Below are 142460 nucleotides of genomic sequence, written 5' to 3' on the forward strand. Positions count from 1 at the left end.
GTTCTCAAGAACGTTGGCTTATTCCTCATAGAGGGGGCTAGCACCACTCCAGCCTCTGTTTTCCAGTCTGCCCTGCTCTGTCCTGTGATTTTGAATGGGGCGCCTGCCAGAGTCATCGGCATGTTTTTCCTTGTCCTTCCGTTATCTGTCATTTTTGCGAGTTACTGTTTGATATACCGGGAAGGGAAACGGGCTGGCCATTTTAACAGCTCAAACATCAAGGCCAGGAGGACGGTCCTGGTTCATCTACTGCAGATAAGCTTACACGTGATACCCACCCTGATATTCATCGGTTTGGGAAAGCAGTGCGGGGTGTTTTTCTTTGCTCTCAATATGGTGCTTTTTGGTATCTTCGCTTTTGCGCAGTGTTTTAACCCTCTGGTCTACGGGCTCCGTGACAGAGACCTGCAGAACAAACTGTACCCTTGGCTGCGGTTGGCTGGCTTAAACAGCAGAGACTCAGCTCTTCGGAGTGACTCCAGACTTAATGGGCGTGTCAGCTAGGCCTGGGGCCGTTGATTTGATTCTGAAAATACAGCAGACCTCTGTGTTGCACCTCAGTAAGATCAGCTAGCGCCTTTAACTCTAACCCAAATGAGCATCTCTAACGGCCTGCCCTACTGTCTGTGTTTAAAAGCAGAAAGGGTCTAATACAGGAATCATATGATCATGAAGTCACTGTAAAGGCTAGAGGAAACGGAAGTCAAGGACCCCATTGATTGGTGTCAAGGACAGACCACAGCAGCCGTGGACTGGAGGCCAAGTAGGTCAAGTAGCTGTAGGCTGCGGACACTCTTGATATTTAATTGCCAGGAGAAAGAGCATTGAGATTGCTTCTACCTCCTTCGATCTTCCATATGTTACCTACTCACTTGTAGTTGGTGGAACCTAACTAGCCTTTGAGACCCTAAAAGCAAAGGAGTCTGGGAAATGTAGTTCTTAGGTATAACTGATTTGGCAATGTGGGATGTTATTTCACAAGGGGAAGTGAGGACCAAATGAACCAACTCATGGGCCCCATTGTTACTATATTTAGTTTTACTTACAGATGATAATATGACAAGTGACAGGCACACTGGACATTATATTCTCCACACTACACAACCCATTTTACACTATGTCAAACCCTCACAGTTTTGCAATGTAGGCATAATTACTCTTGATTTACAAATGAGAAAAACTGAGGTTGAGAAAGAACTTACATGAGCCGAGGAGGCTCTAAATCTTGCAATTCTCATAACATTTTTGCTTGTTTTTTAAAAAAGATTTATTTATTTATAATATATACACAGTGTTTTGCCTGCATGTACACCAGAAGAGGGTACCAGATCTCATTATAGATGGTTGTGAGCCACCATGTGGTTGCTGGGAATTGAACTCAGGACTTCAGGACCTCTGGAAGAGCAGCCAGTGCTCTTAACCTCTGAGCCATCTCTCCAGCCCTTGTTGTTTTTTGTTTGTTTGTGGCAAAGGTTAATCATTGTGTATGAGTGCGTGTGTGCGTGTATGTGTCATGTGTGTTATGTGTGGTGTGTGTGTGTGTGTGTGTGTGTGTGTGTGTGTGTGTGTGTGTGTGTGTGTCTAGACCAGAAGACAGCTTTTAGGACTTGGTCCTGACTTTCTCTTTTATGTAAGTTCCTTTATATGGTAGTCAGACTTTCAATGTGAATATTTTACTTGCTGAGCCATCTCGTCAGCCCAGCCTTTTCATTTTTGGGAGCCAAACCAATTACTTGAGAGAGTCGGACCTTGAGTCTCCACTTTGCTTTGGGTCTGGACACTAGGGGAGGGGGAGGGGGGCACGTCCTCTTTCTTACCCATCACTCTATGTTCTACAGTCGTCAGGCTGCCCTTCTGTCATCACAGAGCTTCTGTGTCGTGTCTACACTCTGCTTTGGTGTCAAGTTCTCCTCCTCCCTGTCCCATCTCCCCCTCTCAGTCTGAGAGATCGGGTACTTGTACACACTAGGCAGGCACTCTACCACCAAACCACATCCTCTAGGTGTTTAGACTAAGTCTGCCCCTTTCTCCATCCCCAAACCTAAGAAACAAAGCTTCACCATTTTTCCCCCAGGGCAGGCTCTAGATCTTATTCCCTTTGCCTAAAGCAGCAGTACTTAGCACTTAGCACAGTACCTGCTAGACTTCAGCCATTCATGATGACGAAACAGAGCCACCAACTGGGAAAAGGTGCCTTTCTACCCCCTTACACCACAAAAGCCGGGCTCTTTACATTGACATATTAAACACCTTGAAAATGGCTCAGCAGTTAAGAGTACACATTGCTCCAGCAGAGGACCTATGGGTTCACATCCCAACACTCACGTCAGGTTGTAACTCCAGCTCCAGAGGACCCGCCATCCTATTCTGGACTCCCTGGGCACCTGCACCCAGGCCCTTGGTCCACAGGTCACTCAGTGGCCAGCTCTTCCCCAGGCCTTTCACTTTCCCAGGTGTAACCTTTACCTGGGTTCTCCTCCCCTGTATTCTGGAAGTATCCAGGAGCTGGTCTCTGGATCGCGAATTGGATTTTTCCCCATCCCATCTCTCCACTTCCCTATCAGACTTCCTCTTCACTTCCTCCCCGGGTGATCCTGATGCCGGGAAGTCACTTTTTAAAACCTGATTCTCTGCGGGTTTCTACTTGTTTGCTCTAAGTGAGCACCTGCAGTTCCCTAAGTGCTGGGATTGCAGGTGTGAGCTACCAACCTGGCTTGGCCTCTCCTTCTTACACAGGCGCAGTCCTAATGGATGAGAACCTTGCCTTCAGGGCCTCATTGTCCTCAGTTACCTCCTAAAAGTCTCACCCCAAACACCACGAGTCAGTGGTTCTCAACCTTCCTAATGCTGCAACCCTTTAATACAGTTCCTCATGTGTGGCGACCTTCAACCACGAAATTATTTTTGTTGCTACTTCCTAATTGTAATTTAGATACTGTTATGGTTCATAATGCAAATATATGATATTTCTGATGGTTTTAGGTGAACTCCAAGAAAAGGCTGTTTGACAGCCAAACGGGTCATGACCCACAGGTTTAGACACGCTGCCACTGTGACCTGTGTGACCGGGCAAGCAAGAGGTGGAGATATGGCCAAACCCCAAGACCTCATCTTGAGACCAGCAGAAATATAATGCCTGGGTGGATGCAGTCTTTTGACCCCCACTTTTGTCACCTTTGAGATAACCATGTAGCCTGGTGACCAGGTTTCAGGTTTCCTCCTAGGGACATGTCCAGCTAGCACCTGGAATTCCTCTCCATGCAAATGAAGCTTTTCCAGCCCCTCAGCCCCAGCCAATGATGTACACTCACCAGAAAACCCCTCCCTACTTCCCCAAGGATCATGTTGACTTTATTCACCCCAGCAAAGGACAGCTTGTCACTGGAAGAGCTGTACTCCTGAAAGAGATGTATCAGAGAAGGCTTTCTCCCCTCCCAGCATTCACCGCCAGACCAGGATCCTGCTAACCCATCTACCTGGCTAAGTTTCAGTCCAGCGTCTGTACGCATTGGTACTTGGACATCTCAAGGGAAGAAGCCTCCAGAACAATAGAGGCTCAATTTTAACATAGGTCTTGGTAGGGAACATTAAGTCCATAGCAATGCCTATGGGATTTTATATGTGTTTGTTTTTAAAAGTGTAGCCAATACATGTATCAATATATTTTATAATATCAATGAAATGTGGTAGCAACCACACACTAAGCATTCTTGATCCCAGTGTCTTTCAATCAGCATAAAAAGGATTTTTTGTTTTGTTTTGTTTTGTTTTGTTTTGTTTTGTTTTGTTATAAGTGACACTGGAAGATCTTTGCTTTAAACTTTGAATGAAATTGGCCAAGGGCCAGGCCAGTCTCCTGGACAAGAAGGAGACACAGCATCACCTCTACTGGAAGTTCTTATTTGAAAGGAGCTCACGGATGGGACCAAGGCTGGAGAACACGTCTTAGAGCTAAGGCAGGCTGACAGTTAGTGGAGTTGACCAGTGGTGGCCCTTTTCCCTGGAGGGGGAGGGGGCGGGGTCTCTGCAGACAAAGCTCTGTTCCATCACCTTACAAGCAATAAGTGTGTGGCACTGAGTAACACTTGGCGTCATGTTTGCTTCTTGCACTAAAGCCGCCTCCTTCTGACACCTCTAGTCTGTACTCATCTTAATACCAACATCTTTTTCTAAGGCACACAGACAGCGACAGCTTTTCTTTACTTTCCAGGATGCATGCACTTTTCCATTGCAAATCATCTGTGAACAAAGGCATCAGTGTGAGCATGTACCCCAGTGCTGGACCAGGTGTGATGAGTTGCCTTGCTCAAACAGGAAGGGTCTCAGAGCTGGGACACCCAGGGGCTAAAAGGCAAAGCTTAGACACCGAGAGCCTGCGACACAGCAGCTGAGCATGGGTCAGGAGTTCATCCACTGGTCACCTTTGTTTTGAGGTTTTTTTCTTGGAGGTACAGGGCAAAAGTCCTTTCTGAAAGAGAAGAGGTTGACAAGTGAAGATTATTCTGGAAGCTCTGCTTTTGTGGCTATTGATGCCACTCCCCTTTTACTTGTACCTAAATATCAGACTAGGTATAAAACCCACAGTGTGAGGAGAGAAATGAGCTTCCCCTAATGGCTTTTTGTTGTTGTTGTTGTTTTGTTTTGTTTTGTTTGTTTTTTCGAGACAGGGTTTCTCTATGTAGCCTTGACTGTCCTAGACTCACTTTGTAGTCCAGGCTGGCCTCAAACTCACAGCAATCCGCCTATGGCTTCCTTTTAAAATTTTCCCTTAATGATAAAGTAACTTTCCCCTTTACTTAAACCCAAGACCTAGGCTCTCCTTTCTCAGTTCGTCCCCCACTTTCTCTTTTCATTCTTCCTCTCCAGGTAAAATCCTTACATGTTCATCTCTGTGATGTTTGAGGTTTATTTACAAAAACAAACAAAAAACAAACCCCACTTTACTTATTATTATGGAGGTAAGCAGGAGCCACACTGCACATGTGGAGGTCAGAGGTCAGAGGTCAGAGGGCAACTCTGCGCAGTCAGTTCTCTTTTTCCACATTTGGGGGGCTGAACTCAGGTTGTGAGGCTCACACAGAATGCACCTTTACCTACTGTGCCATCTCACTGGCCTCCTTTTGTGAGGCAGGGGAGCTGTGCAACTGGGGAAGCTGGCCCAGAGTAAGAGTGAGGTCAAGGCATGTCCAAATCCCCCAAATCTCTTGGCAGGAGTAGGACTGTTCCCCCCCTCCCCCCCTCCCCTGAGCCTGTATGTCCTGGTGCATGCAGCCTTACTGCCCCCACGCCCCCACCTCTGTAAAGTCATGCCCAGCAAGCACCTGCAATTCCTTTTCATGCAAATAAGGCATCCCCAACACCCTGGCCCCGGCCAATGATGTACACTCACCCATTCCCCCCACCCTCCACCCACCCCCCAATTAAATGAGCTGTCTCACTGAAGCTGTCTCCTAAGAAGTTTGTTTCTAAAGCCCTCACCACCACAAAGCAAATATGGGGCAGCACCCTGTGAGAATGGTTTGCATATTATTAGGAGGCCAGTGTCCAGGAATTCCAACAACTCATGCCTTCTGCAATTGGAACTGGTTAGAAAGGGAGTGCCGCAAAGGGGTAGAGGGGAGACCACCACAGTTGAGGTGGCTGAGAAAAACGGCTAACTGGGTCCACAGGAACTGGGCCTTCTGTAAAGTCTTAACAGACTGGGGACTCGGGGAATTCTTTGCCTGCGGTTAGCTTCCTTCCACTCTACCACTCAGCCTTACCAGGCTAAGCTTCTTAAAAACTTGGCCTGCATTAAAATTCTCAGCCCATTTCGTTTGCACTTAGATCTTCATCGTGTGCCTCTATCTACCTAACTTCCTTACCTACAACTGTTTCTGTTTGAACATCTGGCTATCTGTAAGTCGTGATATTGTCACAATGGGAGTTTGTCTGCATTTTTGCTATGGAAACACCACCCACTCTTCCGAGATTTGAACCCACCACCTTTGGTCAGTATAATACCTCCTCCAGGAATCGTAACGTCTTTGCCTTGCAATGTATAGCCTTCTTCCAGTCTTTTGACTTGCTTCTTTCTCCTTGCATTAAAAACTCCTTTGGAGTGAGCCAAGCTCCTGCCTCATTCTGAATGCACTTTTCCGAGGATCCTGTAAGAAAAAGACAGGCCATTCCAGGGCCCACCTGGATCTCCTGGGAATTTTCCACAAACTTTTGAGCTTATTCTGACTTTCCACCTTCCCAGGTCAAGAGGGGATTCCTCAGGGTTGGGAGCAGAAGTTGAAGAATTGGGGTTCCTCCCTCTCAGCTTCAGGGGACCATAATCTCTACAGGCCTTCGGGAGAATAGGTCAGAGTCTGCATGTAGCCGACTCTACATGTAGCGAGGACAGGGTCCACATCACCTTCTATGGAAAAGTCTGCAAACTCCCTCTTGGGAAGCCTTTTTATTGTTGTTGCTTTTCCCCTGTGGTCTGGCTAGCGGGGTCTGTTTCCTGATAAGTTACGCAAAGGACATTCTTTTCCCTTCCAGCCCACCCCATCATCCAGGGACCGGAACATGGGTGGAGCAGGCACTCACCTTGTTTCAGTTTCTCCTTGAACAAAATCCCTTTGGCCTTACCACACGTCACAGGAAGCGCAGGAGAGAGAAAATCCACAGTGTCGTCCTCGGACTTTTCTAGAAGCATGAGAACAAACGGACTTGGATAAGTGAAGTGGTCGGCACTGAGCGATAATATCCATCCCTATCACCTGCTGTCACTTTACAACTCTGGGCCCATGCAGGATGAAGCCGCAAATTGCACCTGGAAAGATTTGGCAGCTCAGAACCTCAGAGCAGGGATCTCAGGTTAAGACCCAAAAGAAACACTCGTGAAAGGGTTTTAAATAGCTGTTGGTAGTTCCTGCTTCCTTCCCCTCCAACCTCACTGGGGAAGAGTTCATGCAGGGCTGTCTCCTGGGGACAGAGGGATGGGCTGTAAATGTCTGTGTTGAGTTAGGGCCCCATGTAAGATAAAAACATTGGACCCAGCTCCCTCTCGCCTCCAACACCAAAAGAGTAAAAGAAAACACACACACACACACACACACACACACACACACACACACACACACGCGTCATTATTGGGAAAAGGAAAGAACAATGTTGAGGTGAAGATGCTAATTATCATTAATTACTTTGGAAAGATGGAGCCAGGAGCGTCATGCTGCGAGAGGAGGGGCTCATGGGAACTGAGGGCATGGATTATCTCAAAGAGCCCCAAAGGATGTCCAGCTTAGGAGGAACCAGGCTGGCATCCAGGTTAGCCATGTGGATAAGGGTGCGGACTGGCTTGCCCCACCACCTGAGTCTGGGCTCCATGTAAATATGGTACCGTTGATGAGAACACCGAACCAGAGGCGGACTCTTGGCTCTGGGGTTCCCTAGAAGGGCCAATGAAGTCCTCATCCAGTTTGAGTGGGAGGTTTGGCGCTCTCAGCTCTGTGATTTGAATGAGAGACAGAGTCACAGGTAACCCTGAATTACTATTTATAAACCCTAGAGGGTGGGCAGATTAGCACAGTGTGGGGAATCTCCCACGGTTCTCTGTCTCCATGGAAACATCTTTGCTAACTTCCTATGGTAAACATAGCTCTAAAGAAGGCAGATGTCCTGCATATGCTCGTAGCAGATGAAGGGGCAGTGGAGGCTTGGGGGGTGCTGTGAGCAGCAAGCTAACACGCAGGGTCAGGCCACAAACATCACTCCCTCTTTCACCTGTTGCAGGTACTCAGGGCCTTTAGTCTTGAGGACTTCTAAAGTACCTTACTGTTAAGAGCAGTCTCCTGGTGAGTCCTCACTGGTACTGAGTTTGGCTTAGCCTCATTTGCCCATTTCAGCAAGAGGCCTTTAATGATGGAACCTGAGGGCCAGCCTGTGTGTCAGTATCATCCAGCCCTACTCTAAGGGAGCAGCAGCAGCCAGTTTAGACCCTCATCAGTGTGAGCAAACAACCAGGAGCCTGCAAGTAAGCAATTAAAGATAAAAAAACAATTTCCTGAAGCGACAAGCATCTATGGAGGAAGCCTATTAGGGAAGGGAGGGGAAGAGCGGAACGGAAAAAAACCTAATTGGCAATCCAAAGACCAGCTCCTGTTACTTCCAGAACACAGGGAGACCCACAGGTAATGTGTATCTGAGAAAATGAAATGTCTAGGGCAGATCTGTGCACTTGGTGACTTGTGGACCAATGGCCTGGGTGACGGTGAAGGGTGGAGGTGGGGTGGCTGGAGACATTCTAGACAGAATCAAGAACACCAAGAGTTGCATCATTCATTCTCACAAAAAGAAGGCCGGGACCACCCACTTAATAGATGGGCAGAGGCTCAGACACGGGGACAGTGAGCAACAGTGACAGTGTGTAAGGGAGCTGGCCCTCGGATGCGGACAGGGTGTGTGGCACCTCCTAGGTTGCCCATATTCCTGTGGATAGCCCCACACCCAGTACTAATTAGACTCAGAGAGATACCAAGATGGGAGGGGTGTGTGCTGGGCCTGGAAGTCGGGGAAAGCTGTAGGAGGAAAGAGGAGGTGGGCTTGATCAAAGCAGATTGTATATCCATATGGCTTTGTTCTGTTTTGTTTTGTTTTGTTTTGTTTTGTTTTGAGACAGGGACTCTCTGTTTGACAGTCCTGGCTATCCTGGAACTCACTTGCTATGTAGACCAGGCTGGCCTTAAGCTCATAGAGATCTGCCTGCCTCTGCATGTATGACATTTAAAAAAATATTTATTTATTTATTGTTTATAGAGTATTCTGCTTGAATGTGCGCCTGCAGGCCAGAAGAGGGCACTAGGTCTCATTGTAGATGGCTGTGAACTACCATGTGGTTGCTGGGAATTGAACTCAGGACCTTTGGAGGAGCAGCCAGTGCTCTTAACCTCTGAGCCATCTCCCCAGCCCATCTATGACATTTTTAAGGGATAAAGAAAATATTATTTTGATAAAAGCCAAGATGGCACAGAGGGACTCCTAATAGCACAAGCACCCTAGGCCAACCGGAAGTTGCAGCCCAGGGTGAAAGCTGAAGGACAAAGGTCAGCATGGGTCTGGGATCCTGTTTCATCAAATGTTTCATTAAAAAAGACTAAAGAGGCTTCTGTGATTTTTCACTTCCTTCATTGTAAAAAACAAAGCATTCGGAAGCACCCAAGTGGATTTTTACCTCATTTGAGTCTTTTCCCTTTTAACTGAGTTCCATCATGACGATCGAATAACAACATGAAGGGCCAGTGCAAAGTACCTCCTCATCTTGTCCAGACCTCAGCTGAAGAAGGCCCCTGAAACAATCAGTGGTGTGTGCGCAGTACAGGGTCAGTCCAGCAGAGGGCAGCATAGGCCCTGGTATGGGCCTTCATAGTGCTCTGATAAGTATAAACAGAGGCACAGAGGCGCGGACACAGGACAGAAAGCAAGACTTGAGGTCGCTCTCTGACTTCAAATGCCACTCTCACAGTAAACAGGAGGCACACAGACAAGTAACCAAATCTCAGAAAGCGCCACGAGGAATATCTCCAGGGTTCCCTGGGGCAGGTCACATTCCTAGGACCTCTGCCCCTGTCCCGGACAGGGGATCGTTCTGTGTGAAGGTGATATTGATTTAAGGTGGTTTCTACTGGTGTGGAGCAGGAAGATGGGATCTGTTTTGGGTGTGTCTGAGGGAGGAGGCCCTGGGGAGGGAAGGGGAAGGAGGTGGTGGCGGCGGGGTGGGGCATAGGGGAAGGAGAAAGCGCACGGTAGTCTGACCTCCATAGCGATTGCTCTGCAGCCTATCTTATAAAAAGGCAATTGTAAGGAAAACCAACCTGAGGAATTGGAATTCTCAAAGCAGTGAGGTGCTGGCTGCTACGGGGAACTAGGAGAGTGCCTGTGCTCCATGAAGGCACAGAACAGAAGAAAGTTCCCAGTGATCTGAAAGACCTGGGCTCTGAGAGTTAAAAAAAAAAAAAAAAAAGACAGAGGGTGGGTAACGGAGGAGAGAGAGAGAGACCGTGGAGGGTTAAGGTTGAAGACTGCAGAGCTCAGGAGGTGCTCTTCTCTTACCGAGTGCAGTAGTTTTTTTATGCACCAGAGATGTGTGGGGCCTAGAGTTGGCTCTGCTGGTAACAGTGCTTGCCACGTAAGCCTGGCAACCAGTGTCTGATTTCAGGAGACCAAATAAAGGTGCAAGCGAGAACAGACTCCGTGAAAGTCATCCTCTCCACACGCACACTTCGGCACACGTGTCCTTTCACAGTGGTGAAGGTTGCCCATACATAGTGCTATGTCTGTATGTGCGTATGTTTGTTTTGTGTGTTTTGTTTTGCTTGCTGTGTCCCACGATCATGCCTGCTGCTCTTGGAGGCCATTGGATCCCCTAGAGTTGGAGTTAAAGATGGTTGTGAGCCACCATGTGGATGTTGGGAATTGAACCTGGGTCCTCTGGAAGAACAGTCAGTGCTCTTAACCTCTGAGCAATCTCTCCAGAGACTGGATTTCTAAAAAACGACCCTGACTCACAGCTGGAGATTTTCAGCACAGGGCAAGCAATGCTCTCAAACATAGGTTCTCAGCAACGGGGCAAACACTGACCTTTCAGGAGGGGAAAAAAAAGATGATAAACCTCACATACACATCAAAAAACTGAAAAAAACTGAAACCAAACCAAACCAAAAACAACCCCCTCCCCTAAAAGAAAGACAGGCTTGGTGGCACACAACTTTAATCTCAGCAGAGGTAGAGGCAAGTAGATCTCTGTGAGTTCAAGGCCAGCCTGATCTACAGAGTGAGTTCCAGAACAGCCAGGACTGTGACAGAGAGAAACCCTGTCTCAAAAAACAAAAACAAACAAACAAAAAAACCCTAAAAAACAAAACAAATAAATTTCACACACACACACACACACACACACACACACACACACACACACACACGGAGCCCATGCATGGCTATACATTAGTAATCTTAAGCCATCATGAGAAGGTTGTGGCGAGGCAGTAAATCCCTAACTGGCTCCTTAGGGCAGCGGCCATGAAAAATAAAGGGCATTGAAGGCCTGGCTTAGAGAGTGCAGCTCTGGCTGTGGGCTCCTGCAGGCTGCATTCTGGGACCCACAGTGCCCCATCCTTACTGTGTCTGGTTCTTGGTGGTATGCTGTGCCTCTTCTGAGGCCTCCTGCTACTGTTTGTCTTTGAAGCCTCATTGCTGAGCTCTAGAAGAAAAAAAGAAGAAAGAAACACTGTTCCTCGCCTGTGGCAACTCCATGAGGCGGCTCCTGACCCTGGAAGGCCTGCCACCCTTCAGAGCCAAAGACTGCAGACTCCAGGCCACCTCTTCTCCCAAGGGTGACAAAGTAAGAAGTAAATATGAAATACTTCTGTCACATCTCGAAATTCCACGTGCCCCAAGAAAAATATGTAAGTGTCCATGAACTATATAGTTCAACACTTTCCAAATGTCTGAGACTTAAAATCTTATAGGAGTAGAAGATCCATCCGAGACGGGGAGGCAGATGTGGAGGCTCACACCTTTTAATCCCAGTACTTGGTGACAGAGGCAGGGTTTGAGGCCAGCTGGGGCTACATTTTTAAAAAAGTAAGATGGCTAATATCTTTTGTTTGTTTGCTTTTGGGAGGCATGTACTATGTAGTTCTTTTTTTGTTTGGTTTTGGTTTATTTGTTTGTTTCAATTAAAGGCATGTGCCACCACACCTGGCTTTTCTCTCTCGCTCTTTTAAACATTTATATTTTATTTTATTTTATTTTACGTGCATTGGCATTTTGCCTGCATGCGTGTCTGTGTGAGGGTATTAGATCTCCTGCAACTGGAGTTACAGACAGTTGTAAATTACCATGTGGATGCTGGGATTTGAACCTGGGTCCTCTGGGAGAGCAGCCAGTGCTCTTAACCACTGAACCGTCTCCCCTCCAGGCCCTACTATGTAGTTCTCACTGGCTTGGAGTTGAACATATACACCTGGCTGTCCTCAAAGAGATTGAACTCAAACAGATCCACCTGCCTCTGCCTCCCAAGTGCTAGGATTAAAGGCGTGGACTACCACACGGGCTGGCGTTAACACATTTTATTTTAACAGAACTACAGTGTCAGAGATGTAGACTCAGAGTCTAGATTACAGCTAATGGGGCTGGTTAGGAGCATGCACTGCTCTTACAGAGGACTGGAGATTTTCTCCCTATCCTCAGCCATAGGCACTCATCACAGATGTGCAGGTTCAAAAACAACTGTAAGAATCTACCTGTCTCTTCCTGAGGCCTGACATTACCGAGACCTGCAGGAACACAGGTTGACATCCACCGTCTAATTTTGTCTTTGCTTCAGAAATACATTTTTAATACAGTTATGTGACCAATTTATTTCACTTTAAACAAAGATTTGTAAATTATTATTTTTTAATTATGAATAATATGCAAATAGGTAGACATAACAACATAGCCATAGACTTTGGGACGTTCTAAGCGATCCCTGAGGTGGTGAGGTCTAAAGGGTTGAGGCTCTCTGCCTCAGGTCTCGGCTGAGGTGACCTGCAGCTGTGGTCATATCTGTTCCTTTAACACAAATTCCTCAGCTGCGGTAGACGTTGCCTTTCCTTAACCCCTCTCACACCCCATCCACGTTCTCTGGGCTTCTCTCTCTAAATATTGAGTTCATGTTGTAGAGGAATGTTAATTCAGAACATGGCTGTCCTGGCAAGAGATCATATCCAAAGACCTTCTAGGTCTGTGTAATCTGGCTGGAATACAAACACGTCTTTAATACAGGAGACAGAGACAAGCGGATCTGAGTTCAAGGCCAGCCTGGTATAGAGCAAAGTATCAGGTAAAGAAAAGCTTAGAGCTGGGCGTGGTGGCGCATGCCTTTAATCCCAGCACTTGGGAGGCAGAGGCAGGCGCATCGCTGTGAGTTCGAGGCTAGCCTGGACTACAAAGCAAGTCTAGGACAGCCAAGACTACACAGAGAAACCCTGTCTCGAAAAACCAAAAAAAAAAAAAAAAAAAAAAAAAAAAGAAAAGAAAAGCTTAGATCCAGGCATGGTGATACATGCCTTTTTAAATCTCAAACAATGATGGTAAAGTTAGTTTGTAGAAGGAAGCACCCATGTTTGAAAGTGATGTCTAATTGAGTGGCAGAAAAAGTGACGAATCAGAGAAGATTTGACAGAACAGGATGCAGACGACACTCAAGAGAAGAGAGAGGAAAGGGAAGCGACTTAAGGGACAATGCAGAGAGAGAAAGAGGAAGAGCCACTTTTACCGGGACAGTAATAGAGAAACAGGTTGCAGACAGAGAACTCATGTGAAGACTGAATGAGGCAGAGAGTAAGAAGATTGCTGGAGTTAGTTTGAAGCCAAGTAGAGCAATGCAGGGGCCAAGAGAGAAGCCAGATTGAATAAGTCAGCTGGGAGGGGAGTTTGAGGCAAAACAGCTGAATTGAACCAGGCAGCCCAGAGGTCAGTAGAAGAAAAAAGGATAAGCTTATTAAGCAGTAAGTCTCAGAGGCAGAAAACATTCTAGGCCTAGGTTAGATTGCATGGAGCCTACACGCTTCCTTGGTAGGCAGACAGAGACAGTAAGCCTCCGAGACAACAACTGAGCCAGGAGAATAAAAGTTCCTTTTGCACCATGTATCTCCTCACCCTAGCACCAGCTCTAAGAGACCCTCCCATACAGAACCTTTCAATGGCAGCCCCCCCCCCCCAACTCACACCCTCAGCCTTACCCTGTGATCTGGGTGTCTGGGCACATTTACTCCTTGCTTTCCGAGTGCTGGTCACCTCCTTCAAGTTCCTGGTTGAGTCATTCTTCCACAGAGTCCTCTGAACCAACACTTTGAGCTCCTTTTGGACTCCATGTCCAGGCGAGGCCACCCCTGGGCCAAGACAGACTCATGAACGGCTTAAATGGAGGACCCCATTGTATCTTTTCCTTCCTTCACAGGCTCCCCGTCGCCCCTCCCTTCCAGATCTCTGTACCTCTGTGCCTCACTTTTATTTTATTTTATTTTATTTTATTTTATTATGCATCACGCTTTCTCCCCCCAAATCATGTTTTCACCCCAGGTTAATCATGAATTAACCAGATAGCTGGGCAGTGGTGGTGCACCCCTTTAATCTCAGCACTTGGGGGGCAGAGGCAGGTCGATGTCTGTGAGTTTGAGGCCAGCCCGGTCTACAGAGCTAGTTCCAGGACAGCCAGAGCTACATAGATAAACCATGTCTCGAAAAACAAACAAGCAAAAGTACACCGATAACTATGGAGGATTTGGGGGTGAGGTTGGGGGCGCCTGCTCTCTGATTCCTGCTTCTAAGACTCCTGAACCACAAGGTGACCTTGTGGGAGCAGAATGGCAAAGGCCTGGGATCCTTCAGGCAGGAGGGAAGGGCCTTCCATGTAGCACCCTTGTATAGACAGACAACATCCAAAGGCCCTAGGCACCTCTTCTGGGCAAAGTGTACAGAAGCATAGAAGAGACAGGCATAGTGCCTGTCTTGAAGGCAGCTCCCAGGAGTGTCACTGGAGAGGGCGGCGAGGGCCCAGAGGCTCTGCCGGGACAGGACTGGTAGATTAGTGGCCTTCCATGAAGGGAGGGAGGACATTCAGGGTACTTCTCACTGCTGCGACTTTGGGAGCTGGTTGCCTACCGCACAGCTACAGCCCACTGTCAGGAGGCCACCTCTCCTGAGCTCTTCTGGGGCTTGTCCCATGAATTGCCTCTCAGGGCTAGGTCCCAAGCTCTTCTGCATTTTATCTCAAAGTAGCAAGGTTTGTTAACTCCCTTTTTAGTTTGGAAGGAGGGTTGCCATCCTCATGTATATAGAGGGGAACCGTGTCCCTCTCCCCCCTTTTTCGCCTCGGGCTGTAACTGGCCATCAGAACATGGCTCCAGTTCACTGTTTACTCAGAGGCAGAACTGGTCTCGTGAAATGTAAAACCAGATCAGGGCACTGCCCAGGGCTCCCGTGTGCCCTCCTATGGGGTTCAGAGCTCTCCACCTGCTTCCCCACTGGATCTCCAGCCCTTCAGGAACTTCCTCCAGCACCCCTTTGTTCCTCATCTTACCTTGTGGGGTTCTTTTTTTCTTCTGTTTTTTTTTGGGAGTTGACCAGATGTTTTTTCTTTTATTTTTGGCTAAGAAGAAAGAATACAAAATCTTTTATGGTCACATAGATCTTTCAGTCTTTGTTATTTAAAAAAATTATCTTTTCATTCATTAATCATGTGTGTATGCATGTGTGTGTGTGTTGTGGTGTGTGTGTGTGTGTGTGTGTGTGTGTGTGTGTGTGGTGTGTGTGTGTGTGTGTGTTTTATCCTTGAGCCATCTCTCCAACCTCACCCCTAACCTTTTTAAAGGATCAGCTGGGAAGGAGAGATCAGAGGTTGGACTACAAGGACAAACCTCAAGGATAAGAGTTAAAATGAGAATTCTTTGGATTAGTTATTAGGGAATTGAATGAGGCTCGGATAATGGTAGTTACCTTATGGGTGGCTTTTGGACATGAGAAACCAAGAATTTGTGAAGGAAAAAAAAAATCACCAGATGTGAGGAGATAAAGACTTGAGGAGCTGGAATGGGGTGGGTCATCTGCTATCCATGATGCCTTGAAGGTGTGAGGTGGGAGAAAACAGGCTTAGGAGGCTTCCAGGAAGCAATGGGGGAAGCCAATGGATGACAGTATCAGAGAGGTCACTGTGATCCTCCTCCTCCTCCTCCTCCTCCTCATCATCATCATCAGCATCACCCTCACCATCATTACAATGATTACATTTATCGGCATGTGGAGGTTGGGCACATGTACCATGGTACACATGCAGAGGTCAGGAGACAACTTGCATGAGTTGGGATTCAGGGATTGACTTCAGATCCTCAGGATTCGTGGCTGGCACCTCTGGCCAATAAGCCGTCTTGTCAGGCCAATAACGCACTTTAATTGAATGATGATACCTCAAAGATGAAGACAGGAGAGCAAAAGGCAGGATAGGAAGCAGGTAGCCAGGGAGACAGACCTTCAACCTTCTTGCCACCATGAGGTGTAAGTGAAGGATGACAAGGTTTCCTGGACATGACCTGACAGGAAGCAGTCTCCTCCTGGGACACTAATTATAGGTAGTGTAACAGACACGCTAAGCAGCTGTGGAATAGGAGTCCAGTGGTTTTGAGGGATGCTTGGTTCAATATGTCTAAGAGGTGGGACTCTGCCGGAGAAGGCTGAAGGCTGACTTCTCCGGATAGCCGGTTTGTGCTCTGTCTAAAAAGATGGACTCCCTTTCTTAGTGGGAGTTTTCACTCCACCTGATCTGGTAATCCCAGATTTTTAAAGGGTTGTCACACAGTCCTCACAGAAAAATACAGGTCCCATCCCCACACTGAGATCCTAGCCTCCAGCAAATGACCCTTAATTGCACCTAGGGATCACTCCCTCACACATAGGATAATTAAGTACTGTTTTCTCCTTCTTGTGATAGGGTCCCCCTGTTACTGACTGTAAATGAGGTGCTGCAACACTGTATGTAGATTAAGTATCCTGGCACCTTTAGCCCTAGAGAATCAGACATATTCACCCTCAAAATCCCTCCCCGCTGCCCAAGCTCTATAAATAAAGGTTGGCGGGCTGTGGGATGCTCGAGCTGATGCTTGGGCTCCTGTCCCTGCTTCTACTGTCTTGCTTGCCATTCCTCCACCATGATCACCCAAGACTCTGTTTATTCTGTGTGTGTGTGTGTGTGTGTGTGTGTGTGTGTGTGTGTGTGTGTGTGTGTGTGTGTCAGGGGGAACCCACCACTGGATACCTAGTGGTCAGGCAGCAATGATGGAACTGCCTTTGCAGCCTCTGGGACCTGCTGAACCACAGTTGCTGATAGCTCGGTGCTGACCCCCGGTAAAGCACCTCCAGGCCTGTATCTCACCCTACCTGCTAGTGGGCTTTGGATATCCACCTGCTTCTGCAGCTGTGTTTGGCACAGTGGCTCAAACAAGCGGCTGTGACACTGGTGGGGCTCCTGAGTCTCCACTGCCTTTTGGGACTTGCAGTCTCATCCTAAAAAGAGCTAACTGTAACATCCAGTATGGAAACTCATTTTCTACCTCCCCCAGAGAGACTGGGAACCTGGCTTAGTGGCCAGGCCACGAGTCTCACCCCTGAGCGCTCTAAACTGTCCCTGAGTATGAACGAGAAATAGGACCTTGGGACCCATCCATTCTTGTCAGGAGGCAAGCAGCACCTGGACTGACCCGCCGGATGTGGGACTCAGGCCCCGACACAGGACACAGAACTACATAAGTGCCTTCTTGTTACCTCTAATTTTTCACAAAGTCTTTGAGGAAGGTACAATGAAAAGGAACTGCAGAGACACTGCAGTGGCAGAAGCAGGTTTGCATCCTGGCTGCTAGGGTGTGATACAGCTGGAGCAACAGGGGAAAGGATGTCTGTACCTTTCTTGTTTGCAGGAGTGCCGGCTGCTTCCTGGGGCATTTCCAGGTCATTTGCTGAGAGAGAGTCATCTTTTACCCCTAGCAAAAGAAACAGAATCCACCTCAGAGCTCAGAATGGACTAAGGAGAAAGTGTAAAGGGAAGTCAGTTGAAGAACTCAAAAGATTAAGGAACGAAGGCGGGGATCTCTCAGCCCACAGCCTTCTGTCTCAATCTGACCAGCTCATTATTAATTTAAAAACTTTATGTGTATGAGTGTTTTGCCTGCATGTGTGTCTGTGTACCACATGTATGCCTCGATCATGTAAAGCCCGGAAGAGGGCCCTTGGGACTGGAGTTACTGATGGTTACGAGTTACCATGTGGTTGCTGGGAATTGAACTCAGGTCCTCTGGAAGAGCAGCCAGTGCTCGTAGGCACTGAGCTGCCTCTTCATCCCTGACCAACCCTGTCATTGTTACCAGTGCAACTGCCAACAGCAAATACGTTATGAAATTCTGCTAGCTTTGATGCAACAAGAAAAACAAGAGACTTGAAACTGTAACAGATGAAAAGGCCCGTCTCCTTAAGGCTGTCTGTTGTTTAAACAACACTATGAAAATCATCTTAAATTCTGTCTGTGATCACTACAGGAAGGAAAATCTTGGGTTACTAGTCTGGCTGCCAGGGAGAAGAGTGGATGGTGTAAATGCCCAGAAAAGGAGGAACACTAATGCCAAAGGCAGATTACCTGACACAGGGCCTGAGGGACTGGGGGTTGTCTCTTGAGAGTCTTCTTTATCTTCTCTCTGGTGATGCCTGGAGGACACTAGGCAGAGGGAGGAAAAAGAATCGAGGCTTAGCTGGGTGGTGGTGGCATGCCTCTACTGCCAGCACTCAGGAGGCAGAGGCAGGCGGATCTCTGAGTTCAAGGGCAGCCTGCTCTACAAAGTGAGTCCAGGACAGCCATGGCTACACAGAGAAACCCTGTTTTGAAAAAAGGAGAGAGACAGACAGAGAAAGAGAGGGGAGAGAGAGAGAGAGAGAGAGAGAGAGAGAGAGAGAGAGAGAGAGAGAGAGAGAGTGTGTATTGAGGCTTTCAGGATGAACAAGTCGGAATCAGAGTGGTAGAGAACAGATGTGACTCCAACCAGCGAGGAAGGCAGGCAACCAGAAGGTGGGTGATCAGGGTAAGGTAGGGCACAGAAGGGACAGTGACCAGTTGGTTACTCCTAATTAGCAACTCATTAGTTTAATAACAGGATTTCTTCTACCTTTTTTGTAAACATAGATGATGAAATCTTCTACTGTCACCAGCTTTTGGATTATGTTAAACATATTTAAATGGCGGGAATCAGAGGAGTGGAGGAAATGTTACTGAGTTCAATAGGACGCCTTTATTCTCTGCCCTGGAGAGCAAGGGATCCACAATACATATCTTTGACGATGTCAGCAATACGTTCAGCTATAGTTAATGTGATGAAACTTTATTATAGTGATGGTTTGGGGAAGGCAAGTGACATTAAGTCTGGAAGCTCAATTAGGTCCAATAGACCTTTAAATTTTTTTATGTTCTTTTCTTTTCTTTCTTTTTGTCTTGTTTTGTTTTTTGAGACAGGATTTCTGTGTAACAGCTCTAGGTGTCCTGGAACTCACTCTGTAGACCAGGCTGGCCTCAAACCCACAGAGATCCGCTTGCCTCTGCCTCCCAAGTGCTGGGATTAAAGGCGTGCCCCACCACCACCCAGCCAATATTTTCTAATAATGTTAATAACATACACATATTTTAGAATCTAATTCATCTAAGGATAAATATAGGGGTTGGTGGGCTGGCTCAGGGACAGAGTGCTTGTCCAGCATGCAAGAGGCCCTCGGTTCTACTCTTAACACACTACAAAATAAAAAGGAACAAATAAGGCTAAGACTCAAAGACTCTGTAGCCAGGGAAGAATTACCACTGTAAGTGTGAAACAAGACAGAGGGAGAGGGAGAGAGAGAGAGAGAGAGAGAGAGAGAGAGAGAGAGAGACAGACAGACAGACAGACAGACAGACTGACAGACAGACAGACAGACAGACAGAGACAGAGACAGACATAGACAGAGACAGAGAGAGACTGACTGTACATACCATGGACTGACCTAGGAGCCTTGCATCTACAAGGGAAGTCATCTCCCACTGAGCTACACCCCAGACCCACACACCAGTTCTGACGACTGGTTACCTTTGCTCTGGGAACCTATGGACAGCTCCATCTGCTTCTCTCCCCTTCTCATGCCCAGTCCTTTTTCCCTGTGGTTCTAACCACAGCCTCTCATTTGGCATATGCATAGTCTCCCTCCACAGCCCAGTTGGTGATACCTTGTACAGTACCAGGGGAAGGGCTGGGCATCCTTTCCGAATGTTCTTTCTTATTGGTTGTAGCTGTTAAATTGTTACTGGGAGCTGAAGGCAAAGGGAATATAAGGGTTATAAGGAAAGAGAGTGAACGGCTTAAGAGTGGTTCTCAACCTGTGGGTCAAGATCCCCACGACAAACTTCTATCTCCAAAAAACTGCATTATGAGCTGGGCATGGTGGCGCACGCCTTTAATCCCAGCACTTGGGAGGCAGAGGCAGGCGGATCGATGTGAGTTCGAGGCTAGCCTGGTCTACAAAGTGAGCCTAGGACGGCCAAGGCTACATAGAGAAACCCTGTCTCAAAAAACAAAACAAAACAAAACATTACATTATGGTTCATAACAGTAGCAAAATTATGAAAGCTATGAAGTAGCAACAAAAATAATTTTATGGTTGGGGATCACTACAATACGAGGAGCTGCTAAAGGGTCGCAGCACTAGGAAGGTTGAGAACCACTGGCCTAAAGGCACAGGGAAGGTGAAGGAATAAGGTCTAGGGCAGAGGTTGGAGTGTCCAAGTACAGGAGGAAGGTGCTCTGGGATCTGGGCCTGCCTGGCCACTGGCAAGGCTCGTGATTTTCTTAGAAAAGGTTGTGTGTAGGTAGGTAGGTGCATAGAAAAGAACAGACCAATAAAAGACAGCAAGTTGGGATTCTAATCGACAGGGAGCAAGGCATCCTGGGTAGGGTTACAAGTTGTAGGATAAGATCTGTTTCTTGCCTGGAGTGGTTTTTTCTTCCTGAATGAAGCCAGGGAGTGGTACTGCTGGGTGAGAAAGGCCATGCTTCTCACCCAGGGTCTCAGTGGTTTGCTGTGAGGATGCTCTGGGGTTGCAGGCTCTTGTTGCAGAGGAGGGGTGACTTGGTGGAGGTGGCTGGGATGGTGGTGGTGGCAGAGCCTGGAGGGAGCGCCCTTCTGCTGGGTCGTTTGGGACTTCAACTAGGGTCTGTGTGGTTGTGTTCCTCCTTTCATAGGCAACAGCAACTGGAATTCGCAAAGGAGCACACATCAGGAGCCTGGAGATCCAGAAGTTATCTGGCAGACAGGATCGCCTAGTGCATTTTTACCCACAAGACCTGAGGCAGAGTTACTGATTTTTCTCCCCGTGCATGGAACAGGTTTGTCACTACAAGTGTCCCTTCCAACTTTTATTTCGTTTGGACACTCAGTGCTATTTAGTCGCCAATCTATCACCAAAAATGGACTGACCATATACAAGCCCACTACTGTAGAAGCTCCCTAAAATATATATGCATATAAACGGGATTTAAATGGAGTTATCAAGCATCCTCCAGAACCTGCTGGTAAAACCCTATTGCTAAAGGCACCGGATACTTATGCCACTGAACATGAAGAAATCAAGCTGTTGCTCAACCAGAAGCTTCATCCACTCACAGTGATGGAAGGTTCTATACATACTACCGGAGGTGAAAAGTTGTCATCAATCTCACCCAGCTAGGAATGCTGTGATAATGACCTGCCTACTTGATACACTCACTGCTTCGATAGTGGCACAAAGGTCATGGGAGTGACCCACCATCTTTTGATTGGCTGTAAGGACTGTTCTATGAAACGAGACTCACACTCAACATTGTTAATGTGACCAAGAATCTAAGATTAGATAGGTCATGGGCTCTAGAGTAAAACCTACTACAATTAATCTTCTAAGTGAATGTAGCAACAAAATGACTCCTAATGATTTTTTTTTTTTGGATATACCCACTGTGATGGTTTTCTTGGTTGTCAATTTGACTATGTCTGGAATTAACCAAACTCAAGTGTCTGGGTACAACTGTGATGGATTTTTTTTTCTTAATTAAATCATTTGAAGCGGGAAGACTCATCCTAAATTTAGATCTCTTGAGGTGGGAAGATCCACCTTTAATGTGAGTCACTTCTTCTGCTGGTAACCTACATAAAGTTTCACTCCTAACGAAGAAGCTATTCACAATTAATGTTTGACAGGAAAGGGAAAACCAGTTCTCTGCAATGGAGGGACACCAGGTATGAGCCACACTCCAGGGAAGGCCCATGTGCAGGAATAGTTAACCAGCACAAAATGGACTCCGTGTTTTTTGTTTGTTGGTTTGGTTTGGCTTGATTTGGGTTTTTTAGGAGAGGAAAAGCTATGAAGTGGGGTAAGTAGTGGGGGGGGGATCTCTGAGAGGAGTTGAGGGAGGGGAGAGAGAATGACCAAATATATGGAAAAGTTTTTGAAAAAAATGACAGCAAAAATAAATAAGTAAATAATAAATAAATAAATGGGGGAAGAGCTAAGCACATGTGGATTTTAACACATAAAATTGGGTATTTTGTACCCAAGGATTTAATTTTCTGCAATTTTGGTTTCATAAAACTTGGTCAATTGTGTGAATGTTCTAATTTAACAAAGGTCTCTAATATTTATTACTATTATTTTATAATTTATTTGTTTATTCTTATTATTATTTTAATAAATAAATATATCTCCCTGGACCAAATGAAACAAAACCTCCTTACCAGGGTGTATTGGGGCTCGGTCTTGCGGTCTCTGCTCACTCCTGCAGGTTCTGTTGCACCCTGTCATCTGGCCACATCACTGTGAACACCCTAAGATCTCCCTTCCCAGCCTAACACCAGGCACGTGGCTTTCCACATGCTATTCCCTTGAACAGATTGGGGCTGGTTTCTATTAACATTGCTCTTTGTCATTTATTTCAGAAGTAAAGACACCTCGGCCCATGAGGCCCCCCCAAAACTCTTTTCTCATTATAAGTTAATTATCTTGGGCATTTTGCGACAGAGATAGAAATGTGACTACCACACAGGCCCCTCCCGTCTCAGTGGACCCCATGCTCCATTCTTTCTCCTAACCCCCTTCTCTGTGTGTCCATCTCCCCCATCTTTGTGAGCTCCCCTATTCCCTAGCCTTACACGCTGCCTCCTTGCTGGCTTTGTGGAAATAGTGGTTACCGTATTAGGCTCTTGTGTCCCCAGTTCTACTTCTAACATGGAGGACTGGGGGAGTTGCCTCTCAACTTTACTTTCCTTGCCAAGAGCAGCTAACAATAATGTCACGGATTGTTTTAAGGACACGTGAGATGATCGTACAAAATGTGTGGGGACAAGCACACTGTCACAAAGAGATAGACATTGGGTCCACTCTCTCTCTAGAGCTCCCTTTCTTTCATATCGGGTCTCTGACATTCCTCTTCCCTAGAGATGGCTCAGTACATTATATTTTCAAGATAGGAATGATGGACCATGTCCATAATTTGGAAAGAGGGCTGAGACAGAATGATTACATCTCAGGCCAGCCTGGGCTACATCATGAGACTCTGCTGCAAACATACAAAGTTATACCAACACTGAAATTCTTTGATTAGCTGCAACAAAAAAAATCTGTGTTCTATAGAAATTCACTTTGGGGAAACTGAGGTCAGAGTCAGCAAGGGCTAGCCCTCCAGCTGCTTTTATGACTGACTGTGGGCTATACCTTTACACAGGAAATGCAGGCACCAGAAGACACATTGGATACAAGCCCAGGCTTTTAGTGTAGCAACATTACACATGTAAAAATTATCAGAGGGGGAAAAAACCCCACATTACCATTTTTGAAGCTTCTGAAAATTGCTTCCATGCTGGGGTATTCACGTAGGTTGACACGGCTGAACAATGTCTGCAGCAGTGACATGTGGAAAGTCTTCTCCAGACTAGTGAGAACCTTGTGCACCACTTTGGACAGAGGGACCATATTTTGACAGGCTTCTAGAGATTCCTTCAGAGAGTGGTGGAGCATAGGGTTAGTTTGAATGATTATTCATTGAGCTGACAGATCGATATCTGTGGTTCTCTAGATTGTAAGAAGTCTACTTTGGGCTGCGCAGGACTCACTTTGTAGACCAAGCTGGCTTTGAACTCAGAGAGATCTGCCTGCCTCTGCCTCCTGAGTACTGGGATCAAAGGCACGCACCACCATGCCCAGCGAGACTAGATTCTACAAGCTGCCCTTTGACCTCCACCTGCACCATGGCATATGCCCTCCTCCACCCCCAAATAAATAAGTGATTGTAATTGGGAAAAAGAATGTAGAAGCCAAGCTTGGTGGTGCACACCTTTAATTCCAGCATTTAGGAGATAGGCAGTCAGATCTCTAATGTTTTCTATTTGAGGCCAGCCTGGTCTACAAAGTGAGTTTCAGGACAGTCAAGGCTACACAGAAAAATCCTGTCTCGAAGAAAATGAAATAAAAAACAAAATTTATGAAAAAAATATTTTAATTTCGGAGAAAATTTAGTATAAGATATACTAAATCTCTTCAAAACAGAAGACACAGGAGGAGAGGACAAACTGCAAAATCCTTCCAATGAGCATCTGACAGACCTGTTAGTTAATCCTTGTGTGCCCACCACCAGATAGACACGGTGATGGGACAGGTGGGCCTCTGCCCAGGTGGACCCATGCCCAGGTGGGCTCCTGCCCAAGTGAGACAGACCCTGCCCAGGTGGAGAACGAGAGAGCATCCGCCCCTGAAAAGAAAGTCAATAAATAGGCAGTTGCAACTGAGAAGTTTCATAATGAAAGCACAAGTTGTTATGCGGAAACTCTGAGTGTCTCCGTGAGATGAGTGGGTACCCTCTGAGCAATGCAGTGTGGGCTGTGATCTGGTGGAGGAGATGTATCAAGATGTGGAAAAGGCTGCTGCAACTTTCCAGAACCTCAAATTCCAAAATACAAACAAACAAGCCAACACTAAACTGGTATGAAAAAGGCACTACATTTGTGAGATAGCCATATCCTCCAGTGCCTGCCTTACATCAGAATGAACTGGGGGCTTTGCAAGATGATGTATCAGATAAAGACGCTTGCTGCCAAGCTTGGTAATCCCGAGTTTAATCTCTGGGACCCACATGGCAGAAACTGAGAACCAACTCCCATATGTTATCCTCAGACCTTTACACACATGCCAGGGCATATGTGCACACACACTCATACTCACGGACACACAGCACAACAAACGTCATGTTTTAGCCACATGTTCTTAGACACTGGGACAATGCCTGTGATGGGTCGAGTGGCATCTTCGTGCCAAATAAGATACAACGTTTGGAGCCTGTGAGTGTGAACTTATTTGGCAAAAGATCTTTGCAGATCTCAGCAGAGGATGCCGAGACTATGCTGGGTTAGAGCAGTTCCTAAACATACATGTTCTTATCAAAGGAAGGAGAAGGAGAAAACAGAAGAGCGAAGACGGAAAGGCACTGCAGTGGACTATTGGTCTAAGCACTCCAAAAGCTGCCAGCAACCACCAGAAGCTAAACAGAAGCAAGAAGAAGATCTGTTTTTGAACTTCTAGGAAAAGTCAATCCATCAAGACCTCGATTTGAGTCTTCTGGCCTCCAGAACTTCTGGTTCCGGTTTGTGGTCCTTTGCTCTGGGAGCACTAAGTCAGCCCCATGACACCCTTTCTCCCAATCAGCTCTTCCTGCAATAATGATCTTGGTCAAGTTGGGCTTTTCCATGTTCTAGAAGCCACGGTGGGTTGGGGTCAGAGAGCTCAGTAATGGCGCATACTTATTGAGGACTTGGTTGCCTTGTGGGGGGTCCACAGGCCTCACCTTGTACATGTTCTCAGTGATGAAGGAGTTGTCTCGGAGAGCTTCGAAGAAGGGGAAAGGCTTGTTGATGGCGTAGGCGATGTCCAGTTTCGTGTATCTGAAGTGCTGGAGGAGGGCCTCTTCCAAGGCCCTGGTCACAGCGAACATCCTAGGGAAAGAAGTAGGCAACACGTAAATAAAATCAGGAAGATGGTCAAACATAGAACTGGTTAAAGTCACCTCGTGGCTTTATGAACCCATTTCATTCTTCAGGGCCTGTATCTTCCTATGGGATGTTCATAGAAATTATCTGCTTCCAGACCACAAGAAAATAACCAGTCAGTTTTAACAGGAAGAAAATATCCAGGTGACAGTCTGGCAAACTGTTGTAAGAATGAAAGTCCCCATAAATGGTGCAATCATCTAGGGGTGCTTTTGTTGTTGGATGGCACCACCAGGGAAGGAGCAAGGACCTGTGCATCTTAGGTGAGTGCCCCATCCCTGAGCTACACCCCCAGCTAACACTCAAGGCTTTGTTTGTATGTTTAAACACAAAGCAAACAAAGATCTCCCCTTTCATCTTTTGCTAAGTAGAATATCAAACTCTAATTAGTTAAGTATTTCCAGAAGAAAGTGACAAGTCAGTCCATCCTGTCCCTTTCTTCTTATTTCCAAATTCCTTAAACTCGGCAGGAAAAACTTGAGGAAAAAGAAGAAGAATTCACAGCAGGACTGTAAAACAGGAAGATGTGCCATGGACAGTCCTCAGACCTGAGGAAGTCCTAGAAGACAGAAGACAGGTGGGAGAGAAAGCTGGTGATGATGTACATGCGGGGGTGGGTGGGGGGAGAGCCCAGCACATGCTCTGGGCTCTGTTTAGGATGATTTACTATATTTTACCATATAGCAACACGCAGATGGAGACAGTTGACAGCTTTCTCATTCGCCACCTGCCACAGTTTCCAAAGGATGAAAGTCAGACCAGGAGAGGTGAAGCAACTAGCCCAAGGAAACCAGTACACACTAGAATGTGTCAGTCTCTAGTATTTTTGTTTCTTCTCACTGTGCAAGATGCTGTATCTCAAACCCAGGGAAATGGCGCATGCCTTTATTCCCAGCACTGGAGGTAGAGACAGGTGGACCTCAGGGAATTTGAGGCCCTGTTTGGTTTATCTACATAGTAACTTCCAAGACAGCCAGAGCTACATAGTGAAATCCTGTTTTGGAAAGAAAGAAAGAAAAAAAAAAGATAGTGTATCTCAGATGCCTGCATTCAGGTTTTTATTATGTTAAGGGGCCTGACATGTTAGGAAAAGGCAAGCACCCAATTAGGAAAAACAGCACCCCAAATGAACAATCAATAACTACTTGGTTACACTGAATACATATTGCTTTGTTTTGTTTTTGTTTTTCCAGACAGGATTTCTCTGTGTAGCCTTGGCTGCCCTGGACTCCCTTTGTAGACCAGGCTGGCCTCAAACTCACAGTGATCCTGCCTCTGCCTCTCAAGTGCTGGGATTAAAGGCGTGCACCATCACCACGCCCATCCCTGAATACATAATTAAGTTGGGGAAAATGGGAGGGGCTTGACAGTGCATATTCATATCAAAGTGACCAAGAGAGAAATCAATAGCCACAATCCCCAATACGGTAGAAATGTAAGCCAATTCAAATGTTCTGTGGTTCATTTGGTAATCAGCGTCGCAAGCCCTAAAATAAGAATTCCCTTAAATTTAATGCACAGGAATGTATTTCAAGAAATGACCATAAATTAAAAAATAAAAGCATGCAAAGACTGTTTGTACACGCTAGGTAGAAGTAAGGATGCTAAGTGCCTTCTCTTTCCCAATAGCTTCATAAGTTGGCAAGCGCCTGGTGGACGATGAAGGCGCTTCCCACCATGGGTGCATCCCACGTCCAACCTTGGGAGCATGCACTGGACATTCTACCCAAAAGTCTCTAACTTTCAGGAAAAAGAATAGCGTGTATCAGCTTCCACCGCACTCCCCTTCTTCCCCCTTATCCTCTTCTTCCCCGGTCCCCGCAACCCACTCACGTAGGTCCTAGGCACCCTGGAAAACAGTACTTTGTGGAGGAGAAACCGAGGACGCTAAGGTCCAGCAGATAAAAGCTGACCCCAGGGACGAAGAACCCTCGTGCAGAGCCCAAGAGCAGAACCGCACCTGGCTGCCTGGCTGCCACCGGTCTCTCTCTCAGGTTCCCCGGGGATTCCTTAAGGCGATCTTGGACCCAGCTGGGTAAAGGCCACGCTGTGGCCGCCTTGGACAGCCCCGAGGGAGAGGCTTCAGAAAAAAGAAAACTGAAAGTGATCTCGGTACACTGAGCAGGAAGCGCTACTTCCCGCTCCCTCCCGCCCCTCCCCCCCCCCCCCGCCCCCTCGCCTGGTTTGGGTGGTGGGCTGGTGAGGCACCCCAGCTTGGTTAGCCTTTTGGGTTGCAGAGGCTCTGCTGCAAATCCAGATCCCGCGGGAGAGAAGTGACAGGCAGGGAAGGCTAAGGACAGGCACTGGAGATCATGGGAACGGGGCTTCCACTGTCTGCTTCTCGGCAGTCTCTATTTCCCTAGTGGCCTCATTCTAGCCTTTTTGGAGGAATGAAATGTGCTCAAACTGGATTGTGGTGAAGGTTACACGGAATAGATTTGCTAGAAATCATTAAATTAAAAACAATAACCAGAGCTGATGTGTTTGAAACGTCTAGAATTTGTCAGGATAAGTAAGTGAGAAAGCTGAAGTAAAATCAAAGGCATCCCGGTGACCACGCCCCTCCCCCAGGAGAAGACTGGCAGACAGGCCCTGCACACCCCTTTAAAGTTCCCTAAGGAGCCTGAACTGGGGCCTCTGAGATGTTCTCAACTGAGAGTTCAGTGTAACTCTGTCTAATATTTCCCAACTGTACTTGACTCACAAGAACTCCCATCCAGGACACCCACAAGGCCTCTGGGGCTTTAGATTTGAACCAAGGGTAGCCCAGAGAGGAGAAAGTCCCTCTGTAACTTCCTTTGGAGACACCAACAGTAGCATTCACAGCCAACTATCAGGCTTGGGCCAGACTGTCGCAAGGAGGAAAGGAACAAGGCAAGTAACGCATTGTGTGCACCTGCACTCGTGAGTGCGTGTGTGTGTGTGTGTGTGTGTGTGTGTGTGTGTGTGTGTGTGTAGTGGGTGCCAGCACGATGCCCCAACACACCCTGGTGCAACACTATAAGACACAGAGGACACCATGCTAATGGGGAGGGGACACTTTTATGAAAATGTGACACTATCTTCTGAAGGAACTTCCTTTAGCCCTTAATATAACTATACCAGGAAATACCACCACCACCACCCCACCCCCCCCCGGAAAAAAAACCTTTAGAACAGAAAAAGTTATTATATCAGACAGATGTAAATAAGGTTGAAAATTTTTATCCTAAGCCATACATACTCAAGCATACAGTAATACTGGTGAAACCTCACCTGGTAATTCACACCAAGTGAAAAAAATATATATGCACAGTTTTATAGATATGTAAAATGCATTCATCTAAAGTGATGATTTTGGCCAGGCATGGTGGCACATGCCTATAATCCCAGCACTCAGTGAGGCAGAAACAGGTGGATTGCTGTGAGTTTGAGGCCAGTCTGGTCTACAAAGGAAGCCTAGGACAGCCATGGCTACAGAGAAATCCTGTCTCAAAAAACAAAAACAAAAACAAAATAATCTGGTGAATTTTACCAAATATAATCATGCCACAATGAACACACAGGCCATTCCCCCCTCTTCCTGAAATCCCACCTTCCTGTTCTTGGCAGAAAACCCCCTCCTGTGCTCCAGCCCCACATAACCACAGATTGGGAGTTACACAGCTAAGTTTGGCCTGTGTGAAAATGTCATATAAATGAAAATGTGTACAGTGTACTTTTTGGTGTATGATTTCGTGTGCTCATCATTGTACTTGTGGGACCTGTTGCTGCAGGTCCGGGATTTGTTCCTCTTTAGCAGAGGTCTGAGCCTTGAACCCTGCACAGGTCCTCAGCCCACCCACCTTGTCTTTGACTCCGTGTTTTGCCTGGATTTCCAGTCATCTGCTTTTGTTTGTTTGTCGTTCGTTCATCTTTCCTCCTGTTTCTTTACCTTTCCACTTCAAACTAGTCTTCCCACTTACAGAACGAGGATTAGGTGTAGGTGAGAAAGTTGGGAGAAAAAAATGTAGTGCGCCCATCTTTCAGAACTGTGCTGCCCTCGAGCGGCTATAGCCTCAGTGGTAACCACTTCCCATTTATTCCCACAGATGTTTCTTGTTCTCAAGACCCTGGTGAAATGGCTGAAGCCGTTTGTTGCCTGAGCTGTCAAGGGTACAGCTACGAGAGCTGTTCTCTGCCTGGAGTCTCTGTACTTGCCCTTGCTTGGGGAGATGTGTGGGTGCGGTGGGGGGGAGAGGTCTCTTACTGGGGCTACCTTCAAAAGCTCCAATCACTGTAGGAGGCCACACCTTCTGACTTTTCCTACCCTGGTGCTCAAATACCAGGTCCGGCTCCTCTAGTTCTGCTCCATCAGGGTGGCAGGACAGCCACAGGTCTGAGAGAGAGAGAGAGAGAGAGAGAGAGAGAGAGAGAGAGAGAGAGAGAGAGAGAGAGAGAGAGAGAGAGAGAAGAACACAACCTACTCTCCCTTCTCCTTCCAGGCACCATCCTAGCTAAGGAGCAGCCATCTGGCCTCAGTCAGCCCAGAGCCCTTAGCTGAAACAGGCCCTTCCATCTTCTTTCTTTGGAGAGCAGCAGGGGTTCTAGGTTTCTGGGACTTGGTCTTTCTTAGTCCCTCCCCTCTGAGGCAGAGACTGTGAGTGCAGGCTTTCACGTCATGGGCTGGGCAGTTTCACTTTCCCTTTTCTCCTCTTTAGAGGGCCGTGAAAGAGTTCTCTCTGGGCTCCCCAGAGGCTCAGACAGGGTTCAGTCTGCCCTGAGCCGACTTCAGGGGCCCTGGAGCTGAGTGGGGAATGGCAGGAGGAGACAATGGGCTCAGAAGAAGGTAAGTCCACTTCCCTCTCTGTCTTTCCCTCCTTTCTGCTAAAAATCGGTGTTTCTATGAGTGACCGGGGCCCGCCCAGGCTGGGCCCATGGTCCATATGCATTTGAGATGATGAGATCATTAGGATATGAAGAATCGGGAAAAGCAGCTTTCACTGCTGTAGGCTTAGCTGTTGGAGAGTCCTCTGTCACCCCGACTCACCCCACTACACTTCCTTGCTCCTGTCGCAGAGCTGGGCTGTCACTGTGTGGACTTCTGGGAGCTCCCGTAGGAGTGGCTGGCTCATTGTGACTACTAACCTCTCATCTCTCCCCAGTCATCGCCGTCAAAACACAAGCCTGTCCAAAAGATGATGGCTTAGAAGTTCAAATCCGATCTGCCCCTTGCGGATCGTTCCCCAGTCTGTGTTGAGGACCCTCTGCTCTGAGCTCACCTGTCCCACTTAGGCCAGTCCAGGAGTTTGATCACGTCAATGGAGGAAGAAGGAGAGCTGAGCATGTTGGGAGTGGATGTTGCTGTAACCTTTTTTTTTTTATTCTGTGCTGGTTACATAGCTGATTAGAGCAGGATCTTATACACACACACACACACACACACACACACACACACACACACCACAGGACTGGAGAGACGGCCCAGTGGTTATGAGTTCACACAACTGTCTTCCTCCAACTCCAGGAGCTCACACACCCTCCTCTGCCTTCCACAGGCATTGCACTTACAAGCAGGAAACACACACTGCGGCAGACACATGTATATGTAAGTTAAAAATAGAAGAAAAAAAATAAGACAAAAATGTATGGAGCTCATTGTGCTCCAAAAGGGCCTCAGTCAAGGCTACTTCTGGTCCTGCAGGAGTCCTAAGAAAGCAGAATTTCTCCAGTGAAACTTGGTCAGATCCACCAGTGATGCCAACAGTCTGCTCTCTCTGTTGGGAGAGGAAGGTTAATTACGTACAGGCTCGGTTTCAGATGATCTGTCTCTCAGAGTGAGACTTCTCCTAGTTTCTGTCTTTGAAGGCATTTGGTCATTTTTTTGCTGTGGCGATTATCAGATCTACAGGTACAGGATGGTCGAATTAGCCTTTGCTTTCCTTTAATGTCCGTGGAGTTCATGGCTTGTGTCTGTTTCTTCTTTGTTAGCCTGACTAGAGATTTAATAACTTTATTGGTCTTTCCAAAGGAGTAGTTTTCTGGGTGAATATAATGCTTACTTATTTTAATTTTATGGCTTTCTATTTCGATTTTTATCACATCTTTAGTTCATTGGGATGAAGTTGCTCCTCTTATTTTCCTCAGAAGATTGCTCATATTGGCCCCTCTTATCTTCTGACACACACAGTTAATGCCATACACTTTCCCCAAGGCACTGTTTTGGTGTTTCAAATGTATGTATGTATGTATGTATGTATGTATGTATGTATGTATGTACGTACATATGTATATATGTATTAAACTTCAGGACTTTTTAGTGCAGGAGAAAGAGCCATACTTTTGCCAGTCTACTCCCATACTTTCATTTTTTTAATTTTTAAAATTACATTCTGTGCAAGTGCCTGTGTGTATGTTGAGGTCAGAGGACAACCATTTGCAGATGATATAGATTTTTGGGGTGGGCCAACTCCCACTTCTGAATCTGGCCTGGGTGGTAGATGGACTGGCCTGCTGGCTGGCTCTGCCTTATCCACATCACCAGATCAAGCTCTCCAGCACTGCCTTGGGCACACAGTATGGCCGTTGGCAGAAGGCAGGGTCAGCTCTCCTTCTCTTATGCCCCGTACTATTTTTTAATTGTTATAATTGGACCATTTGTGTTTAGCTTGATGAACACAGAGCAACACCTACCCTGTTGGTAAATAGTTTCATTTTATTTTTCTTGTTGGCTTCCTTTCTTTTTATGCCTTTTTGCTTTTAGTCAAGTATTTTATGACTTTTTTTCATGACTTCCTTTATCAATTATTCTCTCTCTCTCTCTCTCTCTCTCTCTCTCTCTCTCTTTCTCTCTCTCTTTTGCAGTACTGGGGATTGGTTCTGGAAATCCTCTTGATAATCTTTTTGGAGAAACTTTCATATCTTATATCTCCATTTTTGCTAAACAGCGCGCCCCCCCCACCATCCCCTGCTCATTATTTTGTAGCACTCATAGTTTGGTTTTCACATCTTGCCACTTTTAGATGTCTGACTAATTTGCTACATTTGTCTAGTTGGGCGGAAAGAGCAACTGTGAAACTGAGCTATTTGAATATACTCTCTGAAGCAGTTCGATTCTAACTCCAGTTTTCACTTGAGTTCTCTTATGAGGAGCTGAGCTCAGATCCTCAGGACTCACATAAAAGCGGGATGCAGTAGTGTGTGTGTGTTAATGCCAGAATCAGGGGAAAGGAGACCGATGGCTGAATTAATGCCATTCAGGTTCAGTGAGAGACCCTGCCTCAAAAAATAGGGTGAAGAGCAACTGGACTCCCCCGTCCCCACACCCAAGCACATACACATGAACACACACACACACACACACACACACACACACACACACACACACACACCTTAAGTTTAAGATAAAAATTAAGATAAAATTTAAGATAAAAATGTTATAGCTTTGTTATATTATTACATTGGAATATAGGCTCATTTATTTATTTACTTATTTATTTATTTTTGGTTTTTCAAGACCAGGGTCTCTCTGTGTTAGCCCTAGCTGTCCTGGACTCGCTTTGTAGACCAGGCTGGCCTCAAACTCACAGCAATCTGTGTGCCTCTGCCTCCTGAGGGCTGGGATTAAAGGCGTGCGCCACCATGCATGGCATAGGCTCTTTTAAAAACAAAATGCTTCTCAAGTTTTTTTGTTATCAGATAACTTTGATATTTTTTGTGTTTGTTTGTTGTGTATCTCTGACTAGCCTGGAATTCACTATGTAGACCAGGTTGGCCTTGAATTCATGGAGATCCTCTTGCCTCTGTCTCCTAGATGTTGTGATTAAAGGTGTGCATAACCATATCCTTTTTTCTTAAAAAATTATGGAGAACCCCAAAAGCTAGTTTTTCCAGTTAAATCTAACAAGAGTTACCATTAATTGTAAATTAAAGCTTCAGACATTTAGAATGTTAATCCATTAAAAGTAGTAGCAATAAATTAATCACTATTGCAAGTGACACATTCTTATGGAAAATAACAATATTTCAAGAAATAAGAACAAACAAGATGCAATCCTGCTTTACCTTCTTGCAAATGCCTTTACTCTTCTGCTCACTCAAAGTCAGCAGACCCCTCTCTGTACCCCTGTGTTCAATCTGCTGTGACACTGCAGCCCAGGGGCATCTGCAAACCCACTGAACACTCTTGGGAGGAGGAAAGAGATAAAGGGCAAATGGTGTTTCAGGATTGTTCTGAGAATAGTTTGTCTTTGGTGACATCTGAAAGTCTTGAGCAGTGTCAGGGTTCCTCAGACTAGTTAGCATTTAGGTACTAGTTAGGCATTTTAAGTACTTAAAAAAAAACCTCCCTGCAAGGGCAGCATCAGTTGATGTGCTGGTGTGGATGGGGGAAATCCCACGAGGCTCCACCCCTAGACGAAGAGCTATAGGTAGTTAATGGCTGCCAAGAATGGGAAAACCAACCAGTATTCTCCAGGAACGAATCTTCTGTTAGTCATCCTGTTTCTAAGGGTCAGTTCTAAACAGGTATGCATAGGAGTGACACTAAAGGAACTCAGCAGATTGTCTTTACATAACCAGGTGTGGTGGTGCACGCCTGTAATCCCAGCACTCTGAGAGGCAGAGGCAGCCTGATCTCTGTGAGTTCAAGGCCAGCCTGGTCTACAAAGTGAGTCCAAGACAGTCAAGACTACTCAGAGAAACCTTGTCTCTAAAAACAAAAACAAAAACAAACAAAAAAGGAAGAAGGAAAAAAAGATTGTCTTTATGTATGTATGTATGTATGCATGCATGTGTATATGTATGTATGTATATATAACAATAATTAAAGATGAAGGCATGGGAGGAATTGAGAGAAAAAGGAGAGCAGGAGAAATGATGTAAATACAGTAGTCATGTATGAAAATTTCAAAAACATCATAAACTTTAAAAATAGCCAAAAGGCAAAGATGTGCCCTGATTTATTTTATTTAGTGTTATTTTTAATTTCTAATTTAAGTCATCATATAAAATAACTGGTCTCTGTGTGCATCTTCATGCACATCTATATCATCTTTCCACTTAGCCCCTCCCCGTCTTGCAGGAGTTGGTTCTCCCTTTCTGCCCTGTGGGTCCCAGGATTGGACTCAGGTCCTTACACAAGAGGGCAAGCACTTTCACCCACTGAACTTTCTCGCCAGCCCGCCTAACAGTTTTTTTTTTTAAGTAGAATTTGCTGGTATTGATTTCTTTCTTCATTATTTGAGGCAGGGTCTTGCTTTATAGCCCAGGCCAGCTATGACGTCACTAGGTAAGGGCCAACAATATACCTCAGTGGGTAAAGATGCTCACCGACCAAGCCGGGCAACCCAAGTTTGATGTCCGGAAGAGTGAAAAGAGAGAACCAACTCCACAAAGTTGTCCTCTGACCTCTTCATGTGCTGATACCATAGCAGTACTAATACTGGGTAAAATTAAGAGGAAAAGAAATCACTGTGTAAGCCATGAATGGCCCTGCTTTAGCTTATAGGATGTCATGATGACAGGCCCTTGTACCACACCCAGTTGATTTCTTGCTTCTGTCATTGTTCTATGTATCATAATTTGTTTCCATTTGTCAGCCAGAATGGACTCAATAACACAAACAAACAACTCTATGTTTCATTGGGCTTCTGGGCCTTTCTTTGCCAGAGGATCCTTTCCTAGGACTCTGAGCAGAAAGCAGTGACCAGCAGCAATGTCAGGCACTATTGCAGGGGACAGCATGGATAATAAGAGCTGGCTCTGAGCTGTTAAGGAGCCCACTCCTCATCACTGCAAGGATGTGGGGAACAAGGAGGAGAGAAGAAAGCATGTGGACCAATGGATGAGCCGCGCAGCGCGTTTTCTCAGACCTGGAAGAAGAGGGTCTGCCTTTCCCCTCCCCCCTCCCCCCAGAAGTCTATAGGTTGTATTCCAGTTTCATTTCTGTTGCTGTGACAACATACCCGGACACAAAGCCACTTGGAGGAGAAAGAACTTACTAGCTCACAGGTCCAGGTTATAGGCCATCATTGCAGAGAAGTCTAGGCAGGAGCTTGAAGTAGTTGGTCATATTCAGAGTCAAGAGTGGAGAGAAATGAACGCAGGTGTGCCTGTCAGTGCTCAGCTTGTCCCTACACTTAATGCTGCCCAGGATCCCCTACCTAGGGACTGGTGCTGCCCACAGTGGGCATAATGAGACAACCCCAGACAGACATTCCCATACCCATCCTAATCCAGACATTCCTTTAGTAAGCCTCACACAGTCTCAGAAGATTACAGATTGTGTCAGGTTGACGGTTAAAACTGGCCATCGTGTTGGGCATGGTGGAGTGTGATTGGCAGCCCAGCATGCAGGAGGCAGAGGCAGGTGAAATCTCTGCTTGGGGATAGCCTTGTCTACAAATCCGGTTCCAGGCATGCTACACTTGTAGACGATACCCTGTCTCAAACACACGAAACCCAAAGCATCACAATGTGCATCTTTTTTTTAGATGTTTGAAGTTTCAATTTCACTTTAACTTTTTTCTTTTTAGTGAACCATTTTTCATGTCAGAAATTACTCAGCCATTGTAAACCACTTTCTACTTCTATATGGACTCTATCCCTTAGGGCAATCACAGAGGACCATAATGAAGAAGAGTCAGCTGACTATCAGCTCGTGGTCAATCACTTCAGAGAAAATAAGGTGGAAATCGCAAGCGCCATCACCAAGCCATTTCCTTTCCTTATGAGCCTCCGAGACCGTTGCATCATCTCTGAGGAGAAGTTTCAGGTGAGTGAGGCGAGTGACTTAGTCCTGACAGTAAGCCTGCCTCATATTGTACCTCTGGGGGCGGCCACCAGGCTGAAGGGCCTCCAGGGAGGAAAGAACGGCACTTCTTGTAAGGCAGATGACCAGAGAAGCAAGCATGGCGGGAACTAGTCACATCCACCTCTGCAGTAACTGAGGCTGAGGTAAATGGTGACAGTGGAAGGGCCGGAAGTGTGGGTCTCTACAGTATAGAGCATCCCAGGATCACTTGTAACAGTGTAACAACAGAGACTAGAATGCGAGTGGACACGTCCAAGCAGCACTTCCTTACAAATCCCACAGCCTGAGAGGTTTAAAAGCCAGAGACATTTGGGTCACATGAGGATAGAACTGGGTGCTTGCTTCTCTCTCTCCAAATTGTTCCTTGCTCTTCAGGCACCGCTGAGGCCCCAGAATGTATAAACCTCGGTGACAGAGTCCCCTGGGATGACAAAGACTTTCTCTTCTTGATGCATTTTCTTTGCCCTCTAACTGGGATGATCACTTGGTTGCCTTGAGCCCTTCAAACCAGGTCAGTCCTTGGGGGAGTTCCTGTCCGGTCCCCAGGACAGCCTCTCATGGCCTGTTAGTGCCACCGTAGAGCATCTTGGCCTGACTCTTACAGACACATCATGTGATTTCTCCTTCCTGTCATCTGTGTGTCAGCATCAGAGCTGATTTCAGGGAAGCGGGGGTCGGTTAGTACAGAGAGGACGTGTAAGAAATCCCCTTGGCATATGCAAAGCTCAGACATTTCACAAGAACACAGTGTTTGAACCAATCTAAGCCTCTCTTATAATGCACAAATTCATCATGACATAATTGTGCATTGAATATTATTAAGGACTGTGAAAAAAGGTGTGAGAAACAGGAACAAGTGGAGAGAGTGGTGTACGACATCCTCAGCGACGTGCAGAAGAAGTTTAGCTGGCAGCTTCTGAAAGTGATATTCAGCAAAGCTCATCTGAAGGCCTACCCGGACTTAGAGGAGATTCTACAAAACTTCTTCCAAAATGGTAACTATAGCTCTCTCCTCCTGTGGGGAATGCAAGACAATTTCATTCACTCATTCAGCTACTCATTGATCGTTCCATTGATGGTTGATATAGACTTTGCTGAGGGGCTATGGTATGACCAGCACAGGGGAGATGTAGGAAGCACACACATGGCCCAGGTTGGGTGTATCCTATCTCTGACTCCTTCTGTCAATTCTTTCTATGGTTTGTTACTTTGTCTGCCTCTCAATTAGACATCATTTTCAAGGTTGGCTGCTTCCTTCTACAAACTAACTTTACCTTCATTGTTTGGGATTAAAGGTGTGTATTAAGGGTGTGTCCTTATTCCAGCCAGAACATACTATAATCCAGGGGATGTCTGCATGTCAGCCAGTTCATACAGACCTAGAAGGTCTTTGGATGTGATCCCTTGCCAGAGTAGCCGTGTTGGTGGGTTAGAATTCCTCTACTAAGTATCTCAGATGAGGTGAAGTCATTCACCTGTGCGCTGAGCACCACAACTCAGTAAGAGTGCTTGGAGGTCTCTGGCCGGTCACTGATTTTTTCATCATCATGTTTTTCCTCAGCATTAGACAATCACAGGACTTTTCAGAGGATGAACGGAAGAGATGCTGAAAAGAGGCCCAGACTGTCAGCAGTTGATAGGGAAGGTGAGTATGTTTTTAGATTACAAATTACCCCACTTATACTATTTTCCTGTCTTTATTACTCTCTGCTGATAATTCCTGACACACACACACACACACACACACACACACACACACACACACACTTTTTTTTTCAGCTTGTGGTTGCTGTACACGCTGGGAGAGAAGAAGGGAAGAAGAGAGAGTCTCCCGGTGGAGGGGCTTCTGGGTAGTTAGCAGGGTACTAAGTAATGAAAAGGAAGATCAGAGGCAGGAGCCAGAGATTAAGCAGACTTCAGTTTATATAAATCTAAATGTTTAGGTTCAACTTTGAGGGAAAAAAAAAATCAGAAACAGCAAGCTAACAAAAGAACAGATTGAGCTAAGGAAATGAACACATTGGTGGAGAAAAAAGAGCTAATCTCAATTATAAAACAAGGTGTAGAGTTTAAAATGTGAAGATAATTGTATGAAGAGGGGATGCTAGTAGTGAAAGAGATTCATCAACCTAAAACAGAGGGGGGGGGGAGGAGAACAAATTAAAACCCAATAGGAGACCAGGTAAATGGCATTTCCTGAGGACCCAGGTTTGATCCTTAGAACTCACACAGAAAGAAGGGAGCTGGTTCCTGTAATTTGTCTTCTGACATACACAAATGTGTCATGGTATATGAGGCACTCTCCCATGCCAACATAAATATAATAATAATAATAATAATAATAACAACAACAACAACAGCAACAGCAACAGTAATAGTAACAATATATATTGAGAGCAAAAATTATCTTCAGAGAAGAGAAGAAACAGTTTGAGACATTGGAGGGACTGAATTACCAGCCAAATCAATTTCTGGCCTAAGGTGAATACATCAGTTGCGGGTTTGCAGGCTGTGGTGTCTGCAGCTTTCAAAGTGGCATTGGACAACGTCCAGGGGCAATCTGTCTCTCTCAGGCTTTTATTATCTGCTCCCATCTGTGAGTTAATGATCCCTAAACACGAACCTTCAGATTCTCTGCCAGCTTCCTCACCTACAGGCTTGAACATGTTCATGTAGCTCTCCCAAACACTTCTCCATCTGGACGCTTTCCAGGATCTTCAGTATGAGGCGCTTACAAAGTTACACCTGATGCCTGTCTTGTCAGAGGACCTGCCTCCTTGGCTGATGCCTCTGTCTCCGCATGGGACACTATTTCTCCATTCTGGCAGGGTTGTTACTGACTGCCCCTTTCTAATGTAAAGCAGTCTTCCACATGTCACCTCTGTCCATTTTTACTTTTCAAACAGTAAAACAAGATCAGATCTCTCTCTCTCTCTCTCTCTTATTTTAATTTATTTTACTTTATACATATGAGTGTTTTGCCTTCACACATACACACACATGCAAGCACACCCCCTCGCATGGTTTATTGTATCTTTGTTTCTTTTCAGCATCTTGTAGTCCTGGAGCATCTCATATGAATGATGACAGAGCAGAGGAGGTGCCGAGCCTGCCACAGTGCAATGGAGGAGGTGGGGGTCCTGGAGCATCTCATATGAATGATGATGGAGCAGAGGAGGTGCCGAGCCTGCCACAGTGCAATGGAGGAGGTGCGAGTCCTGGAGCATCTCATATGAATGATGATGGAGCAGAGGAGGTGCCGAGCCTGCCACAGTGCGACGGAGGAGGTGCGAGTCCTGGAGCATCTCATATGAATGATGATGGAGCAGAGGAGGTGCCGAGCCTGCCACAGTGCAATGGAGGAAGTGGGGGTCCTGGAGCATCTCATATGAGTGATGATGGAGCAGAGGAGGTGCCGAGTCTGCCACAGTGCGACGGAGGAGGTGCGAGTCCTGGAGCATCTCATATGAGTGATGATGGAGCAGAGGAGGTGCTGAGCCTGCCACAGTGCAATGGAGGAGGTGTGAGTCCTGGAGCATCTCATATGAATGATGATGGAGCAGAGGAGGTGCCGAGCCTGCCACAGTGCAATGGAGGAGGTGTGAGTCCTGGAGCATCTCATATGAGTGATGATGGAGCAGAGGAGGTGCCGAGCCTGCCACAGTGCGACAGAGGAGGTGCGAGTCCTGGAGCATCTCATATGAATGATGATGGAGCAGAGGAGGTGCCGAGCCTGCCACAGTGCGACGGAGGAGGTGGGGGTCGTGGAGCATCTCATATGAATGATGATGGAGCAGAGGAGGTGCCGAGCCTGCCACAGTGCGACGGAGGAGGTGGGGGTCGTGGAGCATCTCATATGAATGATGATGGAGCAGAGGTCCTCCTTTGTTTTACAGAGCTGCTTGACAAACATCTGAAGTCGTCTATCCCCAGTCCTCCCCTCCCATCCCACCCCAACCCCATCTCCCTGTACCCCACCCCCACCCCTGTGAAGTGGAATCATTTGGTGAAATCCTGCTGTTTATCAGATGTAAGTTAGAGTCATTGTGAGAGCACAAGGAGGAAGTGCGAGTTCTGTCATGAGAGACTGTGGCTTTAAGAAAGCAACCCATGGTAGCCAGGAGTGGTGGCTCTCAGGCCTTTAATCCCAGCACTCGGGAGGCAGAGGTAGGCGGAGCTCGAGGCCAGCCTGGTCTACATAGTCAGTCCAGGACAGCCAAGGCTACACAGAGAAACCCTGTCTCAAAACAAACAAACAAAAGAGAGAGAGAGAGAGAGAGAGAGAGAGAGAGAGAGAGAGAGAGAGAGAGAGAAAACAGCCCATGACAAATGAGCTATAAGTGTGAACAGTGTGTTGCCATCCATGTGTGAAGTCCTAGGCTCTCAAGAGAAGCAGGGGCTGAAAGGAGGCATGGAATCAATTACATGGCAGTAGTTGATTCAAGATTACATACACAACGAGGAAAAAATGACTTATTTCATAGGCTGACAAGCCACCGTGTGTGTTTGTGAATGTCCCAAGGCAGAGTAGTGCCAAACGTCTTTGCACAGTTTGGCCACTGCCTGGTGAGTCCACATTCATTAGATTTTTGAGGCTGGCTTGGCTTGGGAGCTTGTTAGACCTTCGTTCCCACCTGTTGTTTTGTGTCATTATCTTCTAATATTCAGGAAAAAAAAATGGGAGGATCAGGAACAGACATAAGGAAAAAGACTTTTTACAAGTTGGTGGTACAAAATGAAGCAAGAATAAACACAGAGCGAACATATAGCTAAGTGCTGCACCTACAGATTGAGATAGCAATTTCTTTACATTGATTTATATATGCATCTTAAATATAAGAGTACAAGAAAACAAGTTGCTGTTGATACTGAGTCACTGGCCATGGTTCAGGAACACTATCTGAGCTGTGCACAGGAGCTCTAGAATTTGCATCTGCAGGACACTCCTAGCAAGCCTTCAGATGATCTCACTGGGAACACCGTACACAGATGCTAGAGACCATCACTCTCACATCTGAGGCTGAAAGCTTGTAGGTGAAGGCCCTGGATGGAGTGGGAGGAGGCACTGTGCTCAAAGCCTGTGGCTTCTATGAAAAAGGCCACAGTGAGTATCACTTGGAGCTCTGAGAAATAGGTAGTTCAGGGTCTGTAGACTATACACAGCATAAGTGCTTATAAACAGGCTGCCACGCAACTATCTTCCAAGCGTTTAGGTGGCTGCTGCTGATTGGCTGGATTTCAAATTAGTATCACTGTCTCTGATTGGCTAGCTTTCAGAAGCATGGTAATTGAGTAGTAGTCATTGGCTAAAGAGAAGAGGTTGAAACTGGTGAAACCAACAAATGTTACCTTTTACTGTTTTCTTTTTCTTTCTTTCTTTTTTTTTTTTTAACCTTTTACTGTTTTCAAAGAACAGTTTCATTCTTCATTGTAGACAGTAAGAACTTTAACTTTTTCTTTATAGTTACATATAACAAATTAAAGGTGGAAAGTGGAAAATAATGTAGATGGTGGAGAAAGAATGATTCCACTGGATCTTGGGTGTGTTTGCTGGAGAAGGTGTTTTGTTTGTTTCTTAGATTTTGTTGTTGTTGTTTTGACTTTTCCAGAAAGTACTCCTCTTTGTTTCAGACTGTAGCTGGCTGTACGATCAGACAGCAGTAGGGGCCTCTTCTCTGTCTCTGCCTTAGGATCTATGGAGAGAAATTTTTTTTATTAGGATTAGTATCCAGGGTGCTATGTCATTAACTAAAGAAAGAAAGGGGTCAGAAAAAGCATGCTTCTATTCTGCTGTTCTGTGAGAGACAAGGTAGCCATGCCCTAAAATAATGCAACGTGCATTCCTGATGAAGGGAGCAAGACAAGAGAGGAGAAACGTAAAAAGAGGACCTGAAAGACAGAGGGAGAATGTAAAAAATATTTTGGAGGAACAAGAGAAAGGATGGGTCCAATAAACTTATAAAGAAGTCATGTGTCAGATCCTTGAGATGACAATTAGAACACCACAGTTCAAGGCTAGCTTGGGCTAGAGTGAGTTCAAAATTAGTTGACACTTGTCTAAAAATGAAACATAAAAACTGTCTGAGGATGTAGCTCAGTGGTAGACTGTTTGCTTACGACTAATGAGGCCTTGAGTTTAGTTCTTCCTATTGCAAAATTAAATAACAAACCAATAATCACAATTTTGTTCCAGAGGCAGAGCAATCGACAAGCGGAGGGACGTGTCCCTGTGTTATGTGTTCGCCAGCATATGTGACAGAGGACCCAGAAGCAAGATTGGGAAGCAGCCAAAGAGGTAGCAAATAGATAAGGCTGCCAGGGGTCATGGGTTAGGGATAGTTCAGTGAGTACCCAGCTCCTCCTCCAGTTAAGTAGCTTGTGGCCCATCCCAACCCTGAATCCAGTCTTCTGCATCTGCCTGTTGGGAGCTGGAGAGATGCAAGAAACATCCACAGAGCCGACTGTGAGAGGATGGAGCCAGTTGGCCACAAGTGGATGAAGTAGAAGAAACGCACTGCTAAAACTGCCACTTGTCTGCTGCCTTGATGTACTGAGTCACACCCGTACTTGCCTGCCACCCAACACAGCTGAGTAAACGTTTGCAGCCAGATAATAAAGTTGCTTTATTATGGTGAGGGCATCACAAAGGCCCCTGTCAAGCATGAGCCTGTGGCTTGTGAAGAGGAGAGAGTTCAAGTTAACTACTCTCAACCCAGTGTGTAGAAAAACTACATAGGGCTTGCCCAGAATTTTCCTACACAATTCCCATTTTATTTGTGCAAGAACATGTTAAGATTTTTAAATCTCTCATTGAGAGGTAAGGGTGCCAAAAATGGCCAGGACCCTCCTTTGAGTCTTAGTTGTCACTTTAGTAGCTTTGGATTCTTCTAGAAGGAGGAAAGAAATGACAATCCAAATATTGATGTAAGCAAGGCCTTTGTAGTGTAAAAAGTCCTAAGCTTTGTAACTTCTCTTTATTATTCCTTTCCTCAACTGCATGTATTGTTTTCTAGAAGCTATGGACCCCGGGAACAGCATTCCTGTAGGAAAACCCAAGAAGAGTAGAGGTAAGGAATCAACAAGCATTTACATACTTTGATGTAACCAAGAAGTCATATATTGCTAGCATTACTGTTGTTGCTGTGTGTGATAATGGGGTAGCCTGTGGTGACCTCCCCTGAGGCCCTCCTCTCTCTTGGAATCTGTTACATTAATGACAAAAACACTGTACACATATGATTAAGCTAGGGACCTTGATGGGGAAGGGGAAACAGTTTTTGACTGTTGGTGTAGGGGTGACTAATCTGGCTAATTGTATAGGTCTTAAGAAGAGGGGAACCTTTCTTAGATGCAGAGAGAGGAAATGACTGGGCGGGAAGAGTCAGAAGGATGCGAGACTGGTGGGTTTGAGGATGCAGGAAGGGACCAAGGAACGTGGTGACCCCAAGAATGTGGAAAGGCAAGGAAACAGGTTCTCCCGTAGAGCATCCAGGAGCAGATGGATGGTGTAGACAGGTGGACGTCAGCGAGGTGAGACCCACATCACACATCTAACTGATGTGATGGTGAGATGCACTTGTGCTGTTGTTGCTATTATAATTATTATTATTATTATTATTATTATTATTATTAGTTATTATTTTGGGTGTTTTTGAGACAGGGTCTCTCTGTGTAGCCTTGACTGTTTGACTGTCCTGGACTCGCTTTGTAGACCAGGCTGGCCTCCAACTCACAGTGATCTGCTTAACTCTGCCTCCCAAGTGCTAGGATTAAAGGCGCGTACCACCACCACCCAGCTCCACTTGTGCTGTTTTAAACTACTGAATTTTTGGTAATTTGTTCTGAGAGCAAAACAGAGGGGTACATATTTGTGGAATAGTCAGGAACTGCTGAACAGTAGTCCTGACAGTGAGAGATCACACATGTGAAGATGGCCCCATAAAATGGTATTGCTTTGTGGGTTTTCAAAATCACCTAAGGACACATTTCTTAGAATGTACCCATGCTTAAACAATGAATGAGTTGCTGAAAGTGGGATGTGGCCCCAGTACACTCCTAATAATTCAGAACTAGCTATGAAATTAGGTAATGAGGAGAAACTGACAAAGTTGTCATTCACCTGTCTTTTTTTTTTTTTTTTTTTTTTTTTTTTTAAAGACAGGGTCTCACTGTGCAGTCCTGCTGGTCTGGAGCCTGCTATGTAGACCAGGCTGGCTTTGAACTCACAGAAATATGCTTGCCTTTGTCTCATGAATATTAGGATTAAAGGTGTACCCCACCCATCTGCTGGGCCCCTGAGGAGGAATTTCAAATACTGTGGTAGAAAAGGGCTGGAGTGCCCTGAGCAGTGAGCAGAAAGACACAGTGAGCACTCGGGAGACATGAAGAACACGCTGAGGAGAACTATATTCCCTCAGTGTATACCCCTTCTGTTTGAGCATATGACCATTAAGTAGGGCTCAATGTGTTTTCAGTTCTTTGAGGCCAGCCTGGTCTACAAAGTGAGTCCAGGATGGCCAAGGCTACACAGAGAAACTCCGTCTCGAAAAAAAAAAATATAATATGTAGTGAAAGGCACAAGTCCTAAGAGCATCCTTTGATGAATCCTGCTAACTGTGCTGTTTCTACAGCAGAAATCCTGTGGAGACACAGAACACAAGCATGAAACCTCAGAAGGTTTTCTGTGCCCTCTCTTTGTCCCCCACTCATCAAGGCAGCCCCTGGGTTCAAGGATAACTTAATTTAGGCTGGTTTGGTTTTTTCTTTGTTTGTTTGTTTGTTTTTGTTTTTTCACATGCCTTATAGGTGAGATTTCCCAACATGTTCTTTACTGTAAAGTTTCTCTCCCTCCACAGAACGATTCTGCAATTAACTTACGTTGAGGAATGCAATGGTGGATGGCATCTTTTTATTGCTAAGAGCATACTTTGAGTAGCACGAATTTGTTCGTATGATCTCCAAATTCTGGAGCCTAAATGTTTTCAGCTTGGGCTTTAGTAGGAAGAAACTGTTAGAAGAGACCTTGTAGGATTCCCTATGTGCCGCTGTGCTTTCCCATTCTTACCGAAGCATCTGGGGGTGACATGCATGCTGTATATAGGGTCCCTCTGCCAAGATCCACAAGGGCTGTGATGTGGAGCAAGCCAGGTAGATGCTACGCACACAGGTCTATGTAGGGACTGAAGAGCATCGTGCGCAGGCAAGTCCCTGTCTCACAAGGCAGCGTTGACAAATGTGACCTTTTCCTGCAGAATTTAACAAAGTCTATAAAACATAAATCCTGACTGGGTCTGATGGCCATCGGTAAAGTGTGGCTCACTGTATTTGCGTGAGGGAGATATGTAAATGCCTGGTTTCCACCTGAGTCCTAAGAAAACATCCCTAGAAAAGACGTGTTGGTAATAGTTTGTTTCCCCTGAACAGGATGTTCTTTAGTCACTTGTGAAGGTGGACGGTGCCACATGGCTTGGGGACAGCTGTGCATCTGGGTCCCAGCTCCATGCACCATGTCCGGTCCTTGGCTGAGGAAGGGATACTGCCTGTGGGTCGGGCATCCTCTCCGCTCTCTGCCGATGACCTTAGCATCATCTCAGCATCCACAGTGAGGAGTGCACACCAGAGTGAGGGTCTGTCAATTCTGAAAGGGAGGTATCATCAATGCTCCTCTTGTTTCCAGTCCTCCTAAGTGTGGACCATCCCCTCAGGTGTCTGGAGCTCTGCTCTTATCTCCTGCCATAAAACTGTACATGCCATTCTGGAGGCTGCGTCCTCACCTCTTGTTCAGACCATCTTCTTTTCTCACCCAGATCCAGGCCATCTAAGGACCAGAAAGTAAGGCAAAGACTTTCCACAGAAGGAACCAGGATCAGGCTGGAAACCATGGGTACCAGAACCAAAGCATGAGTTTCAGAATAGGATCACATGTCACCTGTAGCCCCCTCCCTGTCTCAGTCCTGACTCCAGGAAGGTGAGAGATCCTTTCTGGGGACTGTCCCCTGCAAAGAGCAAACTGCCCTACCCAGGTGTGTGTGCAGGGCACGAAGGTCAAAGTATCAGCACAGGCATAGGTTTGCCGTAAAAGAGGGAGATGGCTTGCTATTATCAGACTGCAAATGGTCCCAACAGCCAAGTGTGTGTTACAGTGACAGACTTCTAGGGTCACAACGGTGTAGCCAGATTCAATTAATCCACAACCCAAATGTGGCTAAACAAACTGAAGATGCTACCTAAACCCTCAAAAGGGCTTTAAAATTCTAAGAGATGCACCAGGGCAAAGCACTCTGTGGTAGGGCTCAGCCCATGAGAGAAGGTCCATCTTGAGGTGTAAGGGTATCATGCAGCAATAGCCTCTGCAGGAGGAGCCTAGTGTCAGCCTCCGTTACCAGAGACCGGTGCTACTCAGTCACAGCGTGCCTCCACAGCTCCTGGGGAGGGTAGAATAACCTGCCAGTCATGGCTTCCCACAGGACCGAACCAATATTCAACCTAGTTGGCTGAGTTCTGCCAGCCTGAGGGGTGGCCACGTCTGCTTTCAGGTCTGTGTAACTGACCTGCTTGAGCGGAGCAGCTTTGGCATCAGCTTGATATGGGCATCAGCTTAGCTGAGCTCATGAGCTATGCCCAGGTGAATCCTGATGGAACTTTTCAGTAACTGATGTCTAGCTTGCAGTAGACTGGACAGCAGAAGTATGACCGAGTGGAACGTTCTTTACTGTGTCACCTTCATTGGAAGACCAGGACAGTCTCGGTGCCTCCTCCCCTGTCACCCAGGAGTCGGTTGCTGACTCACTCCAAGATGGGTATTTCAAGTGGAAAATTCACGAGGTCTCCCTCTGTGGGTCAGACCCTCACTTAGACCAGTAGAGCTACAGTCACTGGCTGTTCCCAGCCAGTAACAGTCAGTGAACAACCAGAGAGATCCTGTCCCAAACAGAGCGCAAGGCAAAGATTGCCATGCGGAGTTGCCTTCTGATCGTCACATGCGTGCATGGGCGCAAGCATGCCTGCACTCATGCCCATACATGGACACGCACACGCACACATCCTATGTTTCAACGCACGCACACAGGTTAGTAAATAATAATGACCCTTCGTTGTCATCGTTAGACTTTCCGTTGTTCCAGAGCTGTGGTCACATGGATTTGGATAATTCAAGAGAAAACAAAACTGCAACAGAAAGATCCTACTAGGCTTCCTAACGTGCCCCCGCCCCCACTGATACCCTTCTGGTACAAATGAAACGCCTGGGGGGTTACAACTTTAAGGGAATGGAGACTATTTAAGAAAAAGTCTGCACATGGAAGTTGAGAGCATTCTTCGACTCCCAATGTGGCACAGCCTCTGGCTGGAATTTGCACGGTAGGGATGCTCCAACACTTGCCATTCTATCAATGGAAGGCATGAGCAGGACTTAGCTTTGCATTCTCCAAAGGTGTTCAAGGGGACGTGCTCTCCTCTACCCTCCCAAGGCCAAGCCCAAGGCCCAGGAAGAATTGACAGTGAACTCTGCCATCAACCTTCACACACCTAAACTGTTAAGAATTTTGCCTCGTTTCTAGGGACTGACGTTTGAGACTGCTATCTGAAGACTTCTGACATATCAGGCCCAGAGAATTATATTCCTATCCATGAATGATTAATTTTGCTCTTCTTTTGTTTTGAAGGAAAAAGGAAAAAAGGCCACAACTGGTCAAAGCCAAAACGGAGAAGGTTACCTAATGTATGGCCAAAAAGCAAGCAAACCGAGGGACCGTGTTCTAGCTGTGAGTTTATTAAGGTGTTACCCATTGCACACTTGGGGGTCTGTGAGTTTCTGAGCCAGGACAGTGTGTGTGTGTGTGTGTGTGTGTGTGTGTGTGTGTGTGGTGTGTATGTTTATGTGTATATGTTTTATTCACACAGGTGCTTATGGGTACACATACTGAGGAGGATGTTGAATGTCCTGCTCTCTCTTTCTCTACCTGAATCCCTTGATAATTTCCAGTCAGCAGCCCCTGGTGAGCCGATTGTCTCCAGTCCCTTAACAAGTGTGTTTGTGTGTGTGTGTGTGTGTGTGTGGGTGTGTGTGTGTGTGTGTGTGTAGACATATGTCCTTGTGAAAGCATTTATTTCTGTCTATAAATTCAGGGTTTTGTTGTTTCAGGTTTTTTTCTTTTGGTTTTTCTGAGATAAAGTTTCTCTGTGTACCCTTGGCTGTCCTAGACTCACTTTGTTGACCAGGCTGGCCTTGAACTCACAGTGATCAGCCTATCTCTGCCTCCTGAGTACTGGGATTAAAGGCATGTGCCACCATGCATGGCTAAATTCGGGTCTTTTAATATAAGTACTTATCTGTCTAGAGAGAGAAAGATGTACTTAGAGATACGAAAATAACTGATAGTCTGTTTCTACAAATGTGTTCACTAAAGGGCTGGTAAGATGACTCAGTGACTAATGTGCCTGCTGCACAAGCACGAGGACCTGAGTTCGGATCCCTAACACCCACATTAAAAAGTTGGGCACAATGCACACATCTGTAATCCCTCACTGGAAAGGTGCCTACAGATGGATCCCTCAAATTTGCTGACTAATAAGCCTAGCCAAACCAGTGAGCTCCAGCTTTAGTGTCAGACCGTGTGTTAAGGTGGAGAGCTACGGAGGAAGACACCAACCTTAGATCTCTGGCCTCCACACACATTAGATCTCTGTCCTCCATACACATCCAGGCACACCCCCACGTGTACATAAAGAGCAACACACACATGTGCACCCATATGCAAAAATGAACACATTGGTTATATTTTAAAATATTGAACATTGAACATGCTCATCCCCTGTCATGAAAGCTACTCTTTAGAGATGCACATACAGAAAGAGAGAGAGAGAGAGAGAGAGAGAGAGAGAGAGAGAGAAGAATTGACCCTAGAATACTTTCTGAATGTGATGTAATGTTTCATACATCCATATTGCTATAACATGCATATATTGCAAACAGCCCACCATCTGATTTTAGGAATGGTCTAAAGGATGCCTTCTTTCTAGCTAAATGCTACTTTCAAAATGATTATCAATTTGCATCCGGTCCACGAGGTAGGCTTTGGAATCTTACTCAATATTAATTTCACCAAACTAAGAGTTGTACACTCTTAGCAATGACCCAGCTCTGCTGCTAACTGATGTGGACAATTTGTTTGGAAAGGAGGGGAAAAAGTGGTTGCATCCATATTTCTGGAATGCCAATTTTGAAAACCACATCTTTTGGGCTGAGTTTTGAAAATATTTTCATTCAAGTCTCTTCGAGTGTAGACAAATAGATTTCTTTCCAATGTGTGAACACAACTGAATCCTGCACTCTCTTTGACTCTGACTTCTGCCTGGAAGAGCACGGCTCCTTGTCATGAGTTCTCGTCCGCAATGCATGGAGAAAGCGCCCTGATGTAGTGGGACAACTCCCGTGCCCCTTCCTGGTGCCCCTGTGCTCTGCTCAACTCTGTGTTTCCCTGTGTCCCTCCTAGATGGCAGCAGAGCTTATGGCCAGGCAGCTTTCAGGAGAATGGAAATTATAAAGAGTCCAGGATCCTCTGCCAAGCTCAGAGGTAAGATGGCTTCTGTGGCTCTCTCCCTTCGCCCTCTGAGCGCAGACAGATTTTGGTAAGGTTTGCGGGGGAGGATCTAAAGCCTTAAAAAAAAATCTACTCAAGCTTATTTGTGAATTTGCGAGGAGCAAAACAAAAAGCAAAGCTGTTTGGAGCAAGGCCATAAATTGTGTTTATATCATCAATCTCATCTGTCCTAATTTCTCCCTACCCTCTGAGTTGCACCTGAATTTTATGGAACCATTTTACTCTCACTTGTTGGTTATTAAAATGGCTACATTTGGTGACTTGTAAGCAGAAAGCAGGTCTACTCTCCCCTAGTCCTTTTCCTCCTTTTCCGTGAGTTCTTTCTCATCTTGGGCAGGCCCTGTAGTTTTCCAGTTCTGTTTCAGCAGTGATAGCATTCCAGAGCAGAGGCCAAGAGCCCTTTCTGATCTGATATCCAGTCTTTGAGAAGGGAAGACCCTGCCTGTTAGAGCAAACCGCAAAGGAATGACCTTCATGCATTCACCAATTCAAAGCACTTCCTCTCCTTCAGCCTGGCAAGGCCTAAACTAGACATGCAAAGCAGGGCTGGCACATCCGCTTTAGTGTTCCCCTGGGGCTCTGCCTCTGTTGCTTAGCAGCTGGTGTGGGCCCATCTGGGTTGGATGGAAGAGAACTGAGATGAGTGGGAGCTTGTGCAGGTGTCTTGTTTGATGGGGTTACCTGTGGAGGATGCTGGAGGTAAAGGATGCTCCTCTTCTCTCTCTCTCTCTCTCTCTCTCTCTCTCTCTCTCTCTCTCTCTCTCTCTCTCTCTCTTGCTCTCTCATTCTGGCTCTCTCTGGTTCTGTCTATCTCTGTCTCTCTCTCATGAGATGTTTCCATCACTTACTTCTGCAGTAGGAAAAGAGGAGGGCCAGACATCAGGTTGACCTCATTAAAAGAGATTCAAAGAGATTCAGCTTTACTTCTGGGGCCTGGTGTAAGGGGCCTTGCTGACATGATCCAGTCCCGCTAATGGGTTCTTTGGTCACAAAGGTGATTTGGCACTTTGCTGTAGAATGTGCCGAACCAACTCAACCTGAAAAAAGAGACTTTGCAGTCCCCCACCCCCAGGAATGACTGTATCATTAGTGACATGAGCAGATAGGTCACTTTATTTGACATTTACTAAATTGATCTCAACTATTGGGCTTCTTATAACAAATTTGAATAAGCAGTAGGGAGTTGACAAACCTGTCATGCTTCTAAAATTCAAGACTAGCCATAACAGTTATTTAAACATAACTTTAAATCATATTCTGACCACGGTTGTATTTATTGGGTATGTGATGGGTTTCATGCTATTACAGGGGCAAATTATCTCTAGATGCAACAAGAACTCAGTCTTGTTTTGGTCAGCTATTCTGCTTGGAGGAAATAACATGCATCTAGATCCAGTCTCCAAGCCTCCCTATACCACCTTCTCCGCAGGCTAGAAGAGACATCAGTGTTTCCCCCTTTTCTTCAGATAAGGCTTAAACACGTTCGATAATAGGTAATCCAGCAGACCTAGTCCCACAATGAAAAAAACCACCACAGAGAGTTGGGGAGATAAGGACTCTGTATCTACTGGGCTGGCTGAGCCTGTTGCCAGAGCTTTGGTGCCAAGTTAAGCTGGAATAGAGGAGGGACAGTTGCAGGAATGAGTCAGGTCAAAGTCTTCCCAGTGGAAGGAGGCCGAATGGGGTACTCCCAAGCATGGCCTTGCCTTCTAGAGACTCAGGGGTGTCTTGAATGAGAGAGAAGAGGGGAGTCCCCTGGAAAGCCACTCCTGAGTGGGAGACTTTCTGTTGCTTGGTGATCCCACCATCCAGAGAGAGGAAGCGAGAATGTTGGTTTCCATAACAGCTTCATATAGCTTAATTAGCCACTGAGACACTTCCTGTCTACTCACTGTATCTGAGAAACAAGAATCTTACTGATGCAACTGAAACAAGATTCAGAACCAGGACCACTGCAATGCTGCCCACATTGACCTACAAACTCTCAAGAGTGGAAACTATCTCTGAAATACACAGGGGTGTCAACTAGCAGTGATTGTACATTAAGGTGGCCCAGAGTGATGGACAGAGACGTAGGTCTAAGTTTTCACCTCCTTTGACTGCATGCACTTGGACAAGTCCCTTGTCTCTCACCTCTATTTCTTCATTTCTAACATAGTAGTGTGATTTGTGTCTACCAACCTCAGTCCACTGCAGTCTCGATCAGCTACTTCTCAGACTTGATGTCAGTACCACGGACAGCGCCCCTCTGGTACCCCCCACCCCCCACCCCACTCCCATCAAGGCCTCTGCACTGACGGCAAGTAGGACAAACTTAGCTACTCATCTTCTAGGCATTCCCTTGAGGAATTTTCATCTCTAATTCTATGGAGTTGCATCTCTCTGCTTGCTTCCTGTATACTTTGCAGATTATTCTAGAACCTTCTGGGTTTCTCTATCAGCTACAAACACAAAATGCTGTTGGGAGGGAGGAAAGAAGCAGAGCAGACAACGAAGAAAAAAGTAGAAGTGATCCCACCCAGTTCTGCTAGGGTGCCCATCGTCTCTTCTCTCTGCTCACCCAGTCAGTGATCAAATGGGGGCTGTATGAGGACCATCTCTGGCTGCCATCTTTAGTAGATAGCATGTCTAGACAGCTTCTGTCACAACCCGACAACAGCTCAGCCGCATGCTTCATGGTCATGTAGCAATCAGTGGTGCTAGCTAGAGTGGGGAGTCCAGACAGTTTCATTGAAGCCAAATTTCTCTGCTAAAGTCTTCTGGGTTTTATGAATTAGGGATAAAATGTTTTGTCATTATGTATCCCACATGCCACTTGCAAGAAAAACTTAGAAGCTAGAGATTTGAGAAGCAAAACGTCCCGAGTGTCATAGGAATGACCCCAAGAGGGAGGAGGGGGGATGAACAAGCTGCAAAGTGAGACAGAAGCAGAAATCTTCTTTTTCAGTTCTAAGACGGCGCAGAAATGAAAATGCACATTTCGATGCAGAGTTGCTTCCTGTGACATGTGGTGACATGAAGGGGGTGTTACATAAGCATAAATTCAAGCAAGGTGAGTTTCACGGTTTTCAGTTTGCAACCGCTAAATCAAAAAAAAAAATCACCATCAATAATGGAATTACTTAAGGAAATGTGAGGTAGACATGGCTTGAGAACAGGAAGGAATCTTGACATGCTATTTTCACACTTGAAGACACCATACCTAATAGACGCTCAGAACCACATGGATGCAGCCATGAGATGCCCTGACCACCAGGGAGAAGCCTATGGATTTCCATCCATAGATGGAAACTATTCTGTATTTTCCTTCTAGCCAGGTATAAATGGAAGAGGCCATCAGCCTCTGCCTTCATACCTCTGGGTCGCTAGCACCAAGGCACCGCACTTGTTACGGTGAGACAGGTGAGCACAAGACCGAAAAGCCGAGAACCATGTTCCAGCCTCAGATTTGCCAAGCAAGGTGTTTTAATTCTATAGCGTGAGGGGGGCTTTCTAAGCCTGAAAGTTCTCATGCTGAAATAGAGGACAGTAATATAAAGCCTGACCCAGGAGGATGAGCTTATGTCATTGTTATAATGTATTCTGCATAATATGCCATAAATGTTTGAAGGGAAAAAAAACCCCTCACTATGATGGGCTTCACCTCAGATCTCTCTCAATATGAGCCTGTGGGTGACAGTTAACGGAAATGATTGCATTGTCACTACTTTGAAACAGCTTTGGTGAGCTGTGATTCATACACTGTACGGTTCACTTGCACAGTCTACAGATGAATGGGATTTTCTTCTTTGGTACATCAGAACCATGAGGACATTTTTGCCCCCCTTTGTCTATTAATAGTTGATGATCATTCCCACTTCACCCCCACTGAGCAATCACCCTCCTAATCCCTGTCCTGTAAATCTTCCTCCTGTACACATGTCATGCAAACTGCCTGCATTCACTCAGCATGATGATTTCAAGCCACATCTGTGTACTTTATGCAATATGTATTTAATTGTCAAATAGCATGATATTCCATTGTATGTACATATTACATTTTATTAATTTATTCATTTGGATTATTTCTAATTTTTTTGGATTATTTCTATCTTTGGATATAATAAATAATGTTTTGAAAATCTGAGGACAACATGCGGAGGAATATACATACTCAGTCTGAGGCACACATGCAGAATGGAATTGCTGTGACTATATGTTAAACTCAGTAAGGAATCACCTAAGTGTTTTTGGTGGTGGCTACACTGTGCTGTATTCCTTCCAGCTGTGCAGGAGGCCTCCAACTTCCCTGCATCAAAAGCTCATATTCTTTTTTTGTCATTTATTATGGTCATCCTGGTGGTTGTGAAATGGTGTGGTTGGGATTTTGTTTGCATTTTCATAACAATGAAGATGCCAAAAATATGATCATATGATCGGCTTTTTAAAGATCATAATCTGTACTTCCACTGGATTTCATTTATGAAAAAAATATTTTATTTATGTTTGATGGTACCTACCTATGACTGCAGGGATGGGTAGACTTCTGTTCAACCTTTCCTTTAAATTGTACAGAAAATGATGTCACATAATCCTGAGTTGTAGAAACCAGCTGCAGTCTTAGCGCTAACCTGAGGATTCCATCTCCACGCTGCCTGGGGGCACCTGAGCCTCTGGTTGTTCTCCAGGCCAAGACCCCAACATTAGGCTGGATCCACTCATGCTGTGGAGTCAGTCACCTACTTGTCTGTTTCTAGGCAACCCTGAAATAATTTTAAAAGGTGTTTGTTAGTGGTGATTATTATTTTTCATGCATAAAAATCAAAGAAATATGCAAAGCTTTATGAAAACCCTTTCAGGGAGCCTAGGGGCTAAACTTGGATTCCTGCAGCCAGAGAGGAGGCCTGACTCTTCTGCTACTGGCTTTCAGCACGGTTTGGGTGGCTATAGATCCATTGTGGTGGGAGATTATGAATCTGAGCTCTAGAGACAAAGCAGGCTCTGGAATAACCTACTGTGGTCTTACAGGGGTCTCCGTGATGTCCATACAGTGTAAGGATGGGAACTGGTTCACGCCCTCAGAATTTGAAGTCATGGGAGGTCATGGAAAGTCAAAGAACTGGAAGTTGAGTCTGCGCTGCTATAATTGGCCCTTGAAATTTCTGATCAAGGTATTGCGGTGGAGGGGAAGGAGGTCAGCACTTCTTACTGCACCAATCACAGATCAATAGGTATTGAGTTATGGGAAAGCCCTGATACCAGTTAGGTTTTCCTGTCACTCAGGAGAGAGGCATTTCACATTCATAGCCTCATGGCTGGGAGGTACACCGTTGGCGGTACTGACAAACAATAGATACAGAACCTATGAGGAGGGAAAGCCCATCCTGGACAGGGTTATTGCAAATAGATCTCTGCTGTCCAGGCTAGAGTCTGTAAGCTGCAGGTGATGAGAAGGAAGTGGAGTCACACATCTTGGATCTGAATAGGCCAAAGAACATCCAGGCAGAACTCTTTGGAAGGAGGTCGGACATGCCAGACTCACACCACCGAAAAACAGATATCTATCTATTTCACTCCTTTTATCTTGCAGAGAAATTTTCTACCCAACCCTCCACGAAAATATGCCAAGAGAGGACAGGTGAGTTCTCGTCATGTGATGTTACACACACGGCATCTTATTTTACAGTGTCTCAGTTGGGTTGTTATATTTAAAGTCACCTTGCATTCCCTCCTCTACTTTTTTCTTTTCTTGTTTTCAGCCTATGTCTTTACCATGCTACTATGTTGTGTATAAAGCCAGATTGTTGATGTTATTTCTATAAAACAGTGTTTGTTTTTCTTAGTTTCTCTCTTAACTTGGCTATCATACAAGCAATTGAGACTCTTTTACTTATTTATAAATCTTTACAGCCAAGGAGGAGAATTTAAACTGACCACAATTTTCCTATGGCTGAGCCTATAAAAGCGGCTTCCGGCTAGAAACTGCACTGGGATCGTAAAGGGAGGCTCTTTGATCTGTAGATAGGCCTCTTTGCAGAGATCGCCAATAAATTGATATAAACTTAGGCTGGGTAAAAGGCCCTGAGTCTGCGAACTTATTTGCAAATCTACAGCGAAGTAAGAAATACAAGAGAAATAGAAAATAAACCACTCACACACATACATTCGAGAGAAAAGGTAGCTGGAATTAGGCATCTTGACTTCAACTAAAGTCAGATTTCCCAATTTTCAGCGCATACATTCAAGGAAAAGGATCAAGAGAAGAGGTGGATGAAGTCAGGCATCTTAACTTCGATTGAAGTTAAGCTTCCCAAATTTCCAGCCCTGTTTATTGTAGAAGACCGTACTTATACTTCTGAGAAAAGGGAGTACCTTCATAGTCGAAAGAGTACAATTAATCACAAAAACAGATGAATTCTAAAATACAACCAGTTAAATGTTTTAAGGCTAAACATTTCTTATCTGTGTATTCACTACATAAGTTCATAGTGAGTTCAGAATGATGAAGGTTCACAGAGTCTAAGGTTAATAAGATCTGAAACTTACAATAGTATACAACTTATCAATTAGAATGGGCCTAACTATACATTATCCAGCTATCTCTTAGTTCATTATGAGCCCAGGACAATAATTTTTATCTATCTTTCCTTCTAAGAAACAGTAAATTCAGACATATCTAGGTAGCTTCATTCCACTTAGGTCATGAGAAGTTTAAACAAACTTGCCCATATTTATGGTGAAAATACCAGGATTCGTGGTGCCATCTGCAGTAGAGGCTTATCTGAAGCCACAAATCTGCTAGTAGGCTATCCTTAGTGAGGCATCTGGAGGTCCACAAAGGTATTTATTGCAGCCATAAGCTAACTTTAACTTTTAAAGCTATTTGAATCAAATCAGGAATTCCATAATCAGGGATTAATTCATCTGAATAACAAACAGTGCATCTTCAATAAGATCCTGTAGGAAGTTTGCTCAATCAGAGCTGCTCAGTACCCAGAAAATAACAATTCACACCAATGCCAGATGTATTTATTTTTTGTTTTTTGAGACAGGGTTTCTCTGTGTAATCTTGGCTATCCTGTACTTACTTTTGTAGACCAAGCTGGCCTTAGACTCACAGTGATCCATCTGCCTTTGCCTCCCTGGGTGCTGGGATTAAAGGCATATGCCACCATGCCAAGCTCTAATGCCAGATTTTAGAGAGATGTAGCAGTGCACAATTGACAGGGTAGTCAGAGGTTGGAAGCAATTCTGGGATACATCACGATACAGACCTTGCAAATACCAGATCACCTCCAGAGATCTCTCATGCCTACTGGACTTCCCCAAATCAATGGCTCCTGACAACATGTCAGAGGCTGGAAGCAGTTTGGGGGTGCATCGTGGTATAAGACCTTGCAAACACCAGATCACCTCCTAGACAGCCCACATGTCTGGTGAGCTCCCTTTACAGGGCGGCTCTTGGTACAGGATGCCCATTTAGTGAATGCTTTAAAGGCCAGTGCCTCTACCTTATCCCAAGTGCTAAGAGTATTTCAGTCTGGATTACTCGAATGAGCTAGCCCAACCCAGGTAACTCATGCTTACTCCTGGGTGCAATGCTTTTTCATAATAAGGGGCACAGGCCTCTTATTCTGTGTTTCTGTTTGTAAGAACAGAATTCCCAGAGAATTAGAATCCAAGATCCACTTCCACTTTCATTAGTCTCCCAGGACCTCTTCATCTGCTCAGAAGCTTTGATTCTGAAAACTTTCATGTCACTAGCAGCATCACATGACCGCTTTCCGACTCGTCACAAGACGGTTTGAACTTTCTGTTGATGACTGGTTTGTGTCAGGAAGTGCTGGATACTCATCACTTCTGTATGATGACATCTGCACTGAGATACCTGGGCTCTCCTTTTCCAGGGTGAGGCCACATTTATTCATCTGTGTAATGCATAATTACAAACTATTCACAGAATGTCCAAGGACTGGTAGAGAAGATAGTACCAATAGCTCTGACTGACCTCAAGTGTTCTGTCAAAGTTGCTGTCTACATTAAAGAATAACCAATAGCGTAAAGTGGGGGCAGGGTCTAGAACAGTGGACAGTGGCAGGACCACCTCTTGGGTTAGAGTAACCTCGGTTGTGCTTGCCTTCAGCTCTCTGCCCTGGACTGGAGTTAAGAGCTGTGACTGCCTGTATCACAGAAGGCAAGGATGAAAAGTCATTCTGATGGATATGCAAAAGCAGTGTGAGTTCCGTTGTTGTCTCTTAACACTGCAGCCAGCATGCCATTCCTTTGAGCTTTGGATAGGGAGGCCATCAAGAGGAAGAGCCATAGCAATTAGTCAATAGACAAACCACCAAGAATGATGCCTAAAGACAAGCTTCTCCTGAAAGCAGAGATGGCCCAGGGTATCAAACGGTTGACCCTATCACCTTGCTACTTCCATTCTCCCACTACTCAGCCCATGGTGGACCAGTCCTTAAGCCAAGCTCATGCTTGTCCCTCAGATGGTCACAGGAAGGTAGAAAATTTCCCAATGGCCCATGGACTACATAGGTGTCCTGGCCCATGGGACAAGTAGAACACAGTTTCCTGGAAGAGGGAGTGGGGATTGAAAAAAGGGGGACAGAGATGTGAGAAATATGAAGCCAAGTTTAGAAAGTCCCAATCAAGGCTTACTTCATTACAAGTGAGTACAGTTTATATAGCAAGGATACTATAAGCTCTGTTACAATCTCACTTCCCCCAGCCCCCAGGCAAGAATACAATCCTCTGAGTAGTTCCCTGTAAGAACTTCCTTAATCCATTTCTTTCAAAGGTAAGCAATCCGAAGATAGCCAAAATACGAGACCTCCTTCAGCCAAGATCAACAACTTGAAGGTCACAGCATGGAGCCTATGCACAAGATTTCTAGCATGGCTGAATTTAGCATAGCTCCCCACATCTTGCTCTTCTTTTTAAGTTTATGAAGCACCTGTCTTAGGTTGGTTAACTAAAAACCCTTCTTGTCAGTCATCCAGGTCCTGGATATAATTTTCATAGGCCCCTGTCTTAGGTCGATAGGATTTAGAATCACTTTTACCCGTAATTGGCTGCCTTCATGTCACACAGGGTTAAGAGAGTGCTTCCGATCTATACCATGAACTCATGATTGTATTGACTGCAATTGCTGAGTCATGAGTTGGGTTAGGCAAGGAAGGAAGGCACAGGCTATAATTTCAAGCTCTGCCATCCCCACCAAGGATAATCCTTGCTGTAGAATACTATTAATTCTAAAGAGATTATATTGAATACCAATCTAGTTGCATCATACTCATAAGGAGTCTAGGGAAATGTAGCATGACATTGAAACTTGCTCAGTCGTCTCAAATCTCTAACCTCTTAGTTAAGGCATAAACAATATTAGTAAAGCAATTGCAAAAATAACAGTAGATACAAGAATAATAACAGAGATGTTTACCACTCAACAGTGTACTCCAAGTCCCTTTTCATTTCTCCACAATCCTGCAAATAAAACTGACCCTAACAATTAAGTTGGAAAAGTACTTGTAAAGCTTACAATTTGAGCTTTTGGAAGGAAAATATTCTGGAGGAGTCTCTGCGAAGCACTGTTTCCAAAGTTCAGTCAGGTCAGCAAACTCTTGAGGTCTGCAAGGAGGATGTCTCATGGGTACTGGAACACTCGAATTCTCCTTTCCCCTTTATACACAGGGAAATCAAGCAGTCCAGTGTTGTTGACATACGTTATCCCAAGAAACAGGTTGAAGAAAAGGAGGATCAGGAGTAACTGTCCAATGAAGCTTCACCTCCGACCTTGGCATCATCAGTAAACTCATCCATGGCAGCATCCATTTGACACACAAGCCTCTCGGGTATCCAGCGTGTTCCTGTGAGAAAACACAAACAGTGCCTCGACCCCATATTAATACAGCGTGGGGTCCATTTGGCTGTCCAGTTAAAGGATTCTCCCATACCACTCTAGTGAAGGATGACTGAGTATTAGTGTGCTGCAGAATTTCCTTTGGCAATAAGCAATAAAAATTTTAAAATAAAGAGAACGTGACTCAAAGCATTTTTAGGTGATTGGGGTATAGTTCCCCCTTCTTTACTTTTGTAAATAGGTTTGTATGGTAGAATGAGCTCATTTCACCATTTCTTGTAGCTTCTGTAGTCTGGAGAGAAGCAAGTACACATCCAAAATAGGTATCCATGGAAACATGAACACATTTTAACCTTTCAAATTTAGGTGAGCTTGCCAGAGCTCAGAAGAAAAGAACTTACATCTCTGCAAGTAACTTAGCTTATCAGCAGGGTATCATGCCCTATGGAGACCAGGTTGGAACTCAGGAGTTCCGCCTGCCTCTGCCTCCTGAGTGTTGGGATTAAAGGCATGCTCCACCACTGCCCTGTTTAGTTATTTCATCTCAATTCCAGTAAAAAACAAAAATCTTTAAACATATCAAGCAAAAGTTAATCAGGGAAACAAGAAAATTCTAAGCCTTGGGTCAGTTGTGCCAATTTAGGCTTTAGTTAGTGAAAGCCCTGACAAACACCTTGCAGCTAAGGAGCTTTGGATTTTAGCTGCTATTAACTCTAAGGAGAAGAGTTTGGTTCCTTCCCTTTAGTTGCCAGAAACTTAGCCTCACATCTCTCGGCTCTCTACCTTTTTCCCTGAACCTTTTTAGAGAGGGCAAGGAGAAGTGTGACTATGACTAAGCCCATTGCAAACAAATTCATAAACACCAAAACAAAGCCAAAAAAAAAAAAGGTCTAGGAGCCTTCTGCCATGGTGCCTTGGAAAGGGATCATAGCAGTTTTATTTTATTATTCTTCTAGGCAGTTAACTCCATTATCTAGGTCAGTTTAGAAAACTATCAGCCTCCTAGGTCCGCCTCTCCAACAGGTCACCACTCTAGCCTTACGCTTGTTTAACTAGTTTGATCCAAGCTGGAAACTCCTGGTTCCAAGAACAAAACTAGTTTAATCTCTCTTTTTTGAGAATCACTGAAAATGAGTTAGAAAAATGACCAGCAGGTAAAGGCTGGCCCTCTTTATAGAACATAAAAGATAAAACAACATTTAAATAATTAGACAAATTTACAGACAAAGAAACAAAATTTGACATGATGGCCATAAAACAAACAGTCTGACAGGCAAGACAAAACAACACAGTTTCGAAACTTTGAAAATATACGGCATGCCTGGGGTCTATACTATAACTAATGGTTTTCATTAAGGTCTTGTTGCACCATGGAAAAAGCTGGAGGAGCTAGAGGTGGAGGCCACCAGTCAGGTTCATGATGGGGGTCGAGAACACCCCTGATCATTGCCCAAAGTGAAAAATCCATGGCAAGGGTCTCTTCAGGTCTCTTTGTAACATAGTGACACTGCAATCTTTTACCAACTTTATCCTACATCTCCAAATTAGCTGTTCCTTCCTCAAGATACCATGGACATACTTCATTGACAAAATCTAACAATTCAACCAATTGTTCAATATTTACCTTTATTCTTCACGTTTGAAGCTTATATCCCAGTGTCTGTCTGAATAAATCTTTGCTATTGCTCTGTCCCATGTTTTCGTTGCTTGCCTTACCATTTCTCTGTGAAGCGGATGACTTCGGGGGAACCGTTTCACTTGTCTTTTCGAGGGCACCCTTCAAAGCAACATCCATCACTTAGTCCCTCGTTTCCAGGCCCCTCTTTTCGGGCGCCATATGTCCTGGCCCATGGGACAAGTTGAACACAGTTCCCTGTGGAGTAGGGATTGAAAAAAGGGGGACACAGACACGAGAAATCTGAAGCCAAGTCTAGAAAGTCCTGATCAAGGCTTACTTTATTTTACAAGTGAGTACGGTTTATATAGCAAGGACACTACAAGCTCTATTACAATCTCACCTCCCCCAGCCCCCAGGCAAGAATACAATCCTCTGAGTAGTTCCCTGTAAGAACTTCCTTATTTCTTTCAAAGGTAAACAATCCAAAGATACCCTAAACACAAGACCTCCTTCAGCCAAGATCCACAACTTGAAGGTCACAACATGGAGCCTAAGCACAGGATTTTAGCATGGCTGAATTTAGCAAGGCCCCCCACACATGGAAGGGTTTTTTCCCTTTTATATCATCCCCCCTTCTTTCTCTTCCTGTCTTCCTTCCTTGATTTTTTGAGGTGGAGTCTTATGTAAGCCAAAATAATCTCAAACTCACTATATAGCCAAGAATGGCCTTGGGCCCTTGATTCTCCTGTCTCAACTTTCCAGTGCCAAGACTGGGATTTTTCTGTGTTCCTATAGAATCACCTTTCATTTCTCAAACCATTACCATCTTCCCTGAAGTTGGGACCAGAAACGTATGTGTTCCGGTGCACATGTCATTAAGATACTTCCAGGTTCCTGTGTTAACTGTGATCATAGAAAAACCCCACCAACTTCTGAAGGGAGGCTTTGAGGAACTCATTTGAGTAACTTTCTGAGTCACGGGCTTCCCACAGGGACAGGTGTGGTGGGTAACAAATAGACCCCCCCCTAGGCCCTCTCAGTTATTTAGGGGTTTTGTTTGTTTGTGGGTGTTGTTGTTGTCGATGTTACAAGGTTTCAGGATGTCTTCAAAGTCATGATTCTCTTTCCTTAATCTCCTGAGTCGGGTGCGGGTGAGGTAGCTGAGCTACATCTGGATCTGTAGGCCTGGTTTGAGCTGCCGTGACCTCAAAGGCCACCCCTTAGTGACACACTTCCTCCAACAAAGCCATACCTACTCCAACAAGGCCACACCTCCTAAAAGTGCCACTCCCTGCTGACTTATCTACAGGGCCATTTTTTTTTTTTTATCCAAACCACCACACTAGTCTTTCTGTGTCAGTGTCTTTGGTTTTTACAAGGAAGATGGTTTTGGCTCAGTGGTGGCCCAGTGGGGCTCATCCCAGTGATGCAGATGTTCTACCTTCTAGATGCAGAACTCCGACGAATGTGAGATGTGCCCATATGAAGGAACGCTCTTCTGCTGTGATACCTGTCCCAGAGCCTTCCACAAAGAGTGTCACATCCCAGCAGTGGATATCGAGAAGTGAGACACGATGCCTTCTCTGTCTCCTAGACGCCCTTTCCTTGTCATGCACATTACCCTTGTAGAGTGGCAACTTGTGTCTTGAGAGGGGAAAGCAAATGGCTCTTAATAACAAATACCAAACAGGAAGATTCAGAGGGCTGTGTCCAGATGTTGTCAGCAAAGGGTTAATATTCTCTGGGTTAAGGAGACATCTCTTTTGGTGCAAAGGCTGGGCCCTTTGCCTGCACGCTGCTACTGCTTTTTCTCAATCTTGTCCACAAGATTGGGAGTGTCTGTTTGTCACATTTCACCAAGTTGTAATGGACCCTTGGAAGTCCAGGGTTCCCAGAGTTTTTCGAAGACCATTTTACTGTGTTCAGACCGGACAGCCTGCTCTCCTTGTGCTCCCAGCAACCTCTGACAGGAAATGGGGACCCACCAACCACTCTAAAGCCCACTTTCCAAGGACTAGCTCCTGATATGAGGGAATTAAAATCCTAAGCAGGGAGGGGGTTTTGGGGGTGGGGTAGAGGGGTCCTTCCGAGCCTGGAGAGCCACTCCCCCAGATGAGATGATCAGCCACCCCTGAGAACAGAGTGGCCGGCATAGGCACAGTGGCTGTTTTCAAGGGTCTGAACCCTGCTCACTTTATGCCCTGTCTTTCAGGACACCATGGAGTTGCGTCTTCTGTAGGATTCAGTCCTTAGGAAGCCAAGAGAGTTGTCCAGAATCCGAGATACTGCAGAGGCAGATGTCGCCCCAGGAACAGTTGGTGAGTCACTGTGAACCCCACACATTCTCCCTTCCTCTAGAAGAAGACAAACAGGCTCAGAGCTAGAAGGATAGAACCCAAAGGGAGCCTGCTGCTCCAGCATGCTGCTCTCAGAGCATAATCCCTTGGTATAAAAACTAACTTAGTCATTAATGACAAGAGCCAAGAGGCTCTCTCTCGTGTTGGGCAAACTTCCAGGTGGGTTTGCATGGTGCCTCCCCCCGGGGATGTGTATAGACTCTGCCTTTCCAAGTCTCTGGCTTGAGTCCTTTATTCTTGCAGAAGTGTGAATTTGTTCTCCTGAAAGTCTATTGCTGTCCCGAGAGATCCTTTTTTTCCAAGATGCCATATTATTGTTATGTAAGTAATGGCTGCTGAACCCCTGATTCCTGGCTTCCATGATGCCATGGGACTGTCATCAGAATCCCCCAGGAACACAGGCTCTGTTGTTTCTGTGGAGTTTCTGGGACCCCGTGGAAGGTAAATGCTGAGCGATGTCAGTCACTCTCCCATTGCTCTTTCTCTCTCCAGTTAAGTGATGTGGCCAGGGATGTGCCAGAACCTATGTGGCTAGACAGGATCAAGAGAAAGCTGAGTACACAGGCTTACTCCAAAGTGGAAGAGTTTGTGAATGACATGAGGCTCATCTTCCAGAATCACAGAAGTACGTTCAAGGTCAGTGTCCCTCTCTGCCTGCGTCTCATCTTCCGGGTTACTCAGCAGCACCTCCTTTTCTGCTTAGTTTTCCACATCTTTCTGTAATAAGGTTCCATAAACAAGAGATCTGAGGGTGCCAGACACAGTGGTGCATACCTGTGTGATGGCAGCATTCAAAAGGCTGAGGTAGGAGGATTGTCTTGTATTCAAAGCCTGCCTGAGCCTGAGACCATGCCTCAGAAAACAAAAACAACAGCATCAAAACAAGCAAAAACAAAAACAGAACAAAACAAAAGAACTGGAAGTGATTTTTGTTTTGTTTTGTTTAAGATCTAGACTGTGTCTCACCAACAAAAAGGTCCTCAGTACCACAGAGCTCATTTCTCTGCTGTTCTACAAGCCTAGAGGGCCACACAGAGGAAAATTAAGCCAACCCTCCCCTTCCACACACAGATGAGAATAATTTTAAAAGTATTTGTATGTCCAATTTGGGTGTGGTAGCACAGGATTTTAATCCTAGCATATGGGAGGCAGAAGCAGGCAGATCTCTCAGTCCGAGTGAGGCCAGCCTGCTCTATAGAACAAGTTCAAGGATAGCCAGGGCTACACAGAGAAATCCTGTCTGGAAAATAAAAAGTGTGTGTGTGTGTGTGTGTGTGTGTGTGTGTGTGATAAGCAAACTTACGTGTCATTCTTTACGTCTCAGCTTCTTTGAGACAACAGCTCACCATTGTGGAGGGCTGGGGTTACAGATGCATGCGCCCTACGTGCAGCTTTCCATGGGCTTTGGGGACCTGAACTCAGTTTTTCACAGTTGTGTGGCAAACACTGACCCAATGAGCCATCTCTCTAGCCTGAGCATTTTTTTGTTTCTTACCTTCCCGTAGGCAGGATTATCAGGAATATCAAAGCCCACGTCTCTTTACACATGAATGAACCATGAAGTTAGCAGAGGTTAGACATATCAAGGAGGAGGAAATGGCTCTTCCACTGATGACGATCACTATTAATCTTGCCTTTGTTATTTTTTTTTTCTAGGATGCTAAATTTGGCCAAATAGGACTTATACTGGAGTCTAAGTTTGAGACGAATTTCAAGGAAGTGTTTGCTGTCCAGGAAACAAATGAAAACAGCTGACTGACATCACAGAATCTGCTGGTGTCCTGGCACAGTCTGCCTCTCTGGCCATGTCTTCCCACTTGTAGCAATGGGCGTGTTCTATTGACTCCACCATCCCTGGAGGATCGCTCTGGGTCACATGGAAACAGCTGCAGCTGGGAGTTACCCTACCTGGACTTGGGGGTCCATCTCCCGGCCTCCAGCTGGATCCAAGGATGTGGTACGTTGCTGTTGGAGCCTTTATCTAGCTGGCTTAGTACCCTCCAACACACACACACACACACAGTGTGTGTGTGTGCTGCTTTCCTTGTCTCCTACTACAGTGGGAAATTCACAATAAATCACAAATTTCCAAGACTTCAAAGTATGTGGTAGCTCGCTCCTGTCTCAGTCCTTGGGAACCTGAGGCAGGAGGATAGCTGCAAGTGTGATGCCTGCCTGGGCTATATAGTGACTTTTAGCTACCCTGGGCTATAAAGTAAGAGCATGATTCAGGAAAAAACAAACCACTCACCAAGTAAGACCAAAAAAAAAAAAAAAAGCCTTGACTCTGGATCTTTCTCTAGGAGACTCATTGTAAGATAATGTCCTACAAGCAAAGCCTCAGGGTGGCATTGTAGAGTTGGGCCACTGCCAAGCCAAAAGGTGATTGTTGGAGTCTCCATAGGTCCTCGAGTGGTTAACCAACACAGGGGCCAAATTTTAACCTATAGAAAAGCACTGAAAGCTGGGTGCAGTGGTGCATTCCTCTAATCCCAGGACTCAGGGAGGCAGAGGCAGGCAGATCGCTGTGAGTTCGAGGCCAGCCTGGTCTACAAAGCAAGTCCAGGACAGCCAAGGCTAACACAGAGAGACCCTGTCTTGAAAAAAAAAAAAAACTAAAACCAACCAACCAAGCAACCAAACACACATGCAAACAAACAACAAACGACTATGCGAGCTACAGGCAAGTAAAGTGGCATATTTGCTGGTGGGTGGAGAAAAGGCAACTCTTAAGAAAGATGGGGTTGGGTGGCACTTGCTATGTTCTACTAATAGATTGATATGAGCTACTTAGAGCTAGTAATCCCAAGTAATCATGAGAAAAGACACTAAGGCCTGCAGCTGGAAGTCAGGCAGCAGCAAAGGCACGTGCCAAGCCCTTGTATTCAGAAAGACAGAGCTCCGGAGAAGACTAGACTCTAGGTTCAGGAAGTGTCAATGTCAATGTCAGGGTCCTGAGACTCAGACAGGGGCACTGAAATAGGTGCGTGAGGACTTTGAACTTGTTTCCCCTGAACCTGTTGCCTATGGAAGAATCCCTTTGAAAAGCTACTTATGTCCCCTGTCTTGCTTGAACCAAGACTATCACAGGGGCCTCCCAGCGTGCCTCAAGTGACATTGGATAAAGAAAGCGGAAATGCTAAACTGGCTAACAAAGTTATCAATACTTTAAAAACAAAACTTTTTATTTGAATCATTGTGAATTTGACATCATAGCCCTGGTTTCTTCACATGATTCGGCAGTTCGTAGATAAGGTAGATGTGTGGGTGGACCAACTCAAAAGTCCTGGACCTGGGCCTGGATGGTAGCCAAGTTGGTCAGCCCAAATGCTCTCCCACACCCATGAGTTATCAATACTTAAATGTTATTCTGTGCTGCAGAATCTAATCCATCTGGAGATGGCCAAGGGCTATGATTCTAGGATGTCTGTGCAGGTTTGGCATAGCTTCAGCACACATTAAAGAAGCAGAGGGACTACTGGTGGAACTACGATCTCAGACTTGGGGGTAAAAACATAACTGAAATGATGAGATAGCTCTATTCTTTTAGCTCTAACCCTAAAAAATGGGTCCATGAGATAGATGACTGTGGTCCTTAGGGCCATTCAGAGGCATGAACTCAATGAGGTGGCAAGCAACGCACTGCTGGGGTCATGAGCATCCTGAATCAGCTTAGCAGAGGCTGCTCTCTGTAGGATGGAATCATGGTGGGGCCATCTCCCACTTCCTACTTCCGTAGTAGCAACAGAAACACTGAGTTCCGGATAACCAGAAACACACAACTGTTGGAGACAAAGTAGTTTCTGTGGAGAGACAGCTGGAGACTTTGTTTGTAGGTGCCCCTGGAGACAGCTAATTGGATACAATGTTTCTACAGTCATGGGCAGCCTGTAACCATACTCCTTATAGATATCACCAGAAGAGTAGAGGAAACAGATGGGCACGTGGTGGAGGTCAGCCATTCCAATAAAAGCCTAGATCCTTTCCCCAATTTGAACCAGTTCTCAGTGGGACTCAGAACTCATCAAAAGAACCGGGGCCTGTTTCCCAGCAGAATGAGCTTTGCAAGTACATATACACTGGTGTCAGTCCTGAGCCTGGGTCCAGTTTTTCCCTTCAGGGTGTCTAGGCACTGATGCTAGACTCAAAGGAATGGACTGTAGCAGGTGGGTGGGGTCTTCAGGATCCCAGTCTGGAGGTGAATGCCTGGAGGGAGAAAGCCTTCTTGGTTGGCACTCTTTGAGTGTTACAGAGCTCGCCCAATGATACAGCAACACAGCTCTCTTTACTGGGGAAGTGGGTAGGGCTTTTCAGGTGAGTGAACATCATTGGCTGAGGCTGGGGTGCTGGGAATGCTTCATTTGCATAGAGAGGAGGAATTCCAGGTGCTAGGCTTTGTGACTACCTAGGCTATTCACACCCAGGGCATGCAGGCACAGAACAGGAAGGGAGCAATCCTTATTCCTGCAGGTTCAAGACTGAGATTTTCATGGTTTGGACATATCTTGGCTAGCTTTAGCTCTATGCTTGTTTTCCTCAGTTGCACAGTTAACATCCCACACACAGTGGTTCCATTTATTGACACTGACTCATGCCAGGGAAAGGAATGTATGGTCTTCCATGGAATGTTAGACCCAGCATCTGAGCTGATGCTGCTCTTTGGGAAGCCAAGGCTCCATCACCGTCTCCTGATAGAGGAGACTATGGAGAGGCCAGGTCATATCCCTGTCACAGTGAGTGCACTGGATCTCCAGAGCCACCTAGCAACCATTTCCCTGGTTCCTAAGTGTATTATCAGGGTAGATACAGAAGTTAGTTGGGATGGCTTTTTCAACTAGAAAATGACAAAGACTGTCTCAGAAAGACCAAGCAGATGGAGGTGGACACTGAAATTTCCCATGGGACAAGTCGTAGAAAGCAGTATTCCAGCACAATCCAGGTATTGGCAGGGCTAGTGTCACTTTGCTATCCCCACTGCACCTCCATTCAGTTCAGGAGGCCACAGTCTGCAAAGGCTAAGCCCTTCATGGCTGCTAGCTGACTTCTAGAAACTTACCCAATAAGGAGAGAAGCCCTAATGGTACTTGTACCAGATGTGCTGCTCGCCTGCTTTGTATGTATGGGTGTTTTGCCTTCATACATGCCTGTGTACCACATTTGTGCTCTGAGGAGGCCAGAAGAGATGTTGGATGCCAGAACTGTAGGGACAGATGTGAGCCATCAAGTGGGTACTGAGAATCAAACCCAGGTCTTTTGGAAGAGCAGCCAGAGCCGTCAACCTCAAAGCCATCTCTCCTGTCCCCAGATGGGATGTCTTTATTATAGCCCCCTGGAATGTGCTGTACAGCTATTACTATGGAAAATCTACCAGGAAGTGCTAAGTTAAATAGAATTGACTGCATGGATTGGACAGCACTACATGTATAGTTTTACCTTATTGGAAAGTGAGCTCTCCTGGCTTCTGTAAAAAACATAACCTTTCTGATAGGCCTGGTGGGACACATCTTTAATCCTAGCACTCAGAAGAAAAGAGAGGTGGATTTCTGTGAGTTCAAGGCCAGTCTGGTCTACAGTTATAAAGTTCTAGAATTGTAAAAGCTACATAATAGAGGGTCTTCTCTCTCTCTCTCTCTCTCCCTCTCTCTCTCTCTCTCTCTCTCTCTCTCTCTCTCTTTCTCTCTCTCTCTCTCTCTCTCTCTCACACACACACACACACACACACACACACACACACACACTCACACACATACACACACACACACACACACACACACACACACACACATACACAGACAGAGAGAGGGAGGGAGGGAGAGAGAGAGGGAGGGAGAGAGAGAGAGCGCTCATCTGGACACCGTGTGCTATTGTACCCATCTGTATTGGTAACTGTACATTCAATGAATCTGACAAGCAGGTACTCTTGAGTATTTTGAGTACCTTGGTAAGTCATAGGCTTTCTCAGAGTTAAGAGGTACATCTTACAAAGATCCAGATGTCTGGTATGCTGATAAGTGCCCAAGGGTATGGTTTTTGGGGTGTCCCCTTCACAGCACCAAGCCCTCATACTGTGTGTGCATCTCCTACAAGCAAGAAACACAAATATGAGAAGACTGCTGCTGTCCAGCAGAGGGATGAGGTAACTCCAGGCCAGTCAGAAGGATGGAGAGCCTGGAGCTCAGCTCCTGGCATCTGCTGGAACAGATGAGAAAAATGGCTGTGGTTGGCATTCTGATGAAAACCATTCAAGGCTTTTGGATCCTATGTGTACCGGCTGCTTTTATGTGTCAACTTGACAACAGCTCAAGTTATCAGAGAGAAAAGAGCCTTGGTTGAGTAAATGCCTCCATGAGATCCAGATGTGAGGCATTTTCTTATTAATGATCAACGGGAGAGGGCCCAGCCCATCATGGGTGAAGCCATCCCTGGGCTGGTGGTCCTGCCTTCTATAAGAAAGCAGGCTGGGCAAGTCAGGGGAAGCAAACCAGTAAGAGACACACCTCCGTGGCCTCTGTATCAGCTTCCGTCTCCAGGATCCTGCCCTATTTGAGTTCCTATCCTGACTTCATTCAATAATGAACAAAATTAGAAGTATAAGTTGAATTAAAGACTTTCACCCCCAACTTGCCTTTTGGTCATATTGTTTTGTCATAGCAATAAAAACCCCAACTAAGACATGTGTGTTTGATTGGGTGTTGGGATAGAAGATGTGCCGTCTTAATTAATAAAATGTGCTAACCAATGCTTGCTACCTAATAATGGATAATGGATATTATCACCAGTAAGCAAAGCACTATTGTGCAGGTCAAGGTGTTTGCCTTTTGTCAAGCCTTGGTTGCAGCGGGCAGTTTTTGGTTACTGTTGCTGGTGTGAGTAAGAATTGCTTATACTAAAGATAGGACAAGCAGAGATTCTGAAGTCAGCCCATGTGGATGGAAACCCACCACTGTCCATTGGCCAAGTGTCTGTGGGTAATTTACTTGCCCTTGTCCTTGTCCGCTCTGAGTCATGAAGGTGCCAGATATATGTTGCCATGAGGCAAGTTGATTGGTTCATATTAATCACGTGATTATAGAGAGCTTGGCCTTGTATTTAATGCACAAAATATAAGCATCCTTCAATGAGTCAAGACTCATTAGTGCTCAGAGAGACTTAATTTATATATACAGCAAAAGGGGACGTCACTGATGAGATCCACAGTGGTGCAGTGAAAGGGCAGGAAGCCTGGAATGTTGAGCTGGCAAACAGCCCGGAAACCAAGACAGCTCTGGCCACTGACATCAGAAACACCACTTGGAATTTCTGGTTAAAGGGCCTGATGATCAGCTACAAGCTGTTAAAAAAGAAAGAAAGAAAGAAAAGAAAAGAAAAGAAAAGAGTGAGCAAACAAAAACACATTTTTATAACTCTTCAGTCCAGTGTGTAGGAATTCCCCCTCAGAACTATAGAACTGGCTGGGATTGCTCAAATGTGTTGGCCAATGATCCCTCTACCTATATGCCAAAGGAGAAGAGAATGTACACACCAAGGTACTGGGTATCACTAGAAAAAGGGGCCATGGAAGGCTGGACGGCTGAGGAAAGCCTGGCTGATGGGTGGAACCAACCTGGGGAGCAGCTAGTGTGCATCACTGCTGTCCAGTGGAGGAATGGGCCAATTCCAGCCAGTCTACAGGGTGAAGACCCAGCAGCCAAGCTGCTTGAGTCTGCTGGAACACAATCACTGTTTACACTGCACTGTGGATGGAGGCAAAGGCTGAGCTGGCCAGGCCGTTGTTCACTCCACCCTGTTGGACAGCCAAGAGCAACGAAGGAGCCTAAAGCTGTCAGTTATCTATCCTGAACTCAGGGTGCAGGTGTTTTCTGCAAGCTTGCAGAGCCCAGCAGTGCCCTTACTCTGCTGATTGTGTGAGGCCCTTGGAGCTGCTGGAGAGCCTGCCTGTTCTGAGCCAAGAAGTCAAAGACTCTTGGTAGTGACCCTTAGCCTGAATTCCCAGTATCGCTCTTCAGGGTGGATAGGTTATCTCCCTGATGAAATGAGCCAATTCAAGCCAAATTAAAAGTTAAAAAAAAAAAAAAAGCAGTTGTAATGGGAGCTGCTCTTGGGCGGTTCACCAGTCCCAAGGAATGGGGATAAGGAAGTTGTGGTGGAGAGGGAGACAGAAAAGCAGGAGGGAGAGGAGGGGGGCAGAAAAGCAGGGGGGAGGGGAGGGGGGCAGAAAAGCAGGGGGGAGGGGAGGGGGCAGAAAAGCAGGGGGGAGGGGAGGGGGGCAGAAAAGCAGGGGGGAGGGGAGGGGGCAGAAAAGCAGGAGGGAGAGGAGGGGGGCAGAAAAGCAGGGGGGAGGGGAGGGGGCAGAAAAGCAGGGGGAGAAGGGGGCAGAAAAGCAGGAGGGAGGGGTAAGGGCAGAAAAGCAGGAGGGAGGGGAGGGGGCAGAAAAGCAGGAGGGAGGGGCAGAAAAGCAGGGGGAGGGGGGCAGAAAAGCAGGAGGGAGGGGAGGGGGCAGAAAAGCAGGGGGGAGGGGAGGGGGCAGAAAAGCAGGGGGGAGGGGAGGGGGCAGAAAAGCAGGGGGGAGGGGAGGGGGCAGAAAAGCAGGGGGAGGGGGCAGAAAAGAGAGAAAGTGTGAGTGCTGAGAGAGAGAGAGAGAGAGAGAGAGAGAGACAGAGAAAGAGAGCGCTAGTGAGTGAGCAGAGCTAGAGACGAGGAAAGACAGGAAAAGAAAGAAAAGTTGCAGAAAGAGAGAGAAGGGAACCAAAATGTCTAAATTATTTAGTGAAGAGCCTCTGGGGGGCAGGAAGGCCAGCCCCTCCCCACCCCCACCCCCGGGGCCAGAAGGTTCATGGTAGGGGCTGGGCATGCTACTGTTCTAGCTTTTCTCATGGAACACAGCTGTGAGCCTTGCCAACACGCTGGAGTCCAGGAACTACTAGGCCAAGCTCTAATCTGCTTGGCAGGCCAATATTTCTTACCTAGTTATGTGCTCAGAGAAATACAGCAGGAAGCACGGGGAAGGCCATGGCCTGAATCCGTTGGAAAATAAAGACTACTTAGCAAATGTCTAAAACAAAAACTACATCTGATGCTATCACTGCATCTCCTTCAGCAAAGAAAAGGAATTCTCAGGCTTCTTAGAACATCTCCTATATCAATTCTATCAAGATGGATGATAGGTATTCATTGAGCCAATTCAAGCCAAATTAGAGTATAAAGGCAGGTTTGTTGGGGGGGGGGGCAGCTCTCTGGCAGGTTTACTGGTCCCAAGGAATGGGCACAGAAAGATGCCATTGCAGAGCGGGGGTGGGGGACAGTGAAGGAAGGGAGAGAGAAAGAGTGTGCACACACAAAGATGGGGGGGCGGGGAGAGACCAAAATGTCTAGATTATATAGGGAAAAGCTTCTGGGGGAGGGAAAGCCCAGCCCCTGGCCTGGAAAGTTTGGAGTAGAGGGCAGGGTATGCCAGCCACACGTTGTAACAGGTAGGGACTGAGGGATGCTGGGAGAACCTGGAGGCCAGGTCTGCTTTGATATGTTTAGTAGGTACCTCAGCCACTTGCTCAAGGTCTGAAACTCAACAACAGCCTGTATTAACTCCAACTGAAAATCTAGAATAAGTCATGTCTTTCCCACAGGCCTGTTTGATAAACCTTCTGAAGTGGTGATATCAGCTAATACAACACAAGTTAAAGTATTAAATGCAGGTTTATTGAAAGCAGCTCTTGGCCACCGTGCAGCAGGAAGGAGGGAGGGAGGGAGAGACAGAGAGACAGAGACAGAGAAGAGAGACAGAGGGGGGGGGAAGGAGGAGGAGAAGAGAAGAGATGAAATGCAGAAAGAAGAAAAAGTACCCAAGAGAAGAGAGAGGGAAATCAGAATGTCTGGGCTATATAGTGAAGGGTAAGGAGAGGCTCCTGCCCCTGGCCTGGAAAGCTCAAGGTAGAGGACTGGCTACGGCCATCATCCATGCCCTGCAGCAGGTAGGGAGCAAGGGATGCTGGGAGAAGCCCAACAGTGTTATTTACTTCACGGAAACTGGCTTGTTCTCTGGTTCTGAGTTGCATCTCTCCTACCAAAGGCATGCTTCACGTCTGCTGCAGCTGGGAGGGGGCGCGTCTGCCCCCTGAGTGGGTAGGAAGCTCAGAGGGCTTTGTCTGGAGCCTCTCAGGCCTCCAGAGTAAGGCTGGCTATGGGAATGATCTGGACACCTTTGCTGCTGTGTGATGAAGAGGAATAAGGAAGCTTGGCTTGGAGTGCCAGCTAGGCTGTAACTCAGGTGCTGACTTTGGAAGCTGTACAAAAAAGCCAATAGCCCGAGGGTTTTGCAGAAGGAAGGACTCAGACAAACAAAACCCAGAAGAACTATGATTTCTGGGAAGGAAGGAGAAATCTCAAAAAAGAGGGTTCTTTTCTCTGTCTAGGTAAACAGACCTCTGTTTGTATTGAGAACTGGGCCTCGTCCTTCTAACATGGACTGCCTGCAACCTGAGCCATTATAGTCACGTGACCATCTGCAGCAACAAAGGCTTTCCAGGTCTGGCTTCAACAGGAGTTGGTAGGTAGCTGCCTACCCAATCAGTCTCAACCTAGAATGGGCCCTAACCTTTTTATTGCCCCCAAGTCTTGCCAGGTGCTTCTGTTCATATCTGCAGCCTTCCATCTGACAGGCAACCTCTTCCAGCGTTGTCTCAAAACCAGAGTTTCCTCTTCTGAAACCCTCGCCCCCAACCCCCTTCTCCTAAGCCCTGTTGTATTATCTTGACCAAAGAACATTCAATGGTTTGGGCAAGGGTGAGAGTCAAAGTCACACTTTCAGTTTTAACTATTATGCTGAAGAGATCCAGGAAACAAAGATGCCTTTAAGCCTTGCCCAAGGACAGAGACCTCCTGAAATGCTGGAGGCTACTGTTCATGGGAGATGTCAAGACATGTATTTTTCACTCCCCTAAGCTGGTTTGTTAGACCCAACTGCCCAGGCTGTGCTTCATCACATGCAGGCAGGAGGCACGAAGGCAGGAAATGCGACAGGATGTCTGCTTGCCTCTGATTGGACTCGATGGGAAATACAGTGGCCTTATGAGGCTGTCTCTTTAAAAGCCTCTGCAAAATGGCACCTTTTTTGTGGCTGTTTTGTGAACTGAGGAATGGAGCTGGCCAGAATCCATCATCTTGGCCAATATTAAATTAAACTTTGCTTCAAATTTGGTTCAAAATTATGGCAGTGCTCTTATTCTGACCCAGATGGCTTACCAGAAGGCCAGAAAGTTCTAGATTCCTGTATAAACAATTCTGCAAATATTGTAGATGGAAAGTAGGGTATGAGATGCTCCTTCCTGATGCCCTGGGGTAAGTAGATGGGGCCACATTCTGATCCCTGTGTACCTCATCTCCCGGGAGTTACACCTGACTTGAAACTAGGAGACTGAGGCTGGACGTGGTGGTGCACGCCTTTAATCCCAGCACTCGGGAGGCAGAGGCAGGCGGATCACTGTGAGTTCGAGGCCAGCCTGGTCTACAAAAGTGAGTCCAGGACCACCAAGGCTACACAGAGAAACCCTGTCTCAAAAAACAAACAAGCAAGAAACCCCAAAACCCTAGGAGACTGGAATTCTGAAGCTTGACCCTGAGGTCCCTGTAGTGCCAGACAGCCTCAAGACAGCACAGTGATGGTTCTGGCTCTCCCTGGGGCCACTCCTCTGGGTCTCCAAGAGTAGGGCTGAACCAGCAAAACACTGGTTTTTCCACAGACACAGTAGCTCTGAGAAGCTTTTACGAAGCACTGTTACTTAGCCTCCTGTGGAGAAGCAGGCTGGTTGATTCTGCTCTGAGTTTATTGCGGAAATATAAAAATTGCCCCTGGATTCCTACCTTACACCATTATCTGAGTGACACATGGTAAATCCAGGCTGAACCTGACCAATCATCTCAACTGAAAGGGCTCAAACTTCCAACACTTGGTTCTTGCAGGCAAGGTTAAAAGATGCCACTGTTGTCACAACAGCTTGGCCTGGAAGCTACCATGGGTAGACGTGGCCCTTCACTCAACACAGCTCCACATATGTGGGGTGACCATCCACAGGAGGATTCCTGGATTAGAGGGCCACAGGCAAGAGGGAAAACGTCTAGGGGACCCAGAGGGGTCTCCCTTCTGTGCAGAGGGGAGAATACTGCGCAGACTCAGGAGGATCCTGGTTTAGAACATGGTAAAAAAAAACTACCCCAGGGGAGCCTGGAGCACAGGAAGTGAGGTGCAGGGTGCTTTCCGAGGTTCTCACATGGAACATTTCTTCAAGTCCTATTGCTGCTCTTAAAATGCATCCCATTTGTTTTGAAACTGTCAGTGCTTTGGGATGTTTAAAATCACCATCAAGTTCTGTGCATTTAGAAGAGACTTCCGGCTTCCAGTGAGATAGGCCTTCCCTGGTGCACACAAGCAGAATGCCACTGTCTGGGAAGATGAACAGATGGATGGGCTTTTCCAGCGGATACAGATCAGCCAGATTCACAGTGCCCCTCTGACGGTTTGAACCAAGGGTCTCTTTATAGGTCAAAATCTCATATATGCTCAGATATGTGTGTCATAACTTAGAATTTCTACTACCATAGTTCTTGAAAGGGATATTTGGGTACCATCCATGGCAGTAGAATCCCATGTCTAAGGAGACCAATACCTGTAACAACCACTAGGGGCTAGTGTAGATCTTGATGGAGCCTACTCTGGTCAGAAAGTGGATACTGCCCTCGGATAGAAATGATGGCTCAGTAGTTAGGAGCATGGACTGTTCTTCCTGGGCACCCTGGTACAAATCCCAGCACCACTGACAGCTCATAATTGTCTGTAACTCCAGTTCCAGGCGTTCCGACACCCTTATACAGACATAAAAGCTGGCATAAGAAAAAAACAACAAAAAGAAAACGACCAAGGGAAGTCGCCAGCTCTTTCACGGCCAGTCTCAGTGGCAGGGGGCTGTGAAGAAAGGCATGTGTTACAGCGATGGACTGCAGAGGGTCTGGGCCTCCATCTGTACCCAGGACACAGACTATCTCTGTGCCTGTCCACTTGATGATACAGAAGCTAAACTGAGGGGCCATGGGTGATGATGCAGAACAGAGGTAGGGACTTCCCGGACCCAGCATCTCTCCTCCTCCTGTTGCTGCGTTATCAGGACCCTGGGCTTCTTCAAGGGTGTTTCTCATGGGTAGTTTCTCAGCTCTTCAGAAGATGGTCCAGGCTTGCCCCGGTCCACCAAGTCCCTCTGAGAAAGTCTTCCCAGAAGGAGGAACAAAGAGTGACCTGCTGTGTGCTGATGACCCCTGAGGGGCCTCCTAGAAGGACTCACAGGAGGTGACCGCCCATCACCATTTATCACATCTGTACCTCAGAACATGGTGGGCCAGTTCTTTGTCCTCATGCCCTGGTGGCCACTTGTTGCAGCTTCCTCCTGGCCCTTGAGGTGTAGGCTGGGATGACAACTCCCCAGAGACTGTGCTCTGACCCAACGTGTCTGTCAAGTTGGAGGATCTCTTTTCACCCACCAGGTCTGAGAGACATCTTCCCTTGGTCAGCATCCAGCTCCCGGCTCTCCTACTAGCCTCAAGGAGAACCTGAGAGTGTTTGGTCCTCCTTCCCCAACTCACTTCAGGCAGGGACATGACAAAATAAGGATGCTATCAACCCTGGGAAAACTCGGCTACCCTCCTAGACACAGAGGAGTAGCTGAGAACACTGGATTTGAGTGGAGATTTGTTTGTTTGTTTGTTTTCCATCTTGGTATAAATAAAGTACTCCTGGTAATTGGATCTGCTTGTCCCTGGTATATCCCTTTGTAATCCTCTAGGTGCCCCCCTTTCTCCTCCTCCCTGCCAGGATATTCAAAAAAAAAAAAAAAGAAAAAAAAAAAGAAAAAAAAAAAAAGAAAGAAAAGAAAAGACAGAATCTCAAGGCAGCAAGTTTGGGGCTAGAGAATACTTTCGTTTCTCTTTTCCCCATCAGGGTGGAGCCCTCCCTGGTAAGTTAGCAACTCGGGCTGACTTCCTGCTCTCAGCGTAGGCCACAGCACATAGCCCAGAAGCCAAGAGACCAGAGACCAAGGAAGGGAATCAGAGCTCACTGTCCCAGGCTCTGGGCAGGCGTGGGAAGATGGAAGGGAGCCACAACAGTGTCAGCACCAGGTGGGTCCTACTTCCTCAATGATAACTTTTCCCTCTGACAATATGAGTGAGTAGCTGCAGCTTCTGTGGGTGCAAGCCACCCCACCTAGCATGACAAAGGCTTGTAGGATAGTAGGAGAGGAGAGATTGTCGGGCAGGGAGAGACAGAGAGAGAGAGAGAGAGAGAGAGAGAGAGAGAGAGAGAGAGAGAGAGAGAGAGAGAGAGAGAACAGGAAAACAGCTGTGATTTTTAAAACTGAGTAAGATACCCGCTGGCAAACCCAGCTTGCCATATTGCACTCAAGCCATAACTTTCTTGTTCGCCACTGCTTAGCTGTCAGAGGGAGACGATGGACACAGCTGACAGGGCCTCCTGCCGCTGTCCTCCATGGCGTGGTTCTGTTATCTTATGACTCCCGAGTGCTCTCAGTCTCTCTGCCTCTCCCTGCTTTCACTAGGTCACCTCATGGGAAGAAGGCTTCATGGTAAACTGCTACCCCAACCCCCACCCCAATCCTGGTCTCCTACCTGTCTGACAGGACTTGGACTTGTCACCTAGAAAGCTGTCCCCAGGCTCCTAGTCTGAGCTCTCATTGTCAAATCTCATCCAAGGAAGACAAAAGACAAGAAAGGCCTTTGATAGCAAAGGTCAGGGCAAGCTGCATGTTTTTTATTTTCCCTTTAGCTTTCTGTTCTAGGTGGATGGCACCTCTGACAGGAAATGGTAGGATTGTTTCCTCTAGCAGTGTTTTTGTTTAGTGCAAAGGAAGTAATACAGTTTCCTCCCCCCCTAGTACCACAGTGGAACCCAGGGCCTTGAGTATGCTTGACTATATATCTCTATTTAAAAATTTTTGACTCTAGTTTTGCTAAGTTACTCACACTGGCCTTGAACTCATTCTGCAGCTCAGGCTGGCTCTGAACTTGTGATCTTGTTGTTTCAGTCTTCTGATAGACTCGGGATACAGGCCTGCACCACCAGGACTGTTACACACACACACACACACATACACTGTGGTTTATAAGCTTTCAAATCTTGTGGAAATAGAGAAAGGATAACTCCCCTGAACTGTCCCCCACATACACACCTACTTGTTATTGTTTTATATTTCATTTTTAAGATCTGGTATCTTGGTCTTTTTGTTATATAGTCTAGGCTGACCTGAAACTTGCTATGTAGACCAGGCTAGCCTCAGACTCAGAACAGAAATCTGCCTGCCTCTGCCTCCCAAGTACTAGGATTAAAAGTGTGCATGATAATGCCTGGATCTTCCTTATCTTCTGGAGAAAAAAATATGTATTGGTGTGTGTGGGGAGGGGTGTGTGTGTGTGTGTGTGTGTGTGTGTGTGAGAGAGAGAGAGAGAGAGAGAGAGAGAGAGAGAGAGAGAGAGAGAGAGAGAGAGAGAGAGAGCGTCATTAGGGCAGGTAGGTGCCTTTGCAGGACAGAGCAGGATGTAAGATCCCCGTAGTTGGAGTTATAGATAGTTTTGCGCTGCTAGACATGAGTGCTGAGACTGAACTCTAGTCCTTTGAAAGAACAGTCGCTGCTCTTAACTGCTGACCTGTCTCTCCAGCCCCTTAATCTTTTTCTATGCATTTCTGAGTATAACTGCTTTTGATAAATTTGTAACATGTATTTTCATTTTGTAATATTGCCCTGTGTTTTGAGCCTTAGCTTATTTAAAGAGTAGAAACCTTGGGAAAGTCTTTACCATAATGCATCACATTTACTGTATTCTCTTCGACAGTTCCCTGTTATTCAGAGTACTGGTATATGAGCCAAGAGTTTTATAAATCTGTGTTATGTTTATTTGTATGTGCACATGTGTGCATCTGTGCAAGTGCTATGGGGTTGGGGTGGTGGGGGCAAAGTAGAGGGGTTAGTTCCTTCCTTCTTCCATGTATGTAAAGGAATTTTAGTCCAATAACATGGCTACTCTGACAAGGGATCCCATTCAAAGACCTAGGTCTGTATGATCTGGCTAAAGTAACACATGCCCCAAGTGCACAGATTTAATCCTTCTGGGTGGAATACACAGCCTTAATCCCTCTGGCTGGAATATAGATGCAACCCACCTTTAATCCCTCTGGATGGAATTTAGCACACACCTTTGATACCAAACAATGACATCTAATGGAGGGGCAGACAAGATGACAAATCAGAGAAAGATTTGACAGAATGAGTCAGAGGTAGGCTATGCCCAACTCCCATGAGAACAGACTGGAAAGAAAGCTACTTAAGAGCAGTGCATAGAGAAAGTGAGGCTCGTTCATAGAGACAGCGCAGTAGAGTTCAGCAGTGCAGTTCAGTTGAGTACAGTTGACTTTATGTAATTCAGGTCATGGAGTTCAGAGGTAGTTTTTCAGAGCAATTAAGTGAGAATCTGGGAGAAGCCAGTTTGAATCAGTCAGCTTGGAGAGGAGTTTTGAGCCGAAACAGCTGAGTTGAACCAGCCAGCCAGAATTCAGAAAGAACTAGAAAGGGTGAGCTTATTCACCAGTAAGTCTCAGAAACTGAAAACATTCTAGGCCTAGGTTAGCAGATGGAGGCTGGAAGCTGAAGCCTTCAAGGTCCAGGCTTGCTGAAGATTAGACTGTACTAAGTAGACTAGAGGCTAGAAGCTTCCAGGCCTAGGGATGGTTAGATAGACATGCTCGGGGCTCAGCTCAAGCCGTGTATTTGTAAAGCTTGGGTACTGTTGTCTTATACCATCATCTGAGGAAGTGAAAACAACATCTACACCTGTGGCTTCTGGGTTCTAATGCAAGTTAATCAATGTTGGTATCTGGCTCCTTTGCCAACCAAGCCACCCTGACAGTGCTTTCCGTGCATTTTTAAGCCAGTCTCCTTTTGATGGACTTTAAGTCACTACCATTAGTCATTGTCACCTACAAGCTGTAAGAATGGTGATCATATACTTCATTATGCTAATAGGCAAGTATTTTGTCTTGTATCAAAAACAAACAAAAGATGAGCCACTGAGGCAAAGGCCATTGATGACCACTTGCTTATAGGGGCTGCCGACAGCTTGTGAGGTGGCAAAGGCCAGGGTCAAGTGAGATGAGGACATCCCTCTCTCAGCCAAAGTGTGAAGAGTTGATAGAGATGTCTGCTAATCCACATTCTCCCTATTAAGTGGCAAATGCAGTGGCTTTTAAGTTCCCTCTCTTGTCACTGGTTTGTTTTCATTAGCGTTAGTGAGATGTTGTCCCTTTTTTCACACACTTGCTAAATATCTTGAGAGACTGTGACGTGTTCTCCCTTGTCATTTAACACTGTGTATGGTGAGTTTTGTCTTATATAAAGTTAAAATCTGAATTTTAGTTGATCTTGTAAGAAAGAAGTATCCTCCAGGCGTGGTGGCTCATGCCTTTAATCCCTGCACTCGGGAGGCAGAGGCAGGTGGATCACTGTGAGTTCAAGGCCAGCCTGGTTTACAAAGCAAGTCTAGGACAGCCAAGGCTACACAGAGAAACCTTGTCTCAAAAAACAACAGCAACAACAACGAACCCAAAAAAGAAAGAAGCATCCATATATAAAATGATACCAGGAGCCACTGACTACTGGAAATCACTGAGAAAATCAAGTGCTGTTGGGTTTTTGCGTTTCTGTTCGCAGTACCTGCATTTGAACCTAAAGCTTTCTACTTGCCAGCAAGTTCTCTACCACTGAGCTGTATCCCCAGATCCTTATTTACTTTTTATTTTTGAGATAGAAATTGGATTTCTCCTGTCTCAGCTTCTGCAGTAGCTGGGCTTATACCCCTGCCCTACCAGGCATGGCATGAGTTTTTGTTTGTTTTATTTTGACCACAGCTCTGTGTTCTTCAAGTAACAGGTCTGAGTCTATCTTTATTCAGAGAAATTTTCTTTTCTTGTATATGTCTCCATTGTTAGGAAAAAAAAAAAACTACACTGGAGCCACATCAGCCACCCCAGTTCTCACTGCCCTCAGTGCTTTTCTCTTTCTGGTTTTAAACTTAGCTTTCATAAGGGCTATCTTCAACTCTCTCTCCATGACAATGACTTAATTTTCAGTAGGTCTGTTTCTTATCATTTCTAAATTTTAAAACGTGTGTGTGTGTGTGTGTGTGTGTGTGTGTGTGTGAATGCAGTGTATATATGTGTATATGAATGCAGTGTGTGTTGTGTGAATGCTATGTGTATGTATGTGTGTGTGCAGTGTGTGTATTTGTATGAGTGAATGCAGCATGTATGTGTATGTATAAATGGTGTGTGTGTGAATGTGTTGTATGTGTGTGTGAATGCTGTGTGTGTGCATACAGTGTGTGTATATGTGTATGTGAATGCAGTGTGTGTGTGAATGCTGTGTGTGTGCATACAGTGTGTGTATATGTGTATGTGAATGCAGTGTGTGTGTGTGTGTGTGTGTGTGTGTGTGTGTGTGTTGGCACATGTGTGGAGATCAGAGGGAAATGTTAGATATTAGTCCTCACCTCCCACCTTCTTTGAAGGAGAGGCTCTCGTTTGCCTGTGTGTCCGCCAGGCGAGGTAAGTAGCGGGGCTTCCAGGCACTCTCCTGTCTCCGTCGCCTGTCTGGCTGCAGGTGTGCCGGGATTGCAGCCACGCCCTGAAAGCATCTGGTTTTTATGTGAGTTCTGGGGATTTGGACTCAAGTCTTTATGCTTATGAATCAAGCCACTGAGCCACTTCCCTCGTCCTGATGTCTAATTTAATCTTAAGCATTATTTCATTGTCGTGTGTGTGTGAGTGTTTTGCCTACGTGTATGTCTGTGCAACACTTCTTGCTTGGTGCCCCAGGAAGTTGGAAGAGGGTTTTAGATTCCCAGGAGTTCCAGACACGTGTGAGCCAACATTTGGGTGCTTGGAACTCAACCTTGGTCTTCTGAAAGCAACAACGTAAGGGGAGTTTCTTTGAGATCACCAGCAGACAAGTCTCCGCTGTGTCAAAGGTTTTGTCTCCTATTTTCAACCTTTTGCTTTAGGCAGATTTCAAATTAAGAAAGTTCTTGACAAAAAAACAAAAACAAAAACAAAAACAAAAACAAAAACAAAAAAACCATCCAAGCTTTTTAATCCCTTAAGTCTTTAATTTTGCATTCCAGGCCCTACAATCCTAGAACATTTTGTCGGTTCATCCGTTTTCCAGCTGCAGGCCCCGGTCTGTGCCAAGTTTCAATTGTCAGCCTTTAGCTGTATCCTCAGTGGACAAACAAGTACAGATGGTGTGGTCAGCCTGCTATTTCCTTCACAGCTTTCAACTCTGGAGCCATGTTCTCTGGGGTTGACCACAAATCGTTGTTTTGTTTTGTTTTGTTTGTTTTTTAAGCCATTTGACTTTTCTTTTTAGAAGCTTTTGCTATAGGTGTCTAGGCCCTTAAATTTTTTTTATTTTCAATTTGTAACTGATGAGAGAAATGGGGAGAAAGAAAGGGGGGAGCGGCGCTATGTGTGTCTGTGTGGCTAGAGAGAGGCTATGTGTGTCTGTGTGGATATATGCATGTGAGTGCCAGTGCCAGCAGAGGCCACAGAGCACTTTGGATACCCAGGAGCTGAAATCACAGGCAGTTCTAAGTTGTCCAGTGTGGGTGCTGGAAATCAAGCCAGGTCCTCTTCTGTAAGAGTTAAGAGTGCTCTTTTTTTAAAATTTATTCTTGTCTCATGAAATATATCAGGACCATAGCCTCCCTTCCCTCCTCTCCTCCCAGCCCCTCCCCCTCCTCTTCCTCAGATCCGCTCCCCTTTCCATTCCCCTTCAGAAAAGAGCAGGCAGTGTTATCAACTGTACACAGGGAAACAAATTATGAAAGACTAGGCACAAACCCTCATATCAAGGCTAGGTGAGGCAACCCAGGAGGAGAAAAAGAGTCCCAAGAGAAGGCACAAGAGACACCCCCATTCCCACTGTTAGGAATCCCACAAGAACGCCAAGCTAAGCAACCACAGTATGTGTGCGGAGGCCCTGGCGCAGACCCACGCAGGCTCCATGACAGCTGCGTCAGTCTCTGTGAGGCCTTATGAGCCCTACTTAGTTCATTCGGTGAACCGTGTTCTCCTGGTGTCCACTACTCTGCCTCCTCCAATCCTTCCTCCCCTTCCTCTCACTCTTCTGCAGGGCTCCCTTAGCCACTGAACCATCTCTCCAGTGCTCTCTCTCCCCTTACCCTGAATGAGTCTACCATGGATCTCCAGGAGACAGTTGGCAGTGTGTCTCCAGCCCTGGTCTCCAGCCCCACAGAACATCCAAGCTCTTGCCCTCTATGCTGGCTCTCCACAGCCTTGGCTATGGCAACTGCTTAGCTCCTCCCCTAGAATTAGCAAAGGCCCCAGGGAAAGAGCAGCACCTGCTCTGTGGCTACCTCTGCTTCCTATAGCCTCCCTAGTCCGAGCTTCTCTAACCCCATAGTCCTCTAAAGAGTGGTATTAACTTTTAAATGCTTTTGTTTTCTAGTCATTCCATAGAGGACTTTTGATCTTGAACTCCTACTCCTGCCTGCTCTGTAAAGTGCAGAGCCCAGGGGGTTCTATAATCGGTTTCCTGTGTTCCTCTCACCTTTAGCCAATCTTCAAAAACTTTGAACCTTTGTAGTCTTTAAAAAAAAAATCTTTATTTCACTCCCATGCAGGAATAAGTGATTAGAATTATTTCAATGTGACTACAAATTTTTTAAAAAATTAACATTTTATTGTTATTCCACATTGAGTTTTTTGTTTGTTTGAGATAAGTTCTTTATCCTGCAACATTCATAGGGGACTTGTCCTTTATCTCATTCATTCATTCATTCATTCATTCATTCATTTGTTTTTGAGTCAGGGTTTTTCTGTGTACCCCTGGCTATCCTGGAACTCTATTTGTAGTCCAGGCTGGCCTTGAACTCAGAGATTCATCTGCTGCCTCTGCCTCCTGAATGTTGAGATTAAATATCAAAGCTTGGTTCGAGGCCAGCCTGGTCTACAAAGTGAGTCTAGGACAACCAAGGCTACACAGAGAAACCCTGTCTCTAAAAGCAAAAAAAAAAAGAAAAGAAAAGAAAAGAAAGAGCAAAAAAATCAAAGCTTGGCTTTAACACACAGAGTTAACCCGAGGTGGGAGGAAGAGACACAGAGCCAGAGAAAGAAGCCAAAGGTTGATGGCTTCTTGGGGCCAGTGCTGTTTATCACTGGAGAAAATCTCTAAGCTCTCTAACATTTTGGGGCCAGTACTTTGTAATTGGCTAGCTGAGGAGAAACTCTAAACTTTCTTTAACTCCTTAACAGCTGGAGCTGATGGATCTTTCTACTGATCAGTACGAGAAACTCTCAAACTCTCCAACACCTGGAGCTGAAAACTTCAGGCTATTGTCTGCGCTGATCACAGAGACTCTGAAACTCTCTTTAACTCTTTAATGGCCGGAGCTGGTGACTCTGGCTGCTCCACTGATTAAGAAAAGAAATTCCAAGGGAAAAGGAAAGTGGAGGGGAGCCAGACCTGATGGCTTCTGGTATAGGCTGCTGACAGAGAAAGCAAAGAAAAAGGAGAAAAACACACATACACACACGTACACTTGGTAGATGAAGCAAAGGCAGACTCCAATAACTTCATACATACACACAGGCAAGCAGACACAATCAGGCAGACAGACACATATTTGGTGGATGAAGCAAACTCTAAAAAGCAAGTTCCAATGAGCAGGTTCCTAGAGGCTACAACCACCGTCCTACAACCACCGTCCTACATATAGACACATACACATACGCATCTGGTGCATGGAGTAAACCCCACAGGCTCCAACGACCTTTATTATTTCTTGGTTCCATTTATACTTTCTAAGGCAAAATTCTCAGAAGAAAAATTACCTCACAGCCATAAAAGCAATTATCACAAAAACAGATGTTACACTGGGGAAAATACAGCAGGGTTATTGATTACTCATGCCTAACTAAACATTTCTTATCTCTCACTTCATTCCACAGGTTCATTGTAAGTTCAAAGCAATAGTTCTTCATGTCATAGGCTAAAAAGGTTTAATGTTAGCATGGTTTAAAGATTTACAGCAAGGTAACTGTTTTACATGTCTTTCCATTAAGGCTCACACCCAACTAAACATTCTTTATCTCTTAGCTCTCCTAGTTTATTATTAGGTCAAATTGACATTTTTATCTGTCTTTCATTCTACAAGCTCATTATGAGTTCAGAGTAATAGTTTTTTTTTTTAATGTCATAGGTTATGTCTTATCTTTAAGGTTTTGTATAGCTTAAATTAGTTGTCGTGGTTCATACCGAGACCTGTAATCCCATCTCTGGACCTAACCTAGAGTGCGTGCCTTCCTAGATGATAAATTTGCCTCAAGCCTGTTCTTCTTCCTAGTGTAATTTATGTGCTTGTGACATAAGAAGAGTCACAGAACTCCATTTACAGCCTTTGATATTCTCCTGGGGGAAGGGGGAGAGGCTTAAAGTTATTTGAATCAAATCAGGAATCCTATAAGATCATTATGAGGAATTATAAAATCATCAATTCTTCTAAACAGCATTGTTTCATGAAAGCACACTTTCGTATTGATACTGCAGAAAATCTGCCCAACAGAGTGGGTAAAGACCTAGGAAGCAGTCACACCAGACCAGAGGCAGTGAGGACTTCCTCACTTCCGGCCACGCCATGCTACATATATGAGGGACACAGCAATGGCAAGCCTGGAAAGGCACATCAGCAGCAAGGAGCAATCAGGAGACAAAATCCCTGGGACTCATGCCTCACCAGGGCATAACCATTCTCTGTTGGCTCTGATTCCTTAACGACTCTACTTTATTAGTAATTTATTAAAGGCATGTACCTCCCTTACAACCCAACTACCCTAACCAGGAGGGAAAGGAGATTAAGGAGAACAAGAATGAATCCTTCTGGGTATTAGTTCTGTGGGGCAAATCCCCCAGTGTAAATCTCAGCAATCTAGCAGATCCTCTACCTGACAGAAGAAACCACATTGTCCATAAACCAAACCTGGAGGAATCCACTGAGGTCGCTGCCCACCGCCAAGTCCTCCTACTTAGCGCAGGAACCTCTGAGCTCTCTCCCTCTGATTCCCCAATGTCTTTCTTCTCTCGATCTTCCAATCTTCCCTGCTTCCTCTTCCTAATCAATGATCCTTTTTGTAATACAATACCCTGGGCAGAGTAGCCTGTCTTTTGTCTTGGGCTGAAACTTCCTCTCTCTCTCTCTCTCTCTCTGAGTCTATCTAAGATCTTTATCAGTTTGTAGAGACAAAATCCCAGTGGGGTCAAGCCACCCAAGACTGCTTTCACCTTGGGCCCAGCCTAAGGTAAAGTTCCATTCTCTTCATAATTGTCAGCTGTGCAAACAATGGTGGGCTGCTTTCAGAGAGCTCACTTGCTGGCCACAGCCTTTTCTGCATGGCTTGTGCCAATTAAAGGCATGAACCACCATGCCCAGCCACACTGAGAATTTCAGTTTTTCTTATCCTCCTTGCCTCTCTCACTCCCTCCCTCCTTCCCTTTCTTTTTCCTTTCCTTCCTTCAAGTATAGTATAAAAAGAGACTGTTGAGAGTGAGCACCCTTTCCTTGGCCCTGACCTGAAAAGGAAAATCTCTCATCTCTTTGCTCTTAAGAATAATATTGTGGGCCAGGCAGTGGTGGCGCATGTCTTTAATCCCAACACTTGGGAGGCAGAGGCAGGCGGATTGCTGTAGGTTCAAGGCCAGCCTGGTCTACAAAGCAAGTCCAGGACAGTCAAGGCTACACAGAGAAACCCTGTCTCAAAAAACAAAACAAAACAAAACAAAACAAAACAAAACAAAACCTCTGGTTCAGTTCCCAGCAACCCAACCACATGGTGGCTTATAATCATCAATAATGAAAGATCTGGTGCCTTCTGGCCTGTAGGCATACATGCAAGCAGAACACTATAGATAATAAATAAATAAATATTTATTTATTTATTTATTTTTAGAAAATATTCTTTTAGAAAAGAATAATATTGTGTCTTCCCCATATAATCTTTATTATACTGAGGTACAGATCTTCTAGGCTGACTTTTTGAGAGTTTTGTTGTTGTTGTTGTTTTGGTTTTTTGGTTTTTGGAGACCAGGTTTCTCTGTGTAACAAAGCCCTCACTGTCCTGGACTCGCTTTGGAGGCCCCTGTCTTATACATGTTGGTTCTTCAGAGCCTGTCTTTCATATAGAAAGTGGTACAGTTTGCTCAAGCATCTACAGTCCTGAGGATCACTCTCCCGTGTTACTTCCTCCTCTAGGATGTCCGCAGAACACGAGAACACGGAGAGGTTTGCCATCGAACATGTACTCCTGCTGTTCAGAAGACAGAAAGTGGCTATTTCACATGCAATAAGAAAGCCATTTCCTTTTCTTGAGGGCCTCCGTGACCACGAGCTCATCACCAATAAAACGTATGAAGTAAGTGAAAGCTATTACATAATAACCTGGCAGGCAAGCTCCAAATTAAGTTACACTTTGATAACTGGGAACCAAGCTTCCCAGTTTTCTGGGAAGGTGACTGACAGGTTTTCAAGGTTGAATTTAATTTTTAAAAAGATTTCATTTCTTACCTGCATGTGTGTGTGTTTGTGTATTCCTCTGTGTGTTTGTGTGTGTGTGTGTGTGTGTGTGTGTATTCGTGTGTGTTTGTGTGTTCACATATAGGTGCCCGTGCCCACGGAGTTCAGTAAAGGGCCTCAGATTCCCTGCAACTGGAGTTCCAGGTAGTTGTGAGCTGCCTGGGTGCTGGGAATGGCACGTAGGTCTTCTGCAAATGCTACACACACTGTTGAACACTTAGCCGTCTCTCTAGCCCCTGGACTTAATTTTGACAAAGAAAGCTTATGTATTTTCAAAGCATTTTGTAGAAATATTAGTTACAATAGTAAGTCCATCAATTAGAAGTCTGTGAGTGATACCCATCACGTAAATGTTTCTGGAAGTGTTCTCTCCAGGTTTTGAGGGAGAGGGGAAGCAGAGGCCTCAGGAGATGGTCCTGCTTCTGTCTGATGGGATGACGTGCCATGGCACCCTCTGGAATCCCTCTATTGTTGGAGATAAGCTAGATCAGAATAGGGGTTCTCCATAGATATGCAATGTATTCTGCATTTATATCATGTAATTTATGCAATGTAAACTAAACTAAACTAAAAAAAGAGCAAATGAAAATTCAAAAGTGATTTTAATTAACTGTTTCAATTATTTTATCAAACTGACTTCATGAAATTTCAGTCAGCACGTTTTGTTTGAATAAATGTCTATTTTAAAAACCTAGGTTTGAGAACACTACAAACTACAGAGTGTCTGTCTTATTAGGACAAAGTTTAAAAAAAATTTTTTTTTCCCCTGAGATAGGGTTTCTCTGTATAGCCTTGCCTGTCCTGGACTCCCTTTGTAGACCAGGCTGGCCTCGAATTCACAGAGATCCATCTGCCTCTGCCTCCCTAGGTACTCGGTAAAAAAGACTTACTTATTTTTATTTTATGTATACGAGTGTTTTGTGTACATATTTATCTGTGTACCGCCTGTGTCCCTGGTGCTTTTGGAGGTTAGCAGAGAGGACACCAGATTCCCTGGAACTGGAGTTATATAAGTGATTGGTGAACCACCATGTGGTTGCTGGGAATTGAACCCAGGACCTCTGGAAGAACAGCTAGTGTTCTTAACCAGTGAGCCATCTCTCCAGCTCCCTTAGTGTTTCTTCTGCATTATAAATATGCTTCCCTCCAGGAGCGTTCACAATCAGAGGAAATGGACACCCCATTTAGGCAAAATCAGTACTAGTGCAAGGACAGGAATTGTCCAGCTAACAGAATAGCATTGGCCACTGGCCAAGAGTTTCTTGGCTTTGAGCTACTCATTAGTCTCTCCCCCCCTCTCTCTCTCTCTCTCTCTCTCTCTCTCTCTCTCTTTTTTAAGATTTTTTTTATGTGTATAAGTATTTTGCCTAAATCTATGTGTGCATACCACTTGTGTGTCTGGTGCCCAGAAAAGAACACTGAATCACTTGGATCTGGGGTTATGGATATCTGTGAGCTGGTGTGTGGGTGCTGGGAGCCCAACTTTGGATCCTCTGTAAGAGCAGCAAGCACTCTCAACTACTGAGCCATCCACCTCTCTAGCCCTTCCACACCTCTAGAAAAATTACTACACTTACTATTTATTTACTTATGAGTGTGTGTGTGTATGTGTGTGAGTGTGTGTGTGTGTGTGAGTGTGTGTGTGTGTGTGAGTGTGTGTGTATGTGTGTGAGTGTGTGTGTGAGTGAGTGTGTGTGTGTGTGAGTATGTGAGTGTGTGTGTGAGTGTGTGTGAGTGTGTGTGTGTGAGTGTATGTGTGTGTGTACTGTGTGGGTATATGTGCGTGTGAGCCTGCTGCTGTGCATATGTAGAAGAGAACAGCACGTGGCTGGTTGGTTCCTCTCCTTCCACCATCTGAATCCCAGGGACTGAACTCAGGATCTGTTCCATGTGCCTCTACACACTGAAGGACCTCACCAGCCCCACTGTTGACCTTTAACCCACGTTTCTCTTTCAAGGGTGACCCTTCTTATATGTCATATAAATAAGGGAGGTAGCTTGAAGTCACCATGATTATTTTCAAAGAGAAACTATTTACTTGTTTCACGAAGTAGTCGTGCAAATATAAAACTTCCTGTTAGAAGATGTGTGTGTAGGGGACTGAAGGACACTAACTATAATTATGTCCTAGGGCTCTTCTGTGACTTGGAAGCCTGCACCTAAGTGTTCTCTGTTCACTATTTTTAAAGGATTTTCAGGATTCTTGCAGACACCTGGTCCCTGTACAAGAAGTGATCTACAAAGCCCTGAATGAGCTGGAGAAGATATTCGACATGAGGGTTCTGCTGGAAGTGTTCAGCGACGTCAACGTGGAGAATTACCCTGACCTGAAACGCATTGGCAAAAGCTTTGAAAACGGTAATTAGGTTTAGTATTGCCCTTTGAGATCTCAGTCTGTTCCCCACCACCAACAACAACAACCAATTATTAAGCTTTCACCATGTGCCACATATTGTGCAGTGCAATTGGAGACATAGCAGTTAACAAAAATAATGTGCCCTGCGTCATCTTGAAACTTATGTCTGGTAGCTAGAGTTGGCACCCTCCAGAGGTCTGCTCAGCTGGACAGTTACACTCTCAGGACAGTGAACGCCACACCGGCATTGGGCTGTGTAGAAGAAGATAGGATTAGAAGTGCAGTGTCCCAGAAGGGTAGCACTGTTGTGTCTCTTCAGTGGGAGCCTTTACAATGCTAGACATAACAGTCCATCATCTTGAATGACAGCTCAGCTGTGGGTGCAGGATCCATCTTAGTTTAGCACCACATGCTCATAAAAATCAACAATGTGTGAGCCAGCTCTTCAACCCCATCTCACACAACCTTAAAGCTGCTGGGAGTCTTCCCTTTGGTATGTGCCCAGATCCTAGCCCTTCTTTCTAGGAAAGCCTCTTGTTGCTTCTTGCCCTTGTGATAACCCAGAAGCCATATTTAGCTTCTATTTTGCCTGTTTTGACATATACCATCCCTGGTCTCTGAACACTGGAAGAGGAACATCTCACTGTGTGTCTTCTATTTTTCTTTCTTTCTTTTTTTTAATTCCTGACCTTGAGTGTCTCCTTTCTGTCTGGGAAGCATAAAGTCTTCCTTGTGGGAGTCTTTTATGTTCCAGGGCATAATGGGTGAATTTTGTCAAGTGGGACCCAATGAACGTCAAATGATTGGAAGACTAGAAACTCCTAAGTGTGTAGTTTTGAAATGCTGTCCCTTGTCCTTGCGAGAGATTTCTAATGGCTTCTCCTCTTCTTTCCTCTCCCTCTCTCACTTCAGTCTTACAGATCAGATTATGTTCTCAAGGAGGTGATACAGGGGACCCAAACTCCCAGCTAAGTCTTGAACAAGGTAATTACAACTGGGGAAAGTTTCTTATCGCCTGCAAGAACAGGAAATAAAGGGGCTCATTAGATGCTTGTGAGTCAAGGAAGAAACAGAGAAGGTACGGAGAGGAGTTAGTGTGAGCCTGGTGTTAGCTTTCCTGTACTGGGACAAATTACCCAAGAAAGGCTGGACCCTCAAAATTCTGAGGCAGGAGGATTCTGAGTTTAAAGCTACCCAATTTACGTAGTAAAACTCTCTCGAAAACAAGACAGAAACTGACAAGTCAACTTATTTGAGTTCCTGGTTTTAGAGACTTCAGCCCAGATGGTCTGACCCTAAGGCCTACAGGGGTGCAGAGCATCACAGGAAGGGAACGAGTGATGCAAAGTTGTTCACCTCATGGGGAGCTGGACACAAGGAAAGAGAGGAAGTACCTTTGTTCCTTCAAGGGTACACCTAGTGACCTAACTTCCTTCCACTATGCTCTGCCTGTTCAAGGTACCACCAGCGTCCATTAGTGTCTTTCTGAGGGGCAAGTCTAATACATGGGCCATGAAAAGAGAGGGCATTTGAGGTCCAAACTGTGACCAGCCTCTAATGGCATGTAGGGTTCTGGCAGAGCAACCATGACAACAGATGCTCAGACTAGTGTCAGTAATCGGACTTGAAAGAGACCGACGACTCAGAAGTCATTGTGATTTAGAGAAAGCCCTGGAGGAAATAATCAATATGAAACTGTGAAGGGTGAAGCAGCTTGGTCCATAGTAGCATCAGGGAAGTAATGCTCTGTAAAAGAGAGGCTCTTGTTCTGCATGGTCTCTGACGTCAGATGTGTGATGTCAACCCTAATTCTCTCTAAAGAGAGTCACTTAGGATTTTTAATAAAAGTTGTGTTACACAGGCATGGTTGATGAAATCATTAACAGTATCAAGTTTCACCTTGGAGGTCCAGATTCCAACATTCTTACAATATGTTGTTCCCCTGGCAAGCAGCCCTCCATTCCTAAGGGCTTTCCCAACCTTACCTCTTTAACACACACTGGGGTGTTACTGAGGAAGGCTGGCTATGAGCAACAGTAGATTGACTTCCTTTTCACCTTAATTGCTTACTATATCTCTGTGTCACATTTGATGTCAGAAGAGATAGATTCAAATATGAGAAATGTTGCTTGAGAGCAAAAATATTCCATGAGAAAGATATACAGAAGAACACAAACAGACACACACACACACACACACACACACACACACACACACACACAGTGAGAAAGTGGTAGAGGTGTGGGAAGAGCATATGGATTCTTTGAGAGACAGAGACAAGAAGAGAGAAGGAAACAAAAGAGACCAGAGAGAATAGGACAGTCACAGAAAGAATCATGTTGTTAACTTTTTGCTACAGTCAGCATCTACTCTTGGATACAGTCTAAATCAGCTGCCTTCAAAGGTGGGCATCATGTAGGCACCCAGTTTATAGGCAAGGAAGCTAAACTTGAGAGAGATTGTCTGTGGTGTGTTCATGGGGATAAATGAGAAAGCAAGAATCCAAGAACTCTGGAGGCAGAGTACACATTCTTGAGCACACACTACCAATCTGATGGAAGACATGAAACAGAAGGGGGGGAAGGGGAGGAGGAGATAGGAGAAGGGGGGGAAGGAGGAGGAGAAGAGGGAAAATTCAGGAAGGAATAGTACAGGTGGGAAAAAGTGGAAGCAAGCCTTCACCAACTCCTCATGAGAAGGCCAGCAGGGACGAGCCATACAAAAGACATGAGGAGGTTGTTGTGTAAAGGGAGACATAGTCCAAGGGCTCCTAAGAGCTCACATGAGGCCACTGGGCAGGGAAGCTCTGGGGACACAGGCAGGCATCCTTTAGCCATGGATATGAAGACAAGTCACCGCCAGATGCTAAAGTGGCCCAGGAAGGACACTACTCATCCAGCAGTGGCCCTTGTCCCCTACTCTCGGGACCCAAGTCTGACTTCAAGAGTCAGGGGGAACTTACCAGCTCCAGGTGAAATCTGGATTGATAATTCAAGGGGCTATCTAGACCTTGCAGCATGAAGACAGAAGAGAAGCCCTGCTTCACCCCCTGAAGTAAACATCTAATTCCTTCTCCTTAGGACCCGCTGAAGGCTGTTCTCAAGGAAGCCAGACCTGGTCACCCTCAGATCCCTCCACCTCTGGCGGTCTGTTTTTGTTGACTCTATAAATGTTGCTGTCTCACCCCACATGTCCTAGTTTGCTTTCCATTGTGGTAATGAAACACCATGACCAAAAGCAACTTGGGGAGGAAAGGGTTTAGTTTCTCTTACAGCTTAGGGTCTATTATTGGAGAGGCATCAGGACAGGACCTTGAGGCAGGAAGTAAAGCAGAGGCAATGGAAGAAACATTGCTTACTGCCTTGCTCCTCATGGCTTGCTCAACCTGCTTTCTTACATATACATGAGGACCACCTATGTGGGGTGACACTGCCCACGGTGGGCTGTGTCCACCCACATCAATCATTAATCAAGATGCTTCCACAGACTTGCCTACAGGCCAATCAGATAGAGGGATTTTTTTCAACTGAGAGTCCCTATATTCCTGTGCCTTGCTTGACTGTGGCTAGATACTGCCTGCATGCTCTGATCTTATGTCCAGTCATGGTTGTAAGGCTGTGCTGAACATGCTCCTGCTGTGAGGCAACGGAATTTTCCCCTCTGTGTTTAGCTCATCAGATCATAACTCAACTGGACTTCCCATATGATATGTCCACTTGCCTTCACTGGGAATCCCTATAAACAAGATGGATTACTGAAAAGCCCCCTTGAATGCAGGCACAGTGATGCATCTCTGTAATCCCAGAGTCAGGTGCATCTCTCTGAGTTTGAGACTGGTCTACAAAGTGAGCCCAGAGTAGCCAAGGCTATATAGAAAAACCCTGCTTCAAAAAACAGCAAAAACAAACAAACAAATAAAAAGGAAAATTTCCTTTAGTTTTTGTTTTTATTGTTTGTTTTTGGAAAGAGGGTTTTCCTGTGTATTCATGGCTGTCCCATTTGGAACTGTAGACCAGGCTCACCTCAAATTCACAGAGATCCACTTGCCTCTGCCTCTAGACTGGTGGGATTAAAGGCGTGCACCACCACCACCCTGCTCCCTTTCAAGTTTTAATTAAACCCTGACCTGCCTTAATTTAATAAATACTTAAACTACTATTAATTTAGAATACTCTAAATTCAAGGCATTAATTATAATGGTTTTCTTCTCTGATTTATCGATACAAGCATTCTTGCATTTATCTTCTCAGTAATTTATAAACGGTGTTACTGCCCTTTTCTTTTCTTCTCCTTCTTTTAAAGTAGGGTTTCTCTGTGTAACCTCGATTACCCTGAACTCACTTTGTAGACCAGCCTGGCCCCGAACTCACAGAGATCTGCCTGCCTCTGCCTCCCAAGTGCTGGGATTAAAGCCATGCACCACCACCACTCAGCGAATATCCTGTTTTTGAGAGGCAGCAGAGGGGATCTTATCTTTTCACTAAGTATTGGGATTCAGTTGTACCTTCAGATCCTGGCAGAGTGGCAATGTCTGAGCTGAGGGAGGGAGCTCTGCAAGCCTAGACAGGTTGCCAGGGCTCTCTGGGCCCTGGTGTCATCTCCTATCAAAGGGCTATCACAGTGAACCGGGCTCCACATGGATGTCAAGTGACACCATGAAGAACATTCATATTCATGTTCGGTACTTCGTCAATGTTGTACGCATTTCTTGTTGTATCAGTGTCATTTGTATCTACTTCCGGAGTCTATGCTTCTCACCACTGCACTGCATGGGAATTGTCTTCTCTCTGTATCTAATATGGATACTCACTATGAAAGCCATTGTTCCTCAGGCTGGAGAAGTCATAACAGAAGAAACACCAGTCTCTTCCAAGGAAATCAAGCTGAGAACCATCAACTCTCTGACTCCCCAAATCACACTGGTACGTATGCCATAGTATTAACTTTTTCACTCCATGGCTCGTCTTTGGAAACATGTGTCTAGCACCTAGGAAGATTTACTGTGTAGGTTCCAGGTGGGATAACATGCCATTTAAGAAGAAATTTCTTGGGCTAGAAGGATGGCTCAGTGGTTATTAGCACTGGCTGCTCTTTCAAAGGTCCTGAGTTCAACTCCTAGCAACCACACGGTGGCTCACAGCCGTCTCTAATAATACCTGGTACCCTCTTCTGGTGTGCAGGTGAACACGCAGGCAGAGCACTATAAATAATAAATAAATCTTTTAAATAGAGGGGCTCATTAGATGCTTGTAAGTCAAGGAAGAAACAGAGAAGATACGGAGAGGAGTTGGTGTGAGCCTGGTGTTAGCTTTCCTGTACTGGGACAAATTACCCAGGAAAGGCTGGACCCTCAAAATTCTAAGGCAGGAGGATTCTGAGTGTAAAGTTAGCCAATTTACATAGTAAAATTCTCTGAAAACAAGACAGAAACTGACAAGTCAACTTATTTGAGTTCCTGGTTTTAGAGACTTCAGCCCAGATGGTCTGACCCTAAGGCCTACAGGGGTGCAGAGCATCACAGGAAGGGAACGAGTGATGCAAAGTTGTTCACCTCATGGGGAGCTGGACACAAGGAAAGAGAGGAAGTACCTTTGTTCCTTCAAGAGTACACCTAGTGACCTAACTTCCTTCCACTATGCTCTGCCTGTTCAAGGTACCACCAGCATCCGTTAGTGTCTTTCTGAGGGGCAAGTCTAATACATGGGCCATGAAAAGAGAGGGCATTTGAGGTCCAAACTGTGACCAGCCTCTAATGGGATGTAGGGTTCTGGCAGAGCAACCATGACAACAGATGGTCAGACTAGTGTCAGTAATCGGACTTGAAAGAGACCGACGACTCAGAAGTCATTGTGATTTAGAGAAAGTCCAAGAGGAAATAATCAATATGAAACTGTGAAGAGTGATGCAGTTTGGTCCATAGTAGCATCAAGGAAGTAATGCTCTGTAAAAGAGAAGCTCTTGTTCTGCATGGTCTCTGACGTCAGATGTGTGATGTCAACCCTAAATCTCTCTAAATAGAGTCACTTAGGATTTTTAATAAAAATTGTGTTACACAGACACGGTTGATAAAATCATTAACAGTATCAAGTTCTAACTCTTCTCACCTTGGAGGTCCAGATTCCAACATTCTTACAGTATTTTGTTCCCCTGGCATGCAGTCCTCCATTCCTAAGGGCTTTCCCAACCTTACCTCTTTAACACACATTGGGGTGTTACTAAGGAAGGCTTGCTATGAGCAACAATAGATTGACTTCCTTTTCACCTTAATTGCTTACTATATCTTGGTCTCACACTTGATGTCAGAAGAGATAGATTCAAATGTGAGAAATGTTGTTTGAGAGCAAAAATATTCCATAAGAAAGATATACAGAAGAATACACACACACACACACACACACACACACACACACACACACATACAGAGGGAGAAAATGGTAGAGGCATGGGGAAGAGCATATGGATTCTTTGAGAGACAGAGACAGGAACAGAGAAGGAAACAAAAGAGAGCAGAGAGAATAGGACAGTCACAGAAAGAATCATGTTTTTAGCTTCTTGCTTCAGTCAGCATCTACTCTTGGATACCGTCTAAATCAGCTGCCTTCAAAGATGGGTAATCATGTAGGTGCCCAGTTTATAGGCGAGGAAGCTAAAATTGAGAGAGATTGTCTGTGGTGTGTTCACGGGGATAAATGAGAAAGCAAGAATCCAAGAACTCTGGAGGATGAATACACATTCTTGAGCACACACTGCCAATCTGATGGAAGACATGAAACAGAAGGGGGGGAAGAGGAGGAGGAGGAGGAGATGGGGGAGAGGGGGGAGGGGGAGAGGAAAAATTCAGGAAGGAATAGTACAGGTGGGAGAAAGTGGAAGCAAGCCTTCACCAACTCCTCATGAGAAGGCCAGCAGGGACGAGCCATCCAAAAGACATGAGGAGGTTGTTGTGTAAAGGGAGACATAGTCCAAGGGCTCCTAAGAGCTCACATGAGGCCACTGGGCAGGGAAGCTCTGGGGACACAGGCAGGCATCCTTTAGCCATGGATATGGAGACAAGTCACCGCCAGATGCCTGCGTGGCCCAGGAAGGACACTACTCATCCAGCAGTGGCCCTTGTCCCCTGCTCTCGGGACCCAAGTCTGACTTCAAGAGTCAGGGGGAACTTACCAGCTCCAGGTGAACTCTGGATTGATAATTCAAGGGGCTATCTAGACCTTGCAGCATGAAGACAGAAGAGAAGCCTTGCTTCACCCCCTGAAGTAAACATCTAATTCCTTCTCCTTAGGACCCGCTGAAGGCTGTTCTCAAGGAAGCCTGACCTGGCCACCCTCAGATCCCTCCACCTCTGGCGGTCTGTTTTTGTTGACTCTATAAATGTTGCTGTCTCACCCCATGTGTCCTAGTTTGCTTCCCGTTGTGGTGATGAAACACCATGACCAAAAGCAACTTGGGGAGGAAAGGGTTTAGTTTCTCTTACAGCTTAGGGTCTATTATTGGAGAGGCATCAGGACAGGACCTCGAGGCAGGAAGTAAAGCAGAGGCAATGGAAGAAACGTTGCTTACTGCCTTGCTCCTCATGGCTTGCTCAACCTGCTTTCTTACATATACATGAGGACCACCTATGTGGGGTGACACCGCCCACAGTGGGCTGTGTCCACCCACATCAATCATTAATCAAGATGTTTCCACAGACCTGCTACAGGCCAATCAGATAGAGGGATTTTTTTCAATTGAGAGTCCCTATATTCCTGTGCCTTGCTTGAGTGTGGCTAGATACTGCCTGCATGCTCTGATCTTATGTCCAATCATAGTTGTAGGGCTATGCTGAGCGTGCTCTCTCTGTGGGACAACAAATTTTCCCCTCTGTGTTTAGCTCTTCAGATCATGAACTCAACTGGACTTCCCTTTTGATATGTCCACTTGCCTTCACTGGGGTAACAGGTTGGGAATCCCTATAGACAAGATGGGTCACTGAAAAACCCCCTTGAATACAGGCACAGTGATGCATCTCTGTAATCCCAGAGTCAAGCGCATCTCTGTGAGTTTGAGCCTGGTCTACAAAGTGAGCCCAGCATCGCCAAGGCTATATAGAAAAACCCTGCTTCAAAAAACAGCAAAAACAAACAAACAAATAAAAAGGAAAAATTCCTTTAGTTTTTGTTGTTATTGTGTGTTTTTGGAGTATGGGTTTTCCTGTGTATTCATGGCTGTCCCATTTGGAACTGTAGACCAGGCTCACCTCAAATTCACAGAGATCCACTTGCCTCTGCCTCTAGAGTGGTGGAATTAAAGGCGTGCACCACCACCACCCAGCTCCCTTTCATGTTTTAATTAAACCCTGACCTGCCTTAATTTAATAAATACTTAAACTACTATTAATTTAGAATACTCTAAATTCAAGGCATTAATTATAATGGTTTTCTTCTCCGATATATCGGTACAAGCATTCTTGCATTTATCTTCTCAGTAATTTATAAATTGTGTTACTGCCCTTTTCTTTTTCTTCTCCTGCTTTTAAAGTAGGGTTTCTCTGTGTAACCTTGATTGTCCTGGACTCACTCTGTAGACCAGCCTGGCCCCGAACTCACAGAGATCTGCCTGCCTCTGCCTCCCAAGTGCTGGGATTAAAGCCATGCACCACCACCACTCAGCGAATATCCTGTTTTTGAGAGGCAGCAGAGGGGATCTTATCTTTTCACTAAGTATTGGGATTCAGTTGTACCTTCAGATCCTGGCAGAGTGGCAATGTCTGAGCTGAGGGAGGGAGCTCTGCAAGCCTAGACAGGTTACCAGGGCTCTCTGGGCCCTGGTGTCATCTCCTATCAAAGGGCTATCACAGTGAACCATGCTCCACATGGATGTCAGGTGACACCATGAATAACATTCATATTCCTATTTGGTACTTCGTCAATGTTGTACGCATTTCTTATTGTGTCAGTGTCATTTGTAATTGCTTCCGGATTCTACGCTTCTCACCACTGCACTGCATGGGAATTGTCTTCTCTCTGTATCTAATATGGATACTCACTATGAAAGCCATTGTTCCTCAGGCTGGAGAAGTCATAACAGAAGAAACACCAGTCTCTTCCAAGGAAATCAAGCTGAGAACCATCGACTCTCTGACTCCCCAAATCACACTGGTACGTATGCCACAGTTTTAACTTCTTTACTCCATGGCTCATCTTTGGAAACATGTGTCTAGCACCTAGGAAGATTTACTCTGTAGGTTCCAGGTGAGATAATATGCCATTTAAGAAGAGATTTCTTGGGCTAGAAGGATGGCTCAGTGGTTATTAGCACTGGCTGCTCTTCCAAAGGTCCTGAGTTCAACTCCTAGCAACCACACGGTAGCTCACAGCCATCTATAATAATACCTGGTACCTTCTTCTGGTATGCAGGTGTACATGGCGTGCAGAACACAATAAGTAGAAAATAAATCTTTAAAAATAAAAGAAGAGATTTCTTAACATTAACACTTTATTTTACAATGTTTAATTAAAAAGTATTTATTTTGGGGGTGTGGGTGTGTGTTGTGTGTATAGAACCCAGAAGCACAGCCAAGGGTTGGCACTACCCACCATGGGCCAGGCCCTCCCCTTTAATCACTAATTATGAAAATGCATTATAGGCTGGGCATGGTGATGCACACCTTAAATCTCAGCCCTCAGGAGGCAGAGGCAGGTGGGTTGCTATGAGTTTGAGGCTGGCCTGGCCTACAAAGGGAGTCCAGGACAGCCAAGGCTATACAAAGAAACCTTGTCTCAAAAAACCAAAAACAAAAACAAAAAGGGAAAAAAAGAAAATGCCTTATAGCTGGATCTCCTGGAGGCATTTCCTCAACTGAGGCTCGTTTCTCCATGATGACTCTAGCTTGCGTCAAGTGGACATAAAACCAGCCAAGACATTTGTGCTTCCCTGACTATGGTGTTGGGTGCCTTTTTGTGTTCCTGTTGGCCATTCATAGTCCTATTGAATAGAAGTATTGAGAGTGAGTACCCTTCTCTGAAGGGAACGTCTTTCACCATTGAGTGCAGATGTTCGCTGTGAGTTTCTGTATATGGCTGTGGGTTATAATTGCAAAGCAGCTTCCACCTTTCAGATCAGGAAGATATCCGATACCAGACCTTTTTAATAGGTGGCTTGTAATTATGAATTAAACTTCATTTGCTGTGATTTATCTTAAATCAGACCAGAGGCTTTCATCCTTCTACCTTCTTCCACAAATACAGAAAGTTTTCCATTATATCTTTACAGTTTTTCTCCTTCTCTTGCTTTACAAAGAAATTAGGCCTAGATTTAGAGGTGAGCTGTTGGCCAAGAGCCTAAGACTATGGGGTGTAACAGGCTTGGAGGCTCATGTCACAAGCACTAGCTTGGACCTCATAGGGGCCTGCTTAGTATCGAGTTCTCTGGGCAGCACCATTATTGGGGTCCAAGGTACAGCTCTGGTTCTTGCTTCTCTGCCCTCAGCTGGGAGCTATCTCTTTCCATACTGTACTGTTGGGATTAGGGATAGTTTAACGTTGCCCTCAATATCACCTTTGTTTATTTTCCTTGCCTTAGTGAGGTCGCCCACTTGGTTCCCTCAGGTATTAGGAAGGTATTTTCATGCGTACAGTTGTTCAGGCTGATGTTAGAGAGGAGTGGAGAATGACTGTTGGATTGTTCTCAAATTAGCTTTCCATATCTATTCTCATTTTTGAAGTTATCCTCTGCTTTTCTTGGATAGCAAACATCTTCTTTCTTGTGTCCTTCCGTGCTTTCTACCCCAACCCAGACACATGGCTTTATACTACGGCCTCTGGGTGATTTTGGCAGTCGTGAGAGGGAAAGGAGAATGAGTATTGTTCTCCTTAATAGAGGGGTGCCCCCTGGGTACAGAAAGGAGAGAGGAAAGCGTGGGATCAACTGGAGAAAATAAATAGCACTGATGGGCAGGCAGGCAGATTTTAGAATAGCATGGAGCGCAAACATCCTCATGTTGGCTGAGGGATGAAATGACTCGTACCTTTCTTCTTAGAAGTTCAAATGAAACAGGGATCCTGTAACACATTTTCTATCAGATTTTCAAGGAAGGAAGCCCAGGAGAAAGACCTTCTGATAGAGGACTGCACAGTGGGGCTAGGGGAGACCTCTGGTGATGGCTGGGGAGCTAGTAGGAAACATATAGAGAAGGATGAGTCATCCAGGAGAGGACAACAGGGCACAGAGTGTGGTGAGAAGGATGTCTGTCTGTCTGTCTGTCTGTCTGTCTGTCTGTCTGTCTCTGTCTCTGTCTCTGTCTCTCTCTCTCTCTCTCTCTCACACACACACACACACACAGAGAGAGAGAGATACACAGAGGTATACACACACACACACACACACACACACACACACACACATACACACACACACACGAGTACTCAGACTCTTTCCTCCTTAGTACTCATGTTGAGTACTTATGCTCAAAACACCACCGCTGCCTCACCCTGTTCCTGGTCCTACAACAAAGTGACTTAAAAAACAGAAGGAGCCGGGAGTGGTGGTCCATGCCTCTAATCCCAGCACTCAGGAGGCAGAGGCAGGTGGATCACTGTGAATATGAGGCCAGCCTGGTCTACAAAGCAAGTCCAGGAAAGGCTACACAGAGATACCCTGTCTCAAACAAACAAACAAACAAACAAACAAAAATATAGAGAGAGAGGGAGCCAGCAAGGTCGTTCTCAGCTCTGATGACCTGAGTTTGAGCTTTCGGGCCCAGTTGGTAGAAAGAGAGAACCTACTTCCACAGTTGTTTTCTGACTGCCATACCCATGCTGTGGTGCACATGTGCTAAACAAACAAATAAAAGTAAAATATATAGAGGGAAAAAACCATGAGCCGAGAAAAATAGAAAGGTAAAGAAATATCAAGAAATAGGGAGGGTGCCGGGCGTGGTGGTGCACGCCTTTAATCCCAGCACTCGGGAGGCAGAGGCAGGCTGATCGTTGTGAGTTCGAGGCCAGCCTGGTCTACAAAAGTGAGTCCAGGACAGCCTAGAATACATAGAGAAATCCTGTCTCAAAAAAAAAAAAAAAAAAAAAAGAGGCAACAAGTAAAAAATTGGTGGTGGGCTGTGGAAAGTGAGGAAGGTTAATGTTATTACTGTTGATAAGAGTAAGATGTCCCTTCAGCATGATGACTCTGTAATCCCCTCAGACCGCAGAAGACCTCAGTTTTCTTGGTCTTAATCACTGTATAAGATCTGTTGGTTCCTAAACACACTTCTCTACCCTAGGCCTGTCCTCTTGGCTCATTGTTCCAAATGCCTAATGACCTATGTGAAGGCTGTTTGGACATCTTGTGCTCAGCAATGTAACAGATGTCCCCCCAACTCAGTGGCTTAAAGCTTCTATCACCTGATTTGGCACTGCTTTAGTTACAACTTTCACAGGTCTCCAGCCTGCTCCTGTGTGCCTATCCCCAGGCCCATCACCCCAAGTATGACCTCATCACAAACACTTACACTAGAGGATCAGGCTTTCATGTGGCTTTGCCTCTCCAGTGTTGCTCCCTTCATGTACAGGTATTTTAGTGCAGCAGTATGGCTGCTGTGGCAAGGGATTACATCCAAAGACCCAGGTCTGTGTGATACAGCTAGAACACAGACATGACACAGACCTTTAATCCCTGTAACCGAAATACAGTCATACCTTTAGTAAACACTTTTAAAGTAAAATTAATTTGTAAAAGGAAGCAGCCATGTTTAAAAGTGGTGTCTAATTGAGGGGAAGACAAAGTGAAAAATCAGAGAAAGATTTAACAGAGTGAGTCAGAGATAGGATACACTGAACTCTCATGAGGGCAGGAAAGAGAAGCTACTTAAGAGCAGTGCAGGGGGAGAGAGTCAGTCAGTTGGGAGTCAGTGCAGTGAGTACAGCACAGTGGAGCTGAGTTCATTTGTGAGTTCAGTGCAGGTCAGCAGAGGCCATTGGAGCCAGAGAATAAGAAGAAGCCAGGAGATTAGAACAAATTGCCAAAGCTGGTTTGAGGCCAAGCAGAGCAATTCAGTCAGAAGTTGAGAGAAGCCAGATTGAAGCAGTCACTTTGGTTTTTTGTTTTGTTTAGTTTGGTTTGGTTTTTTGTTTGTTTGGTTTTGTTTGTTTTGTTTTGTTTCCAAGACAGGGTCTTTCTGTGTAGCCTTGACTGTCCTGGACTCACTTTGTCAACAAGGTTGGCCTTGAACTCATAGCAATCTGCCTGCCTCTGCCTCCCGAATGCTGAGATTAAAGGCGTGCTCCGCCACCGCCCGGCTTGAATCAGTTACTTTGGAGAAGAGAGTTTTGAGCCATAACAGCTGAGCTGAACTAGCCAGGCACAGTTCAGAAAGAACTAGAAAGGGTGAGTTTATTCGAAAGTAAGTCTCAGAGGCTGAAACATTCCAGCCCTAGGTTAGGAGATGGAGGCTGGAGGCCGAAACCTTCAAGGTCCAGGTTTTGAGAAGATTAGACTGTACAGAGGCTAGAAGATTCCAGGATGCCCAGGGATAGAACAGAAAAAGAAGTGCTCTACGCTCAGCCAAGCCATGTATTCACACAGCTTGGGTACTGCTCTCATCTTATCCCTTCATCTGAGGAAATACAACAACATTTATACCTTCAAATCTCTTGTCTCCTGCCAAAGAAGGACCTTCCAAAAATAAACTGGGCTGGAGAGATGGCTTGGAGGATCCAGGATTGGTTCCTAATATCACAATCATCCCTAGTTACAGTTCCAGGGCGTCTGACACCTTTTTCTGACATCCTGGGACACTGCATGTACACACTAACATGCACGGAAAACACTCGCCTTTGTAAAGTAGAAGTAAACTAAACACAGCCCAGATCATCCAGCTTGTAAATCCCAACGCCTTCTGTGTCTCTCAGTGGCAGTCCGCATTGTCAGAGTGGCGGTGAAGGTCGGCAGCCTTGCTCAGCTCCCTAACACCACATCCTAACACACCTGCTATCCTTAGGTTCTTGCGTTTGCCGCGCTCTGTCTCTTCGGCTTCTTCTGGTTGTGGGAACCATGGGGATTGGGGAAGCAGTTGGATGTATCCTCTCAAGTTTGAAAACACGAATATCTCAGAGCTCAACCATTACATTCCTCAGTAGGGACAAGGAGAAATGTGTGTTGATCAGAAGACTTTGGAAAGGCTCTGGATAAGACACACACCTCAGCGTCAGGAAGAGGAGGAGGAGGAGGAGAAGGAAGAAGAGAGATCAGGAGTTCTAGGTTATTCTCAGCTACATAGTTTGAAGCAAGCTGGGGCTACATGAAACCCTGTATCAAAACAAATGACTCAAAACACACACACACATACACGAAAGAAGGCTCCTACCCATATTATTCTTTTCTAAATTCATTTTTAATTTAGATATTCACTTAACAACCTAATCATAGCCCCCTCTCTCCTGGACTCCCAGTCCCTCCCCCCCACCCTCTTTGTCCATCCTCCCTCCCTTTTTCCTCAGAAAAGGGAGACCTCCCCTACTAGCCCACCCCAGCACATCAAGTCACATCAAGACTGAGCTCATCCTCATCCACTGAGGCCAGGCAAGGCAGCCCTGTTAGGGCGAAATGATTGAAATAAGGCAATAGAATTTCTGTCACAGAGGGACAGCACCTGCTCAATTTACTAGGGAACCCACATGAAGATAAACTGCCCATCAGCTACTTATGTGTAGGGGGCCTAGGTCTGGTCCCTGCATGCTCTTTGGTTGGTGTTTCTCTGTACAGAGGGCTTCTCTGTAAGCCCTCATGGGTCTAGAGTGGTTGACTCTGTTGGTCTTCTTGCAGCATGCTTGTCCCTTCAGGGTCCTTCTGTCCTTCCCTCCTGCTCTCCCACACGAATCCTCCTGCTCTGCCTAATGCTTGGCTGTGAGTCTCAGCGTCTGATGCGAACAGAGAGCCGGTCCCTGACACCATTAACAATACTCTGCTATGTGTACAGACAGGAGCCTAATTTAACTATTCTCTGAGAAACAGTATTCTTAAAAACTAAATAATTGAAGCAGAGCAGGCAAGTCAGCATATTTGCACAACATCAAAATATTAATTCAGGAGACTCACAAACATTAATACATATATACATATATATATATATATATATATATTACTTATTTACACATATATGTACATGTATACACCTGAGAGTGTTTGGTTTATTTGATAAATGATAGTATGGCTATGATTTCATTTATATTGATTACGTAAGCGGCCAAATTAATCTAGTCTTGAAGCTGGAGATGGTGGTTGATGCTGAGAAAGACGGTGGGAACAATGGGATGTGTTACCCAGAAGCTTCTGGGGTGTTACCCATCTGCTTTTTGATCCAAGTGACAGTTTCACTTTGCAATCAGTTAACCCCCACTTTTAGATACAAATGTTATACTGAAGTTAGAATTTTAATTTTATCTTCACTTGTTTTTTGAAACTGGGTCTTGCTGTATAGCCCAGGCTATCCTTGAACTTACGTTCCTCCCACCTAAGCCTCCCAAGTGCTGGAACTGCACATGTGTCTTGCCATGCCTGGTTAATTATTATCTTTAAAATATCAAGTATCTATCCAGGGATTTGAGAAATACATAAAAAAGGAAGGGGAAAACAGAGTGAGTATGAAATTATGGGGAGAAGGGTCATTCATAACATTCGAATTGCTCTTCTAGAGGGTTAAAGGAAAATCTTTGTGCATATATGTGTATGGTTGTGTGCACTGGTCTGCATGTGCATGTGTACATGTGTGTGCAGAGGTCAGAGGTCAACCTCTGGTTATGTTGTGCTTTGCAAGGTTTTTTCTTCTTTCTTTCTTTCTTTCTTTCTTTCTTTCTTTCTTTCTTTCTTTCTTTCTTCTTTCTTTTGCCAGTGTCTCTCATTGGCAGGGAGCTCACTGATTAGGTTAGACTGGGTGACTGGCCAGTGTGATGCTCTGGGATCTTCTGAGTTCTAGGATTGCAAATGGATGCCACTTATGTGTCTTTTTTTTTTTTTAAATGTAGATCCTGGGATCGAACTCAGATCCTCATGCTTGCACAGCAAACCTTTACAGCTGTCTTCTCAGTCCTTGAAAATAATTTATTCACTATGATTTTTCCCAGGAGCAGCGCTGCTCAGCCATGGAGCCCATGTTAATCCCTGTTCTGTGCAGCTGGTAGATATAAAGAGGGAAAATTCACCATCTCTCTTGGATGGTGAACAACACACCCGAGCAAGGGCCAATGATAATCAGGAATCTGAGGCAATAGGTAAGGATGACTGAAGGAATTGTAATGGGTTTCCAGGCAAGGGGCTTCCATATGCTGTCAGGGACCTTTAGGGTGGCCCAGGTAGCCAGGTGGAGGCAGGAGGGAACCAGCTGCCCCCTCCCCCTAAAGCCAATCTTCAGCTTGGCAGAAGCAATCAGGGGGGAATTAAAGGCAGAAATGAGAGGTGGAGGCTAATAAATGTTGAGGCTAGAGGGGTTTCCCCCCTTTAAAAACAAAAGAGAGAGAGAGAGAGAGAAGGTGCCAGGCGTGGTGGCGCACGCCTTTAATCCCACTCAGGAGGCAGAGGCAGGTGGATCACTGTGAGCTTGAGGCCAGCCTGGTCTACAAGGCGAGACCAGGACAGCCAAAGCTAACACACGGAGACCCTGTTTCGAAACCCCCCACAAAAAAAAAAAAAGAAAAAGAGAGAGAAAGAGAGGGAGGGAGGGAGAGAGAGAGAGAGAGAGAGAGAGAGAGAGAGAGAGAGAGAGAAGGCAGATGGGAGAGAGTAGAGTGAGAGTTAAAGAGAAAAAAGAAAGAAAATCAGGGACCTATGAGAAGGGATGGACAGGGACACATACCCAAGACAGAGGTATGAAGAGGACCATCGCCAGGTACTGAGGAAGAGCAAGAGTGATGGAGAGAGCCGAGAAGAAAGCTAAGGAGTGAAACGGGGGTGAAAGAAAGGGGCAGGTGGTAAAGAGAGAACCCAACCCAGGGTGCAGGCAAGATGCCTGTGAGCGCCTGGAAGGAGCCACATCTATGCCAGTGTGGCCAGTAGCTGGTTCACAGCCTTGAGTTAACTTTTCAGGTCTTCCTAGTGCTCACACTCAGGTGTCCCTTGCTGTATGGGCCTGCTGCCACCTCTAAGATGCTTCAGCGACTTTTCTTTCCTTTATGCAGTCCTCAGCAGCGATGATTCTGATGACGAAAACTTCTGCTCAGAAGACTCCACCTTAATTATCTGCCAGCCAAGTAAGGAATCCAGGGAGCAAGGTAAGCTGTATGCATCCCTGTCACAAGCTACTGTTTTGTGATGGGTTTTGTCCCAAGTCTGTTCTGGATGATGGTTCCCTGGGACCTGTTCTGTGCATTTACTAGATTCTTTTTGGAAATGCAGAGAAATCATTGCATACTGTTTTGGGGATTAAAGCTTATCAATAGTAGATATAGTCGTCCATTAATAACATGACAGAAACAGACGTGTGTGTGTGTGTGTGTGTGTGTGTGTGTGTGTGTGTGTGTGTGTGCACGCACGCACGTGCACATTCATGGAAGCCAGAAGACAACCCTAGGTGTTTATTTTCACCCTCTACTTGTTTGAGACCTAGCCTTGTGTTCATTGCTGCTTGTACCAGGCTAGCTAGACCACAAGCTTCTAAGGATTCTTCCTCTGCCTCCTGTCCTGCTGTACGGACCCTCAGGTTACAGACCCATTCTACAGTGTCTGATGTCACATCATGGGTCCTGGGGATCTGGAATCAGGTCCTCATGTTTGTGCTTTACCTACTGAGCCATCCCTCCAACCTCATGAGTTTGGTTTATTAGGTGTTAGGTTCATCCAGTGGTTTCTATAGGGAGCAGAAAGGTTGTCATAGTGTTGCCTGTTCAGAACCTTAGACTAGAGTCCAAGGACAGCTCACCCGTGTCTTATGTAGGCAGAAATAGGGGCTTGAGATTAAACATTCTGAGATCCAAAGAGTACTGTTTTTGACAAAATTCTTCATCGAGTCACGGTTTACAAAGTGATTTTTTGTTGTTGTTGTTGTTGTGTTTGTTTTTGTTTTTGTTTTTCAAGACAGGGTTTCTCTGCCTCTGCCTCCCAAGTGCTGGGATTATAGGCGTGCACCACCACACCTGGCTCAAAGTGATTTTTTTTAAAGGAGACTTTACAAATAATGTGCTCTTCTTCTCCTCCTCCTCCTCCTCCTCCTCTTCCCCCTCTTCCTCCTCCTCCTTTAAAACATCCTACAGAACAACTAGAACAGACATCAATATTCTAGCTGGAAAAAAAAAACCCCGCAAGCACAGACATGTGTCTGTGTCTTCTCCAGAGTCTAATGGAGAGTTAGACTGGCCTCCTGTAGTCCCGGGGCCTGTGGAACCAGGCTCACTCACTCTTCCACATTGCCCTAGGGCTGCAGGCTCACTTGATTTAGAGCCACAGAACTTGACTTTGAGTAAAAGTAATGCTTTTTCTCTCCTTTATCTTATAGCGCCTATGGAGTACATAAAACCTCCCATGTTCAGAAAAACACAGAGGCTAGGAGGTAAGAGGAAACGGGGACTCTTCAAGATGGTTAATGAACTAGGTATTCAACAAGTTCTACCCTCTATTCTTCAAAGTACAATTCAAATTTGCTGTTAATTCTAGGTAATTCCTACTCAAACTTTTATATTGATCAGGCAGACTAACTGCTGTAACAGATGAACCCAAAGAAGTTAATGGTTTCACATAGTAAAGGCTTTTTAATATTTAATTGAAGTTTAATTTTTCCTCAGTAAACATTCTACAATTTTTTGGTTTTTTGTTTTTGTTTTTTTGTTTTTTGAGACAGGGTCTCTCTGTGTAGCCCTGGCTGTCCTGAACTCTCTTTGTAGACTAGACTGGCCTCGAATTCACAGCGATCCACCTGCTTCTGCCTCCCTAGTGCTGGGATTAAAGGTGTGCACCACCATGCCCGGTTATTCTACAGATTTTTATATGAAAAATTACCTGGCTCTATTCCCAGTTGTCATCATGGAAATAGCCAAGCAGAAGATACACCATTTTAATTTCACACTCCCATAGTCACCCCAAGAGAAAAGGCATGCTGTCAAAACATATGGACCAGGATACAAAAGCCACAGCAGACCCCAAAAGGAACAAGTAAAAGAAAAGTGTGGTGTGAGAGGACTGGGGGCCGAGACCGGCAAGATGACCCTAGGGGGCTAAACTTTTCTCAACTTCAGGTTTGGGTGACGTGGATGAAGTATTAACCTGGAGATCACACAGGTTTGAAAGAACAATCATGGGTTCCAAGGGCAGGGCCCTTCTTACCCCGGCACATCAGAGCGTTGCAAAACTTTTCCTAGTTTCCTCCTTCTAGAATTTTCTTCTTTATTGGTTCCCCATCTTACACTGAGTCCCCCAGTGAGAGCGCTCTCTCTCTCTCTTTCTCTCTCTCTCTCTCTCTCTCTCTCTCTCTCTCTCTCTCTCTCTCTGGATGTATCAGTCTCTCTCTGTGTTTATCTCTGTCTCTCTGTCTCCTCTGTCTCTGTCTCTCTTCTCTGTCTCTCTGTCTCTTTGTCTCTCTGTCTCTGTCTCTGTCGGTCTCTCTGTCTCTCTGTCTCTCTGTCTCTCTGTCTCTGTCTCTGTCTCTGTCTCTGTCTCTCTCTCTCTCTCTCTCTCTCTCTCTCTGTGTGTGTGTGTGTGTGTGTGTGTGTGTGTGTGTGTGTGTGTGTGTGTTTAGACAAGAGGGCATCATTCACCAAGAGCCATTCCTCAGGTTATTTATGAGAATATTTATTTATTCTTTCACTAGCCAGGAGCTCACCAAATACGCTGGTCTGGCTGCCCAGTGAGCCCCAGGGACTTGTACACTGGGGTTATAAAGGCATGCACGCTACTGCCCAGCTTTTTTTTTTTTTTTAAAAACATGGACTCTGAATCAAACCCAAATCCCTGTGCTTGGGCAAGCACTTTCTTCACTAAGCTGGCTCAGCTTTGTGACCACAATTCTTCTGAAGCCTGGAGCTCCCTACAGAGCTGTGAGCTCGGTGGAAAGCTAAGGTCATTTGTCTCCACCCCAGGACAAATGAGCTCAGAACTTCTGCTCCCTGCTCCCCACCAGTACCACAGGCCACCTGGGAGACCATCTCAATTTTTTGAAAAATAAAAAGAAATCCAAAAGATCACGTCTCACTCATACCTGTGACTCCTCCTAGCACTTTTTCCCCACCCCCCCACCCCCCCCACCCCCCGCAACCTAATCCTTTCCCTCCCCAGGGCTGGGCTTCACTCCTTTTTCCCGGCTTCTGATCCTATATAATCTAAACCACTTTGGACACAGTCTCTTGCTCTCTTGGCCTCTTGGCTCTAGGGTCTCTTCAGGTCCACTTGCCCCCCTCTCTCCTCTCTCATTTCCACCACACCTCTCTCACCACGGGGTTCAGTTGGCTGACTATGCCCGGTCTGGACTCTTCCAGATGCCTCTGGCTGTGCTGTGTTCCTCCTCCTATCTACAATAATCCTTCCCAACCATAGCTAGGAGCAGCCATGTCCTCATTTTTTTTTCCATTCAAAATCATTGAGTTGGGGCTCAATGGGACAGATGTAGTCAAGTGGCCGTGATGCCAGATCCATTAGCCCCAGATATTGAATTCGTGGGGTGATCTGCAGTGAGGACCTAATGACTCTGGATCACTACCCTATTTGGAAGGAAAGAGACAGAAAGGATCATGAAGGCACCTTTGTAGTCCAACTACTGTCTACTATTTAGGTAGCCAGAGAATCCCTATGGTCATTTTAGTTCACGATTGCTGCTTACAACCTCCATTTTCTTTCCAGATACTTCCGATACTGATACTGCGATTCCCAGGAAAAGAAGAACAAGGGCAAACCGTAAGAACAATTTAAAATTCTAGATGTAGCAACTACTTCACAGTGTCATTAAAGCTTCACTCCAATTTTTAGTCATCTTTTAAAGTTAAAAAAATACATACATACATACATACATACATACATACATTATATATATTTGTGTGTGTGTGTATATATATATATATATATATATATATATATATATATATTCGCCTGGGATTTTTGATAATTCAGATGAAGCTTTTTGATTCAGGTGAGTTTGAGTTATTTGCTGACACAACAGGTCCCAAAATACCCAACAGCACATGTTCTGTACAAGCTCAGTAATTGGCCCTGGGTGGAGAAGCTCACTTTGTTTCACATGATCATCTAGGGTACTGAGATCTTAAAGATTAGTCCTGCCGCCATGCCCACCCCTCCATACTAAACAGAGATGGAAACAGATGCTGCACAAATAAATCTCAAAAAGGGCATGAGGTATAAGAAGTGGAAACAGAAGAGAACGCCCACCATGGCAAAGTTGTCCCCAGCCCCAGTGTTGGAGACAGTTTCTGGATCACGCTTGACCGACAGCTCAGATGGAGGCAAGGTTGGCCTACTTACTGACAGGATAGACTACAGGTCTCTCCTGCCCTTCTCACAGAGGCTGCAGGATCACCTCCACCCCTGTCCATCCCCCCACCCCCAGGCTGGTAGGACTTCCCCTCCCCACCCTTCCTACAGGCTGTCAGGATTAGAATCCTACAGGTTGCTGTGTGTGTGTGTGTGTTTGAATCTGGAACTCACTGATGCAGCAATGGTCGCTGGTGAGCAGGCTTCAGGGACCCTCCTGTCTCTGTCTCCTCAGCTCTGGGATTATAGTACTCAATGCTGCGCCAGGTCATCTGCACGCTTGCTGGGGATCTGAACTCAGCTCCTCATGCTTGGCAAACACTGTACTGACTGAGCCGTTTCTCCGGCCTTCTTTTCCAGTTTGTCATCATCCAGAATCTCTTGCTGACTTGGTTCCTAAGACCCAGACTAGACCTGTTCAGGACTTTTCCTTCTTCCTTGCAGGAATACCCATTGGTTCCTCTTCTGAACTGAGTTCTGGGGAGGAATCTCAGGAATGCCTAAGAAGCGGATCAGGTGTAGAAGATTAGGATGCCCAGCCTTCCCAAGGGATGTCAGGGATTTGATGACTGAAAGCTACTGTAATCAGTGTATAAATAGTCATTTTGTGTTCATCGTCACGGCTGCTGTTATCCTGGAGCTTCTCTTCAATTTTAGAAAGTGTAGGAGAATAAAAATGACTATGAACTCATGTTTAACAGGGTGCATCCTATCAATTAAATGTATGTACTTATATATTGTTGATGTGGAAGAAATAAATAGCAGAATAGTGGTTTTCTTTTACACCCACTGTAATGCCTACTGTAGTGGTTTGAATAGAAATGGTCCCCATAGACTCATATATTTGAATGCTTGGTCATTGGCTACTTGACAGGGAATAGGAGGTGTGGCCTTGTTGGAGTGGGTGTGGCCATGTTGGAGGAAGTATGTCACTAGGGGTGAACTTTGGGATTTCAAGTGCGCAAACCAGGCCCATTGTCTCTTCCTGCTGCCTGCCAATCCAGACGTAGAACTCTCAGCTCCCTCTCCAGCACCACGTCTGCCAGTAGGCTGCCATGCTTCCCGCCATGATGATAATGGACTAAACCTCTGAAACTGTAAGCCAGCCCCAATTAAATGTTTCTTATTATAAAAGTTGCCGTGGTCATGGTATCTCTTCACAGCAGTAGGACATTGACTAAGATACTATTCCTGTATTCCTAACCATTTGTAACTGTAAAAGACTCCAAATATTGGAGCTGGAGAGATGGCTCAGAGGTTAAGGGCACTGACTGCTCCTCCAGAGGTCCTGAGTTCAATTCCCAGCAACCACATAGTGACTCACAACCATCTATAATGTGATCTGATGCCTGCAGGTGTACATGCAGGCAGAGCACTGTATACAAAATAATAAATAAATCTTTTTTTAAAAACCTCAAAATACAACTAGCCAAGGATTGTAATTATAGACACAAATAAAAGTTAAAAACCAACTACTGTCAAATTTAGTGTAGTTTTTAATAGATGTCCTTCACACCTAATTATCTCAGTGTACTTTTGGCAAGATCATAACAACCTTGAGATTTTTGGCGGGCTAACTCTTGCTATTTACATTTCAAATAGAGGAAAGTAGTGTACAGATGTGTAAGCGTTAATAATAATAATAATAAAAGAATACTGAGATATGTCAAGCCATGTGTTTCACAGTCACTGGCCATTGTGTGTAACAGCAAGAAGAAAACTGTGTTCCCATGTTCCAAAGAGGTGGTCAGGAATCCAGAATATTCAGTTAAATGTATCAGAACCTTACAGATCCAAAAAGGCATCTTTAATAATAACTAAAAAAATAAGGGATAAAGAGATGGCTCCTTGGATTAAAGTGCTTGTACTGTTCAAGTGTGAGAACTAGTGTTCGGATTATTATCACCAACATAAAATCCAGGAAGACACAGCCCACCTTCCACGAAAGGCAGAGATGGGATCCCTTGGACAAGATGGCTAGCTAGACTAGCCAAATCAGGCAAGCTCCTGGTTTCATTGAGAGACTCTGCCTCAGTAACTAGAGTGGAGAATGGTAGAAGATACCAATGTCAATTTCTGGCTACCTTATGCTTGTACACATATACGTAAAACACACACACACACACACACACACACACACACACAGAGGCTAGGAACAAAGCTTAGTTAATAAGGTGCCTGTAAGGACCTGCATTTGGTCTCCCAAATCTTGTTTGTTTAAAAAAAAAAAAAAAAAATATATATATATATATATATATATATATATATATATAGAGAGAGAGAGAGAGAGAGAGAGAGAGAGAGAGAGAGGGGGGGGGGGGGAAATGTCATATACTTGTAATCCCACCTCAGAGGAGGTGGAGACAGGAGGATCCCTGGGGCTCACTGACCAAGCAGGTTTGCCTACATGGTAAGTCCAAAGCAAGTGAAAGGTTCCCTTCAAAATGAAACAAAAGAAAAACAAGGTGGAGTGTGACTGCAGAATGGTGCCTACCCTGGACTTAACATGCAATCGCATATCCGCCTGCACACTTGTACCTGTATATATGCACCTGCACATCTGGACATACACTCACACAGATCCTAAGATATATGTCATATAAGATACTGTAACATACATAGTATGCACATCCATGTATGTAATATATATATATATATGACTGACCATCACAGTGACCTACAACTGAACCACCTGCCCCCCAATGAATACTACAACTGATACCCTCAGTTATCATCGTCTAAGATGAGTAACCACCTCAGTGGATACTACAACTGACCACCTCAATAGCCATAGTGGTCACTGTGGCAGTCATTGAGGTGGTCAGTTTTGCTGTTGACCATGATGGTCAGCCATAGTGGTTTGTTTCCCACCTAACCTGGCTATAACATAAATAAGACTTTCTGTTTTTTTAAAGATTAATTTATTTATTGTGTATACAATGCTCTGCCTTGCATTAGGCCTGCAGGCCAGATGAGGGCACCAGATCTCATTATAGATGGCTGTGAGCCACCATGTAGTTGCTAAGAATTGAACTCAGAACATCTGGAAGAGCAGACAGTGCCTTTAACCACTGAGCCATCTTTCCAGCCCTACTGTTATTTTGACAAGCTTCATAGCACATTAACTGACCCATTACTCTATTTTTAACCCTCTAAACTAATCTGGCTTCCTTCCAGAGTAAATCCCCAAGATTCTTGCATTTTGTGGCTTTCCCTGATCCAGCTCCTGCCCTGATGTCTCCTAGATCTCTCCCATGCCTGAGTCCCTTACCTCCTTTTCTAACTCCTCCCCTGGCTGTCAGGAAGTCCAGCCCTATTCTCTCTCCTGCTCAGTGATTGGCTGTAAGCTGCTTTTTTTGGGCATATCAAGGGACAATTGGGGAACCATGTTTACACAACACTGAGACAGGAGATTCTCAGAACAAAGATTGCAACCAGATATAGGCGGGGGTACAGAAATAACCTTACGCCTACATTAGTGGTCATCAAAGTGGCCAGTTATGGTGATCACTGTGATGGTTAGCCATAGTCATAACAATGATGCTCATTGAGGTGGTCAGTTTTATTGGTCACTGTGGTGATCAGTTGTGGTGTTCACTGTGGTAGTCAGTCATAGTGGTCAATCTGTTGGTCATTATGTGGTTGGTGGTCATTGGTGTGGTCAGTGTAGTGGCTGCTGTGATAGCCAGCCATAGTGGTCACTGTGGTGGTCAGTTTTAGTGGTCACCATGAGAGTCAGAGATAGTGATGTCTGTGCTGCACTGGTCACTTGGAGTATTCACTGTGATAGTCAGTCATACTGGTTATGTCATAGGCATTAAGGTGGTCAGCCACAGTTCTTACTAAGATGACCAGCCATGGTAATCCATAGTTTTCCTATAAGCCATGGTGGTCACTGTGGTAGACAGCTGTAGGCATCACCGTGGTGGTCAGTTGTAGTGGTCACTGTAATGATCAGCCAGCTCAGTCACTGTGGTGGTCACCAAGGTAGTCAGTTGTAGTGTTCACTATGAGGCTCAGCCATAGCTGTCATTCTGTGAGTGAGTGAGTGAGTGAGTGAGCGAGCGAGCGAATGAATGAAGGAATTTATGAATGAATATTAAAAAAGACCATAAAAAAGAAGAAAGAGAGGCAATAATTTTGTGTGTTAAATATCTAGGAATGGTTTTAATGGAGAAATAAAGGGAAAGAGCAAATCGGATCATCACTGACAAAAAGCAGCACAGGAGAGGGGAGACAGGAGAGAGTCAGGCTGGTACATGTGCAGAGGCGGAGAGCAGCAGGCAGGAAGTATAGCAGAATGGGGTATGGCCTGAAAGAAAAGACTGGACTTCTTTTGGGCATGGGTATAGTCACTGAGAAGCTGTACTTTTATTCTCAGCTCAGTCAAGTGCCAAGCATTCTGCGGGACCATGTTTAGGGCGGCCTTGGTCCCACCTCCAATCCTCAATCCATCATTCTCATCACTTCTGATGAATCCAACCTCTTACATGAGTACAGGAAGAGAGTCAGAAGGGATGCAGCTTATTCGGGTATGATGAAGTGAACAACAGAACCTATGGCCTCTGTTTTCCTGTGATGGGGGGGGGGGAATGTCTTTTTCTCGCTTCTCCTTCTAAACATGTATACACAAAAACACACACACTAATACCTGCACAGACTCTGTCTTTAACAAATTTGAGGGAGCCAAAAAAGACTTAGCTGGGCTCCTTGAGGGAGGCAGGGACTTCTCGGTAGGTGATCTAAGCAGAATGAATAGGAAAGACCTCTTAGTTATCCTGGAAACATGGAGATAAAGTCTGAGACTGACAGGCGTACCACACAGAATTATCACAGGGGACAGGCAAAGGTGGCGGAGATGATTGTGTGTCCAGCGTCAGGGGGGCTGGCATTTGCTTACCATGAGGGCCATGATCTGTGAGGTAAAACAATATATGGGATGGAAATGGGGACAAAGATAAAGATTAACATAAAAAGGCAGGCCCCAAATCAAGATAAGAAACCCCCCCAAAGGGAAAAAAAACCCAGGTAGAATAAAATAAAACACAGAAAAGAAGATTATGCTGGATAGTTTTCTGTCAACTTGACACAGCTAGGGTCATCTGACAGGAAGGAGCCTCAACTGAGAAAATGCCTCCATAAAATGGGGCTGTGTGTAAGCCTGTACGGCATTTTCTTATTAGTGATTGATGGGGGAAGGCCCGACCATTGTAGCTCGTGCCACCCCTGGGCTGGTGGTCCTGGGTTCTATAGGAAACTATGGGGAGCTGAGCAAGCTGCGGGGAGCAAGCCAGCAAGCAGCACCCGCTATGACCTCTACGTCAGCTGCTGCCTCCAGGTTCCTGCCCTGCTTGAGTTCCTGTCCTGACTTCCTTCCTTCCATGATGAACAGGGTTGTGGAAATGTAAGCCAAATAAACCCTTTCCCCGCCAACCTGCTTTTGGTCATGGCGTTTCACTGCAGCAATAGAAACTATAACCAAGACAGAGATGAAAGTAGGAACAAGATCACTTCATTGAGAAAAGACCCTGAGGCATGAGCATAGAAAAGTAGGCCGAATATGACGTGTACAGGAGACAATAAAGGAACATCCTGAGAGATATGAGCCGTGTAGACTAGAGAACAGATTAAAAGGTGAGAAAATGTGCTGGGGAGGTGGTGTAAACAGGAAAGAGGAGAAAAAAGAGGGCGGTATTCACCCCCCCCCCCACCCCCCAGCTTCAGTCACCAGCCACAATCTAGCTGTCCTTAAACTCAGTGCCAGAGGCCTTTGTCCAAGGTACTGATGTTTTTTAGCCTTTTTCACTTGCATGTCTCTCCCGAACTTCCAACTACAAATGCAGCATTTCCAAAATCAAGTATATCATCTGGGCCAGCATTGTTTATAGATAGCGTAATTAACAGCATCTGTAAATTGGGGGATTATCACACTCGTTTAGGAGTGGCAGATACCCAGTGAGGAACAACAACAGAAAAACAAATCTCAGAGGTAGAGCCATCTTTTGACAAAGACAGGTAGAGAGTGTCACTAACATTGGAGGTGAGGTCTCTGGAGGGGTCAAAATGAAAATCCGTTACAAATCATAATTTAGAAGCACAACGAGAAACGACACGTGTTTGTGTGCCTCGTGTTTCCCAAAGGGAACGCCAAGAGGACAGGGAGCAAGAATGGGAAGCTGACAAGCATCTAACAGGGTGGCTGACTCTGCCCCAGCATCTTGGAATAAAGGTGACATAGAAATAACAGGCACTAGGGCATGTGACCATAGTCAGGGAGAACATCAGACTGACTCACCAACAGAAAGTGAGGCAACGGATGTTATAAACCTGAAGCCAATCCCCACTCCCTGCTGAACTTGGTTGTGAGCACTTCATATCAAGGACCAGGTCCAGTGAGTTCACATCCCAAGACCAATTAAAAGCTGAAAATGATGGCGTACAACTGCAAGCCTAGTGATGGCCCCCAAGTTCCTGTGGGGCCGCTCACCAGCTAGTTGATGTAATTGCAAGTTCCAAGTTCAACTGGGAGACCTTGTGGCATAAAATAATGTGGGGAGCAAGGGAGGAAGACACCTGATACAGACCTCCTGTCTCTACACACACACATACACACATGCACACACACATATACACATACATACACACATACACACACAGGCTTTCCTAGCAATAATGCAAATTGCCATAATACTTGTGATTTTTATTTTTACCTTCAGTTTTCTGACCACTATCTTTGCTTTGTAGATACCAGAAATGTTAAGAAAAATCCTACGTTGGGAAAAGGCAGTGGAAAAGGACAAATAAGTAAGGACAAATGAAATTTACTTATCTTCATGTTACAATTGAACTCATTTTTATGTTAAATGTTATTATTATCACCTACTATATATTTAATAAGGAAAAATGAATGCCTCTTAAGATGAAATTTTAATTTTTTAAAAATGTCATATCATTTTTATTTAGCTTTTAAATGTTTCTTGCAGACTGGTGTATATCTTTCAAGAATATTTCAATGTATGTATTAATGTAGCATGGCATGACATTATTTGCATACATTAGATAATTCTATATATGCTTTCCTTTTCTTGCATCATAAAGTAGAAGATCCTAACTAATCATTAAACACATTTAACATTTTTACATGCTATTGTTTTAATATAATAATGCTAATTGAATACTTTTTAATGTGCGCTGATTTTACATATTAACAGGTTCCTTCATGAACTTTTCATTTCTGGGTTAAAATACTGTGGTCATATTTCCCCTTAGCTGAACTGACTACATGCTGTTTGAGGACCCTATTAATATCCATTGCTCTCACTTTAGTGTAGCAGAAATTTCTCACTCACTGGTGGTCCTGTGTTTTTTCTCTCTTCCTGGATCTCTCTGCTGCTGTACGGCATCTCTTGCTCACATTGCTGAACAATAATGAAGGTCTCCCCACTGTCATGAATTAACTCCTAAGCACATCATTACTAGCACTTTTGCCCCACTTCTTGGTTTTCTGGTGAGGTTGTTGATAGAATTATTTGGCCTAACAGGTGTGAAGCCTCTTGTTACTTTGTTGTCATTTTCCCCACATTGATTCCTAGGTTTCATTTTGTAGCTGTAGCCATTTCTACCTGAAGATTAAAAATAAAACAATTGTTCTACATTTGATTTTAGAAGGCTGGCAAGAAACCTGACCATTTTTAATGTCTATATATCTACTCCCCATGGGATTTGCCTCTTTGTATGGATATGAAACAAGAATCTGAAAACCAGCTGGGTGGTGGTAGCACACACCATTAATCCCAGCACTTGGGAGCCAGAGGCAGCTGGATCCCTGAGTTGGAGACCAGCCTGGTCTAGAGTGAGTTTCAGGACAGCCAGGGCTACACAGAGAAACCCTAAGCTATTGTACAGTACTGGAGATGGCACTTGAATCTCAGTTCTTTACTGTTAATGTCTTGGTCTCCCCACTCCTTCTGCCTTTGGCATCTGAAGGGGCTACAGAAATGAGCAGAGACCTCAGAGCTAGAACCATCCTGATGACTTGCTGGGGCTGGGTTTTAGGATTAATTCAATAATATTCCTCCCTTCCCACTTAGTCCATTGGAATCTCTCATAAGAATTGCATTCATCTTGCAGATTAATTTGAGAAGAATAGAGGCTTACCCATTTACTAATGTTTTGCTTGGTGTTCTTCCATAAAGAAATTTCTTTATATAATTTCTACACATTTGTAAATTGGATGTTGAGTAACTGGGTTTGCATGGATTTTTTTTCAATGATGACTGAAATGAATTCATGTGGGACAAAACTCTCAACATCTTTATTTGCATTGGAGATTTGAAGCCCATTTATTACCTGCCTGCATGAGAGGAAATCACACTGTCACTTATTCAGCACAGAATCTTACAAGTGTTTATGTGTGTTAGGGACCTAAATGCAACACTGTATCATGGCCCAAAACCATCAAGTAAGATGATCTTCCCGAAAAAAGGGCCTCTTTGGAAATTAGCTTCATAAGCAGTTGCATTAATTTCTAATTGCAAGACCCTTTCAAACAACCCTCTCAATGACAAATTTATAGTGATGGACAGAGCAAATCCATAAGGTGATGAGTAGGTGTGTCCCCACGTTTCACTAAAGCAAGAATTAACGTCCACACAGAATCTCTCATTTTAACATTTCATCAGATCAGACCTCTACAGAACATTTACAGAGTGCAGTGCTCACTCCTTGGGGACTTGCCCTTCATCTCCTTTTCTTTCTCTTTTCTTTTCTTTCTTTCTTTCTTGTTTTTGTTTTTGTTTTTGTTTTGAGATATGGTTTCTTTGTGTAAGAATCCTGGCTGTCCTGGAACTCAGTCTGTAGGTGAGGCTGACCTTGAACTCAGAAATCTACCTTCCTCTGCCTCCCCAGTTCTGGGATTAAAGGCATGTGCCACCACCACTGGCTTTTTAAAAAAAAATTGTTTTCAGGTTTATTTATGTTGGTGAGTATTTTCCTGTGTGTATGCATGTGCACCGCATGCATGCCTGGTGCTACGGACATCAGAAGAGGGCATTGGATTCCTCCCAACTGGAATTACTGATGGCCGTGAACCACCCACCATGTGAGTGCTGGAAATTGGCAGGAACAGAACCCAGGTCCCTCTGCAGGAGCAGCGAGTGCCCTTAGCCACTAAGCCGTCTCTCCAACCCCTCATCTCTTTCTGCAATTGCTTGTATTGTACAAAGAAGACTTAAACATTTTATCTAACATTACAAGAAAAGCTCAATTTCATTGGTGGAAATAGAAAAAGGTCTGCAAAGGATTTCATCTAAAAATAGTGAGATAGGGGGTAAATAGATAGACAGATAAATGATAAATATATAGATTTATTTTTCTATAACAACTTCTGATCCATGTTGTTTAATTCACCTTTTAATTTTTACATCTCAAGCTAACTACAAAACATGAACATTTCTCTCAATATCTAAGTAAGAACTCTCACGTTGTTTCTTTGTTCCCCTTCAGACAGGCCCCCTTGTGTAGCCCAGGTTGGCCTCGATCTTGTGATTCCCCCTTTTACTTGTATCTTGAGCTACCCTATCACACTTTTGAGGAGTAGATTTTGTCCTTGTGTAATCTGTCTGTATTTCCCTTTCTGGGTTTGATTTTCAAACTTCTTTAAGAGACCATAGCTTCACCTGAAACTTCCAGGACGTTTTCACACAATAAAGACAATGAAGTCCATAAGGATAATGACTGGTAAATAGGTATAGAAAATAGGTCACCGGTTCCTACAGGGAAAACAAAAACAAAAGTATTTTAATGATGGTAAGAATTACACTAATCAGCCGGGCTTGGTGGCGCATACCTTTATTCCCAGCATAGGCAGGCAGATCACTGGGAGTTCAAGGCCAGCCTGGTCTACAAAGTGAGTCCAGGACAGCCAAGGCTACACAGAAAAACCCTGTCTCAGAAAAAAAAATAAATAATGATATTCATTATATAAGCAGAATTGATATTTATTAAACATATTTGGTGTGTTCTCTAAAAGCAGCTATCAAACTAGAGTGATGGTGCACACTCACTCCCTCTAAGAAGGCTGAGGCAGGAGGATGTGCCTTATTAAAATCGTTGAGATCAGTAAGTTCAAGCAGAAATAGCATTCATTCCTTCATCCTTACCAAACCTAGTGCTCTCAAAGCTCTGGTCCTGTGCAGATGAAGCCATGGGTAAGTCCCATGACTATGCTTGGCCTTCATAGCAGCGCCAGACTGTCATTTGATGTGAACAAGCTCAAGAAGCTAAGATCTTAAACTGTAAACTACAAAAATCCAGGCAGTGGTGGCACAAGCCTTTAATCCCAGCACTCAGGATGCAGAGACAAGCAGATCTCTATGAGTTCAAGGCCAGCCTAATCTACAAAATGAGTTTCAGGACGGCCAAGGCTACACAGTGAAACGCTGTCTTGAAAAAAAATCAAAGGAAGAAGATGATGGAGAAGAAGGAAGAGGAGGGAAGGAAGGAAAGAAAGAAAGGAAAGGAAAAAAGAAAGACAGGGAAAAGAAAAGAAAAACAAACAAACAACCCCCCCCCCCGGAAAACTACATGCACAGTGGAGATTTGGGGTGGGGCCAGTGTGTTTTCTCTCAGGATGCCTGGAAAGAACTCCCCTACTCAGAGATGTAACTTTCTTCTATTCATCCTGCCTCCAGAAGTTTCTACCACTCTTAGCAATGCCATCAACTAAGCTTCTGGCACACACGCCTTTGGGGACATTTAAAACCCAAACCATAACAGGCTCTGCTTGATACCCAGCACACAGCAAGCACTTAGGTGTTATTTCTCATTATTATTTTCACACTGTCCCCTGGGATACAAACAAAACTGCCTGAAGTTATTTTCTGTATTAATGTGAGAGTAAATTAATTGAATCTGTGTCAGAGGAGAGAAAATGGCATCCAGGGTAAACCCAGGTGTCTTAGTTTTGGGTCACTATTGCTGTGATGAAACACTATGACCAAAGGAGTCTGTTCCACTCACAGTTAGTTCCAAGTAACAGTTATCATCAAAAGCAGTGAGGGCAGGAACTCAAGCAGGGCAGGAGCCTGGAGGCAGCAACTGATGCAGAGGCCATAAAGAGTGCTGCTTACTATCTTACTCCTCATGGCTTACTCAGCCTGCTTTCTTATAGAACCCAGGACCACCAGCCCAGGGGATGGCACCACCCACAATAGGCTGAGCCCTCCCCCATCAATCACTAATTAAGAAAATGCCGCTAGGGTGGGGCGGGGGTGCTGGCACATGCCTTTAATCCCAGCACTTGGGAGGCAGAGGCAGGCGGATCCCTGTGAGTTCAAGGCCAGCCTGGTCTACAAAGTGAGTCCAAGATAGACCAGGCTACACAGAGAAACCCTGTCTCAAAAAACCAAAAACAAAAGAAGAAGAAGAAAGAAAAGAAAATGCCAAAGAGGGGAGACTCTGGAGAGATGGCTCAGAGGTTAAGAGCACTCGCTGCTCTTCCAAAGTCCTGAGTTCAACTCCCAGCTACCACATGGTGGCTCACAACCATCTATAATGAGATCTGGTGCCCTCTTCTGGCTTGCGGCCAGAATATTGCATACAAAATAAATAAATAAATCTTAGAAAGAAAGAAAGAAAGAAAGAAAGAAAGAAAGAAAGAAAGAAAGAAAAAGAAAGTGTCATACATCCAGGTGGTGGTGATGCATGCTTTTAATGGCAGAGGCAGGAGACTCTGTGAGTTCAAGGCCAACCTGGTCTACAGAGCAAATTTCAGGATAGCCAAGGCTACACAGAGAAACCCTGTCTCAAAAACCAGAGAGAGAGAGACAGACAGATAGACACACACATGTGCGCGCGCGTGCACACATGCACAGAGAGAGAGAGAGAGGGAGGGAGGGAGGGAGGGAGGAATGAAACATCCATAGGCTTGTCTATAGCAGCTTCTTCTGGGGGCATTTTTTCAGTTGTAGCTCCCTCTCTGATGACTCTAGCTTGTGTCAAGTTGATGTAATGCTGCAATACCAGGTTAAATATCGAAGACTGGCAATTACAAAGACAGATATAGATACAGATATAGATAGATAGATAGAGATAAAGATATTTACTATGTGTTAGACTTTTTACACGTTAAGTAAAATGGGGAATCTGAAACGCATTATTATGTACACTGTAATCTTTTTAAAAGCGTATGGTTTTGTTTTTGTTTTCTATTTCTTCAGGAAAAAGGAGAACCAGATGTCAAAACCGTGTAATTCAAAATGTCAAAATCCCAAGGACAGAAAGCCAAAGAAAAGGTTAAGGACAAAACATGAGACATCCTCAATACTAAATTTTCTTTCTCTATATTACGTATTTCTCATAACAAACCCATTTCTCTGACTGCTTGATGAAGGCATGGTAACCACTGAGAAATAATCACAATTTCCATTTCCAAAGTTTGCTAGGGAAAGGGGCAAAAGATGACAGCCCCACAAACAAGTGACATGCTGATGTGTCTATAGCCAGTCAAGGGCCCTTATGGCCTCTGCTGAACTTCCAACAGGCAGATACAGCTGTAAAACAAAACAGAACAAATACCCCTGAGTGACATGTGACACAACTGCCCCTCCTCTGAACCAAACCTATGTGGTCACTGTCCAGACTTGAACCTGTCACTTCCTCTCTTGTGTCTGAGTGGGACTCATCTGTTAAGTGAAATAACATGTTAGATTGGCTGTCACCAAGGTCAACCCAGCTCTTTGGGCGAATTCACAGACTATGACTTTGCCTGCAACTAGGTAAGCACCATGGATAGCTGCCTCTCCTGCCTGTGGAGCGGCTTCTTCCATGGCTCCTAGGAGTTAAGGGCGTGGAGGGGGAGGGAGGGCAGCTTGTCCTGTAGTAGTCTGTTTTGAAACCTGTATGGCTGTCTGAGTCAGCCCCTCAGTCCCTCACTTCTGCCCCACTGCATGTGTTCTTCACATTGCCAGCTATGTTGGCAGTCTGCAGGTGGTTATACAGTTTAGCTAAGCTTATCTTTCAGCCAGAGAAAACTGCTCTGAACAAGAGCACAGAGGTGTCTGTTCCCATTAAGATGACAGTCTCTCTCCCCTCAGCTGGTCTCTGGCCCAAACCTGAAAAATTATTGAACCAATAGTCTAAAATAATGTTCTCTCTCTCTCTCTCCCTCTCTCTCTCTTCCTCCCTCCCTCCCTCCCTCCCTCCCTCCCTCCCTCTCTCTCTCTCTCTCTTCCTCCCTCCCTCTCTCCCTCCCCCCTCTCTCTCTCCCTCCCTCCCTCTCTCCCTCCCTCTCTCCCTCCCTCCCCCTCTCTCTCTCCCTCTCTCTCTCTTCCTCCCTCCCTCCCTCCCTGCCTCCCTCCCTCTTCTTCTCTTCCTTGATCTCCCTTCCCCCTTGCTTCATGCAACCTTCTATCTCATTACTGTGCTGTGCGTATATGTGCATGTATATATGTATGTGTGTATGGCTGTAACTTACCCACTTATTATAGCAGAAGCATTGTCCATGCCTGACAGTGACTAACTTGCTTTGAAACGGAGACATCAAATGGTCCTTCTAGAAGATCAACAGCCTAGTGCTGTCACCTTGCGCAGTGTATCTCCCGAGTGCACCCGTCAGGTCCCCATCCACATCTGGCTACAAGAGCTATGTTTCTTCACAAACTCCCTTGCGGACTCTCAGACACCACTGATCCCCTCCTTTTCTGAGGTATCCAGGGCCACAGGCCCGTCTCCTGTGTTGGTCCTGTCAAATCTTTGGCTCGATTTGAAGGCAATGTCTGACAAGTACGTCTAGAGGAACGTGACCTCTCTCCTGGGCTACACACTGAGCCCAAGCCAGCAGGGCTCGAGAGTGAGACTCTATCAACAAATAAATAAACAGCAACCACAAAAAGGGGAAAGAAAAGAAACGTAACCTGGCCTCTACCATGTTCTGTGCAGCATGCTTAGACAAGAGCCCTAATCCGAGATCTGGGACCCCTGTTTCTTTCTTTCTATTTATTTATTTATTTATTTTGGTTTTCAGAGACAGGGTTTTTCTGTGTAGCCCTGGCTGTCCTGGAACTCACTATGTAGATGAGGCTGGTCTCAAATTCACAGAGATTCACCTGCCTCTATCTCTCAAGTAGCCTTATGGCAGCTGTGGCCACAGACTGAGAAGGAGCGAACAACTATCTATATTCCCCAACTTTAACATTCAAACAGTTTGACCATTACAATCCTAATCATGATTACAAAGTGACTTGCTCTTTTGTATGTGAGTCTCATCTTGTCAACACATAAACCCTGCTAATTCTGTCTTCCCTACACCCACCCACCCACCCCTTTTTTTCTTCTTGAAACAGGGTTTCTCTGTGAAATAGCTCTGGCTGTCCAGGAGCTCTATTTATTTATTTATTCCATCCCCTCGTTATGTTTATCATTAAACCTAGATTGGAACTCAGCAAACTACAGCCCAAAGGGAAAACCTAGCTTGCCGGCTATTTATAAATAAAGTTTTATTAGAACCCACCCTTTTATTTGCATGTAGCCTGTGGATGCTTTCAATATGGCTGAAGAGCTGAGGAATCAGAGGAAATTATGAGCCACTTGGATATTTACTGTCGAGGCCTTAATAGGAAATGTTTCTGACTTATATTCTGGCTTTTTATTTTATTTTTCACAAAGTACTAAACAGACTTCTGGAAAGTTAGTTTTAAATGGTGTTTTTGTAAAATGCAGCTTGCAATGTGATGTTATAAGTAAGAGACATGTATGTTGTTTTCTCAGCTTTCACAAGAAAACATGTCAAGTCTTCTTCACGAAAAGGCAAAAAAACAGGTAAAAATGTCATTAATGAAATTTTTTAAAATTTACTTATTTTTGTTGTTTTTTTGAGACAGGGTTTCTCTGTGTAGCCTTGGCTGTCCTGGACTCACTTTGTAGACCAGGCTGGCCTTGAACTCACAGAGATCCGCCTGTCTCTGCCTCCCTAGTGCTGGGATTACAGGCGTGCGCCACCACGCCCGGCTTCATTAATGAAATTTTAATGGAATAAGAATATTTTAAAATGTTTTGAGGCAGGGTCTCACTATACAACCCTGGCTGGTCTGGAACACATCGTGTAGAGCAATCTTCTCTGGAACTCATAGCAATCCCCTTTCCTCTGCCGTCTGAATGTTGGGTTTAAAAGCATATTCCACCATGCCTGGCCTAATATATATATTTTTTTTAACTTTTAATGTCTTATACTGGATTGCATAGGCCATGTCTATGCAAGTAAATAAATGTACTTTGAGTTTATCCCACCAGGACCCACCAGGATCCTACACTCCCCATTCCTGTTAGTCTCCTTTGTCTCTTAGATGATTTTTGCCCCCATTTTGATGTCATCTGTACATATAATTTTGTAAAGCAGGCACATGGTGGCACGCACCTTTAGTCGCAACACTTGAGAGGCAGAGGCAGATGGATCTCTGAGCTTGAATCCAGCCTGGTTTACAGAGCAAGTTCCAGAAAGATGAAGACACAGGTGATGATGATGATGATGATGATGATGATGATGATGATGATGATGATGATTTTTGTGTCTCTGTATGAGTCCTGCCTGCCTCTGCCTCCCAAGTTCTGGGATGAAGGTGTGCTCCACCACACCCAGCTCTGTATAGATTCTTAAGATCCACAAATGAAAGTAAACATGCCTTGGTCTTTCTGGGGCTGACTTTATTTGCTTATCATAATTATCTCTAATTATATTCCATTTTCTATGAATGGCACAAATTTGATTTTCTTTTTTTTTTTTTTTTACGGCTGAAAGAATTTCCACTGTGTATATAAATCAGTTCTTTCGCCTGTTCCTCCGCTGGCACCTCGGTCAGCCCATAGCTTGTCAGGAGCACTGCAGCACACGTTGATGAAGTAACTAAAATTATTAATTTATTTATCTTTAGTTTTTTAAGACAGGATTTCTCTGTGTTGTCTTTGCTGTCCTGGACTCACTTTATAGACTAGGCTGGCCTTGAACTCACAAAGAGTCGCCTGCCTCTGCCTCCCAAGTGCTGTGATTAAAGGCATGCGCCACCATTCCCGGCCTAAATTCTTCTTCTGCACTCTGTGACAAATCAGTTTTCTTGGTTGGCTGATGAAACCAGTCCCAAGCCTTAAGCAGTCAATTTCAACAGCAGGACAGACTAATGATAACACCCATCAACCTATTGATTAATTAGTTGATTTGGGAGGGACCCAGAGCTGCATAGGCCTTCATGTGTTGACCTCTCTTGAGGAAGGAAATAAAGTATGTGACCCACATGATATTTAGCATACTTTTTTCTTACCCACACAGAAAGCCACAGAAACCCACAGACCTTGGTGGTGATACAAGACCTTTATTCTAATTCCTAAAGTCCTGTATGACTTTAGCCCGTCATTTTTCCTTTTCTAATTCAATGTACTTCTCTGTAAATATGTGACATAGGGTTTCAGGTGAATTAGGCTGAGTGCCCTCCAGGCCCACTGTTGTTTTGATAGACTGCTCTGAAGCAATTGGGGGACGCCTCCACCCACCAAGTTCCAGCCTCTGATGGATCCCCTGCTGGAAAGGCAGGAGACGTTACTGTAGAAGCTCATTTTAAGGCCTTCATTGTCCGTTCAATGGAATTAAATCCCACACACTCTGGGCTTCGTGCTCTGATGGCACAAAAAAGAGGAAGGTCCTGGAAGACCAGGAGGTTAAAGAGATTTTTGACAAGCTGCAGGCAAATGAGATCTACTTTATTCATCAGCACACAGGCTAGGTGACTGCTAGGCAGACACCGGCCACATGCTGGCACACACGCAAGGCAGGCTGAGTGGAGGTAGGCACACACACACACACACACACACACACACACACACACACACACACAGAGGCAGGCTGGTAAAGGTGACAGTTCCAGCCCCTCACCTCAAGGCCATAATTATACAGAACCACGAAAAAGTGACACTGCCAGAACTATCCAACAGGTGACATCACTATTCACATTGTAGTCTCCAGACATCATATGTCAGTCACTGTGCTGGCACAGTCATTTGTGCTGCTAACTCATTGTCACCCCTTTCCACCATGCCCAGTGTCAGCTGTGTTTTAGTTGACTTATATCAGATACCCAGGTCAACACCATGTTGTTTAAATATAAACGTCTTCGTGGCTCTGTTTCCAACACACACACACACACACACACACACACACACACACACACACACACACCCTGGAGAGGCAGGCAGGATTTCTCTAACATCTACAGAATCATCTAGAGCAGTGGCTCTCAACCTGTGGGTCACAACCCCTTTGGAAGTTCAACAACCCTTTCACACATGTCATCTAAGACAGTCACTGTCAGAAAACACAGATATTTACATTATGATTCATAATAGTAGCAAAACTACAGTTATGAAGCAGCAACAAGGATAATTTTATGGTGTAGGGGGGGGGGGGTCACCACAACATGAGGAACCATATTAAAGGGTCTCGCAGCATTAGGAAAGTTAAGAATCAATGGGCTAGGACTACTGCCTGAGCCCCCAGGCAAGCATAGAAAGGGAGGACAGCAACAAATCAGATCAAAGGACAGAGATGACACCACTTCATTGGGTGCCTCCTCCCATGCCCTTCTTTTACCATAGAGTTTGAGAAATATTTTTCCCATCTACAAAACCTCAAAGCCCTAAAATAATGAGAACTATCTCTCCAAAATATTCAGAAGAAAGTCACTGTGTGGTGGCTGCTGCACTCAGCAAGCTTGGGAGCTGGAATTCTGTCCCTCAAGGCTCCAGCTGTTGTGTAGGAGTTCAGAGGTTGGAGATAGAGGGTGTTGTTATCTATAAGCATCTAACTATTCATAAAATAAATAATGTAGGCCGGGCATGGTGGCACACGCCTTTAATCCCAGCAGTCAGGAGGCAGAGGCAGGCGGATCTCTGAGTTTGAAGTCAGCCTGGTCTACAAAGTGAGTCCAGGATAGCCAAGGCTACACAGTGAAATCCCATCTCGAAAAACAAAACAACAACAACAACAACAAAAATGTGACTAATACGTGCAAATTAGTAAATGCAAGTAATTCATGTGAAAACCCAATGCATTTTTAGTTGCACAAGCAAGATGCCAAAGTGGGTGGAGGGAAGGCCCTGCACCGTTCTAGAATAAAGCAAAACCTGTCCCTGCAGGTCCAAGAATTCCCAAACAAATGAATGTGGATTTTAACCGACCCAAGCTCCCGGTGACCTGTGGCAGTGTTAAGGGGACACTGTATAAGGAGAAATTAAAGCAAGGTGAGTTTCCAGACTTTTGGTGCCCTTCTAGTGGAAAATGTCACCATGTAGGGAGCTGGCACCTGTGTTAAGGGTGTCTCATGCCAGATCTACTTTGTGGGACTCAAGATACAGGCAGTGCCCCACCTGCAAAGGTTTTGAGGCCAAGTTAACTATAAGAAGAGGGCATGAGCCAAGCGTTTGGTGGAACACTCCTTTTATGCCAGCATTTGGGAGGCCCAGGCAGCCAGATCTCTGAGTACAAGGCCAACCTGGTCTACAGAGCAAGTTCCAGGACTGCCAGAACTATACAGAGAAACACTGTCTAAAAAAAAAAAAAGGAAAAGGAAAAAGAGAGGGCATGAGAGATCACATCCAGAGAAACCAGAGCTTTTGGCATTACTCTCCATGTGGAGATACACAGGGTACATTTAATTACACCAACAACAAAAGGTTTTCTTCCAAGGGAGAGTCTCAGGCCCGCTGTGTTTGCTCTTTTCTACATCACATCCCAGAGAGACAGCAGGAATGAGGATATTTTCCCTAATTTTTTCCTCTTTCTCTTTTTTGAGGTACTGGGTTGAAACCCAGGGCCATGTGCCTATGAAGCAAACGCTCTGTCACTGAGCTCTACCCCAAGTTGCAGTTTTGCATGTTTAAATATAAATCCATAGCCTATCAGGCTGCTTCCTCTTGTCCTGACTGACACCTCATACCAGAGTACGCACTTCCACACCTGGGTGGGAAATGTAGGTGCCTGAGAAATTCATCATCAACCTTTGTGGGTCCATATCAGTAACATCCATCCAACTTTAAGCTACGTAAGAAAAACATTGAATTGTTTTAATTGCAATAGATACACTTAAACTTCAGCTTTACCAGTGTATTTAGCCCACTGTTCGTTGCTCTATTGAAATATTCAACTCAGCTCTATTCAGATCCAGCCAATGGACAGCACATTCTCCACAGTTGTGTGGAGAGCGGGGACTGACTCTGACATGAATTCTGGTACCCCATATTTGACCACTTCCCCTTGGTGGGAAGGCCTGATGGCACTCAGAGAAAGGATAAGCAGGCTACCATGATGGGACTCAATGGGCTGTGACCATACGGTGGGGGAGGAGGTCTCTTTCTGTCACAGATTTAGGGGAGGGGGAATAGGGTGAAAGAGGGAAGGAGGGAGGAACAGAGAGGATACAAGTGATGGGATAATAATTGAGATGTAATCTGAATAAATTAATTAAATAAAAATCAAGTTAAATTAAATTAAATTAAAAAAAAAGAAATATTCAACCCAGGCTACTCTATCTAACTTACAGATCTAGAGGCTAAAGGGTCAAGATCATGTAGCCTGTTATGTTTAGCTTTTGCTAAGGGACTGATGTCACAGGGCGTCATGACAGGGGTACACGTAGGAAGAAGAGATCACACTGTAAGACAGGAAGCCAGACAGAGATTGGCGTCCCATGAGAAGCATCGTAATCCCTCCTGACCTAGTCACACCTCCACATATCACCACGTCAGGCTTTCAATACATGAACCCTGGGGGAGGAGGCGCTCATAACCCACACACCAGCTTCTCTGTCATCTGCATCCATCCCTCTAACACCGAACCTCCTCTTTTATGATATGAAAGTGAAACTTCTGTCGCTGGGCTGGAGAGATGGCGAGTAAATATTTTTTTTAAAAAAGTTATCTCGCCATATTGCTACGAGGGGAAAAAAAAAAAGGATAATAAGCATAAAATAGCTAAAGTACAGAACCACTGGTCTACCATCTATCATGGCTGACTCTCTATCTTTAAGAGTTGTTTTTATCTCATGAGTATGAACGTGTGGCTGCGTGTGTGGCTGTGCACTACAAATGTGCCAGGTGCCCACCCGAGACCAAAAGAGGGCATAAGAACTGGAGTTTCGGATGGCCGTGAGCCGCCCTGTGGGTTCTGAGAACTGAACCTGGGTCTTCCACAAGAGCAGCAGATGCTCTTAGCTGCTGAACCATCTCCCTAGCCCCCATCCGGTTCTTTTGTTATTAACAAATAGATGTTTCCCCTATGAATCTACTGCCTACCTGTAATTTAGCCATTCCCTCTAGAAAACATTTCCAAAAACACTCTTAATGCCAACTAGCCGTGTGTCTAAAATATGAGAAACAGCCAACTTCCATGAGCTGGAGGAGCAATGTTGTAGAAGTGAGGTGGGAGCAGCTGCGCTGACAGCTCACAGCTCACAGCTCACAGCTGGAGTCACAAGAGCCCAGCAGCGAACTTTGCGTCCACACTCGCCTTTCTAAAATGCAACTTGGCCCTACCTCCAGTAAAAGGAAGAGAAAGTGGCTGAAGAGATGGCTCAGAGGTTAAGAGCACTTGGCTGCTCTTCCAAAAGTCCTGAGTTCAATTCCCAGCAACCACATGGTGGCTCACAGCCATCTATAAGGTGATCTGATGCCCTCTTCTGGCCTGCAGGTGTACATGCAGTCAGAGCACTGTAAATAACATAAATAAATACATCTTTAAAAAAAGAAAGAAAGAAAAAGAATCCTGGTCATGTCTTAGGGCCGTTCCTTTATTTTTTTTTTCCCTTTTTAAAATATTGCAGTAGAATATTTTTAAAGGTGATGTTAAAGGCTGAAGAGACAACTTTGTGATTAAGAGCACTAGCTGTTCTTCCAGAGGACCCAGGTTCGATTCCCAGTACCCACAGGGTGACTCACAGCCATCTATAACTACAGTCCTAAGAGAGACAATGCTCTTTTCTGGTTTCTGTGGTCAGTGAGCACACATGTTGCACACAGACCCACTTACAGGCCGAACACCAATATTCATACAATAAATAAATTCTTTCTAGAAAAAGTGTAAAGAGCAGGGTCAGTGGTAGTTAGTCTGTATCCTTGCCTATCAGGTTGGGTGTGTGGCCCCGATGACCGGGGAGGAAATGCCCACCTTCCTGAGTCTGAACCTGAGCCCCACATGCAGCAGGATGATAGGTCAAGAACAGGGGTTTTCGTAGCTGGCTGCTCAGTTTGTCTTGGTCTTACAGGCATCTATGAGAAGAGTATTCAGAGTGAGAATGGACAGTGGTTCACTCCCTCGGAGTTTGAAAAAAAAGGAAACTGTGAGAAAGCCAAGAAGTGGAGGCAAAGCATTCGCTGCTTTGGATGGACCCTGGGGGAACTGATAAAGGTATCCTGGTGGTACATACATAGCTTCCGTGGTTCCTGAGCAAAATGGTGGGTTACAAGTGACCAGCAGCTTCTGTTGTTCTGGGGAAAGACAACAGATTAGAAGCTCTCTCAGCATGACTGGTAGCTTCAACCGAGATTTCACTGCCAATAACTCATAACTGTGATCCCACAATTGCTCAAGCTCTGCAGTGAGTTCCAGGACAGCTTGGGTCACAGAGTGACACCTTCCTTCAACTCCCTCTACACCAAAGTAAAAGTAAATCAAAGAAAAGTAACTTAAAATTGCATTTAAAGCCTGGTCTACAAAGCGAGTCCAGGACAGTCAAGGCTACATAGAGAAACCCTGACTTAAAAAACCAAAAAAAAATTTTTTTTTTTCATTTAAAAGAAAATAGAAGCCGGCGGTGGTGGCTCACACCTTTAATTCCAGCACTTGGGAGGCAGGGGCAGCCTAGTCTACAAATGAGTCCAGGACAGTCAAGGCTACACAGAGAAACCCTGTCTCAAAAAAAAAAAAAGAGAGAGAGAGAGAGAGAGAGAGAGAGAGAGAAAAGAAAGAAAAAGAAAAGAAAATAGAGATCTAAATGTTTCCTTGATGGATTCACTCTGAGGAGCTGGGGAGCATGGTAAATAATTTCCGTGAAGACTCCTTCTATTTAACAACAGGACATCCAAAGACCTACCCCATCATTAACCCCTCTGTCTTTCAGGAAGGAAAACTACCAAACCCACCAAGGAAAAGGGAAAAGGTAATTATCCCACAGTCCACTGCCATGATGTCTGAGGCTACTGTCTACAAATTGTTTGTGTTCCATCTCTGAGTAGCCTTACACGCTTTTAAATTGACCAAATTTGAATTTATTCCACGGTGCTCATATAGTTGCTGTTTTACACAGCGCAAGAGCTTCTTTAAGCACCAAAGTACTTGAGACAGAGATGGGGGCAAACCTTGGGTACCATCACATGAGTGATCTCTTCTGTCTTTCAGAATAACCCACCAAACCCTCAGCAAACAAAGAAAAAGGTAACCCGGGACCTTCCGCCGCGATGTCTCAGATTGACGTCTACAAGTTGTTAGCGGTCCATGTCCTCACATTACAGTTGTTAAATTCACTGATTATGGTAAAAAATGGGTTGTATGATATGGTATTGTTATGGTTGACATTTTAAAATATTATACAGTGTAAAAGGCCAGGGCTTCATTTAACATTAAAACATTTGAGACTGAGGTGGGAATGATCCTTTAAAAAAGTAAAATAGCAATATGGGCAAAGGAAGTAGAGATACTTTCTGCTAACCCTGATGACCTGAGTTCAGTCTCCAGGAACCATACAATGAAAAGACATGACAGGCTGCCTTTGCTCTCCACTTGAGTGTCACATGAGTGTCTGCACACATGCATAAAATTTTAAAATCCAATTAAAAAAAAAAACCTAGGGGCTGGAAAGATGGCTCAATGGTACTAGCTGCTCTTCCAAAAGACAGAGATGTATTCCCGGCATTCACATGGTAGCTCACAGCCATCTGTAGCTCCTGTGCCAGAGCCTCCAATGGCCTCTTCCGACCTCTTGGATACAGCCGTACTTCTCCTGTTCCTCTGCTGGAGGCAGGAGCTTCCACTTCGTCTCTGTATAACTCACTGGGTGACTGAGGCAGATGCTGAGGCTGCCGGTCCATGGACCACTTCTTTGGAGGCAGAGATCTCACCTGATGGCTGTGCCTTAGAACCCCTCAGAAAGCTCAAGCATCCAATTCAGTGACTTGAAATTGCTGGTGATGGGATCCTAGATACATGTTTTGTTCTTCTCCCTCAGTGTTTAGGCTCACACCTAGGGCCTCATGCATGCTAGGTTGAAGAGTCTACCATTGAGCTACACTCTAAAGCCTTGGATTTTTTTTTTTCATTCCATGAGTAACTTTAATCTATAACATGTTGAAGACTCCTAAATAAGGGAACAGAGTTCCTCTTCACAGAAGGTGGGGAAGTGGCTCGGTCGTTAAGAGCACTCACTGTCCTCCCAAGGACCTGGGTTTGAAACCCAGCATCCACACACCGGCTCCCAATCATCTGTAATTCTAATCCCAGGGATTCTAACTTCTGTCCCGTGCGGGGCCCCAGGCTCACAAGTGGTGTACAGACATACATGCAAGCAAAACACATACACATAAATCTAGAATAAAAAATTAAAAACTAAAGGGTCAAGGGCATGGCTCGGTGGTGAAGTATTTGTCTGGCACACTCCAGGTCTCCTGGGCTCAAACACCAGCACCATGCAGGGAGGGCCACTAAAGGGGGACAGGAGATGCATGGAGATGCAATGGTACAGTGATTGCCTAAGGCACTGGGTCCCGAGGCATCTGGGATTCTAGACAATGGAACTCCATGTAGATTTGCCTGTGTACTGTTCTTCCTCGGAACCCAGCACCTGAAAATGGTGTTCAGTAAGCATCGTCTCACCTACCATTACTGCTACAAGATAGATGGAGATACGTGCCCCCCAACACACGTCCCTTGTGGGCCATTCAAGGTTCACATTGAAAGAGAGCCCATGGACCAGATTCATTTTTGCAGCCTAGGATTTGCACTTGGTGTGTATAGCTCTTGTGTCGTAGTAAGTGTCCAGATGAAGACACCACTTCAGCTTCAGCTCTGACTTGTTAGATGTTTTCCTTTGATGGCGATGCTATGAGTAGATAGATCCCTGGTTCCATCCCGTGCTTCAGCACCAAGATAATAGGCTGGTGCTCTCCCTCTCAGTCCCTCCCTCCCTCCCTCTCTCTCTATCTCTCCCTCCCTCCCTCCCTCCCTCTCTCTCTCTCTTCCTCCCTCTCTCTCTCCCTCTTTCTCTCTCTCTCCCTCCCTCCCTCCTTCACTCACTCACTCCCTATGTGTGTGTGTATGTGTGTGTTTATGTGTGTGTGTTTGTGTGTGTGTGTGTGTGTGTGTGTGTGTGTGTGACACAAATATATAGGCCAGATGAGACCAGATTAAAAGCAGATAAATGCAGGTTTATTAGGCATTGCTCCCACATGGGTTCCTCGGTCCCAAGGAATGGGACTGAGGAAGTCTCAGGGTAAGTGGGGTGGGGTGGTATAGATTTTAGGTAAGAGGTGATGGTGTGAAAGCTGTAAGATGAGTTTGTGGCCAAGTATGGTCATCAAGTTTTGGGTGGCTGCCAGCATCAGGGGAGGAGGTTGTGACAGCTGCCTTTCCTTTGTTGGAGGCTTCCGAGTGTTGGGGTGGGGGCATGTAAGTGTCCCCCAGCTTATGCAGGGGTTCTAGGCAAACATAAGGAGTTCTAAACCCTGATTGCAGCAGGCCCCACTCAAGCACAAGAATAAGGTGAGACTTAAACATTGGGATGAGCACCACTGTTGTAGGGCTGGGTCTCTGGGACATGGGGGTGGGGTTGGGGAGCCAGAGTTCACATCCAAGCTTTACATGATGGGTGGTTAGAGGTTAGAGGATCGTTGTAAAAGAGGAACAGATACAGTGCAACAGAACAATAAAGATCTCCCTAGAGAAGCAGGGTATGAGTGCTGGAGGCTCAAAGCAAGGCCAGAATACAGATCTGAAAGTCTCGGAAGGAGTGGTCATGGGAGGAGCTATGAACATTGGGGTGAGTGAAATGAGTCAAGGGTGCAGGACAGAAGCCAGGGAATCCCCACATTCTCATAATAGGGCCAGATCTTCAAGCCTGGGTGGTTCCCCCAGTCACATTCCTTGAACGTTAGCAATGTCACCTTAGAAGCTGAGCCAGGAGGATCAGAACCTAAGCTAGACTTGGCTACATGAGCAGTCTCTCTCTCTCTCTCTCTCTCTCTCTCTCTCTCTCTCTCTCTCTCTCTCTCTCTCTCTCTCACACACACACACACACACACACACACACACACACAAAATATGATAATAGTGAAATTAATTAAGCCAGACAAGATATTATATTTTAGAGTCAGGTTTTCCTGAATCATAAATTTATTGGGATATTTTTAATTCATCTATTTTTGCTACTATGGTTATTGTTATTTCAGTATCAGAGTTGTTGTTTTCACAACATAAATTTTTATAGTCTGACATATACCAACAATTCCATGAACTATATTTCATACCAGAATGCCTTCTTCTAAAATCTCTACTCAATACTACTCCTTAATATTTTGAGGAGATGGGCTGGAGAGAAAAACCAATAGTTAAGACCTCTGGCTGCGGCCAGGCATGGGGTGCATGCCTTTAATCCCAGCACTCGGGAGGCAGAGGCAGGAGGATCACTGTGAGTTCAAGGCCAGCCTGGTCTACAAAGGGAGTCCAGGACAGGCAAGGCTACACAGAGAAACCTTATCTCAAAAAACCAAAACAAACAAAAAAACAAGACCTCCGCTACACTCCCAAAGGACCCAGGTTTAGTTCCCAGCATCCACATGGCAGCTAACAATCACCTGCAAATCCAAGTCCAGTGGCTCTGATTCCCTCTTCTGCCTTCTGGAGGAAGAGAGAGAGAGAGAGAGAGAGAGAGAGAGAGAGAGAGAGAGAGAGAGAGAGAGAGAGAGGGAGGGAGGGAGAACGAGAACCACACTCAGACACACACACACACACACACACAAAACAAATATTTGAAACATAACTTTTGAGTATAGAGATTTCTAGGTCTCCTCTGTACAGGCAAAGGCCATGTATTCTAGAATCCTTGGATCATGCTGATCTTGAAGATGTCTGCAACATTTTTTCTTGTAGCTGAACAAAGCATGTACAGTGTGCGGCCAACAAAGGAGATTGTACCCTTGTGCTATTTGTGGAAAACTCTATCATAAGAGATGCCACATCCCACCTGTGGAAAATAAGAGGTTAGTAAAAGAGCCCTGCCCTTGGCCCTTCACCCTCAGAGCACACTTCCTGCCTACACACACACACACACACACACACACACACGATGAGTTTCTGTCTCCAGTTGGATGTGTCTTGCTTTAACAGGAATAAGACCCTTAGTCTCAAGGTCTAAACGTATCCAGACCTGTTTTTTTCAGCACAGGTAGCAGAAGATTAATGGAAATAAAGGCCCTGCAAGTGGTTACTGAACAAAGTGTCACTCTATCTCTCCTGTACGTTCCATGGGGGTGATAACACCATACAGTGGTTGTTGGTTTTAACCATGTATCCCCCTTCCCTACTATGGACTCACAGAGCTGACAACACTGAGCTGTATTGAGCCTACAGAAGTCCACCCCAGCATTCTGTCACACTAGCTAATTGTGGGTTGTGGAGCACATCACGAGAACTGTGAATTCTGTGTGCCGGTGCTCCACCCCTAACCCAACCAAAACACTTCTTTGCTACATGTGTGTCTCTGCACAGAGATGGTATGTGAGATTCTAAGGGGTTTGGTGGGTTCTGTGGGTGGTGTGGACAGACCTACTGTGACCCAGAGACTGATCTCTACTCGAATCCTCTAATGGAGAATTACCCTCTGGAGTCATAAGACCAGAGCACCATCTCAGAGGATCATTGGAGACAACTTCTGACTAGCTAGACAAGCTACCTAGGCACAAAATGAATTAGCTCTTTTTTTTGGGGGGGGGGGTTGGTTTTTTTTCGAGACAGGGTTTCTCTGTGTAGCCTTGGCCATCCTGGACTCAGTTTGTAGACCGGGCTGGCCTCGAACTCACAGCGATCCTCCTGCCTCTGCCTCTCGAGTGCTGGGATTAAAGGTGTGCGCCACCACGCCTGACTTTGAATTCGCTCTTTTTCTCTACCCACATGCAGCTTCCAACACCCCGCCAGGGGCATTTTATAATAGGTGCCTTGAAAAAACATTTTAAGATACATCATTGACATGAATGAAACTTGAAGTGTCTTAGTCAGGGTTTTTATTGCTATGATAAAGCACCACAACCAAAGACGTCTTGGGAAAGAAAGATTGTTTCATCTAACAATTTGCTACCCACCATCCAGCAAAGTTAGGGTGGGAGGGGCTGATGTAGAGGCCACGGAGGAGTGCTGCTTACTGGCTGGCTCCTCATGCTTTGCTGAGTTGTTTTCTTATAGCACCTGGGACCACCTGGCCAGGGATGGCCCAGCCCACAGCGAACTGCATCTCCTACATCAATCAAGAAAATGCACCATAGGCTTTCCCACAGGCCAATCTGTTTACGGCATTTTCTCAGTTGAAGTTTCCTCTTCCAAAATGACTCAAGTTGACATAAAGTTAGCCAGCATGTGGGGTAAAGTGAAAAATACGTGGCACCACCAGGAGATTTCTTTTCCAATGTTCCCATAACACAGATTCTACACACAGACCTGGCAACGCCAGGTGAAAGGGCACCAATAGCTTGTGCTCTTTGCTCATGCAGCAAGGCTGAGAAGCAAGAACTTCCGGTTTCCTGGTTGTAACTCGATTGCCTCATCGAGGTTCAGGGCTCCTTGTTCAAGGCATGAAATTCACTGGTATGACCAAACATGTCTTGTTGTTGACCTCTCAGTGCTCAGAGGTCAATAGGACTCCATCACCTCCTTGGGTGACCACTTCACTCAACACACGCACTATTAATGGAAGGGGCTATCTTTGCATATTGAGCCTACATGGAGCCCCAGTACGGCATCCTCCCAGAGAAAAGTTGAACGCAAAGTAGAAACCACTTATCATTCTTGAATAAAGGTCTTTATCAGACACAGGAATGGGGGCTGGTTCACAGACTCTGTCTGCCCTTGCTCACGTTATGCTTGACTTCTCAGGAGCCAATGGTGTTGTGTCTTCTGCGAGACAGAGGATCGGCTAAGGTGCCAAGAAAACCAAGCATGTCATAAGGAGTCTGAGGTCCTGAAGAGGAAGATGTCACCCGAGGAACAGCTGGTGAGTCGGTATAAAGCTGAAGGGCCCTCTTTTTGCTTAGAGAGGAGCACGCTCTCACAGGTGGTGCGGGACTGAACCCCAAGGTAAATGATATGTGCTTTGATCGTGTGACCCAACGCTAAGCTTTATGCTCCAGAGTGCAGCTGCATTTGTCTCAAAGAGGCCAAAGGTCTGGGGGTCATTTCTTTCAGCATCTTGGAATTTAAACAGGCCTTTTCTCTCTAAGTTACCTTCCACTTAGAATGACCTTTTATCTTTTACAGAAATGTGAGCTGCTTCTCCTGACTGTCTATTGCTACCCAAAAAGTGACTTTTTTATCCCAAAACCAAAGCCAGTGAGTAACAAGGACAAAACTGAAATCTTGTGATCGTATCCTTTTCAACCTGACTTTCTCTTTGCCTTGTTGATGAGTATCTTTGTGGAGGTAGCCATACACAGTAAACTACCATAGACCGGGGGTAGTATATACAATACTAATTTGTTTCCTCTGGTTCTAGAGACCGGAGGTCTGAGGCCAGGTTGCCAATATAAATAACCGGGTTCTGGTGAGGATCTTCTACATTTTTTTTTTTAAAGACATAGTCTTACTGCGTAGCTCTAGCTGACTTGGAGCTCCATATGTAGCCAGGCTGGCCTCAAACTTACAGAGATTTGCCTGCCTCTGCTTCCCAAGTGCTGGGATTAAAGGCGTGCTGTGGGCCACCATGACAGGCTAAAAGTCTTCTTCTGGGATGCAAATGGGACTTGCGACTGTGCTCTCATATGGGAGAGGGAGAGTGCATTATTCCCACTCACGGGGCTGCACCTTCATGACCTACTGACCTTGTGATGGCTTTAACTTCTCAGTTCCAGTATGCCAGGGGTTAGGATCAGAATGAAGACAAAAGTGTTGAGACAGAGTCCATAGCCATGGGGTGTGTGGAAGGCTGACACGGGACTGTGCTGACAGTCTTTCCATCTGTGCTTTCCTCAATAGAGAAAAGATGCCATCCCAGACCTCCAAGAGCACATGTGGCTCAACAAAATCAAGAACAGGCTGAATAAGAAGACATACCACTCAGTACAACGTTTTGTGGAGGACATGCGTCTCATCTTTCAGAACCACAGCAAGATGTATAAAGTAAGAGGCTGTGCTGTTTCCTCTTCGCTTTGTGTTGAGTCATCCCTCCCCCTCCCACCGCCCCCCCCCCCCCCCGCAGGTAGATGCTGGAATTGCCTTGCTCCCCTGGCAAGCATATACGGGGCGGGGGAGGGGGGGCGGGAACAACAACAGTGACACACAGAGGACCTCCAAAGGCTCCGCTTCTGGACAGCTGACTTTTCATCTGTAGAGCGCAGCAAGCATTGCAGGGAACGGAAGTGTATTTTAAAGACGGCTAGCATCTCTCATGTATATAGGGAGCAAATCGCCGGGCGTGGTGGCAGACACCTTTAATCCCAGCACTCGGGAGGCAAAGGCAGGCAGATCTCAGTGAATTCGAGGGCAGCCTGGTATACAAGAAGAGTTCCAGTATAGCCAGAACTAGAGAAACTCTGTCTCGGGGGAAAAAAAAAAAAAAAGGAGGGGGACAGGCGGGGGAGAAAAGTTAGATCTCCCAAATTGCAAAACCTCAATTTTCTTTTCTGAATTCCCAATGCTATAGCAAAAAGTTCTTGCCACAGGGCTGGAGAGATGGCTCAGCAGTTAGGAGCACTTACTGATCTTGGAAAGAACCAGAGTTTGATTCCCAGCACCCACATCATGTGGCTCACCTGTCAATCCATCACTAGGGATTTCAACACCCTCTTTTTAATGTCTCAAGCACCTGCACTCACAGGTACATAAGTACACATACTTAAAAATAGTAAAAATGA

The 142460-nt window shown here is 45.3% G+C and overlaps 3 protein-coding genes across 23 annotated transcripts in view; 2 read left to right on the top strand and 1 right to left on the bottom strand.

Moving 5' to 3' along the window:
- Nucleotides 1-4181: 4181 nt before the first annotated feature.
- Nucleotides 4182-27764, bottom strand: LOC311595999 (sp110 nuclear body protein-like). 4 transcript variants are annotated; one of them, XM_084779197.1, is made up of 13 exons: nt 27599-27764; nt 25437-25584; nt 23428-23596; nt 20632-20823; nt 19802-19885; nt 18194-18271; nt 17466-17543; nt 15095-15163; nt 13755-13904; nt 11147-11227; nt 6577-6675; nt 6004-6146; nt 4182-4468 (listed from the first exon to the last, which is right to left on the bottom strand). In XM_084779197.1, the coding sequence occupies exons 2-13, from the start codon at nt 25581-25583 to the stop codon at nt 4418-4420; spliced, it is 1341 nt and encodes a 446-aa protein (XP_084635323.1). In that variant the 5' UTR covers nt 25584; nt 27599-27764; the 3' UTR covers nt 4182-4417. The 4 variants fall into 4 exon arrangements, with proteins under 4 accessions (XP_084635323.1, XP_084635324.1, XP_084635325.1 ...); XM_084779198.1 differs by lacking the exon at nt 27599-27764 and adding an exon at nt 27472-27536; XM_084779199.1 differs by lacking the exon at nt 19802-19885 and having other exon boundaries at nt 20560-20823.
- Nucleotides 27765-30084: 2320 nt separating this feature from the next.
- On the top strand, nt 30085-70511 carry LOC311595991 (nuclear body protein SP140-like protein). 12 transcript variants are annotated; one of them, XR_014778645.1, is made up of 18 exons: nt 30086-30445; nt 36208-36370; nt 37233-37404; nt 37971-38054; nt 39460-40242; nt 42603-42704; nt 43423-43476; nt 48073-48171; nt 49903-49983; nt 52958-53062; nt 55018-55160; nt 55580-55627; nt 62927-63042; nt 63691-63796; nt 64079-64156; nt 64328-64471; nt 65492-65792; nt 69923-70511. XR_014778645.1 is itself a non-coding variant. In XM_084779179.1 (18 exons), the coding sequence occupies exons 1-18, from the start codon at nt 30414-30416 to the stop codon at nt 65588-65590; spliced, it is 2175 nt and encodes a 724-aa protein (XP_084635305.1). In that variant the 5' UTR covers nt 30087-30413; the 3' UTR covers nt 65591-65849. The 12 variants fall into 12 exon arrangements, 11 of the variants coding, with proteins under 11 accessions (XP_084635300.1, XP_084635296.1, XP_084635302.1 ...); XM_084779179.1 differs by lacking the exon at nt 69923-70511 and having other exon boundaries at nt 30087-30445; nt 39460-39977; nt 40134-40164; nt 65492-65849; XM_084779172.1 differs by lacking the exon at nt 69923-70511 and having other exon boundaries at nt 30087-30445; nt 39460-39509; nt 39666-39696; nt 65492-65849.
- A 7316-nt stretch (nt 70512-77827) lies between these two features.
- Nucleotides 77828-142460, top strand: part of LOC311595428 (nuclear autoantigen Sp-100-like) — a 69604-nt gene continuing 4971 nt past the window's right edge. The window contains exons 1-24 of one of the 7 annotated variants that reach the window (XM_084778088.1): nt 77828-77995; nt 88208-88367; nt 90718-90886; nt 91797-91868; nt 93965-94030; nt 95717-95806; nt 98167-98232; nt 99932-100021; nt 106979-107125; nt 108029-108121; nt 109342-109395; nt 111675-111728; nt 112680-112835; nt 119064-119123; nt 124538-124612; nt 127086-127136; nt 130497-130601; nt 133619-133761; nt 134474-134512; nt 134752-134787; nt 138493-138602; nt 140488-140605; nt 140869-140940; nt 141583-141726. In XM_084778088.1, coding sequence (XP_084634214.1) covers nt 77964-77995; nt 88208-88367; nt 90718-90886; nt 91797-91868; nt 93965-94030; nt 95717-95806; nt 98167-98232; nt 99932-100021; nt 106979-107125; nt 108029-108121; nt 109342-109395; nt 111675-111728; nt 112680-112835; nt 119064-119123; nt 124538-124612; nt 127086-127136; nt 130497-130601; nt 133619-133761; nt 134474-134512; nt 134752-134787; nt 138493-138602; nt 140488-140605; nt 140869-140940; nt 141583-141726 — 2202 coding nt within the window. In that variant the 5' untranslated portion in view covers nt 77828-77963. The remainder of the gene's footprint in view (nt 77996-88207; nt 88368-90717; nt 90887-91796; nt 91869-93964; nt 94031-95716; nt 95807-98166; nt 98233-99931; nt 100022-106978; nt 107126-108028; nt 108122-109341; nt 109396-111674; nt 111729-112679; nt 112836-119063; nt 119124-124537; nt 124613-127085; nt 127137-130496; nt 130602-133618; nt 133762-134473; nt 134513-134751; nt 134788-138492; nt 138603-140487; nt 140606-140868; nt 140941-141582; nt 141727-142460) is intronic. The other 6 variants (XM_084778091.1, XM_084778090.1, XM_084778092.1 and 3 more) reach the window with 6 other exon arrangements.

The sequence above is a fragment of the Acomys minous genome (assembly GCF_964271855.1).
Source record: "Acomys minous genome assembly, chromosome: 4".
Lineage (NCBI taxonomy): Eukaryota > Metazoa > Chordata > Mammalia > Rodentia > Muridae > Acomys > Acomys minous.

What these genes read in the sequence shown, in the direction of transcription:
- LOC311595999 (XM_084779197.1), bottom strand. Translation starts at nt 25,583, where the DNA reads ATGTTCGCTGTGACCAGGGCCTTGGAAGAGGCCCTCCTCCAGCACTTC. An exon ending in TCACTGAGAACATGTACAAG is followed by an intron (nt 23,597 to 25,436) that starts GTGAGGCCTGTG and finishes CACTCTCTGAAG; the next exon opens with GAATCTCTAGAAGCCTGTCA. An exon ending in CCAGACACCCAGATCACAGG is followed by an intron (nt 11,228 to 13,754) that starts GTAAGGCTGAGG and finishes TTTTTCTTCTAG; the next exon opens with AGCTCAGCAATGAGGCTTCA.
- LOC311595991 (XM_084779170.1), top strand. Translation starts at nt 30,414, where the DNA reads ATGGCAGGAGGAGACAATGGGCTCAGAAGAAG. An exon ending in GACAATGGGCTCAGAAGAAG is followed by an intron (nt 30,446 to 36,207) that starts GTAAGTCCACTT and finishes TCTATCCCTTAG; the next exon opens with GGCAATCACAGAGGACCATA. An exon ending in GCCACAGTGCGACGGAGGAG is followed by an intron (nt 40,243 to 42,602) that starts GTGGGGGTCGTG and finishes ATTTTGTTCCAG; the next exon opens with AGGCAGAGCAATCGACAAGC.